Source organism: Polyodon spathula, chromosome 2 (genome assembly GCF_017654505.1).
Source record: "Polyodon spathula isolate WHYD16114869_AA chromosome 2, ASM1765450v1, whole genome shotgun sequence".
NCBI lineage: Eukaryota > Metazoa > Chordata > Actinopteri > Acipenseriformes > Polyodontidae > Polyodon > Polyodon spathula.
The window spans coordinates 7,133,514-7,255,409 of record NC_054535.1 but is presented as its reverse complement, the minus strand read 5'-3'; the positions used below and the strand labels follow the sequence as shown (position 1 = coordinate 7,255,409).

The 121,896-nt window shown below is 36.3% G+C and overlaps 2 protein-coding genes across 3 annotated transcripts in view; both read left to right on the top strand.

Moving 5' to 3' along the window:
• The first annotated feature begins 1,625 nt into the window (after positions 1-1,625).
• LOC121329602 (gamma-aminobutyric acid receptor subunit alpha-2-like) lies at positions 1,626-67,260 on the top strand. The gene is made up of 10 exons (XM_041275270.1): positions 1,626-1,952; positions 2,461-2,546; positions 4,256-4,371; positions 23,284-23,351; positions 35,891-36,111; positions 37,193-37,275; positions 42,983-43,126; positions 47,301-47,453; positions 60,710-60,912; positions 65,587-67,260. Exons 2-10 carry the CDS (start codon positions 2,467-2,469, stop codon positions 65,890-65,892), a joined length of 1,374 nt encoding a protein of 457 aa, XP_041131204.1. The 5' UTR covers positions 1,626-1,952; positions 2,461-2,466; the 3' UTR covers positions 65,893-67,260.
• A 29,067-nt stretch (positions 67,261-96,327) lies between these two features.
• Positions 96,328-121,896, top strand: part of LOC121329590 (gamma-aminobutyric acid receptor subunit gamma-1-like) — a 50,789-nt gene continuing 25,220 nt past the window's right edge. For both annotated transcript variants that reach the window (XM_041275249.1, XM_041275259.1), the window contains exons 1-8: positions 96,328-96,580; positions 115,927-116,084; positions 116,703-116,770; positions 119,001-119,221; positions 119,638-119,720; positions 120,182-120,319; positions 120,994-121,146; positions 121,781-121,896. The exon at positions 121,781-121,896 is cut by the window's right edge and continues 96 nt beyond it. In XM_041275249.1, the coding sequence (XP_041131183.1) occupies positions 96,477-96,580; positions 115,927-116,084; positions 116,703-116,770; positions 119,001-119,221; positions 119,638-119,720; positions 120,182-120,319; positions 120,994-121,146; positions 121,781-121,896 (1,041 nt within the window). In that variant the 5' untranslated portion in view covers positions 96,328-96,476. The remainder of the gene's footprint in view (positions 96,581-115,926; positions 116,085-116,702; positions 116,771-119,000; positions 119,222-119,637; positions 119,721-120,181; positions 120,320-120,993; positions 121,147-121,780) is intronic.

Below are 121,896 nucleotides of genomic sequence, written 5' to 3'. Positions count from 1 at the left end.
TACGATTACAAGTATGATGTCGATCATACACAGCTGTGGGTGGGGACCCTGTGGTGCTGTCGAGACACAGCTGTTTGGACACAACGCGAATGCGTTGATGCAACTGCTGTATTTATGAAGCATTATATATATATAGATAATATATATAATATATATATTAGATATATATATTAGGATATATAATATATATTGAACTAATCCACTAATAATTTAAAGAGTACGGTTTTGGGTTCAGTAATTTACATCTCTGTCTGTCTATTACTTTAGACGAATCTTTACACTAACTTGAGTCGTGCTGAAGAGGAAGCTTGCAATAAGAGGCGCTCTCGCTTGACTGGCAGACTCGCACGATATCTGTTCATTTCATTTTAAATAGCCCTCAGTGCAGCAGTGAACTGTTTATGTGGCAATATGCTTGAGACAGAAAAGCTACTTTAGATAATGCATTTCAGGAAAGGACTGAAAGCATGATTGTGGATATGTCTGTTGTGTTTTACCCATAAAGCTTTCAACTGCATTACAACAATTCAGAATGCCAGCAAAAACACCCGATTAATGTCATTTCAGCATTTAAGCTTACAGGGCAGCTGTAGGGAATCATAGTGGGAATTATTATTAGATATAGGCTACTGCTGGCTTTATATTTTCATTATGTATTTATATATCTAAACACGTTTGTGTTTCAATGATTTTGAGAAGGGAAGTCATCTTTTAAATCATTTCAAATAAATAAATGCTTGTGTTTACTTAATGGTATTTGTGTTTTAAGAAGAAAAAAAAGATTTCCAACACATGAATCTCACCTCAGGTTTTGTTTATTTGCTGTATTTTCCCCCGAGGATTATTAGTACAAGACATTTTCACCTCTGCGAATTTCAATTAGACTTTTGTCAATGATGCATGTTAATGATTTACAATTCTGAGAAAGCTTGTATTCAGTTATTTATAATGTACTGTAAAATATCTGACATAATATTTCAAATGTAATGGTTAGCCGAGTAAAATAGTTTAAAATGGATAAAAGCAAGTTCACTTAAAGAATACAAAACTCTGCCGGGATAAACATGCAGCAACGCTCACATCAAATACTTATTTTTTGCAAAGTAAGATCCATAGGATATTAAATATATTTATTTTTTTAAATAAGAAATTGATTTTAAATGTAATCAAACCCTACACTCGGAAAGGCATGGCTAGGTAATGGAAAGACAGTTACTAATTAAGGTACATATATATTTTTAAGATGATAACTCGATCTATACTGCTTGCCCGCAAAAATACATTTAGGTTTAGCTGTACATTAATATGGTTGTCTATCCATGCCTACTATGTCAAAAGAAGCATATCACTGAATAACATTAAATAGGGTATGATTTACATTTTAAACACAGCACTTGTTAACCGGCTATAACGCCACTTGTGTGCAGTGGCATACATTAACTCAGTTAACTTTAAACGAATTCAAGTTGATCATTAATATTTTTCTTATCCGTTAAAGGAAAATTGGAAAATAAATCCGTCGGTTCTGTCTGAAATCCTCGATTGGTATATTCTAAGGTCTGTGCGTGTAGGCTCTATAAATACAGGCATTAGGACCCTGGAGCGCTCCTCCTCTTGTAGTTTTGTGTTTCCTTGTCTCAGGCAGCAGTGAATTAGAAGCTGAATGTCAGCAGGTGAAAAAAGAACAAAAAAGGATATATTTGACGGAAGATCAGGGAAGTCTCGTTGTTAACATGCTCTCGGATGAGCGCAAATTAGCGCCAGTTCAAGCGATTTCCCGGTGTTAGGGATTGATTCAAGCTCGCCCTCGTTTCCTTGCGCGTTCACAGAGGTTTTACCGGCGAAACCACACCAAGCAGCATCTTCCTGCTGCAGTGTGCTCTTAGGCTCAACTTTCCCATTGTCTTCATCTTTCTGAAGAGCAGTCCCGGGAAAGCAATTCTTCCTTTCAGGTAAGTATTTTCTGTCACTGAATATTTGCTCAAGAAGCACGTTAAATATGCATGGCCATGTACAAGATATAGGTGCAGATGCGTCTACGGGACTCTTATGGTTTACTATCGCAAATTTAATGGGATTTTCACAAGAAATAAACAGATATGTGCTATTATGTATACTTTCTTGAAGTGTAGTTGCTGATTCAAAAATGTACTCTTACAAGTTAATATAAAGTTACCTCTATATAGCCTCATTCAGAGACACATCTGCCACACCGAAAGCGAAGAAATTGGCCACATGTATGCGTGATCTGTTTTAATATATGAATATTAAGCATTCTTAATATATCACAAAACAAACAGAGTAAATGTCAGTCTTTTAAAATACGGTTTGTTTAGCAAGAGCACTATGCCCAATATAATGTTAAAAAGGTAGTTAATGCAGATCCCATGCTTTACTTATTTGACGCAAAAGTTATCTTTAGCCTGTGCATTGCTTACATATGTATTTCCTACTGTGTAGGTACAAATGTCAGCTATGAGGAGGAAACTACAGGCTTTTGAATATTTATGTATTTGCCTTTGGCTGGGGATGTTTTGGCAAGCAAGGTAAGAGCATCGTTGAATTTTGTATTTTATTTGGAAACATATATATATATATATATATATATATATATATATATATATATATATATATATATATATATATATATATATATATATATAATATTATTTTTTAAAACTTGAGATGTAAATTTGACTCCACGATTGGGAAATTCGCTGAAAGGAGATTGCTGCATTTATAGGAGTGTGGTTTACAGAGCGCTCTCATTATAAAACGAAATCGATGTTCGGACTGAAATCCTCTAGGTGGTGATAGTAGTATACAACTTCGTGGCATCAGCATCTGACTCCACGTTGCTGAAAAATCATTGCTGATATTTATCATGAAGGAATGCACAGCCGCATACACTGGCTTTTCCTTATGCGTTCTTGAAAAAAAAAAAAAAATACTGTAGCCAAAAATTAAATCCAGTTGTACATCGTTATCTTACATGCGACTTTATAGCCTATAGTTTGGCATATAACGTCATAGGTTTATTAGTAATACATGAAACACGACACAAGATATTGCCTTAAGGTGGAAATCCCATAAATAAAGAAAACAGAATTTCCCACTTTACTTTTGAAATCTCTACCAGGAGCAAATTAGACTTGCATCTTTTTAAATCGATGACTATTCTTTATTTTAAGCCTTGATGTTAATACATCTGTTAAAAACTACAGTTTTATAATCATTTGTTTTTATAGACTTCATCAAGCAGTGGTTGGGGCTAAATAAGTAATCTCTGATGAAAATATGTCTCATCAAAATAATTAGAGGGTTTGCTATTTGTTTTCTACCATTAGCTCAAGGATGAGGATGCTTTTCAATAACGATAATGATGATGCATTTACAGAGGCAGCTTTCTCTGTGTCCGTGCCTCATTGACAACAAATGGCACGTAAACCTTCCCCACAAACTTGCCGTCTGATCTGAAGCACAAGCTCGGTATTTATGTTGACCACTTCCCTGCTAAATAGGACTATAATCAAATATCATACATTGAAACACTAGCAAACGTGCTCCTCGTTTGTGAATATCAGATACAGTAAATGATTATGATGCATTGTGTTTTACAATGCATATCTAACAATGCAAATGAACACACGCTGTGCACGTATCTCTAATCTAGCATTACTGTGTTATCTTTGCAAACTACGTATATTCATTTATCATGGTTAAAACAGAACACAGGTTCCTGTGTTTGTTTGAATTGGCATGGGGCTGACACAGCTAGATAATGCATAACGTTTTTGACTCTCAGTATTTTGACTATTGTGTTTGACTTAATCAGCCTTACTATAATATGAGGATTTAAACAGTGTTCAGGGAATTTGAAACTAAGGAGTCAATAGGCACTAGCCATCTCATGTTTTCAATCCAGATTGAAATGCTTCTCTGTAAAATGTGTTGTGGGTTGTGCAGGAGCCATGTAACATCTATCTCTAGGGTTAAACATATTTTAAAGTAACCAGACTATATCTTAATCACATGAAATAGAATTCAGTTTGGAAATAATGTTTGTTTCTCAGACAATTCTAGTAAAATGTCAGTAAAAATAATGAGGGGAAAATAAGATATGGGATTGAAGGGGGTGCTGGTGATGTGTATGGATTGGTTTTCTGTAATGGATTCTGAGGTCAAGTGATTGAATTGACAGTGTCACAGAATTTCAAAAAGAATATACATTTTAATGTGTGTGATTTCCATTTAGATCAGGAGAGGCCAACTCCCTGGAAGATGAAGCCAAAAATAACATCACCATCTTTACAAGAATTCTTGACAGGCTTCTGGATGGCTATGATAATCGACTTAGACCTGGATTAGGAGGTAAATAATAAAAATACAAATCTTAATTATCATTATTCAGAGACAGTGGATAGTGTACACATGGTAGCATTTAATTATATATGAAATTGAACATTTCATTAAATAAGTCTTCTATTATTTTACTGGTATACACCAGGAGTAAATATGGATGTGTGAATAAAAGAATGGGAGAGAAGAATGGTTGTAAGATATTATCTACAATGTATTTTGGAATAACCTTTGTTTATTTACACACTTTTAGACATACAGTACCAGTCTTGTAGGAGCGGGTCCACACATGGCTGTGTTTCTTTTTCAGTACAGGCGTAACCATGCCTAAAGTAAGCATGCAATAAGTAAATGCCACAATGCAGGGTAATACAAAAAAACTGCATCTTGCATCCAGTCAGTGTTTGTCTATTGTTTCTGACTGCATTCCATATTTTTCTTTTCCTAGTAATACAACACATTGCTCCTTTAGGCAACACATTCATTATTTTTCCTGTTTCTCCATGATAGAAACTACAGCCAATGGTCTGTATGCTAATTGGCCATATACAGTAACATAGTTTTTACATAAATTATTTAAACATTATTGTGGTTATATAATTATCAACACACACCATTACATATGTTTGTGTGTATATATGAGGAATGTAGCACAACTAATAGGCACATGGTCATTTATACTCCAGCTGTACTAGAATTGTTCACTATTTGTGATCCATATGGTTAAGCGTATCCTGCAATGACTCATTACCAGTGTAATATATATTGGCCCGTTTACACTGAACCATGGCTTGGTCTGTACTCACTAGGTTCCCTAATAGTTCATTATATAAAATATAGTATTTTAACATTGCATTCTAAGAGCTAACCCTATTGCTTTCTTTCCCTTAAAATAGGGTTAAAATACCTCAATATTGCTGGTCGTTCAATGGAAAGTCAAGAATACAGCATGCCAGAAATCCCTTAAAACAGGGAGCTGTGGTCTTGGGACTTGTGTGTTTCAACACAGATTTGATATGTCAAGGTGTCAGCCTTGAGTAGTTGTGGGCAACACCTTGACTCTGCAGCCTAGCTAACTGGTAGTTACTGTACACTGTTTTGGCGTTGTGCTATTCATAGTCAAATGCACCAAGTGAGATGAAAATGGTCTGCACGTTTTCTATAGTGTATTTTCTGTAAAACATGCTGTTTTATACGTTAGATCCTGGGCTGTATACATTAAGTTTTTTTTGTTTTTTTTTGTTTATAAATATCTGTTTTCGTCACTTACAGTATCTGTTACTTACAATATCTGTTACTTACAGTGTTTTGCTTTGGTTTTGGAGATGTGTAAATGAGGTTTGGTATTGTCTTTGCTGTTGTGCAGTTGCAATCACTGAAAATTATACTCTCATGTCCGTCAACTCTTCATTTAATATTCATGGTTGGCAATTATAATTTGAGTACTAGTTTAATTTACTTATGCTTGCTCCATTGTGAGAGGGATAGTTTATTACTTTTAAAAATGTCACTTCTAGGTCTAAAGTTTTTGATGTGTATATGTTACTGACTTTTTTACATTGTGGTGATTTGCAAATATCAGATCTATATGTGGACCAGGCTTATATTACTGTGTGTGCAGGCTACTATTCTCTCCCCGTAACTAATAAGGAGGGTGTTTTGGCAGCAGCAGTGGCTTTACCTAATGTCAAAGACAGCCAAGGAGAATCTGTTTGGAGAATTGTATGACTCTTGAAATGTGTTACAGGTGTTTGGGCAGATCTGGAGGTGTACTGCAATACAGTATTCTCTTGAAAATGTCTGCACAATTATTTGTGGCTTGCTGCACTTCACAATATATCAATTCAATGAAGGATTATATGTATGGCTGAGGATGACTTCCAACCTCCATTGTGCAGTAGCACCCCAACATCCAACTTTTGAAAATGGCAGAGAAGGAACCAATGTGTTTTGTCTCCAAACTCCATGATACAAACAACCTTTATAGATGCAGTCCCATGACTGCAAATTGTCCACAGCAAGTGTGCTGGCCTTGGTGCTGAATGCTAAAAGAGCTACAGGTTATGCAGCGATGAGTCAGAGGGAAGATATACAGCAAAAGCACAGCATGCACCTTGTTCTATTTGGCATTTACTACTAGAAATAGCATTTTCTGAAGAAATTATGCTGCCACTCAACAGCAAAATAAAATGAATAGTGGGCTTATAGGTTTGTTTATATATATATATATATATATATATATATATATATATATATATATATATATATATATATATATATATATATATATATATATTAGCTATGGATACATATACTGAGAAAGTTCCTGGAATTGTTGTCTGAAAGCTTTTAAACCAAACAGATCTGTGATTAATCTGTCCAAAGAGGTTATGTCAGTCAGTTTGTCAGTTTGGTTGGTTTGTGGTTATTGTATATAGTACATTAACTATCGAGCTATGATTTATATTCTAATCTAAATAAATGGGTGCTGTCAGGTCGTGTTTATTTATCTTCAAAGAGCAACGCCCTTGAGATATAGTCAATGTTTACGACCATCAACGAAGGGGACCATTTTTTAAATGTTTTGGAAGCTCTAGGGACAGGTTATTTTCCATATTTTCATACAACTATGCCCCTTTGTAATTTCACAGTCTTTGTCTAGTGGAAAGGTTTGTGTATGGGGGTATGTTTTATCATGGAAGATTTTTTTTTTTTTTTTTTTTTTTTTAGCTGCTAAATGTCTCTGGAAACATACACCATTGATCTTATACATTGAACGTTTACATTTAAGTATGGGTGGGTGGTATCTTTATATTTGAGCTGGGGATGATTACGTTGACTTTTTCATAAGATAATTAAAGGGAGGTTTAACAGAACAAATACTGTACAATAGACAATTGAGATTTCTCATCTTCTAAAACACGTAAAAAAGACTTGAATATACATATAGCGGTGATCCTGTTTCTTTAACCCAGGGCCTAATTTGTGTTAAATCTCTTAATTGCTAACCATTCTTTGTTGTAGTTGTGTGCTGTTTGTAGTTGTCAACAAGAGAGAGGGTATAAAACATTTTGTAGTTGTGTGCTGTTTGTAGTTGTCAACAAGAGAGAGGCTATCAAACATCATCAGATATGAACTCTAGACTCCTGAAGAAAGACCTGTCTCTAGTCCATTTCATGTACTTGTCCTTCAGTTTTGAAATTGAAATTGAATGCAGAGATTCATGGTGATATTCAGAGTGGAATCTTTTACTTTCAAAAACTTTTTTTGTGAATAAATTATCTGTCTTTGTGATTTAATCTTTATTCAACAAGTATAGTTGTATAGTTATTACATTACATAGCAATTCAATAATATAAAACTCCAAAATTCTATTTTATTGCTGATTACTGCTACAAATCTAGTCCCTTTTCTGCCTAAAACTGCATCTTCTCCTTTTGCTCTGTCTCTATGCTATCCACCAGTGTCCAGTCTGCAAACCCGGCCCTTCCTGTATGAAAACATTGCATATCTCAATATTTATTAAATGGCTACTTCATAGAATCTTTTTATATATATATATATATATATATATATATATATATATATATATATATATATATATATATATATATATATATATATATATATAATATATTTCTCACATTTAATATGACATTGTATTTGTTCTGTATTTTTTTCTATTGGAGTTTCTACTTGGCTCATTAGTGTGCTGTGATTAATAGATGTTAAGATTTGTATCTACTTTTTACTATTAAACTGTTACTATTATAGGTGATGAAATGTGTTAAATATCCTATCTTTTGACAGTGCAATAAATGAAGCCCACAAATCTGCTTTTCTGAGTTTTGTTTAGAAGCTGCCTTGATTGTAGAAACAGGAATTTCTTTCTGGAGTAGTTCTTAAATATGGCAAATAGCAATCCACGTAGGCAAACAATTTAAGTTTTTCCAAATAGTATTTACAAACTCCCCTTTAACATGCTGTAAGCTGATGGGTATCTCTTAAAATGGAAAAAAAAAAATCTGTTAGAATCGTATTAATTGCATGATGAAATTTCCTGCCTATTCCACTTTTTTGTACCAATCAATGACCATGAGAAGTCTTCTGATGATCTAAATTAGATAACTACTAATTTTACAAAGGGAATTTTTTTTTCTGATCTTGGCTGATTCTTTTTATCAATAGTATAGGCTGAGACATGGATCAAGCTGTAATGAGATTAAATCGTATTCCTTTTCTGATCAAACGAAATGTTGTTACTTCTTTACTTATGAAATTAATACTATTTAATCTTCCTTCATATAGGCATTAGCCTATGTAAAATGCGCAGATAAGCTTTCAGATTGTCAGGAGATGCTTTCTCGTTATCATTGATTAGTACTGAAAAACTTCTGCGACAAGGCAGGACATGTCATCATACAATTGACATGTTTTTAACAGGATCCTTTCTGTTTTAAGTGATGCCTGTTGGTTTAAAACATATTGAAAAGAAAATCTGGAAATAAAACTATTTGGAAAAACTTTAAAAAAAACTGTTTTTATCAATGTGTTGTTTTTCTTCTATTTAACTAGTGATAAAGTAAAATACTTATAAAATACCTTATATAGCTATCAGACATATGGAACAGATATGACAGATATGCCTCCAAACAGCTTATTTAGATATTTTTTTAAAGAAGAAAGGTAAAATGAAACAAGGATTTGTTTGTAACTATAAGAAATTAAATTGGCACCTGGAGACTTGAAACTATTTCATTATTGCTAAAAACAACATAAAATGTATACTTAAATGAATAAAAATATATATTTAGTATTATTCACTAACATACTTTTCTTAGAGGGTACCTATAGTGAACTGAACTGAAGTGAATATAGACTTATTTCAATAGAAAATATATTTCCAAATGCTTGTCATATTTTACATCCCCTCCTATTGTTGTAATTCTAATGGTCTATTTTGATGCACAGAGTGTTCAAACCACAAGAAGTTTCAGTGCACTGTGTTGTAATCATCATACTGTAACATGTCAGCGTTGATTTCTGCAATTGTCGCCTATAGCTATAGTGATGATTCAGACGAGGATAGCCACCAGTTCGTTTTAGCAACCTGGATAAACCCATCCGCAATTCTTTGTGATTGGTTGCAAATATGAACGTTGACTGTTCAGGAGTTCTTAGTCCAGATTTGCACGGCGTTGTTCAGCTGCTTTTTAATGGTACTGATTGTTCAGTCTTCCCTTTAAGTTATAGTAGTAACACAGCAACCTGCATGAAAACACAATATTTTGTTACCGACGTGACTATGCTCTTGGGGAAAAAAATGGGATGAAATAAGCGTCCCAAGAAAGGTGTGGGGACACTGGAACCAGCGTTTCAAAAGCGGGACTGTCCTGTCTGAAACTGGACATCTGGTCACCTTACACAATGTTCACAACAAGCTAATGTGACTCGTCTGTTCCTCGACTGTTGTAATTGCTTTTTTTAAAGTCTGATTTCTCACTTTTCTGTACTACTAAGTTATAACTAGTCAGCTTTAATTCCAAATACTTTTATAAACATGTATATCATACTCAAGGAGTCTGAAACCTTTCATATCCTTCATACGTTATGTCAGCAAAGGTAGAATTATTTTCTATAAGGGCGGGGGGGTTCTTTTGTTTGTAAAACATTTTAATCCAACATAATCAAGAACTCATTTGAGATAGAAGTTTAGTGTATTTGTCTAGTGGGTAAAGTGGCTCAGGTCCTTCCTTTGCAGTTTTTTGGAGGTGTTGTCTTGATGAGACAGGGCTTTTAATTGCAGGGATGCAGATTTACTTTTTGCTTGTGCTGCTGGTATTATTACATGGATCATGCTATGTCTGATTTTGCCCTGTCACTTGAAAGAATCACTTGCCCTGTCCTGACTTTTCCCCAAAGTATTAAAAAATAACCAAGTTTCCCATCATAAACATTACAGTTTAGAAACATTGATCAGACTTACCTCAATAATTTTCTTGAAAAGAAGCCGCAAGACAAGACATGTTGAACATGTGTATTTGGTAATGAGAAAATGACATTCTCCATTTAGAAGCTTGTTCTACTATCTCCCATACATATAACTTAACATCTGAATTTCAAAAAATGTAAAATAATCTCTGCTAAATTATATTATTATTACAGCACTTTATTGACACTTATTAATATCACTTATTACATGTTTATATAAACCATGTTGTTTTTCAACGATTGTATCTACAACAACAACAAAGTCACGCCAGTATGTGGCAGAACTATTTCTTTGTATGCATTAACCCATTTTAAATGCCATGTTGCCAATACACTATTAAATGCGCAATTGCCAATTTGCTTTAATTATTAGATCATGTCTGTTTCTGAGGTCTGTTTTAATTATCTACACCTAATGCTTTTTAATAGTTTTTAACACTTTTTTTTTGTTTGCCAAAGCATTTTCATATGTACATTGTGATTGATGTCCATCACATGTTTTACAGTACTTATGGTCAGTCTGATTTTAGTGATATTTGTAGAAGCTTGAAACTGCCATTAAATAATGCATCTGTATTTCACGCTTACTAACTACTGTCAACATGATATAAAGGCCACATGATTATACAGTGCCACATCACCCATTAAAATAATGCATATTGTGTCACACAAGAGCAATTGCTAAGGGTGCTATGTTGGCTCAGCAGGTTATGAGTGTGCTTGGGACATTATTCCCCAAGGGCCCTGAGTTGAATTATCTATCTTTGTGTCATTTGGTGACAGGGCCACTTCCAGCGCTTCCTATTTTAACCAGGCAACCAGGTGGATACCAGCTCATGAGGAAGTTAAATGAATTGTATTGCACTATCCTCTAAGGGGGGTGAGGTGATTATTGTGCAGAGTCAATGGTCTGATGAATGGGGAGCCTCAAGATGATACTACATGTGCAGGGCTCTGCGTTTAGATTTTTAACTACTGGCCGCTTGGACCACTGAGCTAGTATTTATACTGGCCCGGATACAATTGTATGTGATTTTTTTATTTTTTTTGTATCGCCTTCTTATCACCTGGTGTCATGCTTTTGTAATGCTAGTGCCTTCCCCAGGTGTTTTCAAGTAAAGCAGTGCTTTTGACAGTCAGTTTGATGTGAGAGAATTCGGTAGAAGTAGTAATTGATATCTAATTTTGATGGAGCAAAGTATTCCAAATGATCCAAGATACCCTTCTGCGACATGGGAGGGATCTTTCATTTTCCATGTCTATGTGATGCCATGAGGTTATTAGCAATCACATTTCTCAGACTGTTAACCATTTCAGAGAGAATAGTTTCATTTATGGAAAGCTTATACACGATGACGTTATCGATACAAACTTGAAATCACTGCCGGAAGGTGGAAATGCATTTGCATTCATTTAATTTTGACATGCACTACAATAATTAACATTAGTGTGAGGGGGAAAAAAACCCCAAAAAAACATGAGAAAGTGGTACTGACAACATCCGCTAGTGCAGTGGCTGTCTTCTGAGGGAATCCCATAATTAACACACTCCCTCGTAAGGACATACAGTGTGCTTTCTGGTGAAGTAACAACCACAAAGAGCAATCTCTATAGTGTAATTATTCTCATAGATTACTAAAATATCAACATGCAATGCATTACACTTAGGGCTACTGATTTTAACCAATTTTAACAGATAAATCACCCACGATACAAAAATAAATAAATCAATAAATGAAATCGGTGTATCACCAAAAAACACCAGAAAAACACTGGAAATGGTTTATCAATTCACACTGACTTTATCCCTTTCCCATTAAAAAAAAAAAAAAAAAATTACTACAAAAACATTGAAACAAACTACCTTTCCCAGTGCAGTTTGGCACTGTCCCTCCTCCCTGACTTGTATCAGTCATGGATTAGTTCTGAATACTTTAAACCCACCCAAACTACGGACAGGCAGCAAATTCCTACATTTCTTTTGGAGACTCCGTTTGTCAGATTTGAAACGAGATTACAATCAGAAGGCTTGTTTGTGGGATTTAAAGCTATATTACAGTTAGATAGAATAAAAAAAAGAATTGCAAATTGTGTCGAAATGTAGAAGAACGTGCCTGTGACCATAAGGGTTTTGTTGTCAAGACAGCAAAGGAAAGGAGATGCAACTCAAGTGTGCAAGTACTGTTGAGTTACTATACGTATTACAGCATCTGTTATCAACCTGATCTTTAATTTAGTGTTTGGTGAACTGGGGTCTAGTTACATAAATGCAGTAGGTTTTCTTTATTCCTTTATACTTTAGCACAGCTCTGTGACTTAAAACCAATAACCAAAAATTCTAAAATATAACGCAACTTTGCTGATAACTGCAAATGATTGGCAAATGCAATTGTAGTTAAATAATTTGTGTACTATTATTAAGAAAAACAGATGTGATGTGCTGTACTGTATCCTTTCAGTAGCTGTAATGTTGGAATTTGCAGAGACGCTGCAAGAGCACCTCAAATATTTAACATGTTTATTAGGGAATAGAAAGCATTCAATCCTCTATTCACAAGAAGGAGAGCTTTGCAAAAAAAAAAAGGTCATACAGTATTTTTCTTTGGTGGGGGGGCTTTATGTTTTTTTATTAGTTTTTTGGTAAATACCTTGACTGTTTACTTATAAACCAGCTCTCAAGGTATTTAATAAATGCCTAGCAGGCATTAAAACAGAGTGATTAACATCTGTTCAGCACTGGTGTACAAACAGTTTGTGTGAGAAACAAAAACGTGTGGTGAATGCTAAACTAATATTGATTTCTGATGTGGGATGTGATGTCATAATACTGCCCCTTGGGACATGAATTAATCAATGGTAATGTTATAGAGACCATAGTACAGATGAGCTAGGCCACTGTCTCAAGCCAATAAAAAATGCCAAGCTGTAGTGATTTTGTAGAAGCTTGAAACTGCCATTAAATAATGCATCTGTATTTCACACTTACTAACTACTGTCAACATGATATAAAGGCCACATGATTATACAGTGCCACATCACCCATTAAAATAATGCATCTTGTGTCACACAAGAGCAATTACTAAGCGTGCTATGTTGGCTCAGCAGGTTATGAGTGTGCTTGGGACATTATTCCCCGAGGGCCCTGAGTTGAATTATCTATCTTTGTGTCATTCGGTGACAGGGCCACTTCCAGCGCTTCCTATTTTAACCAGGCAACCAGGTGGATACCAGCTCATGAGGAAGTTAAATGAATTGTATTGCACTATCCTCTAAGGGGGGTGAGGTGATTATTGTGCAGAGTCAATGGTCTGATGAATGGGGATCCTCAAGAAGATACTACATGTGCAAGGCTCTGCGTTTAGATTTTTAACTACTGGCCCAGATTCAATTGTATGTGGCCCAACATAATTTATATATATATATATATATATATATATATATATATATATATATATATATATATATATATATATATATATATATATATATATATGTGTGTGTGTGTGTGTGTGTGTGTGTGTGTATATATATAATAATATTATATATATATGTGTATATATATATATATCACACAAAAATATAATATATATATATGTGTGTGTGTATATATATATATATATATATATATATATATATATATATATATATATATATATATATTTATTTGTATTTTTTTCATTATGGTTTTTAATTTCTGTATTCTGACAGTAAATTACTAATTTCAGCGCTTTCCTTTTGGCTTAGTGGTGTGGTTGCTTAGCTGCAGAAAACCTGAAATGTAAAAGAGTTGCCATGTGAAGGGAATGAGTCTTACCATCATCACTTCGGCATGTAGTCTCAGATTCTGACTGTACAACAAATATGACGGGAACCTTCGGATTAGTTCAATTATGGCATTGTCGGAGGGGGGAGGGGGCGTAATTCTGTTTTAAAAAATGGGCAAACCATGGCTAATGTCAAACCCTGCGGTGGACTTGTTTATCTAGCATATACTAGAATAAAGATTTACAGGTTGTAGTTTGAGGGTCAGCATTAAGTCTAATGAAAAAATTAAACCCAACCAGAAAAACTCCAATAAAGATGCTTTTTAAAATGACAACAAGAGTCTAATGTAAGTGTTATGGACCATTTATATGGTTTGATTTTTGTTTACAGGAATCAAGTGTTGTTCTTTGTGTTGCAACCAACCAAAGACATTGTGATAGGATGATACATGCACAAGTTAGAACTGTTTAGATTAAAAAAAGTATTCAATCACAATTACTTTAATTGCACAATACCAGCTTGTGTAAAAATCGCTATAAAGTGTTTTTCAATAATCTATCACAGATTGTTTTACCAATACAGAAATCAACATTTTATGTTTTAAAGATGACTATGAAGTAGGTTTTTATTACAAATTAATTATTAGATTGACACTGGATTCCCAATGGACCCAAAATGACTCCTTCAAAATGAATGCAATGGAAATATATGAATAACTAACCCAAATCAATACAGGGTCAATTTTTATTTATTTTTTTTTATTTTGTGATTGTTAGCTTGCTTACATGTTTAAACAGTGTTGTTAATGTTTTGTTTGACATTAGCTAATATTGAATAAGCTACTGTATTTATTTAACAGACAAAGAGCTAGCTAAACTGTTCAGCAAATATCAAAATCTTCCTTATGGACTACCAACTCCAAGTCAATCATTAAATGGCATGACATTTGTTTACTAATAAAGAAGGTCTTGTGTAATGTTTAGCTAATTTGATAGATAAACATGCACCTCCAAAACTATTGGCACCCTTGATAAAGATGAGCAAAAAAGTTTGTATAAAATAAACAACACAGGTAATGAGCTGTATTTTATGCTAAAAAATGTGGGAAAACTATATTCTTTTATACTAATACAATTGCTCATAGAAAACATTTATTTTTAACAAGTAATATTTTTTTTCTCAAAAAGATAGGCATCAAAATTAAAAAAAAAAATTCTAAAAATTAAAAATTCTTATAAATAAAATCAAACTAAATTAAATCTGCATTAACATTATACTTTTATAAGTACATCTCAGTCTTAAGGAACTGTATTGTGGCCTTCCATGGGTTCCTATTTCACTGGGGTATAAAAATAAGGTAACACGCATGTAAAATCCATTTGTCATCCATCACCATGGGGAAAGGCAAAGAACTCACAAATAAAAAGAGGCAAATGGTTGTTGACTTTCATAAATCAGGCAATGGGTACAAAAAATAGCTAAAAACCTAAATATACCACTTACCACTATTAGGGTAATAATTAAGAAGTTCAAAACCAGTGGAACAGTGGTAAATCTGCCTGGTAGAGGACGCAAGTGCATCTTGCCCCCAGGCACAGTGAGGAAGATGGTTCCGGAGGCAAAGAAGAATCCAAGGGCCACAGCTGAATTACAGAACTTGGTTGCATCTTGGGGTCACCAAGTCTCCAAATCTACAGTTAGACGCCACCTCCATGCCAATAGCCTATTTGGAAGGGTTGCCAGAAAAAAAGCCTTTATTGAGAGCAACCATCAAATGTAAGCACCTGGAGTTTGCTAAACAGCATTGGCACTTGGATTGGAACCAGGTACTGTGGTCAGATGAGATGAAAATAGAGCTCTTTGGCCACGCACACCAGCGGTGGGTTTGGCGTCCAAAGAAGGATGCGTCTGCAGAAAAGAACCTCATTCCTGCTGTAAAATATAATGGTGGATCTTTGATGTTATGGGGCTGTTTTGCTTCCACTGGTCCTGGGGCCATTGTTAAGGTCAGCGGCATCATGAACTCTACCAAGTACCAGGACATTTTAGCCAAAAACCTGGTTGCCTCTGCCAGGGGGCTGAAACTTGACTGCAAGTGGATCTTCCAGCAAGACAATGACCCCAAGCACACATCAAAATCCACAAAGAAATGGTTAATTGACCACAAAATCAACATTTTGCAATGGTCATCTCAGACTCCGGACTTGAATCCCATTGAAAACCTGTGGTTTGAATTGAAGAGGGCAGTCCATAAGTACAGACCGAAGGATATCAAGGATCTGGAAAGATTCTGTATGGAGGAATGGTCCCTTCCAATGTGTTCTCCAATCTCATAAATAAATTATAGAAAAAGGCTTTGTGTCGTTATCCTTGCAAGGGGAAGGTGCACAAAGTACTGAAAACAAGGGTGCCAATAATTGTGACACTTTTTTTTTTTTTTTTAAATCAATTTATAATTTGAGAAATGTGTAATTTTGGTTGATTCCCTTGAGTCATTAATAAAGTACAATATATTCCACATGCTGGAAAATTAAAATATTACGATATAGCTCATTACCTGTGTTATTTTTTTTTTATACAGCCTTTTTTTGCTCATCTTTATCAAGGGTGCCAATAATTTTGGAGGTGCCTGTATATATTACTGTAGAAAATGCAGATACCGGCGCTACAAAAGTATTCAAGAACAGTTTAGGGGATTTAGTAATCCCCTGCACCTGGTGGTAGTTGTAAATTAGAGCCAGGTGCAGGGTAGTTAAGGAATGCAGCCAGTTTGTTGAGGGCTGCTGTGTGTAGGAAGGCAGAAGGTGTGGTCTGCTTCCAAGCAGTCAAAGTAAAGTGCTGTAGGAAACCTGTGTGAGTTTTATGTTTTGGGTACCGGTGAACAGCTTAGCTGTCCGGGATAGCAGTGAGGGAATCCTATGTGTAACAGTTAGTGCTCCAAAGAAGGAGATAGGTGTTTGTTTGTTTTGTTTAATTTTTGATTTTGTGGTTCTTAAAAGTGCGTGTCAGCGCTAAGAAAATTCAATTTCTATGTCCTGGGTCTATATATATATATATATATATATATATATATATATATATATATATATTGAAGATTGAATTGAACCTCTTAATACAGTATACAGTAGTTCTTTCAAGACAACATCTCACTGATCAACATTTAAACTGTATTTATAAGCCTATGCAGTCTGTAGGGAATGACCATACTTGGGTGTGAATAAATGACAACTTTGTGTTAGCGCTTGTAGTTTGTTAACCGTAAATCAGAAATTAAAACCTAATATATATCAACAAAGGCATCAACCCAATATATCACAAAGGCATTAAGTAGACCTTTCCAATGATATAATATGTTTGGTTGTGGGATGTGTTATATTTTTCACATATAAATATTAAAAATTGTATAATAATAAATAATATTTGTAAAAGTACTATTTTTCAATGTAGGAAAAAAATTAGAGTATTTAGTATTTGCGCAATTTGACAAAGATTTCACCCCTTACCATTAATGTCACATTTTGTTGAATTACAAACAATTTATGCACAGTTTTTCAAACAAACTTTTTTTTTATTCAAAGCTGTAGCAGTTAAACTAAACACTTATTTGAGGAGGAGGTTAAATGTCAGCAAAACTTGCAAAGAAAATGTACAAAATGAATTTACTGGTTGTATAAGTTTTCAGCCCCTTAAGGCAGTACTTGGTAGAAGCATCTTTTGCAGCAATTACTGCTATGAGTCTTTTTGGATAGTTCCTAATTACTCAAGTTCTGATAAGTTTATTGGGGATCGTCAATGGACTGCAATCTTCAAGTCTTGCCATACATTTTTGATTGGATTCAAGTCAGGACTTTGACTGGGCCACTCAAGAACATTAATTCTCTTCTTCTTCAACCACTCCAGTGTGGCTTTGGCTTTGTGTTTTGGGTCATTGTCCTGCTGAAATGAGAATGTCTTGGCTGACTCAAACAGGTTTTCCTCAAGGATTTGCCTGAACTTTGCACCATCTATTCTCCCCTCTATCCTGACAAGCTTCCCAGTCCCTGCTTAAGAGAAGCACCCCCATAACATGAAGCTGCCACCACCATGCTTGACAGTTGGGCTGGTGTTGACTGGGTGATGTGCAGTGTTGAGCTTGCGCCAGACGTAACGCTTGGAATTTAGACTGAAAAGTTCAATTTTTGTCTCGTCTGACCACAATGTCTGCAGTATCATCTACATGCATTTTCTCAAACTCCATACGTGCTTTAAGAGGAGGCTTTTTGAGTAATGGCTTCTTTCTTGCCCCCCCGTCCATATGGGCCAGCTTTGTGTAGGGACTTGTTTATTGTTGATGTGTGAACACTGACCACCATCAAATAGCTAAATGATAATAAAAGTAATAACTACATCTAAATAATTATCCATCATTTTACACACACACGGAAACAAAGATAACATAGGGAAAGTACACTAATAATAATTTAAATATTAGTTACACCTAAGTTATTTAGTCATCAGATGCATGCAACTAGTTTACATTAAAATAATAGTAAAAAATCAATAAAATAAAATGGGGATCTCTGTACAGTAAGTTCGTTTTTTGTCTCAATTGCCATCTCCTGTCCTGCATGCAATCAAACACACACACACACAGCATTCTGGAAGTATATTTTTTAAAAGCGTGTATAAAGTTTTTTTTAAACAAAACCTAAAAAAATAAAGCGATTGTCCTAATTATTCCCAATTCTTAGCTTTCTGATGAGTTATAGATCAGCAGTTTAGGGCGTGTAGAAGGGGAGACACAGATGTTTCAAATGTGTGAGTACCCCATTGAACTCAGTTGTACTGGCGAACACAAGTTACTCATCCTTGTAGTTAAAAAAAATATATATATGTCCCACCCACCCCAGTCCTAAACCAATTACATGGAGACATTCACCATAGTCATGGCTATGACTTATCCAGTTTAAGCAATCAAAATACAGCAGCTGTGTGTGTGCCTCCAACACACAAGCGATTGCACTAGTGCTTGTGCAGTCCCGACCAATAAATATCTCAGAAATCGCATGACGGCAATGTACAACAGAGTACAGAGAACTGCTGGCAAAATGTACTGATGAAACAAACACCTGTTGTACAATTTTTCAGTGTGTCTTTACAGAAAAATGTCATGAAGCTGATGCTGTTCGGAAGCTGTATTTTTTTTTTTTTTTTTGGCAGGCTGGGGTGCCGTTTTTTGCCTTTTAAAGGTGGTAACCCTAGTCATCATTGTTCAACATGATATTCAACATAAGCTTGATTAGATACATCAACACCATAACCTACATCTATGAATCACCTTATCTTTGAATTAGCCTACCAAGGTCTTTGTTTTCACTGAGAGAATAACACACTGACATTGGAGAAAGTTCAGAGATTGTTTTATCCGGGTAGATTTTGTAAAAGTGATCGCTCTAATAGAGCTAATTTCCATTGAAAAAAAAGGGGTTCATTATATATATATATATATATATATATATATATATATATATATATATATATATATATATATATATATATATATATATATATATATATATAGATATAGATATAGATATATAAAAACAGTAATTACATTTAAAAAAATGTCCTTAAAAAGTGTACAGGAATTGTACTGGTTGCAAATATAAGTTATTATGCTTTGTGTATGGTGTCTCGTACTGTATGTTAAAAGACATTTTATTAACTAGTAAAGAGAGAAATGTCAGGTCCATAGGTAGTATCAATTTGTGTACATGTACTACATACACCCGTACGCAAAGTTGTGTTGTTTACACCTCAATTAAACAGCTGAACTCAGAGCAGTGCAATTTGCCATGTCATTCTTTCATTGGATTTGAATGGAAAGTAGGCCTAGATTCCAAAATGAGATCTGATAGTGTTGAATACAATCATTCAGAGCTAGAATGTACTACAAATCCCTTTTCAAAACAACCATGGATTTCTTAGAACCACATTATTGTAGCATACCTAGGAGCAACATGTTTGTTTTAATGGGGAGTGCAGGGCTCGAAATTAACAGCAGCCATGTAGCAGTTGCCGTTGGTGCCCTTCTCAGTTGCTGCAATGCCCCGCAATATGTATGTCTATTCATCACCATTATGGCCGCAGTGCCATTTCAGCTGCAGCAACTAGATTGAAAGTGTTTGATCCAAACAATAACATGATTAGGTAATTTGCATGGTTAAGCTGATTGGTTAACAACGAACACAACCCTTTCTCCGTGGATAATAATAATAATAATAATAATAATAATAATAATAATAATAATAATAAATAATAATAATAATAATGCCATCTCAGAAAAAGATGATGCAAAGCCTTGTATCTGCAAAACAAATGGCAAAACTTGATCATTTTTCCAGGTCAGTAGGTTAGAAATATTTACGATACTAACAAGTGCTTTTCTTTCAGGTTTAAAAAAAAAAAAGATTTACTGTAACTAACTTGCATATGTTTCAATTGCCCTTATTTTCTTTTCTTTATTTTTACCACAATGAGCATGAGCGTGAAGCATATCATTATATATGCAAACAAGTACAATTATAAAAAGGCTTGGATAAGTTAAACGTCGTGATTAGCTAGACAAGATCACACGACCTTGCAGTAAGAATTGTCTTTTGCGAGGCTAGGGGCGATTCACCTCTGAAGATTCTTCTAATTCATGGATTTATTTTCTAAATCTGTGTTTCTTTGGCCACGGCTATTATTCCTATTAAACCCCGGACTGCAATGTAACATCAGTGTGGAGATCGGTTGTGTTAGATCTTAACAATGAGGGGGCACCATAGGACAAAAAAACCCCACTAGGTTAATATTTTGAAGTATATGGTGTAAAACCTGAATACATTACAGCAGGAGTGCCCCCAGAAATCTTTCACACGGTAGGTACAACTGAACCACACCAACATCCCTTCTCATGCTGGTAACGACTCTGCAACACCATGCTGTAATGTGTTCCAGCCTATCAGAATGCTGCATTTATGTTCTTTCCTGAGTTTCACAGCACCTACGCTGTCAGATTAGTAAACTGCAGTCAAACTGCATCACTGTTTACCTTTCTAAAAATGAATAAACACAGTGTGCTGCTGTCAAGACAGAACAGCAGCTACAGTGCCAGCCAAATAGTCCACAACAATAATAAGAACTACAAATAAACCTATTTGAAATACAGACTTAAACTAAGGGGAAAACTAGCTCAAGCATGGTTCCATTTCAAATCATTTTACTCTCACAATCACTACAACCAATCATCACTCATCCCCTAAGCATGGCGCATAAACATAAACTTTTTTTTCTGTTACACATGACAAAACAGGCAGTTCAAAAAGTAAAACATTAATTGCAATAATACTAAGGAATAAACTCTTGTAGCAAGATAATGATGAGACCGAAGATGGAGTGTCCACGTTATCAGTCTTTTTTTTGCACACCTTAGAGTACTTTATTGTTGTAATTAGTTTCTAGCCGTTACAATAGCTTGAAAATGTAACACATGTGGCCATTTACCTTCCCTTGTTTTTTTTGTAATGCTTTTGTTTTGCCACTAAACTTTATTTTGTTTTTGTGAAGTTCGTTTGGTTACCGTAGTAAATTGAACTTTCATATTTGTGTCACTTAAATACCTGTCTTTGCTTCCCAGTATTCTGTAATGTTGTTAAGTTGCTGTTCTGGTATTTGTTGAATTTTCCTGTTATCTCCGGTTTCTTCCAGTTATGCTTTTATTAAAGTTTTAGTAAATGTATATCACTCAATGTAACACTTTCTTGTGGCAGCATTTTCCTGATTTTCAGTGAGCATGTCTCTGTTTTCATCAGTAACATTTTGAAATCTGGTCGTCATTTAATTAAACTGAAGTCAGTTAAGATGCCCACATGACCTGTAAATAATAAACCTTATAATCCTACAGCTGCCTTTACATAGTAAGACTGTAAACTCTGGGAATTTGAATATACTCTATAAGGCTGTAAATGGCTAATAATAATAATAATAATAATAATAATAATAATAATAATAATAATAATAATAATAATAATAATGACACAACTTGGCAATTATGTGAAAAATGTCAAATTAAAATACAAATGAAACTTTAAATGTGCACTTACCGTGCTCAATCTAGAAAGAGCAGCAGAATTCAGATCGTGCAGTAGTACTGTACTAACATTTGATGCTGTCAACATATTTGCCAGAAACAGACAGCTCGATGTTTTTACTGATTTTCTTCCCTCTGACATTCTGGATCATCAGAGACATCTTTGCTCTTTTTGAAACCAAAGGTAAGCACAGTGTGTAACGTGCGTATGGCTGCAGGCACCAGTGCATTACAGTAATTGCAGACAACAGTGCTGTATATAAAGCAGTGAGCAGTTTTGTTCAGGTTGACTGGTGTGACAGTCTACATGGCTGCCTCACTGACCATCTGGGAGCTTCTGGAGAAGAGACTCAGGCAGCACGTTTGGAAGAGTTAAAAATAAAGGTTGAGAGTGTGATTATTGTCCTTGAAGAAACAGTGATTTTAAATGTCAACTTTACTGTGTATACAACTTGTAAATAAGCAGTTTCTTTTTCAGTTTTTCAATCTGCACTTAAATAAATCCTATGCAAAATTGCACAACACCCTACACTTTGTCCTTGACTTAAGCTTAGTGGCCTTGGTGCCTCTACAAATGTATTAAACTGAGGGTCATTTTGACCTTGCCCTTTTTGTTACCAATTTTTAAATGTATGTAATTTTGTGTGAATTGAAAAAATAAATAAATAAATAACAAAAGTCTAGTGAATGACAGCTGAAATCAGGTAGACTTGATGGTCTGTTCTGAGAAATATCAGAACACTCTAATGTGAGCAGGAATAACAATTATTGTAGAGATGTAATTAAGAAATAGCCCACTCAATAGCCTAATAAAATTACTTGAAGCTAAACAATGCAGAAGAAACATCCTTATTTATCCAGTGGGTATGTAGTGCCTGACATGCTTTATAGAGAGTATGATGTTGCCATGGAAACAGTAGCACTTTAGACTAAAGTAAGCATTGAAGCATTGGAGACCTATTTAAGAAAATGGAAGTTTCATGTTGCTCCCAAGGTGTTATTCCAATCAAGTAGACCTCTGAATTTATTTTTTTTATTTACATATTTTGTTTCAGACCGAGTAACAGAAGTGAAGACTGACATCTATGTTACCAGTTTCGGACCTGTTTCTGATACAGATATGGTGAGTGCACTTACAAAACATTAGAAACCTCACCCAGCAAGCTCCAGTTCAGGGAAATTAGATGGTTTACATACGACTAACTTAAACAACAAAACTGTCAGAAAGCAAAGCAGTAAAAAGGTAAAGAAATCTGTTATTTCTAGTTTTTTGATTAGTATTTTTCCAATGTTACTACACCTGTAACAGAAATTCACTTTGCATGCCTGTTTTACACAGGTGAGTAGCTGAAGTAGCTTTTGGGAAACAGCTCCCAGGTCAATTTAAAAGGAGGAAATTATGTCATCTCGCAAGGCATGCTGGGATACAAGCTGGCATACGTTGTCGTCATAACCTCTTTTTCAATTTCAACGTTGATAACCCCACACCAAAGCCACTTTGAATAGACGTTGTATTCTTGTTGTTTGACGTTGTTATTTATATAATACCATAAGGCTTAATTATTGATTAGTATCAAAGGGCAGTTTATAAGGTCATTTTAATAATACAGGAATGAGTAATTAAATTGATACTGTGGCTTTGCCTCTGTAACATATTTATATTGTAAAAAGTGGGAGGCCGTCCCCACCTATGCTGTTATACATTGAACTAGACGCGTTGCATTAATGAAAGATTTAATGCCATGCTCCAATAAGAAAGCCTGAATAAGCTGATTTTTTTTTAAATAGGGGCCATTTAAGCACACAGGTAAAAGAAACCATTGCATTCAATATTTTTCATACCGTTAATACAAATAATGTGCAGTCATTGGATGCATTTGTAACTAGCTGTATTTTCCAATTGCCATAATTCCAAGTTTATGTTTTTTTATTCCTTTATTTGCTTTCTGACATCTATTCATTTAGTTTGTTTCAGGATCTCGCTTATATGTAACTGTCATTTTTGTGCTCAGTTCCACATATTTAAATCATGCATTCCTTAGAGAAAATTACCCTTAGCTTCTCCTTCCCATCTCTTCCCTCAGCTGGAATGTCAGTTAGTTCAGTCCTATCTCTGGTCCTTTTTCCTTAATATTAAAGTTTCTAAATACCTTTTAAAAAAGTCAATACTCTATGAAGTACCACTGAGCTAGTTGCAACCCCCCCGTTGGCAAAAATGTACGTGTATTTGTTTTTAATAGGTGTTAGTTTACATTTTTTTTTTTTCATGCATGTTAAATATACTCCCATTCAGTCTTTTGAGCCATTTCACATCATACCAGGCAAGTGTATATAGATAACTCGTTTTCAGTCTTTATTAAAAGTGTAGTATATATCCAATATATATATATATATATATAATATACTATTATAATACATGTGTATTGTACAACAGTGCACGGAACTTGCACACAGTATTCAGACCCCTGACCAAGTTCTCTCATATTTACTTGAATTACAAATGGTACACTGCAAGTTCGTTCTGTTTGAGGTGTTTATTTAAAAACCCCACTTAAAACTCAAAATATAGTTTATTGTAAGGTGACATTGGTTTTATGTTGGGAAATATTTTTAAGAAAAATAAAAAACTGAAATATCTTGCTTGCATAAGTATTTAACTCCCACACATTAATATTTGGTAGAGCCACATTTCGCTGCAGTAACAGCTTTAAGTCTTTTGGGGTAAGTATGTACCAGCTTTGCACACAGTGTCGGAGTGATTTCGGCCCATTCTTCTTGGCAGATTTGCTCCAGGTTGTTCAGGTTGGTTGAACGACGCTTGTGGACCGCAATTTTCAAATAGTGCCACAGATTCTCAATGGGATTGAGAGCAGGACTTTGACTGGGCCACTGTAGGACATTCACCTTTTTGTTCTTGAGTCACTCCAATGTTGCTTTGGCCTTGTGCTTGGGATCATTGTCCTGTTGAAAGGTGAATTTCCTCCCAAGCTTCAGTTTTTTAGCGGACTGAAGCAGATTCTCTTGCAGTATTTTCCTGTATTTTGCTCCATCCATTCTTCCTTCAATTGTAAGATCCCCAGTCCCTGCTGATGAGAAGCATGCCCACAGCACGATGCTGCCACCACCATACTTCACTGGATGGATGGTGTGTCTTGAGGCATGGGCAGTCTTAGGTTTGTGCCACACATAGCGCTTTGAGTTTTGACCAAAAAGCTCTATCTTGGTCTCATCTGACCACAAAACCTTTTCCCACATCGCAGCTGGGTCACTTTCATGCTTTCTGGTAAACTGCCACCCTCCCATACAGGCCAGTGTTATGCAGAGCTCTTGATATGTCTGACTGGTGCACCATTACTCCACTCCCAGCCACTGAACTCTGTAGCTCCTTCAAGGTGATTGTTGGCCTCTCTGTGGCTTCTCTCACAAGTCTCCTTCTTGTTTGAGTGCTGAGTTTTGAGGGATGGCCTTTTCTTGGCATTGCCTGGGTGGTGTGATGCAGCTTCCACTTGCTGATTATTGATCCAACTGTGCTCATTGGGATATCCAAACACTTGGATATTATTTTGTACCCTTTCCCTAATCTATGCATTAGTATTACTTTATCTCTAACTTCTGTAGAATGCTCTTTGGTCTTCATTTTCCTTCAGATTCACAGCCTTACCAATGGTCCTTCAACAGTGGGTTTTTTATCCAGAAAATGTGACAGCAACTTTAATGGTTTACAGGTGGAGGCCAGTGGTAAGGTAACTGTGTCCTCGTTAGGGCAATTTCTTTCATTGGTGCAAACTGGGAGCTTCCACAGCACAGGGGTTGAATACTTATGCAAGCAAGATATTTCAGTTTTTTATTTTTCTTAAAAATATTTCCCAACATAAAACTAATGCCACCTTATAATAATTGATTCTGAGTTTCAGTGTTTAAAAATAAAATACGAAACAGAACGAAATTTCAATGCACCATTTTTAATTCGGCAATATAAGAGAATTGGTCAGGGGTCTGAATACTGAATACACAGCTAGAGTCTGCACTTAACAGTAGATCATTCACCACTCTGAATGACAGCGGACTCTGTACTGTGTGCAGAACTGAAACCTAAATGAATTCAGCTGGTTTACTACTACTTTTTCTAATCTTAGCTAGAAAGGGCCAGGCACTCACCCCGTTTTAGTTTGCCAGGGACATTACATTTTAGTCCTCAATATATAGCTATGTTCTGAAAGCAATCTCCTTGGTTTTTGTCATGGTTTCTAAACCCAATCACTATATCACATTCTTTTTTGCTTTTCCTTCATGGGCGACAGGTTTGAATTTTCATCGCAGAGTTTGTCAGGGCCCCCCTCCCCTAATAATTCAGTTTTAGCCAATTTGATTCCTTCCACCTGTTATCCCTTTATTTTATTATCCAGGCTTTCTTTGTGTCCTTTGTGTGTCCTACCAAAGAGAGGGCTGGTTTTCAGCCAACAGCACACTCGATATAGCTTACACTGGATAAATGCATGAATATGAATTTATAATGTTTGGTATAATGGTTTTCACCTTGTAGACAATACTATCTTAGCATCAAAGGGTATGAATGCATTTTTGGTGTTTTGCTGAAAAATTTGCTGAAATAAATAAAAATTATATATATAGGTGAAAATTTTTGTAGACTTTCTATATATATATATATATATATATATATATATATACACATACACCACACACACACACACACACACACACACACACACACACATACACATTTCAGTGCCTATAGCAAAGTCTACAAAAATTTTCACTTTTTGTTGCCTTATAGCCTGGAATTAAAATACATTAAAATATATATTTTTTTTTTTCATTTATCTACACATCCTACCCCACAACTTCCAAGTGAAAAAAAGATTCTAGAAATTTGTAGAAAATTAATTAAAAATAAAAACTGAAATAGCTTGGTTGGATAAGTGTCCGCCCCCCTTGTAATAGCAATCCTGAATTAGCTCAGGTGTAACCAATCACCTTCAAAATCACACACCAAGTTAAGTGGCTTCCACCTGTGTTAAATTGTAGCAATTTACATGATTTCAGGATAAACTCAGCAATTCAGCAATTCCTGTAGTTTCCCTCTGCTCGCAAAGACTCAACCATGAGCACCAAGGCGCTTTCAAAAGAACTCCAGGACAAAAATGTTGAATGGCACAGATCAGGGGATGGGTGTAAAAAATATCAAGGCCTTGAATACCCCTTGGTGCACTGTCAAGATGATTATTAAGAAGTGTAAGGTGTATGGCACCACCAAGACCCTGCCTAGGCCATCCCACCAAACTGGATGACCGAGCAAGAAGGAGACTGATCAGCGAGGCTACCAAGAGGTCAATGGCAACTTTACAAGAGCTACAGGCTTTTATGGCCAAGACTGGTCAAAGTGTGCCTGTTACAACAATATTCCAAGCACTTCACAAATCTGGACTGTATGGTAGGGTGGCAAGAAAGAAGCCATTACTCAAGAAAGCCCACCTTGAATCCCATTTGAAGTATGCAAAAAAACACTCAGGAGATTCTGTAGTCATGTGGTAAAACGTTTTGTGGTCTGACAAAACTAAAATGGAACTTTTTGGCCTAAAGGCAAAGCGTTATATTTGGTGCAAACCCAACACAATGCACCACCCAAAGAACATCATCCCTGCTGTGAAGCATGGTGGTGTCAGCAGCATGTTATAGGGATGTTTCTCATAGGCAGGGACTGGGGCACTTGTCAGGATAGAAGGAAAAATGAATTGAGCAAATTACAGAGAAGTCCTAGAGGAAAACCTGCTGCCCTCTGCAAGAAAGCTGAAACTGGGACGGAAGTTCACCTTTCAGCATGACAACGACCCAAAGCACACAGCCAAAGCTACACTGGAGTGGCTAAGGAACAAAAAGGTAAATGTCCTTGAGTGGCCCAGTCAGAACCCCGACCTAAATCCAGTCGAAAATTTGTGGCATGACTTGAAGGAACTTGACAGAGCTTGACCTATTTTGTAAAGAAGAATTGTCAAATATTGTCAAATCTAGGTGTGCAAAGTTGGTAGAGACCTATCCCAACAGACTCACAGCTGTAATTGCTGCCAAAGGTGCTTCCACCAAGTATTAACTCAGGGGATGGAGATTTATCCAATTATGATGTTTCAGTTTTGTATTTTTAATATATAACTTTTTACTCAATAAAAACTAACAGTAAAAAAAATAACAGTGTGGAGTATTATAGGCATTGTGTGTGTGTGTGTGTATATATATATATATATATATATATATATATATATATATATATATATATATATATATATATATATATTGTAAGGTACCAGGGAGGGGGTTAAAATCCTTCCCTGCTAAAAACCTTGTGAGAATGCACATTTGGGTATTATGGGGTTTAATTGTGTAATTGTTTAATTGTTTAGTAATCCCCTGCACCTGATGGTAGTTGTAAATTAGAGCCAGGTGCAGGGTATTTAAGAGAGAGCAGAGTCTGTTCAGGGCTGCTGTGTGCGTAGGGAGGCAGAAGGTGTGGTCTGCTTCCAAGCAGTCAAGGTAAAGTGCTGTGTTAAACCTTGTGAGTTGTGTTTGGGTTACAGGTAAACAGCTTAGCTGTCCTGGTTGAGTTAGGTTCCAGACTGTATAGTTAGTGCTCCAAGAAGGAGCTAGGTGTTTGTTTGTTTTGTTTAATTTATTTGATTGGTGTTTATTAAAAGTGTTCAGCGCTTAAAAATTCCATTTCTGTGTCCTGGGTCTACTTTGAAAGGGGCAACGAACGTGAAAAGTGAAAGGATCGTTTAGGTACCAGAAGTGTGTGTGGGCGCCCCTATGACCCAGTTGGAAACCCTAGAAGAGATGGAGAACTTGGACCAGAGCCAGAGCCGACGGAGGTGGATCTGCTGCTCCATGGGAGCAGGCAAGAGGGGGTAGGAGCCATTTCTGGTGTTTAACCCTGTGTTGAGCCCAGAGAGGTTGGACCGCCAGAGCCAGAGCCGACAGCTGGAGCCGCTGCTCCAAAAATGAGAGCAGAGAAGTACCCAGCCGCCTCTCCCAGAGCCCAGAGAGGAGGAGCCGCCGCTCCCAGAGCCCAGAGAGGAGGAGCCGCCGCTCCCAGAGCCCAGAGAGGAGGAGCCGCCGCTCCCAGAGCCCAGAGAGGGATGAGCCGCTCCCAGAGGCCAGAGAGGAGGAGCCGCCGCTCCCAGAGCCCAGAGAGGAGGAGCCGCCGCTCCCAGAGCCCAGAGGAGGAGGAGCCGAGAGCCCAAGACACCCAGAGGGGGGTGAGGAGCTTCCACCACTCCCAGAGCCCAGAGAGGGAAAGCGACTGAAAAGGCCGCAAGGGGCGACAGGTCCTCGAGGTCCAGAAGCAGCGAGAAGACCTCGGCGCTCCTCAGACCGTTGAGACCGGGTCGTGAAGCGACGACAAGGGAGGCACCCGTGTGGCACTCTGTTAGCCGACGTAAGGCAGCGAGGCCCTTGCCCCTTGCTCCTGGACACCCTGCCGGTCTTCCTAGACCTTCCTGCGCTGGACCTGGAGCCCAGGAGTCTGCAACATTGGCCACAGCTTTTCCCCTGGTTCCCTGCTCCGCTCTTCCCGAGCACCCAGACGTCGCTGGGCTGCTGCCAGACGTCGCTGTTGCTCCCCCTGTTCGCTGCTTCGCTCCCCCTGGGTGATCGGACATCGCTGCGCCGGTCCCCAGTGGAAGATCTCTGTCCACTGCTGCATCCTCCTGTTCCCCGGTCGTCACTTCGGTCGGCCCTGTCATCCCGGTGGGGTCCCTTGTCGCCGGTTCAGGGTCCCTTCCCGGAAGTGCCGGAAGGTTCGACCCACCCTCAAGTCCGCCCGTGGAAGAGGGCGGAAATGGACATTTCGGGACTTGAGTGTGGGTGGTTGTGTTTTAGGGGAGGGGGTGGCCTTGGTATGGCCGATCAGTGTTTCACACTTGAGGGGGAGGATGTGTAAGGTACCAGGGAGGGGGTTAAAAATCCTTCCCTGCTAAAAACCTTGTGAGAATGCACATTTGGGTGTTATGGGGTTTAATTGTGTAATTTGTTTTATTGTTTAGTAATCCCCTGCACCTTTGTGTCCAGGGTATTTAAGAAGGAGGCAGTTTGTTCAGGGCTGCTGTTTGTTGCAGAAGGTGTGGTCTGCTTCCAAGCAGTTGTAAAGTGCTGTGTTAAACCATGTGAGTTGTGTTTGGGTTACCAGGTAAACAGCTTAGCTGTATTTTGAGTTAGGTTTAGTTGTTTGTTTGTTGTGTTGAACTTATGTGCGTCAGCGCTTAAATCAATTCCATTTCTGTGTCCTGGGTCTACTTTGAAAGGGGCAACGAACGTGAAAAGTGCAAGGATCGTTTACAATATATATATAATATATATATATATAATATATATATATATATATAAATATACTATATATATATATATATATATATTATATATATATATGGCCAGCTGAATCTCCTGTTTGAGTTAGGTTGTAATTGTAATAAGTGCTTACAGAAAGAGTTTGATTGGGGCAGTTTTAAAGAAACATTTATGTTTATAGAAAGTGAGAGAGAAATCCCCGTCTGTGCACTGATGGAATCCTTTTACTAAGGTGAATATATATATAATCTTGTAATATATAAGTATATATATATATTTGATATAGCAGTTTTATAACAATAATGTTTAGAGAGAGTGAGAGAGAAGGAGATATGCAGCGTTTCAGCAGCATAAACAAAAGAGCATTGCAACAAGGTTTTGTTTCAAACAATTTTTACAGGGCAAACAGGGTTAGTCTGTCCCTGTTCAGATTAGAAGAATCAACAGGTGTTTAACCCTGTGTTGTCCTATGTTGGACAGGGTCCGACATCATCAAAAAGGCATCAATCACAGGTCCCTAGTCCGTTTTTCTCCAGAAAAAGCAGAGACAGGCTTTCAATGGCTGAGTGAGGCCGAGAGTAGCTGGAAAAAAAAAGTGGAGGTGGATCTGAGCAATACACATAGTCCCTTCACCACAGACACAAACGGACAAGATAGCTGCTTCCACATCCAGTGCTTACAGAAAATTGTGGACATTTGCCAAGCTTTTTGAGATGTTATAGTAATAAAATAATGACTTGGATTTCATTATTGAGGATATGGTGAAAAACATTATTAAACAGGATTTAGTTTGTTTTTAAGTGCTCACTGGGTCCCGTGTACTATAATAAGTAAAACTAGGCAAACTATATATTCTCCATACACTATTGAGCAGGTCCCTTCATCCACAGACAGGGCTCAGGAGATAGCTACTGAATGTCCTGTTGATATGCAGTGCCTATTTAAGCGAACCTGTTTTACTGTGTCACTTTGATATGCAGTAAAATTTTATAAACAGCACGCGTAAAATACACAGCTTGTGTGAAAATAAATTAAACCTGACGCATCTGACAGGCACTGAATATATATATATATATATAAAATTATAGCTTGGAAACACGGCTTGGAAAAATTGGTTAAACAGCATCACATGACAGTGTGTATATATAGCGTATACCTTGGCTTGCATACTAATGAGCCTCTTCACACTGAATAAATCACTAGGCACCACTCCATTCTAAATTCCATGACAAACTGCCATTTTATTTGTTATTAGTTACAGAACCACTGCCAAAAATGAATGGCATGTAATCTATTTCCTTTAATATATTTGGGGATGTAAATCCACATAACTGGTACAACACCAACTTTCGGAGTGAAGACAGCAGTCCACCTGAAAAAAATAAATAAATAAAATAAGTGCACCAGCAAGAACAGACACATAACAGTTGATGAGGAACAGCTAAATGAAATAAAAGAAAACAAAGATTGAAAAATCACACACACACAAAAAAATAACTACAGCATGGGCTGATTAATGTACTTAAAGAAAAAAAATATGGACATTCATTTTATGGAAATAAATCCCAAAAAGTCTCAACAACATAAGAGAATTTTATGCCAGTGCAAGCAGTTCAACTGAGGACCAGTATTCAGTCTCCAGTTTTATAACGCTAAACTGGATGAAACACATATTTTAACAGTAGAAGTTTTAACATTTCTGCAGATAGCTAGTTTAAAACCAGCAGTTCATGTCGGTCAGGAAAACTCTTAGAAAAGCAGGTAACAACAAGGCCAGACACGACCCGCTGAAGTGCCGGCCTGGATTTTAAACATCTGCGGGAAACTGATGTACTGTCACCTGAGACCGTGGTCGGATTGGTGCGTAAAGACTGGTTCGATCGTTAACTTATCAGGCACGAATTGGATGCGAGGGTGTCTGACAAATAACAAAAACATATTTTGAGATCTAAAAGAATGAAAACATACTAGAATATGTGTAAACTTTATAGTAAATGCTTGCATATAATGAGTTAACGAACTCACTTCAAGATCCAGCTTCAGTCTCTCTCTATCAGCTGCTCTCCTTACTTCCTTAGTGTAATTTGAAACTCCACCCTTCATCCTCTAGTCTGTAGTGAGACGGCACTTTTGATGCAGAAATTCACAATAAACGAACATGTACAATTTATTTTTAATAAGCGAACAATGAATTAAATTAAATAAAATATGGGACTATATTACACTGTAGATATATACACAATAAATGTTTCTGGTTTTGTTTTAGTTTAAATGTGTTTTAATTATTTTTATTATTTTTCTTCCCACAAATGACCGGTAGCCGTGTTATAAGCGGTATAAACCACTTCAGGCCATGCGGTTCTGATGATATATACCACTATCTGGGGTGATACACATCTGGGGTGTAAGTACTGAAGCCTCAGGCCTTATCACCACCCCAGCCGTGGTATATATCATGGGAACCGCACGGCCCTTCGTGGTTTATACCTTATATATATATATATATATATATATATATATATATATATATATATATATATATATATATATATATATATATATATATACACACACACACACACACACACCTAGTGGACAAATAAATGGAAACACCTGGGTAAATGAGAGACAACAAGTATATTGAAAGCAAGGACTTACACACAGGTGTGGCTCATGCGTTAATTATGCAAATAACATCCCAGCATGCTTAAGGTTATGTATAAAAATGCTGCTCAGGCCTGGTTGCCTATAATTATGGCTAGCATGGCTGCAAGAGGAGACCTCAGTGACTTTGAAAGAGGGGTGATTGTTAGGGCTCATTTGGCAGGAGGTTGAGTGACCAAGACAGCCCAACTTGCCGATGTTTCATGAGCAGCGGTGTCTAAGGTGATGTCAACATGGATCGCCAAGGGAAAGACGTCATCAGCAAAGGGCAAGAGTGGGCATTAATTTGAAGTGCAAGGCAAAACAGGTGAGCAACTGCAGATCAATTGACTGCAAATTTCAACCTGGGGCACGAGCAGCCAGTTTCATCAAGGTCCACCGAGAACTCCACAGAGCGGGATACCATAATCGGGTTGGAGTGCACAAATCGCTCATCACACCTGGCAATGCACGTTTGCGAGTCCAGTGGTACAAGGAGCACAGGCAATGGACTACCAAGCAGTGGAGAAATGTGATATGGTCAGATGAATCACCCTTCACCATGTTCTCGACAAATGGACGTGTGGCACCAACCTAAAGAACTGTACCGCCCTGAGTTCTTGGTTCCAACAGTGAAGGGTTTTTGTGGTTCCGTAATGTTGTGGGGCACATTTTCCTAGCATGGTTTGGTTGCACTCATTCCCTTAGAAGGCAAGGTCAATGCTAATCGCTACTTAATGGTTCTGAGTGATCATCCTCACAAATAAAGTGTGTTTCTTGTGGCTGTTAGTCATCTAGGGCTCAGACGTAGAGGAACAGCCAGGAGTCAAGATGGCCGCTTTTACACAGCCACATGCATGTTTAATTGAAAAGTTGCTTTATTAATTAGAAAAGTGTGTAAATGGTCATATGGGAATGTCACAAAGACGGCCAAGTGGGCGGCGTCAGAACCAGGAAAAGGAATGAAATACACAAAACACAGGACGGATGAAATGAAATGATGAAGACGCCTGTTGGCGCCGGTTTATTACAAAATAAAAGGTTTAAACAAACACGAAAACACAGGACCCGGCACTCTACGCCAAAATAAATAGACAAACAAAAAAACAGACTAAACTTAACAAAACGGTGCACGGACAGACACTGACAAACACGGTGAGCAGATACTTTGTTATTATTATTATTATTACTACTACTATACTTATTTCCTCCGTCTCCAATCCCGTTCTCCGCTCACCGAACACCCAACCCCAGTATGTGACAACGTGCATCTATATATACTATTGTGCTGGGATTCAATTACCAATTAATTATTCACTTGAATCCCAGCACGTGAATTAATAAAGTGCAATTCCCCGTGCTCACATATTACTACATTTTACTTGCACGTGAAGTGCTGTGCAATCCTCGTGCCTAAATACACATATACATTTTTAAACACTCGTGTTACACAGACCCGTTTATATCCCGTGTACCAATGTCTATACACCAACATTTAAACACACCACACGCAACACATAACAGATAATATACACAGGGGCGGGCACTTTGTTACAGGGAATTAAATTATTGAAGTCAATTTCTCCTCCTGACCAAACCCTATAAAAAAACAATTTTGACCCCAGGCTGTTGCTCCAACCCTGAGCCCAAGATGACTACCCGGTTTTCTCCGGGTACTCTGGTGTCCTCCCACAGTCCAAAGACATGCTGTTCAGGTTGATTAGTCATCCTACATTGCCCTTTGTATGTGTGTGGTGCCCTGTGATGGACTGGTGTCCCGTCCAGGGTGTAGTCCTGCCTTGAGCCCTGTGTCTGCCGGGTTAGGCTCCGGCTCACTCCTGACCCTGTAAAGGGTTAAGCGGTTAATGATAATGGATATAGATATATAATTTATTTAAAATAATTAAAAAACAAAACAGCAACTATTTTACAATTTAATTATTTTAAGGCAGAGACAGAGAGAGCAGTCAGATATCAACATATTTTTCTTTTATACAGTTATACAGGGCAATGCAAAAGAGCAGAATACAACAGACTGCACCTTTAGTGGTTCAGCTGTTGCACTGCCTAGACTCAATGGGAAGGCTGGACACAGTTGTGACATGAAGCCCTAAGCTCAAGGACAAGTTGATGAGATAAATGTGGCCTGACATTAGCCAAGGGGAGAAAACCTGTGTGCGAAAGGGGAAGAATAATATTAAGGTAGCACAGAATCATTAAACAAATATGAATGTTATTATTATTATTATTATTATTATTATTATTATTATTATTATTATTATTATTATTATTATTGCAAGTATATCATTCATTTTCTGAACCAATGCAGACTTGATGGGCCTACATGCAGATGCAGCTATCCTGCCAGTGATTGCCTTTTGTAATTTGACATAACATACCAATAGCATTTGACATTTGTTGACTGAGAAACACCTAGTAGTTGTGAGAGACATTTTCGACTCAAACCCACAACTACTCTGCAATGCAGTTTGTTATTATTGGATTCCCGAGTTTTATTGACCCCTTTTAGAAACGGTGTAGTGCTAGAAATGCAAACTCACATTAGAGGGAGTGTAAATATGAAGCTAATTGTAAAATGAGAATAAGCAATAATATATAGGAGTTCTCTTCTCCAAAAAAGTGATGTTTGGTTTTAATTGGCAGGAATACACAATAGATGTTTTCTTCCGACAAAGCTGGAAAGACGAGCGGTTAAAATTTAATGGACCAATGAACATCCTCCGGTTAAACAACCTGATGGCCAGTAAGATCTGGACTCCTGACACATTCTTTCATAATGGGAAAAAATCTGTGGCCCACAACATGACCATGCCAAATAAACTGCTAAGAATCCAAGACGATGGAACGTTGTTGTACACAATGAGGTAAACTTCAAAAGTGACTCCATTCCATATCCATCTACTTGGGGTATATTTATCAGCAACTTTTTAATTATTTTTTTTTCTGAATTAAAATTACACCTAATCTATGAGCAGGCTTAAGTCATAAAAATGATGTATGCTAGATTAGATATAAACATGTATCATTTATTTTTTTTGATCAGACTCATGCTACATTCTCCTACAAGTTTACATGCATGTAGTCATCTATTCATGCTGAAACAATAGATAACATCAAATGAATGGATTGAGTTGCTCAGACTTAAAATCAAGCAAATAAATAAATAAATACAAATGCATAAATCATCTCCTGACTTATTTATCATTCGAATAAGAATGGAATTTATCAGGCAAAATGATAAAGTGCAGGCTCACTGCATCTAAGGACTCGCTCTTTTTCCATGGATCAAATCGATTTGTTTTTTAAATGGAGACACTACCTCAATAGTGTTATAATTTATTACAGGAGAGTGGCTTGACCCCTCTAACTGAGTGCAGCGACGGGGCTATTATTGTTACACACAAATTCCCCCCAAACAGATAACCACAATGCTCTAGAAAAGTCACTTGAGAGAAAAGAGAACTCTGATCACCAATGCGTATGAAGAAATGACAGATGTTCACTTTACTACATTTCACAATTTATATATATATATATATATATATATATATATATATATATATATATATATATATATATATATATATCCCATGAAGAATGCTATTTTAAATTATATTTATCAGTAATATTACCATTATTGTACCTTACACAATAACTAAACTGTCTGTTAATTAAAGTAGTACTTTGTACCCTTTGAATTTACATGTGGTCTAATCCTGAGATTTGTTTTTATTCAAATATTTGATTGCATGTTTACTAGATGCGTCAGCCAATTCCCTTCCTTCATCCTGTGACAAATACAGTACTGTAAAAAAAGAGGGTAGTCCTGCTGAAAAGAATCCACACCTCATCCCTTTCATCATTTTACTTTTTACTGGGTGATTTTAGTTTCTATGTTAAAAATGGCATCAGATGTAATTTTAAAGGTTATATCATTTTTTGTAGACTGACTGTTCAGGCCGAATGCCCGATGCATCTTGAAGATTTTCCAATGGATGCCCATGCTTGCCCATTGAAGTTTGGCAGCTGTAAGTATAAATTAGGAGCAAGAACAAAAACATTTTGCCAGGGTATTAATAAACATCATTAAATACGGTGCTGTCTTAAGGATGTCTGTTGCACTAGTATGGCAGTTTCATCAAGCTGGATCGACAAACAACTACAATATGTCAAAATGTGTTAGAGTTTATGTGGTAAAACAAGATAAATTTGATCTATCAATGATGCAAGATTTTTATTTATTTTTTTAACCTGTCAGCATGTCTTTTTTAATTTCAACCAAAAACATGCAGCTTTCACTTTGTGTTAGCGTTCACTTTCTGGCGTAGAGAGCAGTCTTTTTTCAAAACAGCATCTGGAAAAACTTTCACAGCTCATAAAAATACTGCTGTTAAGGAAACTTGACCTTGCAGAACTTCACACGAGTTTAAATAAATCACCTGACAATTGGGTTGCCGGGTAATTCAAATACATTGCTGTTATATTATGTCTTGTGAACTTTAGCCTGGGAGCTAAGTTAAAAATATTGTGCATGTTTACTATTATGAGTGTGGAAGGCTAGATAACATTCGTGGAGTGTTCTATTTATTTTGTACTTCATTTTACTGTGAGAGTACATTTTTTATATTGGTGCAATATTTATTAACTTGCTCTGACAATTTCAGTCCGTTTGGCAATATTGATTTTGTCAGATCTATTAAAAGCCACAGTGTTAGCTGTGAGTCCAGTATGAGGTTGGAAATCATATTACACCTGGTGTGAATCTACTTCTTTTAGGAAGAAGAAAACAAACAGAGAAGTGTGGTTTGTGTTTGTAATATAGTTCTGGATGAAAACATGATTCTTTCCTGCTTCTTCCTCGTTTGTCCCTGTGGTACTCTGGGTATAATCTTGTTTCACATATTGTGTAAAAAAAAAAAAAAAAAAAAAAAAAAAACATACCTGCATGGTCATTACAGTATGGATAATAATTAACCATATGTGGTTGATATCCTGACGCAACAAATTATTACCAATAGTGTGATATTAGCAATATGAAGAGAAATTAAGCTTGTTTCTAAAGCATCTAGAAGTGTCTTTATAATATGTACCTGATTGTAACAATATAGAGGCTGTGTGGTCTAGTGGTTAAAGAAACAAGCTTATAACCAGAAGGTTCCTGGTTCAAATCCTAGCTCAGCCACTGACGCTCTGTGTGATATTGAGCAAGTCACTTAACCTCATTGTGCTGTCTTTTGGGTGAGATGTTGTACATGACTACAGCTGATGCATAGTTTGTACACCCTTGTCTTGTATCTTGTAAAGCACTTTGTGATGGTCCACTATGAAAGGCACTATATAAAAATAAAGGTTATTATTAAAAATTATAATATAATAATGTAAAAAATCTTCTATGAGATTTGTTAAGAGACAGAACAAAGCATAGTACTGAAGAAAACTACTCTACAGAATCATTTTTGGTTGCTTTCAATACTGTGAAGAAGTGCAATAAATTGACCTAGTTGTCTTATGGAAAGATGACACTGTATTGTTCAGCAATACAATACATGGGATTTGTGACTGATAAGATGAATTGGCAGAATGTCGTGAGGTTTTCATCCAGCAGTAGAGTGATAATAGCTTCTGCTGCTCCTGGTGATGATGATAATTCCTATCTGACACATTTCTGTGACTAGACTCAGCTTCAGCTTTAATAACGTATTAACCTTTTACCCTCAGAAAATGGGCCAACAAGAGTCCCCTCCCACCCTTAGACATATCAGCCAATAACATTGTTATGCATAGTATGGATTGCATTATTGTATATTTTAAATGAAGGGCCGTGCTTGACACTCCTGCCAAGTTCGAATAATGCCTATTATCTGAATTAGTCATTCAAGTTTGAAAAAAAAGAAGAAAATACATTTGGGAAGTCATCGTGGTATGGTCTTAGTGTTTACTGGAAGATTGGCTTGAATAACAACATTTTCTTTTTCACAAATGTTTAAATTGGAACAACACAAAAAAATATCGGTCCAAAAACACTGAGCTGTACAATGAAAAGGATTACCCATAAATGTGATATCTACAAAAGTTACAGAAAAAGGGGCAAACTTGCCCTTGATTCAGTCTTTTGGTCAGATATAATCTACGATGCGTGAATTTTAGTCCAGTATATGCTGTTAGTGAAATTTGAACTGGCAGTATCAGAGTACCTGCCTAATATCCCTGTAAAGATGACTTCACGTACAGTGCTGCGGTATACTGTACACAACCCAAAAAGGTTAATGCATGGTATATTTAATTAGGAACTAAATGTACTGAGAGCAGAAAAAACATTTCATTATACACCATTGTTAAATGGATTAAAATAGGATTTGTGAATAGGCAAACAAAGAATCATCACCTTGATCCCTTGTGTTTTCTCCTGTGCTTGCTAAACAGAAACATCAGCCTCACCATTGTGTACTACTCCACCATACGATGTGTAGTATTCTCTGCACTTAGAAGGTAGCACCACCTCACACAGCTTGCTGTATTAATGCAAGCAAGCTATCGAGCACGAAACACAGTGAAACAGTGAGCTCTAACAGGGATCGACATACTCCTGATTAATGAACGACAGAACACATAGAACAATAAAAGAGAAACACAGGAGCTTAAGAGGACTGGGAGTGTGGGATTTACGGGAAGCCTGCCAAAGTGACATTAGGGGATTCAGCTGGAAAGGAAACAAGTTTAATCTGTTGAAGGGTAGGGTTATTCCTCTTCATACCAAGGCAGGAGAAAAACTAAATTGCATAAACCTCAGTGTCACATGATAAACCGATGTATACAAAAGTCGCCCACTTTATTTTCATCACAATTTTTCTTTTCATATCTGCATCATACCGGTTTTCTAGATGTTTTATATGATCGTACTAGTTTCTAGTTTTTTGATGTGATCACACCCGCTTCATACCAGTTTTCTAGATGTTTTATATGATCGTACTAGTTTCTAGTTTTTTGATGTGATCACACCCGCTTCATACCAGTTTTCTAGATGTTTTATATGATCGTACTAGTTTCTAGTTTTTTGATGTGATCACACCTGCTTCATACTAGTTTTCTAGATTTTAGAACTGGAGGGTGCTCCTGTAACATCTTACTATTAGTCAAAATGCATCACAAATTTAAGATTCAATCTTACTGAGACAAAAATACACTTTCTGATTTTTTGTAAGTGTCAAGAATCCTCATCACACAACATTAAAACAAATAACACAAGGGCCAATGAAACCCGATTCTCAAAACATTTCACAATAGACCTCCCAGAGTAATCTCAAAGCATTTTCATCTGTTTATATATTTATTTATGAATAAAATTTGCACCTCCAGACACCATCCCTGATAAAAACAGTGAATTCTTAGTATGAAGCTGAACTCTTTGTGTAGCTCAATCAATAAAACCTTTGCTTGTGGTTTTTAAGAGCATTGTCTTGTGTCCTATTTTTGGAAGGTATTTTAATACAAAGCACTTCTCTTGTAATAATTATAGTCTGTCTTTTACCAGACACATCTTGAAGTTCATATTACAGTGAAGCTATTGATACTGATGGTGAGGAGTAAACAGAAAAGAAAAACAACAGTATAATAGTATGTAGTTAAAAAAAAAAAAAAAAACGTCAGTGAAATTAGTCCTATTTAAAAGCCCAAGTTAGGACCGTCCAACGTAGAGGACTGACAGCTGGAGAGAAGAACTTAAATTAGAATCCTCAATTTGAGGATGCTAAATGGATGGTCTTTTAACTAATTTAACTGTCAGTGAAATTAGTAGCAGTGGTAGCTTATTGGCACAACTCTATCAGAACACATTAAAAACCCTCCTTTTTGTCATGAGGAGAGCTTAAGGGAATAATTAAACAAATAATGATATTTAACCATCTTGAAATGTTAACGTAGCCCCACATTAAATACCATAAAATGACACCCAAAATGTCAAGTGGATAATTTTTTATTTTATGAAAACATTTTTTCGGAATAACAGCCCTGTCATAGCATGTTTTTTTTTTTTTTTTTTAAACAGGGACATTGTTTTTGCAACTCCTTGTTATAAGAAGTTGATGAAACAAATGCATTTACACTAGCAATAGAACACCATTAGATATGCCTCAGCGCAAGAAACGGGGAACGAGGATTCGGGGCAGATTGAAGCTTCCACTCTAGGAAAGACACTATTGACATTTTACTGAGGTGCAAAAATTGCTCACGTTGTAAGATGTATGGAAACAGTTTTAAAAGAGCATGGTACCTAGGTACAACCGTTTCAAGGTTCTGCCTGGTAAAAATGTGGCACTTCTTGAAAAAAAAAGGATTATTTTAATGCACTATACTACTAGAATATGTCAGCCAAGTCACAATCAATCACAGTTTGAAGATTGTATAAGTATGTTCTACTGCCAGGAACATGTCATCTAGGTAAACACTTGGAGCAACGCTTGAGAAGAGACGCTGCCAGATGTAATGACACAGTGAATGCCTAGCAAAGCTGTTAAGAGTCTCCAGACCACAACTTTCATCTGAAACTAATAGCCTGAGCACTGAAAACTAAGGGTTTTTTTAAACAATGGCTGTGAATCAAAAACTATGAGCTTGAGCTTTGGTAAATTTACAAATCAGTGTATTTCATTATGCAAAAGGGATTATTGTGTTTACTGAACCCATACACAAGGAACAACAAAGCTAAAGAGATAGTAAAGAGGACATGTACCAGATTTGCACATCCCTTTATTAAAAACAAATACATTTCTAAAAGTGTTTGTGCTATTACGATGACATACGCATTTATATGATTGGCTGTAGGTGGATGTACTGTAATGTATGGATCCACATGGAAACTTCATGTATTGTAATTGTATACACATTAGTAAGGCATCCAATCAGAGGGGAGAATAAATTCCTTGTTTTTTTTATTTTTTATTTAATTTAATTTAGCTTTAAAAGTAATTCTGCTTTAAAATGCAGCTCTTCCTGTTACTTTCTGAATCACATTTTCTCACATGACCCCTTTGGCAAGATAGTGGAAGCTGAACTTTGTCATAAAAAGTGATATGGTACCAGGGAGAAGGAAACATGTCTTTTTCTATAATGTGGACTTATATAATTGTGGAAAAAAAAAAAAAAAAAAAAGATATTCCGATCAATGAAAATCACAGTCAAATTAAAAAAAAAAAAAAAAAAAAACTTTTTCAAAATACTCCTTTGCAGTTGTGTGACACCAGTTTTTCATACAGAGCTGCGTCTTTCAGAGGTGCATGTGAGCAGTGCTGCCACAGGACACTGCATGATACAAATCATTTGAAGGACAAACATCCCATTTAGTTATTTGGAATTTGTAGTAAGCTGTTAACATTAGGTCTGCTTCTGCAATTATGGCAATTGTAAATTTACCAAGATATTTAGAGTTCAGGGTCTTAGTTGAGTTTATTGGCGATACACATCACACCCCTTGTCTATCTGTATTCCCAGATAATGGATATCCTGGAGAATGACTGCACATGTTAGATCGTTAAAAAATGTTTTATATGTTTAAAGAGGAGGTGATTATCTATATGCCACTAGAGGTGGAACTGTGTATTGTTAACCATGATGCCTACTGTAAGTTGTTTATTGTACTGTTACACAACACAGTATGTGTCTTTGTAATCATAACACTCACACAATTTAACTTAAGTACTAAACTACAGTATGATGCTGTTTTGTTTACCTTTACCCCAGATGCCTACACTACATCAGAAGTGACATATATTTGGACACGCAATGCCACTGAATCAGTAGTGGTTGCAGAAGATGGTTCCAGATTGAATCAGTACGATTTGCTCGGGCAAACTGTTGGACAAGAAACTATTAAATCCAGCACAGGTTGGTAAAAAATAATGACAAACATCTCAGGTGTAATAATATTGTTTATTTTAAACACCTGACACTGGGCAGGTTTTTAAAAAAAAACCAGTGATATGGTATCGAACTCATGGTATAGTAAAGAGAGCTTTAGTAGCAAGTGATTTTCAAACGAAATGTGTTAATTAAATCAATCCGTTAATGCTCTGAAATTGAGTCAATGAGGTTGTTAATAAACGCATTTCTCGTTAAAAAGCTTAATTGTCGCAGGTCACCTACATCACTTACTGTCTTCACGACTAAATGGGAACTCGTCGATCAAAATGCATGCTAACGAGATCAAGAAAAATGAATGGACGCTTAATTTGCTGTTATGGAAACTGCTGGCATACAGGCAAACGGCTCCCATCAGCAAGCAGCGGTCAAAAGGAAATAAAACATAATGTGAATAGGTATTTTGTGTACAATTAGTAAACTTAATTTAAAAGTGTGCATTTTGTCATGCAGACTGTACATTTATTTAGATAACGTCACATATAAAATGCTGATTTACGATTACCTGGCGTGTGGGTAAAAATCGGACCGCACAGATTATATATAAATAAATAAATAAAAAAAACCCAACTAGTTATTAATCCTCATTCTGGGGGATATTTTGCCACAGCTCACTATATATAATGTTTTAATGTACATTTTGAAATCTTTTTTTGGTTGAAAAGAAAATTGGTTTTTGAAAATGAAAGCCAAACTATACCATAAGCCAACTATATATATTATTATATATATATATATATATATATAATATATATATATATATATATATATATATATGTTGGAATTTTATTTAATCTACTTTTTTGTGTATATATTTTTTTTTTTGTATGTACCAAATGCCATTTGTGTTTCTAGTTATATTTAACATGTATATCATGTATGTAGCACTTAATTATATACTTATTAAGCTTTTAAAATTACAATAGATCTCCCTAACCCTCTGGTACTTAACTCCAGAACAGTTCCAGTACAGGTCTGTATTCCAACCAGATCCTAAATTAGTTAATTGCCTCTCAGCATCTTCAACTAACTACATTAGAACCTGCTTGGAGTGAAAACCTGGACCGGATTAGATCTCCAGAGCCAGTTGAGTAATACTGACCTAACCTAATACACAATTTGTTTATAATTAATTGTTCAGTGAATTCCTCTAATCATGCATTTTCTTTGGTACTCTTTACTCGCCTCTGCCATCAATAAACTCAACATGATTAGCCACTGAACAGTTCCAATATTATAAGAACATTGTATATGCATTAAATGTGTGAAGGTGAAAGTGTACATTGTACATAAACTGCGGGGTGAGTCAGGCAACATTACAAACATGTTAAGGCAAAATCCATGTCAGTGATCTGGATCACATTCCTAGTGGATCTGTGTGTCCTTGTACTCCTGTTCATTATTCTTGTGTGAATTAGACAAAGGTGTTAAAAGCCAGGGATGCATTGCAAATCCACAATCACCCAAGGAAATATCTATTGTAATATCTAATATGCCGTTATCTATACCAAGATTTCAGCTGTATAATTCAAATAAAATCTACAGTAAAGGTTAGCTGTCATATAATGTACGTGTGCAGAATTCAAATAGGCATACAGCTGCATTGATAATTTCTTGGTAGTAACATTACACTGGGTGCAAATAATGGTATATCATTTTATATATACCATTCAAAATATCAAATAAGTTGTCAAAAGTATCACTGCTCATTAAGATGCTAACATTATTTCGTAAATCAACAGAATTTTGGAAATCACAGAGTTATTATTTAAGAATGAAATAGGCATAACGACCGCTTGAAAATGCCCAAATCAATGCTACATACCGATTTGTTGATTAATACTGGACTTATCATTTACGACCTTTTGAAAACCCGGTCTGCTGCACTCCTTTTTAATGACTGTTTTTACGTCTTCCAGTGAAGAACCCGGTCTTCTGAACTCCTTTTTAATGACTGTTTTCACGCATTCCAATGAAGAACCCGATATGATTCCCTCCCTTTTAACGGCTGGTTTCACTTGTTTCAGTGAAGAACCCGGTCTGCTGAACTCCTTTTTAATGACTGTTTTCACGCATTCCAGTGAAGAACCCGGTCTGCTGAACTCCTTTTTAATGACTGTTTTCACGCATTCCAGTGAAGAACCCGGTCTGCTGAACTCCTTTTTAATGACTGTTTTCACGCATTCCAGTGAAGAACCCGGTCTGCTGAACTCCCTTTTAACGGCTGGTTTCACTTGTTTCAGTGAAGAACCCGGTCTGCTGAACTCCTTTTTAATGGCTGTTTTCACTTGTTTCAGTGAAGAACCCGGTCTGCTGAACTCCTTTTTAATGACTGTTTTCACGCATTCCAGTGAAGAACCCGGTCTGCTGAACTCCCTTTTAATGGCTGGTTTCACTTGTTTAAGTGAAGAACCTGGTCTGCTGAACTCCTTTTTAATGACTGTTTTCACGTGTTCTAGTGAAGAACCCGGTCTGCTGCACTCCCTTTTAATGGCTGATTTCACGATCGTTAGTTTAAAAAAAAAAAAAAAAAAAAAGTTTTTTATTATGGCAGTCGGGAAGTACTTTTATGAATTGGGCCCATAGTGGTTTTAAAATTGTCCTGCCATTATGATTAATTTCTTTATTTTTTTTTTTCTGGACACTTTTTAAAATCTCAAAACCGAATGATGCAATTTTCATTATTCGACAATTCACTCATAACCGCGCAGAGCTGGCCTACAGCAGTGCTTCAGCAGGGGGCGGGAGGACTTGAGTTGATCCACCAATTAAAGCTAGGGATCAGTCTACGTCATCAGCCACTGCTAGTACTGTACTGTGTGTGGTTATAACTATATGAGTTTAACAGAGGTTTGTCTGTGATGGAAAAAAAAGTCTCTGGGCTCCTCCAAAAAACACCTGTGCTCAGATCACATGATCTGCTAGTACTGTGGAGGAGGCAGAACTGCTGTTACTATGGGAAAGTTGAATCTAGGGTTTTGGTTTGGTTTGGTTTTTGTTTAATTGAACATTGTTATATTGTAATGCTACGGCTATATATATATATATATATATATCATATATAGATCTATATATATATATTAATATATATATATATATATATATATATATATATAATGAAAATTATACAAAAAATACTTTGTTCAGTGCAGTTGGGCAATGTCCCTCCTTCCTAACTTGTATGTCATATTGATTTGTTCTGAATACTTTATACATTTACATTTACATTACATTTACACAATACATTTCTATTGGAGAATTGTACAAGCTTGCAAGATTTAAAATAAGATTACAATTTAATACGGAGCATTACTCTTGCTCGTGAGAGTTAAAGCTATATTACAATTCAATAGGGTTCATTTACACACACGTGGAATCTCAAACAGAATTTCAAATTGTGTTGAAATGTAAAAATGTGCCCGTGAGCATAAGGATTTTGTTGTGAGACAGCAAAAGAAAGACGGTACAAGCGTGCAAGTACTGTCAAGTTACTATACATATTGTAACAGAAAAAAATGCTCAAGAGTTTTGGAAAGTAACATAAAACAATAATTTCATACAGTATAAATATTTAGATTCCTGCAAGAGAACAAGGAGACGTATTTCAAATTTTCCCCAAAACCATAAGCGTAATGATTCTGTCTTTGTAAGCTTACGACATTATTTGAAAATGTTTGCTTTGAATACAAAGATAAATATCAAAACATTTTTTTTGCATAGTCAATGGAATGTCCACATTGTTACCTTTATATTTAAATATAATTAACTATGTAAAGTATTATTTTGATGTATTTGTGTCTTTATTTAATTACAAAATGTAGGCATCGGGAATCCACTTTTTAATGGTATTATGGTGCCCACACATTGAGGTTTTTCCACAGATTAGTAAATAGGAACACCAGACAGTTGGAGCTTCCACTGTAGATGCCAGTTCCCTTGTAAAGAAGAAATGTAAAGAACAAGTGTTTGCAATACAGCACAAACAGAGGAAGGCCACTACATGGTCCAATGTATAGATTTACTTCAACTAAATCAAAGTACAGTGTGTGGCACCACCATGACAGCAATGACAGTGCTGTATGTAAAGACAGGGCTCTGTTAACTTGGACACCCGTGTGTCTGTGTGTTTTCTATTATCCAGGTGAATATACAGTCATGACAGCACATTTTCACTTGAAAAGGAAGATTGGCTACTTTGTGATTCAGACTTACTTGCCATGCATCATGACAGTCATCCTGTCCCAAGTGTCTTTTTGGCTGAACAGAGAATCTGTCCCTGCCAGGACTGTGTTTGGTGAGTATTTATGGTTCTACCGTCTACTCGTTAAGTGTGCCATAGAAACTCTACTTCTGTGTTTATGTGACTGAGTCCAATGAACATCTTAACCCTGCCTTGATCTACAGAACATGATTATCGTAGGGGAACGCACTGGAGAGCAGTTGCCATTAATCATTATCATCATTAGTTGGGCACAGGCCACAGTACATTCCCTAGCGGGTCCCAAGAAAATCTATTCAAGGTAAAATTCCTTAAATTCGTTACACCGAACTACTGTTTATGAAAAACAAAAAGTTTAAGTACTAAAAATATAATCTTGATATCAGTATACCTTTTGTGTCATTTAAACCAATGAACAACGTAGCAACAGTTAATAATGTACTTCAGCAATTTATTTAATTTTTTCAGTTTTTTCAGAATATAGGAAAAAATAAATAAATAAATAAATATTTTTAGCTTTAAATTATATATATTTGCAACTTTATATAAAATACATTGATTTTTTTTTTTGTTTTACAATTATGGGATAACCGTCAGAGGTATAACAAGACTTAATTCTGATGCCATTTTTTAGAACATGTTTCTAAATCAATAATGTTGAGAGTGTTGTCTTTAGAGGTAGCCCTCATCTCCAGACCTGTCTCAAACGTGTGAACCCATTTGAGGCAATTGCAATGGTTCTTGTATTTGTTTTGTAAAAATTCTTAAACTTTCGACTTCATGTTTCAAAATTCCTGTACAATAGCAGTGTTTCGGAATACAAATTTCAGTAGTGTTTAAGCATGATTTTCAGGAATAGATGTAATGCATTTACGTTGTATCTAAATTAAACTACTGTGATATACTAGAGGATTTAATTAGAGTAATAAGACATGCACTATTCAGAAAAGGATAGAATATGACACATTTGACTATATAATTAGATCAATATGAAGTATGCTTTTCCCAGTGCTTAGGGTTTAACCTACCTACCTACAGCACAGTGATGTGTCGCCACTTTTTTAACAATTCAAGATGAAATGTAATTATGCCGTAACAGCAAAATGAAAATCCATTTGTGGAAAAAAAAGCAAAAAAACATAATAGGCTTAAAAAGTTAAAACCAATTAGAAATGCTGTTAAACTGTGGCTCCTTTTAATTCCATGGCATTAGATTTAATACAGGACCTGACTGGGGGGATGAATTGAATCCCCATCCAGGTGTTCTGCTCATCTGAGCTATCAGATCACTGACTGTCCAAAGACGCCTTGTGTCAGTGTCTAGCTCCAATACTGATGAGCGCACAGCAGCTGCTGATCTATTATACTCAGCACTCTGCTGTGCATATTCTATACCACAGTTCTATTTCAAATTGAACATTTATTGATAAGGAATATATATATGATTGAGATTAAAAGGGTGTGTTGGTCTTGATGGTTGGCTGGCTGTATTGTAGCTGGTTAAGTTGGCCCAGGATATTAAAAATCCCTTCAGGGTTAAGTTATGCAGTACGGTTAACTGTTAACTGTTCTTCTGAATTAATCTATTTGCTGTGAGGCTTGTCTGGGATTTGATATACCTGCTGGGTGCCGAGTAAGTGCAATAGATATTTGTTCCAATTACCAACTCTTAGCTGTTCACCAGAAGGTGGTGTTGCATAATGTTCACATTTGATATCATGCTAGATTACATTACATTGGGTTTGGTTTCCTGTTCCAGTTAGAGATAACAGTATTAAAAAAGACTAAGATATTCCAGCATTATTGTAACTGGACATTGAGATCCTCCACATGATTTAGAAATGACTCAATTCTAGGGGTCCTTTACACACAACCACAGTACAACGTAGTGTGGTTATATACCTATTTTAAGCCATTTCCACAGACTAGAAATTCCTGTGAGCTGAATTGTGTTGTCATCATGCAAAAAATATTTTTCACTGGCTTTTCTTCATTTAACTTCAGTATAGTTAGTGTTCCACATTTTTGGTTTATTCTGAATTTTACTGAAAAATTACAGGATTTTTTTTTTTTTCACTGAGCATCTTTTTTTTTTTTTTTTTACTGCTTTATACCCAATTTTTTGTCTACTGTTTAATGTTTTCCCGGTACTATTTTGTAGGAAATGCACAATATTATATTTTGACTCTGACATTGTAATAAGCAACCCAGCATTGCATCCTAGGATACCGGAGACGTTTAGACGTCAGAGGACCAAATAACGTTCAGACGTGGCACATTGGTTCTGTGTTCGCAAACACGTTATCACCTGATTCTGTTGGCCAATCAAAGTCTGATCATTGTGACAAGTGCTGGGTGTAGTAACTAGCTTGATTAAAAACTAAATTTAAATACTTACACAAAAATATAATGTTTTTAGTAGATGAGGAATAGGGAGAAAACATAAATCAGTTTATGAATAGTCAAAAGAAAATGAATGTTTCGAAGTATACAAAAGCCAAATAGCAGAAGTGGGCGAGATGAGGCAGAAGAAGCATAGCGTTGCAAATACTGCTGCATTGAGGTGCATGTTCATGCTAACAATAAAAGAACATACTGAATAATAAGCAACACATTAAACTAAAACAAGAAAGTGTACTGAGAGACAAGCAAAATATTTGAAAGAAAATGGTGATACTTTAGTTGGTAAACTTATGGAACGCATTGATGGAAATGTCCAGTTTGATTTTTGACGTATCTCCCAATGATTTGCACCACCCAGTTCTGTCAATTTTATTTTATTTTTATGATTTCAAGGCTTGTTTTGTGCTGATGTCATGTTCATACTTTCTGCAGATGTTATTTTCGTCAGCAATATTACATATTACACCTGTAAACTGTATATACTGAGATTTCCTCGGTTTTTAAAGATGTTTCAATAACATTTTGTGTTTTTTTTTTTTTTTTTTTTTTTTTTTTACTGACTGATTTTATCTCTAGTTTAATATTTGTAAAATAAACTCTGAAATTTCCCTAGTATACTGTATACCATGGAAACGGTATGATTTCTCATTTCAGATTGGAGTGGGTAGTTCTTCATGATGTTTCTTTAACTGATGACTAATTCTGGGCTACCCCACATTTTTGCACTGACTGCTGTAATGATTTATTACTTTTGTATTGTGTGCTGTTTTACTGATATTGAACTAAAAGGGCTTGGCAGTCAAAGTGTTCATAACATTGTCTTAAAAGGTTTTTTGTTTGTGCATGGCATTCACAACAAAGCACAAATACTGTATATCATAACTGAACAAAATGAAAGAGCATGGTCTTTGTACCAAACAAGTTAACAATACGACAAATGAGTTTGAGTTTTTTGGGGGGTTTTTTGGTAAATAATTCCTGATCACTCCTACAGTACACTGCCACAGAAAAAAAAAAAATAATAATAATAATAATAATAATAATAATAATAATAATAATAATAATAATAATATTATTATTATTATTATTATTATTATTATTATTATTATTATTATTATTATTATTATTAGTTTATTTAGCAGGCACCTTTGTCCAAGGTGACTTAGACACTAGGGTGTATGAACTATGCATCAGCTGCAGAGTCACTTACAACGTTTCAACTGAAAGACGGAGCACAAGGAGGTTAAGTGACTTGGGTCACAAAAGGGTCACAAAACGAGTCAGTGAGTGAGCCATGATTTGAGCCAGGGACCGTCTCATTTACAAGCCCTTTTCTTTAACCACTGCAACTAAGGAGATACTAACAAATAAAAAAATACGATCATGAGTAAAAAATCATGAGTGGCGCATCCAGTAAAGGTGCTCCGCGTGGATGTGCCCTATAGCCTGGAAATCGCAAGTTTGAATCCAGGCTATGTCACTGCCGACTGTGACCGGGAGTTACTAGGGGGTGGCACTGAATTGGCCCAACGCTGCCAGGAGAGAGGGAGGGCTAGGTTGGCCAGGGTGTCCTCAGCTCACGGCGCACCAGCGACCCCTGTGGTCTGGCCAGGCGCCTGCGGGCTTGCCTGTAAGCTGCCCAGCTGACAAGCTGCGTTGTCCTCCGATGCTGTAGCTCTGAGTGGCTGCATGGTGAGTCTGCAGCATGTAAAGATGCGGGTGGCTGACTGCACACGCTTCGGAGGACAGCGTGTGTTCATCTTCGCCCCTCCCGAGTCAGCGCAGGGATTGTAGAGGTGAGCTGAGCCTGAAAAATAATTGGACACGCCTACATTGGGGAGAAAATATTAAAAAAATAATAATTGGCGACAACTAAATTTATAAAAAAAAGAAATTGCTCTCCGGGGGTCCCCGAGTTAAAGTGCTGCTGCTGGGTGCACAGGATGAGTCATACAGCTTGGATGGCGCCAGTTCACGTCTGGGCTATGCAAAGAGGCCGAACTTTGCAAGGGATTCCAAAGGGGGCATCACATTGGCTCTGAAACTCCCGGGGTGGGGGATGGGAAATCGTCAGGGATTGCTTCTCCTCATCATGCAACAACGAACCCTACTGGCCAGACACCAAACACATTCAGAATGTGCTCTGGTCAGGATTGCTCAGCATAAAAGCAAGTCTGGCTTTAGGCTTGTGAAATCAGAGAACGCTCATACACCCTCAAAACATCTCTGCTGTGTGGTGAGGAGAAAAAAAACATAATTGGACATTCCAAATTCAGGGGAAAAAAATAAAAATAATTGGTTACTCTAAATTAAAAAAAAAAAAAAAAGAAATCACAATATGTTGATTTCAGAAAAATCCTGAACTTATTCTTTGTGTACTTGCCTTTGCAAGACAAAGAAAGACCAACTACAGTATTGTCAACAGAAAGTGGATTTTGTAAAGCACGTACAGGAGCAAGTACATTGATAAAAAAGTTGCTATTACAGTAATAAAATAGTTTGATTTAATATGGCATAAATTGGCGCCTGATATCTTATTCTGGAGGTACTGTATTAATTCTGTACTGCACTGGAAATGAGCAAAATTTGTGGACTGTGACTATTAACAACTACGCTAACTTTCTTGAATTCTGATGAAATAAACTGAATTGTTTTACGTCATCTTCTTGGCTTTTGTTTATATGTGCTGTGTACCAGCACGCTATGCATGCCCCTTACACGGTAACGTGGCAGGAGAGCTTGTTTACTGGTGGTAATCAGAGTTTTCTTCCTCGTCTCTGCTATTATTTCTTCCTGATGCACTGATTATCTTCTGCTCTCTCAGCTGCCCCCCCCCCCCTGAATTTGATTAATCCATTAATCCTGCATTCCTTCCATCTTCTGGTGCGTTTTGAAGCGGCCATCTTGAAACACTTTATAACGTAAGGTTCTGCATTTTCTCCAGCTAGCCAGCAATGCCCCGCCCCTGGCCCTGCCGTGGAAATGTACCGACCCATACCTGGGCTGCCTCGAGCAGCCTAGTGGAAATGTGGTATAGGACTATGACTTTCTTTATTAGCAGGCATGCCATACACACTCCATGGCATATTAACCATGGCTTAGTTACCAGCTCCTCCTGAGGATCAGCCCATCATTCAGACTATTCTCTGTCAGTCTTTCAATACAGAGAAAATCTGCAGAAAGTTATAATTAGGGAGCAGCTGCGTCATTACCATAAGCACTCTGTTTGCACAGAACCTCAGATATGATGTGAAAAGCCCTTGTGGAAGTTAAAACAACTACTAGTGTGCTTCACAAGTAAAACTGGCTTTTCAACAAGTCTGTAACTATGCATATGAGAGAATTGAAATTGAGTTGCTAGAATGTGATGATAAAACACACAACATATCAAACCAAACAAAATGAAACTGAACCCCATACATTTTCTGTCTTGGCTACTTTGCTCTGCTCCCACCCCTGTTAAAATGTAACCTTATCTGGAATAACAATGGCACATACAAAGCATTCTGTTGATCAGTTTTCCAATACAGTCTACATGGCAAAAAGGCCTATGTAGCTGCCTGTGTAGTTCATCTTTGGGAAAGCAGTTTGTTCATTTCAACACGTCACTGTACTTATTTCCACTTCAATTGTTCAGACTGGAAGAAGTGTTCCCTTTCAAGTACAAAATGTAACCACTATCAATTGGGTATTTACCTCCTAAACACCCCAAACCTGAATAAGATATAACAAAACTGCTCAGCCAGGCTTGTGACGCAGTCGTGCCCGCCCCGAGGGTATAAAGGACTGCACGCATAGATCTCAGCACCATTTTTCTTTTCAAGAACTGACCTGACAGGAGCACCTATTCAGATAAGTGCTTTTTCTGCTACAGATTTTTGCATTTATTGTATTTTTATACAAATTCTAGGTGATACTAAAAGTAATCACTGAATTCATTTTACTAATTACATGTATTTGTGCACTACAGCCTGTTGTTTGTTAGGTTCCACTGTAGCGTCTATTTTATTCTAGTTTTGGCTTCGACCAAAATTAAGAGATGGTTTGTATAATTAAAGTAATTGTTATTTCTGTATTTTGTTGACAATTTTTTTTTATTTTCTCCTTCTGTTTTTCTGTTTTCAGAGACTAAGTGTAGGGCTGTCTGCAGTGTGTGCAGGACCAAGAGGCTGCTTTTGTTGTCATTGCATACAATCTCTACCACAGCATCTTGATGTCATTTTGGTGACAGCTTTTGCATCACCATTACGAGGGCTGTTAGTTCATTCTAACAAACAGGCTTTCCTCAGTCTCGTGTGAGTACTGACTGAGTGGATTTGCCAGCAGATTGCACAGGTGGGCATCCCTGTACAGTGCTGGCCGCGGTAATTGCAAAGTGCTCCATCTGTCAAAACTGAGCGGGCAGGCTGTAGGTAGAGACTGTTGGCTGCATTGGTAGCTGCACGCAGGCAGGTTTGGCTTTCCCAGGCACGTGCCTGATGTGGACAAAGCACCGCTGTTAATGCCCCTATCACACCAGGTATACCTTTGGTTCTGCGGTGGACGAGATGCCTCAGCAGTGAGAGTGGGGCTCCACGAAGGAGCTGGTGAGCTTGCTTCCCAAGCGACCACCCCCAGTGCGCAAACCAGCTGCAAACTGGCTCCCTAGAACGCAGCAGCCTCAAAGACCAGCACAGCCAGCTGCGTATGTTGCAGCCCGCGGCTACTTGCCTCGAGGGTACAATAGGTTCCGCTGCCTGGTACAGAGGCAGAAACCTCAGGCCATGCCACAAGCCATAGGGGTTTGCTGCCACTGGCCCAGGGCCCCTTTTCAGGGAGCCATCTGGAGTATTGGCATCAGTGCACCACGGACATCTGGGTGCTTTCTATCGTTCAGACTGGCTACTCACTGCAGTTCAAACGCGGCCATCCTACCTTTCGTGGCATCTGTAACATCATAATTATTTTCATTTATTAATATTGGAACATGAAAATATAAGGATTTCACACTTTTTTCTTGTTATTGTTGACCTAGTATTTTGTATGGTTATCAGCTATGGTTTAAAATAATGTGAAAAAAACTAGTAATTTTCTTACTCATAGATGTTGTATCCTAAAATATATCATTACAGAATACTTTTGCGTTCAGTTCACAGGGCAGGAACCAGGGCTGTGAGAAGGGAGTATTTGCAACTTAGGATCCGAGGCTTGCCCTCTAGAGCAGGAGAGAGAGAGAGAGAGAGAGAGAGAGAGAGAGAGAGAGAGAGAGAGAGAGAGAGAGAGAGAGAGAGAGAGAGAGAAGGACGGGCCGGACTCCAACCAAAAGAGCCTTCCTTTTTGAGTTGAGGCTGGCCCTATCAGCCTCTGGGCCCCTGAAAACAGTTTCTGAATTCTGGAAGAGCCGTTATAGGATCGGCCTCGCGACTGGGTCCCAGTTAGCGACTGAATTCGACCCTCAGAGGACGGAATGGCTCATACGAAGCCTTGACGTAAGGAAGAAAAGAGAATCTGAAAGAACACAAATAATTGTTAGTTACAGGACTTGAGCACAAAGAGTATGAGGGCCAAGTCCCAGGAGGATAAAGGAGGAAGTAAGACAGAGCCTTCTTTCATGATGTAAGATATATAGAACATGAGCTGTGAAAGAATAATGTGGCCCGTGGTCCCTTCTGACTGCACGAAGAACCTGTGGAGTCGGGGAAGTGAGAATCACCATCCCCCCAGAGGGGACCGACACAGAGGCACATGGCATATGAAAAAAGTGAGGAGGAGGAAAAAAGCTAACAAGAGAAAGGTTTTAAATAGGGAGTCAATTATGACAGACAGGTGAAATTAGGAAGTAGCGAAGCCCTGGTTCATGCCCACTGAACTTCACAAAAGTTAACATTTAATTGAACAGGAAAGCATTTGTTTTTATTGTACATGTCAGTTATCTGCATAGAGTTATTTTTTGCAGCACAAAATTCTGTTCTATTGTAGAATGTAAGTCTCCTCAGCCTGCAGTATGTGCTGTAATTAAGAGACCAGTAGATTTATGTGCAGGGAAGCAGGATTCAGGGAAAGATTTTTGTGATATATTTTCTAAAAGACCATTGTCAGGAGATCACATGTGAGATTTAACTTTGCACTTTGTTACATTGGATTTGACCTGTGTGCATATTATAATAATCAATTATTGACATGTTTTTTTTCAAAACCCAGTTAAACTGGTTATGAATCACTCTGTAAATAAGCTGGAAGTATATAGTGAATTTCTATTTTATTTACACTTCCCAGTGGCATTTATGACTGGGACAAGGTATATAATCCTCTGTTATGAACTATATCTAACCCTAAACCTGAACTCTGTGATGCACATGTTAGCCTCTATTCCTTTAGTTTTATAAAATGCTTTTTATTCTGAAACAAAAAAAAAAAAAAAAAAACAATGAATCTGAACAGATCAGGCCCACCCACACAAACTAGTGGAAGATATCTTGCTAATGTGATGACAAAACTCATTCTAGCAACTTATACATAATGTCAATAGGATTTAGGAATTATTTGAACTAAGGAAACCGAAGTACTCAGAATCATTAAATATGGGTGATTTCCTTAGTGGAAATATGAACGATGCTCCTCGGTTTAAGCCAAACCTTCCAGCTTAAGAGTGTGACTATTCCTTCAGTTGACAGAGGATTGTGTTTTGGTGTAAAAGGTCATTTAATTTCATCTCTTTTTTTTCTATCAGCTGTACTGAACTGGAATCTTTAGAAGATAATATCAGTGATTCCATTTCCATTAGAGCAACAAGCCTCAGTAACACATAATACAAAATAAAAAAAAAATAAAAAACTTGTATTGAGAAAAAAGATTAAACTCCAAAGGCACTATTCTCAGCATGATTCTAATTTATCTTCTTTAATATGCTGTACAAAAATATGCTATGCCTCAAGTGAGTATCTTGTATCTAATTAAGACAACTTCACTTTAGCAGGTGTTTGTTTGTGTTCTGCATATTATTATTCTTTTTCTCATCATCCTTGTTAAGATTGTTTGATAAGAAGGACAGGTGGCTCTGTGGGTTGATAGGTGGGAAGCCTTTGTCCACTAGGGTATTGGGTGAAGTCCTGCTAAAGTCATATTGCTCTGAAGGCTGATGGGGGGGATTATAAAATTTGTTCTATAATCTCAGTATTTCCACATCACATAAAAACAACCAGGGCCAAGCGGCATCTTGCTGGCAGTTTCCCAGAGAGAACAAAGATTGGATGGATATGATCTACTCTCACTCCCTACCCGGGTTGTCCCGCCAGGGAATGGGTTGAAGCAAACTGATGAGGCAGTGGAACAAACCTCAACAGGGATAAACAGAGGTCCCTAGTCTTTAGTGCCATGAATCCTGCTCCTTCCATGAGTTCATGAATAGCCGTTTAAAAATAATATGTATGTTTTTCTTGAATAAGTTGCCAATGTATAAACATTTTTTTATTTGCCTTACCCAGGAAGCAGTGGTTACCCTGAGATAAACTTACCTCTAGGGAGATTAGCGATGTGTTTGCCTCACCACAGCCCCAGAGGGCGAGACAAACACATTGAGAGGAATGCACTGTTCTAGGTTGAAACCAAGGCCGTGTAACAAGGCAAATGCACCAATCAACCCCCTCATCCCCTTCATTCGTGGACCAGAATGTTATTTAGCTGACAGTGCCGCAAGTGTAAGTTGTTTATTTACAGTACCACTGAACTCCAAGCAAAAAATACCTCCTCCTCCATTATAACAGTTAAATAATTGTTCAGCGTAATTGTGTATGCCCTGTAGCCTTAGCTTAGTGCACAGATGTGGTCCATGTCAGTCTTTAGTGCATGAATGAAAGGTCAGCACTTTGTCCCAGTCCCAAAAAGCAGAATGAAATAAAATAAAAAAAAGAAGATTAAAAAAACTTGACTTAATTTAGTGTACCATTTTTCCTTCTGTATCTTTTCCTGTTTCTGGATTAAATTAATACTCAAGTGTGGAGAATTCACTTGACACAGAAAGTTTATTTGAAACACCACTGAGGTGTACAGTTTTATATATCCCAGCAGAGGGCGCTATTATGCCATGGCCCAATCCCAACAGCGGTAATTGAGTATGACATGGGGGTTACCAACAATGGTTCGGGTGAACACAGTCCTGGTTTGCACTCACAGGTGCTGAAAATAATATTCCAATAACAAAAGCTGAAAGCAAAAAGGAGAATAAAACAATAGCAAAATTACAAATAATAGGTGCTGCTTCTTGCAGCGGCCCACAGCCTACGCTATTCGGTGTGGCTCGGGTCTCAGTTACACTTTGCTATTCCCTCACTAACACTCATGAGGCTGCCCAGACTTCCCTAACTAAACAGTCAATGTCCCTCTCGTGCGCGCAATAATTATTAAATAATATGTAGTGCCTGTCTTCATGAGCCGGGTTTGCTTGCCCGTTTTCTCGTTCCACACACTGCCGATCTGTTTTTATGTTGTATACTCCAGGTTTCCGAAACCAGCTCCCACTGTCATTTCTCTTAGAAGGGCAAGAGCAAAGGAACAGCAAAGAGTGATTTTTATTGGTGGATCGATCCCCCCAAGACCCGCCTCCCAACCACTCAGAGAGAGAGAGAGATGTGACACACCCTCACCCAACCTCTCTGTGTCATTGCCGTCATTGACAGGTGGATCCCACGGGGTTCCCAACTTGACCCTGCAGGATCATGCATGCGCCTGATAGTCAGCACAGATCTCCCCTATCACAAATGAGATACATTGTCATACAGACAATCAGAGTCTGAATTTGTTAAATTGATGAGTCATCTAGAAATTAAGCAAAGCGTTGGTTCTGGCAGAAAACTCATTTTTAACTTTGGATCAAATCATGTAAATATCAAGTATATTTTAAACACTTCTGATACCAGTCTAGACCATCAATTCAATACCTTTTCTTATTTGTCCCTCAATAAAGAATACATCCAATGATCAGCAAGGAAATGATTTATATCTTACCTCAATGCATTACGACCCGCTGTGCGCCAGTTCACCTCCCAAGCCTCCACCTGCTTTTTGTCTTTGTCTAATGGGGAGGGCTGCTATCCTGCCCTGCCAATAGCTTCCCTACAGCCAGCCTCTCCACTTATCTGCAAGCTAATTGATGGGCAGGGGTACCTCAAAAGGCGAGGTCAAAGTGTACAATATGTATAATCTAGTAGTATTGTCTGGTCTGTTTTATCACATAAGTTTCCTGACTGAACTAAATGTACAACACAGAAGACCATTCAGCAGATGCAAAAGAGAGTATGACAAGACATTAATCGTAGATGACTCGGTATATGTGTTTTATTTACACTGTGTCTACTTCAAGAAAGATTCTGAGTAAATACAAATATAAAAGGCAGTACTAGACTTTGCATTTTTTATTATTATTTTTTTACTTTTGTTTTATTATTATTAAGTTTATTATTAATTAATTTATTATTAAGTTAGGACTGTTCATCATACATCAAAATGCTGGTGAAAATGTACATATAAATTGTATGTAGGCCAATATACACAATTATACTATTCAAAACACATTACCCCCACAGTGATTCTTAGTCAGTAAGTATGCAGGCACTGTTTCAATCAATTAATCAACATATTAATTAAATGTATTTTATATTACAGAAATAGGTAACTCTATATTTTGTTTTTGTGAAATGTATTTCATTTCTATAAAGACAAATCATTAAAAATGTTTTTACTAATCAAACACTCACTGAACTGCTTTATTTCATTTTGTTGAAAGGAAAAATGTTTAAAGTTAACTTTACAACATACAAACCTGTCAAAATTGCTTACTTAAATAAGTATGCACATAGACTAAATTATAGTTTCTATAAATATATAATTAAGTACTGACTGGGCATTCATATTGTTTAATGGATTAAATATAATGCTTACAGAATGGCCTTTTGGATATCCAGTTCAAAATATCCATTTATATAACAAGGGCATTCAGGGTGTCCCGTTTTGTTTGTTTTTTTGTTTTTTTTATTGTGACAGATCATTTATTTTGTTGAAATTTGTGAGTATTAGAAATTGAATTAAGAAATGTATAAGACTTTTTATGTATTTTAGAAAGTTGTTAGCTTTAAAGCTTCTGTTTAAAATATGATCCTGTAAAAGAGATGGAGAGGTAGAGTACAGTACAGAGAGCTAAACTAGGGAACACTAGGGACAGAAGGCCATTGCACACGAGACCTGTGTCTTTCTCCAGTTTTCATGTTAGAAGTAATCGTGTACATTTACATTCCCTGTTGTGTCTTGCACACCAAGTCTGCCATTCTTGTAAGAGAGTGATGTGTTGGTTTTAGAATCAAAATTACTTAGTTGCAATCAAATTTTACAGCATTAAAAATGACAATGACCAATGATAGTCAGTGTAGGAAACACCTAACATTCATGCAATAATTACACTTATAAATTTAAATTTCAAAGCTCTTTTCAATATGTCCGCTGGTAATGTGTGAATCATTGCCCACATTTTCAAACAGGTAACACAGCAATGATGTGGGAATAGAGAAATGTTATGCTTTTTTTTTGTTTGTTTTTTTACTTGCTCTTCCTGCAGTGATTTAGAGGACATATCTCAAACCCCAGTGCACTAGAATGGCCATTTTTAAAAGAGCTTTGAACCAGAATTTAAAGTTATAAGTGTAAAAAGTTGGCAGGATATTAACAATGAAAATAAATGACAGATACGTTATTTAAACAGTTGGGGGATGTGTAACGCTATATATTTTTTTCGCAACCCTGCTACTTACTTTTTAAATCCAAAATACAAGTGCATCAAACAGGCTATTAAATGTTACTGGGCCCAAACTGCTTTACCAAACTAAATACATTTATAGCTTATAAAAAGAAATGTTTTATATGAAATATTTACTGTTTATTTCATAATTTACCTTCCTCAGGAGTAACAACTGTGCTGACGATGACAACTCTGAGTATCAGCGCTCGCAATTCCCTGCCTAAAGTGGCTTACGCCACAGCCATGGACTGGTTCATAGCTGTATGTTATGCCTTTGTCTTCTCTGCGTTGATAGAATTTGCCACAGTGAATTACTTTACAAAGCGTGGATGGGCCTGGGATGGTAAAAGTGTAGTGAATGATAAGGTAAAGTATAGCCTTTTCTTATTCACTCAAGCAATGTAATTATTCCTGGTAATGTTTCAGTTCAGATAAAGATTGGCATAGCTTTGTGGCATATAGCCTAATGGATGACTTCTATTTTCAAAGAAACCTGTCTGCCACTGGGACATTATTACTTCACATAAATCAGTTATTAGAGCAATATGAAAAAAAAAAAAAAACATTGCTGATACAATCATTCCATGATACAAGTGCATACGGATGTGATTCAGGGATATTTCCATTAGATGCTGGGCTTAGGAAATCGCTATCCAGGTCTGGCAAAGGAACGTGAAACAAGCAATGTGATTTGTCAAACAAGTTTCCAACAAACTCAGAGAGGAAAAAATAAATTAACTCTGTCTCAACTCCACCCCCTGGTGGATCTTTTTAATGGCAATGTGCAATTCGACACAATATCAAAAATAATGGTTTACTTTTGCAGTAAAATTCATTTACTAAGATTAACGCAGTGTGTAATTTAAAGTTATAAATGGAACTACTTTATTGGCATAATGATATTTAATAAAAAATATATAATTTTTTGCCCTAGAGGTGATTTATGCTTTATTTTTTCAAATCCACTAACTTGGATTATAAATTCAATTAGCCCCTTCAGACTGTCTTTATACATCCAATATACTCACTTCTCGGGGCTTGGAGGCACTCGACATCGTCTCGTGCCGCGCAACACCCCAAGGCGTCTGTATATTGGACGTATACGGACACCGTGTCGGGCCTTATTGCAGACTTAAAGACCGATGCCGTTGAATTCTATACAGCTACAGTATTATGTTGTGCCAGTTGGTTATTCATGTCCTGTTCTATGCATGCTAGTCAGATCAATGCATTTTACATTTATAGCATATACAGCTAAAAGTTGGTAGATGTAGTAAACTGGTGTAGGCATATTTAATTACATTCCTTGAGATTAATTAGATTCCTTGAATAATTGGAGGTGCACACTTAATAACTGTAGCTTATGTGTCACTTAATACTGTAGAAGCTGAAGAAATGGTAACTAGGATACATTGATTCTGCTATTGTGGCTGTTTCAAGTGAAGCAGAGCAGATTTACTGTATTAGACAGCTGTCAATCAAGACTGGTTTAAGCCGATGTTAGAGTAAAAGATGCCATTGATTTGTGTTTCTCATCAAGAGTCTTGGGGTTTTAACTAGTCACTTAATGCATGCATGCATGCACACGCCCACGTTTGATGTTTGGAGCAAGAAAGTGTCTCTTTTGCCTCATGTCTACATCTATAGCAATCGGTTAACAAATAGCAACAATGCACTAATAGCAAATGCAACACAACATAGACCCAGATGAGCTGACCTGGGGCTTAGTGTAGGTATGGCAAGTCCCTTTTATTTAAGACCACCGCTATACATTATGCAGTAGCACACATGGGGAAAATGTTTTGAGGAAACAAAATGATTTGGATAATGTGTTTACTCCATTATTCCAGCTGGCTTTCCTTTGTTCTTATAAACAAATTGCCATTGCATTTCCTTTCATGTGAGCCTGGCCTACTCATCTCCCATGGTTCTGATGGGATCAGCTCCAGTGTCATTAACACTACTCTTGTTCTTGGAGAGTAGTTTTTTCTTTGCGCATAAAGCCTGGATTGATTTGCTTTTCATTATTATCAATATTCCTTTGTTCTGATTGGTGTTTATTTCATATTTTGTTGTTGTGTTTAAAGTGCAGTAGTGTGTATGTTAATTAAAAAGTTAATTACTTCCAACCTTACCATTTTAAATTCGTAGCACAGATGTGCAGGAGCGCAATACATAATGTTCCCTAGTTAGATTAATATTCATTGTGGCAGAGAAGTAAAGTATTAATTTATTTTTAGGATAAACAAGACAGCATTTGCTTTCTAGGCTTATCAGTGGCTCAGTTTGATCATGGTAAACAGATAGAAGGTAGGTAAGGCAGCAGCTATAGCAGCTTTAATAAATATTTTAATATCATTAATTTTGTAAAGTTCTAAAAAAAAATGACCTTGGAAATAGACTTTTAAATATAAATCTGACAACGCTACCGCTACAAATATGCTCTGGTGAATCTAATGCGCTCAACCTGCCTGGATAAGGGCTGAAGCTGACAGGCACAAACAGAATCACTTCACAGAGTGGAGCTTCATAATGTGGGTTTCCTCTTGGTATACCAGACAGAGGAACACAAAGAGAAGGTATTTATAAGATTTAAACTGTAAACAATAGCTGCATGAGGGAGTGACGAATGAGGCTGCTCTTCAAAGTGTAAGGAGCAAATACTGGGGTGGCAACCATGTACTGTTGGTGGAAGAAAAGTCTTGCTGTTTTAAGATAGTTGGATCATTTTAAATATTGGTTCTTATATCATGTATCATGTTGGGATTAGCATAAATGTAAAGCAAAACATTTCTTAATGTTGCACACTTTTGCAATATCATGGTTGATTTATAGTCAATGTCAAGGAATAGGCCTAAACTAGCAAGCCTGCATTATAACTGAATTCTGCTGTATTAAATGTTAACTAAGTGGTCAGTACACACAGGAGTAATACAGAGTTAAAGGTCTACCAATGTTTAGATCATTAAAATAGACCCCAATGTGTGTTATTGTTAAACATGTTACACTGCTACAGGGAACAAAGAGACTGTTTAAAAAGACGGCAGTATGGAAACATAAGAGAACAGCCTGAGACCAAAAAGATATATACAAACTGAAAGATGGGAATGCAGTACAGCACTCAGACAGAAAATAAAAGAGTGAGGCGGAAAGGAGGGTTTAAATATGAGAGATTGGCCAATAGCGAGGTGAGTTAATTCCTCTGAGAATGCTAAGCTTAAAACACTACACACACTACATATTTATAAGGCCTCGTCTTCCCTAAGCTGGATGAATAATTGATGTTTCTCGTTGAGAGCTACACTCTCTTTGAAACATTTTATTTTCAACTCCGAAAGCAATACCATGTGCCAATCAAATCTAACACTTGTTACAATCTTGAGGCTAATAACCTTTGAATAGCCCTAACGCTTTATAAATAAGAACCACCCCAAGGGAGTTGTCAAATGCAGCAGCAATATTATTATTAGAATCAACAATGCTTCCAAAAAGACAGAACCTCTATGTCAATGTTTGTATTATTTGAATCATCTGTGTCTAAACCAAACTTTTCACCATGGCTAACATAAAATTAAAATAAATGCACAATGAGGGGTTGTTTCATACTGAATAGCAATAGATGATTAAATGGGTGGAGGTGAGGATACAGTAAGTTGGATCTGTGTGTTTTTATACCATGCCACTTATCAGAATTGCAGTTCTGTTTGTCTTGCACAAAACCATAATTTTTGTTTTATTCTCAAGAGTTTATTCCTTAGTACTAACAATGATTTTCCTTTGTGCTTGCACTGTATCACAGGGATACACTGAAGCACGGTACCTTGGGGTTTAGCTTACATCATCACAGCAAATACACACAGATTTTCCTTGGTGGTTATCCTTGTGTGTCAGTGAACTGAAGCAGATGCTTCCTCTACAGAGTGGCACAAAACAGATGCAGATTATCCTTGGTGTTTAGACTATAGCATAATGATGCACTGGATTTTCCTTGGGTGTCTAAATGATGACGTGGTAGTGAACTGAAATGGATTTCCCCTGGCATTTACACTTAATGTGTCAGTGGCCTGAACTAAAGTTAATTTTCATTGGTATATGCCCTGTTACAGAAGTGGAACGAAACAGGATTTCCTTCACACATTACACTACGATACTACATAACATAATGTAGGAATATGAGTAATCGAATTGCAACAATACCCTGATTTCCACTGTGCTTTAAAGCATTGGCCTTGATAACAGCCATACAGTCTGGGTCTGTGAAACCATCCGAAAAAAGTATACTTCAAACAAAAATAAAAAAAAAACCCTTAAGGCCAAATTCATGTTGCTATCTATTCCTCATAATGAGATTTTTTTACCAAGAAGGTAATATATTCTGTGCATTCTTCAAAAATGGTTTTAAATGCTATAAAACCATTAACATTTTTTTAAAGAGCATTTAAAAACATTTACATGATTAAAAATATACCATGGTACCTATTATTTATTAAATGAAAAGAAAGACTATTTAATGAAAAGTGGTCTTCACTGCCAGAGAGAAATACTACATTTAATTAGGCTGCAGCAGGGGTGCCAAGAACATTACATTTTCAGAACGTATACATTCCATATTACTGTGGCAGCTTAAACCATACATGAGTTGCATTCATTCACTCCATCAACCAAGCAGGAGCATGTTCAGTTAAGCTGAACCCCTATGATCTGTATTTCTCACGAGGTTCATTTTAGTCTTCTAGACTCAGGTGCAGCTTGAACTAGTGCAGATGAGAATGATTAATTTCAGTTATTAGTCAGTTTGGAAAAGTCACACACTTTCGTTGGATACCAGGGTTGATGGCTCATATGAAATGTAAGCATTATGATTCGCTGTGCTATAACTGACCTTAAGTGTGACACTTGTTGCATTTAGATTGATGCCTTCGCCTTCTGCTCTCTCATTAGTGATTATCAACGCTGCTCTGTTGCATCTATCAATTCTGATTATAATGAATGCTGCAAAAATGACCTTTAAAAACCAATGCTCTTGAATTGTTTTCACAGAAAAAAGAAAAAGCCTCTGTCATTAAGAAAAACAATGCATATGCAGTAGCTGTTGCTAACTATGCACCAAATATCACCAAGGACTCTGTACTGCCCACCATTTCAAAAAGTGCCACAGTAGATCCGAACAAGGCAAAGCCAGAAGCAAAACCACAAGAAGCCAAGAAGACGTTCAACAGTGTAAGCAAAATCGACAGGATGTCCAGAATACTGTTTCCAGTTTTATTTGGGTCCTTTAACTTGGTATATTGGGCCACATATTTAAACAGAGAACCAGCCATAAAAGACCTTGTACCATCAAAGTAGATGGACAGATCCTATTGAATAACATTCTAAGTATCGGACTGAGGACTTGCCAAATACAACAAATAACTGCTAATCTATGTGCTAACATAAGATAGCCAGGCACTAACCCTAAAAGTACCGTGTTTACTTATAACCAGCAGTGCATTTTTTTAATAGAATTGCCACTAGGGGTTTACATTTTTATTCTGTAATTTACTTTCCACAATATGTACAATCTCTAATTTTGGTAATATTTCTTGAAATATACTTTAGTCATGCTTATAGTCCCCACAGAATATAATTAATTTCTGTTCTTGTCAGATAAAAGAAGGGCATTGTTGGTTATACAGATCACATTTAGTTGTACAGTATGCTTTGTCATTTAGATTTTGTACGTATAAGCTCTTGCAGACAGCCATTATATAATCTAGTCTTGTCTTCAGTTAGTGGAGTTTTAGAGGACCAAAACACCTACAAGTGCTTACATTTAAAATACAATTCAGTACAAAATATTTTATATTTAATTTTCAGTAATATAAAGGGACTTTTTAAAAACTCTTCCAGGTTTTACCACTAGAAAAGTAAACATTCTATTTTATTCAGCTTGACTAAGTTTGCCTTTTTTAATAATTTGCTCACATACTGGTACAAATGACGAATTGTTAATAAGATTGGTTGATACAGTACCCCTTTTGTATATGCTCAGATGTTATGTCTCCTATAAAAACAAGGAATGTCCAAATTATGGATTAGAGAAAAAACATTTTCTAGCTGTTATGAATTACAGGTTGGGCCATATAAAGGGATCTGCAAATCACCAAGATACTACTCTAATCCTAACCCCATGTAAAAGCATATTCTTTCATTGAAAGGCTTTCAATTCACTGTGGAGTGAATTGGGGGTTTAATGTAAATTTTCTCATCTTAAGCAAACACAACAAATCCAATACAGTAGTTTGGGAGAACATTGGGAGAAAAGTGACCTTTGATGATAACGTCAAGTGTACAGCTTGCCCTGGGTGTACAGTACAGGGACAGTTCAATTGTGGTAGATGTAGTATTATTAAAAATGTATATATGTGATCAACATTTCAACTAAGCATCTTCTAGTTGAAACATTTGTGGATATGTTTTTTAGCGTACACGGACTGTTGAAAAGTGGCTCTGCTCTGTTGTAATGCTAAGTAAGCTGGTACTTTGATCTGGTATCTTTTGAGCATTCTGAAGTAACACTTAAAATCAGCATAACAATAAATACATTAATACATAATATTTCGAGTTGCTCTCTGCATCATTTTCAACATTGTTACATACATTTATATAATCCCCCCTTCCCACATCCCTAACCCTAACACTAACCTTAACTCTAACTTAACCCAAACCCTATCTCTAACCCTAACTCTAACCCTAACCCTAACCCTAACCCTAACCGTAACCCAAACAATTTCCCTAACCCTAACAAAAACCTAACCCCCTATCCCCTAATCTTTTTCTGATACAACTGTTATTATTTATTTCTTAGCAGATGTGCACTTACATATATTATGCAACAATAGTTGCACGTTAAGTACATTGTAACTATGCATAATAACACTGTTATTATGTGTAAATACACATGTATTTACTATGTGAATACAAAGTAATTAGAAACACTTTATGTAGTGTTACCCCCTCTTCTATAAGCAATGTCATTATTGGTTATAGGTAGCAGTCAGATGTTATTACTTTTTAAATCACCTCTCTTGCTGTTTTCTGTATAAAATAAAATAAATGCTGGACTGCTTTATACAGCAACATTTTACAGAGGTAAAAAAAACAAAAACAATTATGACATACAAAAGCTAATATCCCTTATGGGTCAAATGGTTTGGATAAATTTGATTTATTTATTTATTTATTTACATACATTAGCAGTTGTTAGTTGATCTGAACATGGTTGAATCTTTGTTATAAAACTTTTTCATTGTAAGTAAATATGTAGTTTAGTGCAAATCGTTCCAGTAGTGTACAGTAATGATTTTAATACATTCAAAGGTGTGGTACACAAACAATCTCAATACAATGTAAAAAAAAAAAAAAATGTTTCTTAAAAAAATAGAAAAAAAAAATATGTAAATCTGACATTTATTTGCTAATTTATCTGATTGTTTATTTTGTTTGTTTGTTGTGGAACTTTTAAATGCTTTGCGTGATGGTATTGCTGTCAAGGTCACAAATATAAATAAAAAAAAAAAGATCTTAGCACCACTGATTCAGTCCCCACTGACTAAAACCTATTATATTCTTGCATTCAGGGAGAAATACATGTCAATAGTTTCATTTACCCATGCTGATATAGAACGTAAAATAAAGGGGAAATGCGCACACACACACACACACACACACACACACACACACACACACACACACACAACACATAAGAATTAAAACCCATTCAGCAACTTGGAGTAGAAGGTCTGCCTCTTCCAATACATGCAAAGGATATGCAATTGTATGGTATGGAGAGTATGTGAAGCAATTGATACTGTTCATCTGCCTTACTCTAGATGTAAGCCAGGTGACAAGTGCAACTTTACAGATTTGCTTTATAATAGATTAACATCTACAAACTCTCCGGGAATGTACTCTGCTGTAGAGAAAGCTGCTTTACAGAATGAAGTTCTTGGCATTCTTCAGTCTTCCAGTCTTGGAATTATACACCTGCTACTATATACTAATGAAGAAAGGGTATGGAGCTAATATGAAAGACCACCTTTGTACTGTTTTATTGCATTAACTGGAAGAGATTAACAATGCCACAGTCTTTATAGTTATAACCAAACAAAGGCTGTCTTCTGCATGTTCTAGCCTGTTCTTGGTTCTAAGTTACTAGTCTTTGTAATGAAGAGGAATGTTCTACTATGATGTACAATTTCAGTTTATTTATTTATTTATTATTATTATTATTATTATTATTATTATTATTATTATTATTATTATTATTATTATTATTATTATTATTATTAGTAGTAGTAGTAGTAGTAGTAGTAGTAATAGCAGTCGTTTTGCGCATTTTAAAACTGACAAAGTAAGGAGATATATATTGACTTTGCCTTTGCATACTACCAACGCATTCTGGCTATGAATCTACTTCCAGGAATTTTATGTTTTGCTACCTCCTCCCCACCTGCCACCGCTCTACGCTGCCTACTTAAACAATTGTACAGTAGGTACTGATTCTGCCATTGTTCAACTTGTAAACATGCAGCAGCTAGCATGACTGCTTACTTTCCCCTCTTTTAAAATGCAACAAGAGTGGCCAAAGAATAATGTGTACACATAATTTTACTTAATAAAGAGGTAAACCGATTTGAGTTGTGTCCTGACTGAATTCATGTATCAGAAACTATATGTCCCATAATTTCATGGACACTTTAAAAAACTGTATTATTAATCAACACAGTTATATCATACAGCCTACACTACTTTCTGATTTATTTGCTTTATTCAAAGTATTTCATTATATATGTTCAGCATTTCGTTTTCAAGGTTGCTGTGGGAGGCGTTGGAAGAAGAAAAGAAGACAGCATCACACAGTACTGTGGTGTCCATGAAAATTGCTTTGCAGTTTTGCCACCATAATACACTTGTACTGTATCAAGATATTTTTTACCCCATACTGTTATTTGCACATTTTGTTTTCTTGTAAAGGAAAAAAAAAAACAGTTACATTTCTAAAATAAATAAAAAATACAAATTAAGATTGCTTGATAGCCCCAAAATTAATTGTCAGAGTTTAGTAACTTTATTGTGTGTGTGTGTTTTTCTTTTGGAAAAGCTCAGGATCCAAGTAGAGTGGTCATTACCCATCAGGAGATGCCCTCTGAATAATATCTTCAAACAGAAAACACGATTTGCTTGATTTATAATCAGCATTGATTTCCTCCACAGCAGTCATTTCAGTAGATAATTGACATTCCCGTTGGCCTGGGCCTTAAATGTCGCTGTGGCCAATTATCTAGCAGAGTTCAATCAAATTTACTAACATAACTGAGACGGAATGCCTTCTAATATTACAAAACATCTCTCTTGTTTAAGTGTAAGATTTTTTTTTTCTAAATTACATAATGCGTGCAGTAATTCGCTTTTATCTCTTAAAATTCTTAGCTTAAGTGCCATGTTATTTACTGAAGGATTTTAATTTTAGCCCACGCATTAAGTGATAATTTATTAGTGCGTATGGGAACCAGGGTCTAACCACTGATCTGCGCACAATTTTTCTGGCCTGAAAACTAGTGATGTGCAGTTTGATTATTTTACTGACTCAATTTTGTTTAATTCATTCAGTTTAGTGAATCAATTCAACAGATTTGTTCATTTGATTCACTGATTCACTAACACGAAATAAATACATCTTTCTAAATTACTTGGTTATGATTTTTTATTATTATTATTATTATTTTTAAAATTTAGCATCAAGGCCCATTTAAGTTAGGACTGTTCATCATACATCAAAATGTTGGTGAAAATGTATATATAAATTGTATGTAGGCCAATATACACAATTATACTACTCAAAACACATTACCCCCACAGTGATTCTTAGTCAATAAGTACGCATGCACTGTTTCAATCAATTAATCAACATATTACTGAATGTATTTTATATTACAGAAATATGCAGATATAACTAGAAGCAGCTTTCCCAGAACACTGACAAAAAAAAACTCAGTATCACAGATGTAATATAATGGAGGAAATAGCAATGTCAATTCCAAATGAAAGCTAGCACACATTAATTGACTTTGCTATTAGAATTAATCATAGTCTTAAAGAGTAAGTAGAGAGGTTCTGAAAAATATAGAGTTACACGTCCCCACGTGCTGCTACAACTGTTTAAATATAGTGTTACCATCCCCACGTGCTGCTACAATTGTTTCAATATAGATTTACACATCCCCACGTGCTGCTACAACTGTTTAAATATAGCGTTACACATCCCCACGTGCTGCTACAACTGTTTAAATATAGTGTTACACATCCCCACGTGCTGCTACAACTGTTTCAATATAGATTTACACATCCCCACGTGCTGCTACAACTGGGGTGCGTTCAACTAGGCGAAAGTTTACAGTGAACTGTTAAGAGAGTTGAACGGTTTACTGAATATTCCACGAACATTTAAAAATGATGCTTAGATCAACTTCGGATTTAGCTGCACTATTGGCTTCCTCAGTCATATTAGACAAATTTTTTGAATGATCGCAACCTTAGTAGCGTTCAGTTGTTTGAAATTTTTAACGTAACACTTAGATAAAAGCATCCGCCTAATAAATAGGTTTTATATTGAGTAGCCTAATAAAACATGAAAAACTCTACATGACTTTTGAAATAGTTTAATAATCGTATAATTTAATAGTGAAACCTACAATGCAATACATGACGGCTCAGCTGTAGAGGTGTGTGGCAAAGTGCCCGCCCCTTTGTGTATTTTGTGTTGTATGTGGTGTGTTAATGTTGGTGTATAGTCATTGGTACATAGGATATAAACGGGTCTGTGTAACACGAGTGTTTAAAATGTATATTTGTATTTAGGCATGTGGATTGCACAGCACTTCACGTGCAAGTAAAAAGTAATAATATGTGAGCACGGGGAATTTCACTTTATTAATTCACGTGCAGTTGTACCGCGACTCCAATTGAATGATTGATTATCAATCAAGTCTTGGTACAGCTGCATGAATGCAGCATGTTTTCACTCGCTCGAGTTGTGTGTTTGGTGAGTGGAGAACGGGATTGGAGATGGAGGTAATAATAATAATAATTATAATAATAATAGTTAAAATATCAGCTCACCATGTTTGTCTGTTTAGTCTGTTTTGTTTATCTGTTTATTTTTGCCTTACATGCCGTGTGCTGTTTTTGTTACAACCTTTTCATTTACTGTCTGTTCATTCATTAAATACTGAGCGCAAGTAAGCACTCATCTTCCCCAAAACTCCACCTTTCTGTTGTTTATTTCCTGATTCCTGGTTTCTGGTCTGACGTCACCCATTACAGCCATCTTTGTGACAAGGTGCTACACATATTCTGCAATTTAATGCCAGTTCTGCGCAAAGCTGTGTTTTGATTAGCCTATTTAAAATACTTAAATCATCCTTAGTCACTTTATTTAAAAGTTTTGGACAAAGTATGCCAGTGGGGGGGTTGTATTATTATTCTTTTGGATTCTGAGAAATTTGGCTTTCTCTTTTTCTTCTTGGATTTCTATGGCAGTTAACACTAAGAGGTCAAAAAAATAAATAAATAAAGACAGTGCAGCAATGGACAAATGTGGTGAACTTAAGAACGTTTATATATTTAAAAATAAGCGAAGCACCACTACAACAAGTGCTTCGCTTATTTTAAATTTATAAAAGTTCATACATTCACCAACGTTGACATTTTTTTTTTAGTTTGTTTTGCTGGTATCAGCCTAGGTTGCAGTTTAATTAGCAACTTTGTATTTACTGCAGTATACTATCTTGCAACTTTGTATTTACTGCAGTATACTATCTTGCAACTTTGTATTTACTGCAGTATACTATCTTGCAACTTTGTATGTACTGTGGTGTAAATCTTGCAGTTTAATGAATAACTATGTTTATAATCATTTCTAAACTCAAAAAGATCAACTAATCCATTTTTCTTTTTTCTTTCTTTTTAAATTATGTAAACAGACCCTTATACAAGTTAGATATTAGAGCATTTTAGACTAATTAGTTCATATTTATCATCAACAATATACATAGGACTATATATTTTACCATTTTTTAAACACATATCTTACCAATTTTATATTAAAAAAAACTTTTTTTTTTAATTCACATTATATTACAAACATAATATATAATATAAACATACCTGATGTAACTTTTTTTGCTTCTTGCTTTGTTATATACATTGACAAAACTTGTCCATCGCTGAGAGTCAAAGAAATGTTCTCCCATCCAGTAGCCATTTCCACTTGGAAATGCAAATGCAAGTCAAAAAGGAAGTTAGAAAGGTCAAGAAAGAGATAGAAATGAGCATTGCTAAGGGGGATAGAAACAATTACAAAATGTTTTTTCCAATATTATAACAGCAAGAGAACATTCAAGGAGGAGGTAAAATGTCTAAGAGATACAAATGGCAAAATCATAGACAAAGAGAAAAAATTGCAAAATTAAATGATTACTTTTCACAAGTTTGTACAAAGGAGAATATGGTGAACATGCCCCACATGTTGACCTGGTCCTATCCAGTTTTAAATAACTTTAGCACAACAAAGGCAGAAGTGTTGAAGGGACTAGAAACTCTTAAACAAATTCCCTCTGCTGGATGAGATCCTCCCAATAGTACTAAAAGAAATGAAAGAAATTATTACGAACCTCTAACCAAGATATTGCCACAGTCTCTTGAGAGGGGTTGTATCGACAGACTAGAGAATTGCATATGTAATACTCATCCACTAAAAGGTAGGCAAAACCAAACCTGGTAACTTCTATTATACTTATGGAAACTATAATAAGATCCAAAATGAAAAATTACCTATATGGTAGCAGTATCCTGGGAGACAACCAGCATGGTTTTAGGAGAGGGAGATTGTGTCTAACTAACCTGCTTGATCTTTTTGAGGATGCCACATCGACAATGGATAATAAGCATATGACATGGTTCAATTAGATTTCCAGAAAGCTTTTGATAAAGTCCTGCATAAAAGATTCATTTTCAAACTGAATGCAGTATGGATTCAGGGAAATACATGCACATGGATTAGGGATTGGTTAACATGTAGAAAACAGAAAGTACTGATTAGAGGAGAAACCTGAAAATGGAACGAGGTAACCAGTGGAGTACCACTGGAATCAGTATTAGGTTCTCTGCATTAATGACTTAGATTCTGGTATAGTAAGTAAACTTGTTAAATTTGCAGAAAACCCAAAAATAGGAGGAGTTGCAAAGCAAGCTGAAGCAAGAGCAAAGGTCATCCAAAATGATTCAGACAGCATCAGAACTGGGCAGATGCATGCCAAATAACATTTAATAGACAAAAGTGTAAGGTACTGCATGCAGACAACAGAAATGTGCATTATAAATATCATATGGGAAATACAGAAATTGAAGAAGGAATCTGAGAAAAAGACCTAGGTGTTTATGTTGACTCAGAATTGTCTTTATTCAGAGTAAAAAAGAGCAAAATGTTTGGATATATAGTGAAAAGTGTTGAATTTAAATCAAGGGAAGTAACGTAAAAACTTTGCAATGCATTAGTAAGACCTCATCTAGAATATTGTGTTCAGTTCTGGTCACCTCGCTACAAATAAGATATTGGTGCTCTAGAAAGAGTGCAAAGAAAAGTGACTAGAATTACTCAAGGTTTAAAAAGCATGTCATATGCAGACAAGATAAAATAACTGAATCTATTCAGTCTTGACCAAAGAAGACTACGTGGCTACCTGATTCAAGCATTCAAAATTTTAAAAGGTATTGACAATGTCGACCCATGGGTCACAAATGAACATTAGATAAAGGGACATTCAGAACAGAACATAGGAGGCACTTTTTTACACAGAGAGTCTGGAACCAACTCCCCAGTAATGTTGTTGTAGCTGACATGCTAGGATCCTTCGAAAATCTGCTTGAGGATATTCTGAGATCAATAAGCTACTACCAACCAAACGAGCAAGATGGGTCAAATGGCCTCCTCTCGTTATGTTATGTTCTTAGTTGTGTTCATGTCTTTGCTTCACCCCTCCATCACCTATGCAAGTGTTCTTTCTTTGTGTAATGTGTCTGTGGAGAGGATATGCTTTAATATAAAGATTACGTGTAAATGACCATTTTATTTTATTAGTTTATTTTACGAAATGACCACCATTGATTTTGGTGTGACAACATGATATCGAGTGACCTTTATGTTTCACACTGAACCATGTCCTGCTAGTGAGCTAGTAAAGCTTACAGGAAACTTTGAAAGATTAATAAATGCAAAGACCACAAGAAGATGGATGTCGTAAGACCAGCCAGATCATTTTGGAGCAGGATTGGATCTATAACTTTGTATTGTGCTCATAGTTAATAATCTTGTTTTTAACTGTGCTTAAGAATAATAATGTGCAGCCTTTTCATCTGATTTTATTAAATCATTTATGGAACGTTTTTTTGCTGTGATTGGGAGATAAAGAGTATATAAAGTATTTTCCACAAATTTTTAATTAGATTTTTAATTATAAAAAAAGCTCAGTTATGTAAAAAAAAAAAAAAAAAAGGAAGTTAATTTCCTTACTTGGCTGTTTGGTTCCAGGTTTATAAGATTTTCTTTTAGTTTAAAAAAAACAGCTGATGAAGGACTAAATATAGCCTACTGTTGATGACAATACAATGTTACTGTGTTGTGCATCCCTGCTTTTTAATTCGAAAAATTAACGCAAACAATGGTTGCTTATACGAACTAAAACAAATATATATATATATATATATATATATATATATATATATATATATATATATATATATATACTGAATCACAGCTGAAATCCAACAAATATTTCAGCATGTTACTTAAAAAAAATAACAGAGTGTACCTCCATTCATCATAATTACCCTGAATGAATCGTGTCACCTACCTGTAGCTAATACACTGCTGTATACAGTGTGAATAATGTCAAATACAATTTGAAAGCAAAGGTATGTTTATTTAATGTTATTACACTTCAGTTTCCAATTTTTTTGTATTTAACATGGTTTTTACAACAGTGTAGGTACAGTGTAACTACAGCAGTGTGTAGTGTGCCTTAAGCACTGGCCGTTTATATTGCTGTATTGGTAAAATATATATCACACTGCCACAATCTATCAATCAACAGACACAAATATATACAATTCTAAAATATAATGAATCCATAAAAAATGGGAAAATTCTAAATACCTTATTATAGAGACAGTTCCAACACAATCCGTTGCAGTATATTTTAAATTTAAAACATTTTTTTTCTTCCTTTTTTACTGGACACACGGCAAAAATGTATTACATTATTAAAATCTGAAATTAGCTGATCTGCTAGCCTATACGTAAATCAACCTTGATCCTGCTGTGGTGTGATGATGCTAATAATAAATAATTAATGTTCTTATATGGAATTGCTCATTAACAGGTAGAAGTGACTGTATTTGAATCCAATACCTTGATTTTCGAACTGCACATATTCTTTCTGTTTTTAAAACTGGTACACAATGCTACCCATTATAACATGACCTGTTATAGTGCGGAATCAGTTATAACAAGGTAAGATCGTGGCTTCAAGCCTTTTTCTTTAACCACTGGACCTCACAGCCTCTATATGAGTCAGTGCTCGGAAAATCTGGCTGGTGATTGGTTAAAACCTCATCATAGGAGCAAAAATCAATTGAACTAATGCCCTCACATCCTTACACCACCGGGCGATAGTCTCAGTCTGTCATGTGATTGGTTCACATCAGTGTCAGTCCTGCCCATTTTCAAAGGAACACCCTCCGCTCCTAACAACAAAATAAAAACTGCTGAACAGCGATTCTGTGACAGATAATGAATTACAAAACATACTACAAAAGAAAGAAAAAAAATGCAGTATGAACATCAAAAACTATTTATGTTATTTACTTATTCATGCTGTATCAGCTTGTGACAGAGTGCCCCACCCCTGGGCTATTTATTTGTGTTGTATGTTATGTGTAGTGTGTTAATGTTGGTGTATAGTCGCTGGTACACGTGATATAAATGGGTCTGTTTAACACAAGTGGTTTAATATATATATATATATATATATATATATATATATATATATATATATATATATATATATATATATATATATATATATATATATATAATATATATAATTTAGGGGATTGCACAGCACTTCATGTGCAGGTAAAATGTAATAATATGTGAGCACAGGGAATTGCACTTTATTAATTCACGTGCAGTTGTACCGAGACTCCAACTGAATGATTGATTAGCAATCGAGTCTCAGTACAGCTGCATAAAAGCAGCATGTTGTCACTCACTCGGGGTTGTGTGTTCGGTGAGTGGAGAACGGGATTGGAGAAGGAGGTAATAGGAATAGTTAAAGTTAAAATAATATCAGCTCACCGTGTTTGTCTGCGTAGTCCGTTTTGTTTGTCTCTTTATTTTGGTTAAAGTGTCATGTCCTGTGTTTTGTTTGTCTTACAACCTTTTATTTTCTGTCTGTTCATTTATTAAATGCTGAGCGCAAGCAAGCACTCAGCTTCAACAAAACTCCACCTCTCTGTTTCATTTGTGTTGGTTCCTGTTTCTGGTCTGACGTCACCCACTGCAGCTGTCTTTGTGAGACAGCTATATTTAAACAAAATACTCTAAAGCCATTAATATTTGGTGAATCACACTCATAAAACCTATTTTGCTCCAGAAATATTAATGGCCTGTTGCACTGGTAGTAGTATATTACTTCATTAAATGTACAACATTAAGTTATTCATGCCAAAAACGCATAATAAAAAGATTGCAAATATGTATTGCTTTACAGTATATAAAGTTATATTTACTAGACAACTTTGCCTCTCATTATTTTGACAGATTGTTATATATATATATATATATATATATATATATATATATATATATATATATATATATATATATATATATATATATATTATATAATGTACACGTAAGAGACTACTATTACCTTTTACTTCACGGGGGTGCCTTCTTATGACAATGAAGGTCTCACGTTATGGGAGTTAGACGATAAAGCTCGTAATGTCGGTGATCCGACATACCCTCAATCTGCTATTCGCCCAGTACAGCCAAAGGTGTATCAGGAGGAGAGGTCTAGGGGTCAATAATTTTCCACATATTCCTCCTCTCCAGTCCAGAATTTTATTATATATTATATATATATATATATATATATATATATATATATATATATATATATACACACATATACACACAGTACAGTACTGTGCAAAAGTTTTAGGCAGGTGTGAAAAAATGCTGTAAAGTAAGAATGCTTTCAAAAATATACATGTTAATAGATTATATTTATCAATTAACAAAATGCAAAGTGAGTGAACAGAAGAAAAATCTACATCAAATCAATATTTGGTGTGACCACCCTTTAACTTCAAAACAGCATCAATTCTTCTAGGTACACTTGCACACAGTTTTTGAAGGAACTCGGCAGGTAGGTTGGCCCAAACATCTTGGAGAACTAACCACAGTTCTTCTGTGGATTTAGGCAGCCTCAGTTGCTTCTCTCTCTTCATGTAATCCCAGACAGACTCGATGATGTTGAGCTCAGGGCTCTGTCGGGGCCATACCATCACTTCTAGGACTCCTTGTTCTTCTTTACCCTGAAGATCGTTCTTAATGACTTTCTTTGTATGTTTGGGGTCGTTGTCATGCTGCAGAATAAATTTGGGGCCAATCAGATGCCTCCTTGATGGTATTGCATGATGGATAAGTATCTGCCTGTACTTCTCAGCATTGAGGAGACCATTAATTCTGACCAAATCCCCAACTCCATTTGCAGAAATGCAGCCCCAAACTTGCAAGGAAACCTCCACCATGCTTCCCTGTTGCCTGCAGACATTCATTTGAGTACCGCTCTCCAGCCCTTTGGCGAACAAACTGCCTTCTGCTACAGCCAAATATTTCAAATTTTGACTCATCAGTCCAGAGCACCTGCTGCCATTTTTCTGCACCCCACCTTTTACACAGTAATATATACAGCTCTGGAAAAAATTACGAGACCACTGCAAAATTATCAGTTTCTCTGGTTTTACTATTTATAGGTATGTGTTTGGGTAAAATGAACATTTTTGTTTTATTCTATAAACCACTGACAACATTTCTCCCAAACTCCAAATAAAAATATTGTCATTTAGAGCATTTATTTGCAGAAAATGACAACTGGTCAAAATAACAAAAAAGATGCAGTGTTGTCAGACCTTGAATAATGCAAAGAAAATAAGTTCATATTCATTTTTAAACAACACAATACTAATGGTTTAACTTAGGAACAGTTCAGAAATCAATATTTGGTGGAATAACCCTGATTTTCAAGCACAGCTTTCATGCATCTTGGCATGCTCTCCACCAGTCTTTCACATTGATGTTGGGTGACTTTATGCCACTGTTGGCGCAAAAATTCAAGCAGCTCGGCTTTGTTTGATGGCTTGTGACCATCCATCTTCCTCTTGATTACATTCCAGAGGTTTTCAATGGGGTTCAGGTCTGGAGATTGGGCTGGCCATGACAGGGTCTTGATCTGGTGGTCCTCCATCCACACCTTGATTGACCTGGCTGTGTGGCATGGAGCATTGTCCTGCTGGAAAAACCAATCCTCAGAGTTGGGGAACATTGTCAGAGCAGAAGGAAGCAAGTTTTCTTCTAGGACAACCTTGTACTTGGCTTGATTCATGCGTCCTTCACAAAGACAAATCTGCCTGATTCCAGCCTTGCTGAAGCACCCCCAGATCATCACCAATCCTCCACCACATTTCACAGTGGGTGCGACACATTGTGGCTTGTAGGCCTCTCCAGGTCTCCGTCTAACCATTAGACGACCAGGTGTTGGGCAAAACTGAAAATTGGACTCATCAGAGAAGATGATCTTACTCCAATCCTCTACGGTCCAATCCTTATGGTCTTTTACAAACCTCAGCCTGGATCTTCTTTGCTTTTCATTGATGAAGGGCTTTTTTCTAGCTTTGCACGACTTCAGCCCTGCCCCTAGGAGCCTGTTTCTAACCGTCCTCGCCGTGCACTTCACCCCAGCTGCCGTTTGCCATTCTTTTTGTAGGTCACTTGATGTCATCCTATGGTTGCCGAGTGACATTCGAATGAGTTGGTGGTCATCATGGTCAGTGGAGAGTCATTTTCGTCCTCTGCCGGTCTGTAGCTTTGTTGTCCCCAATGTGTGCTGCTTTACCTTGTTCTTATGAACCGCCGTCTTTTAAATATTAAGGATGGAAGCAACTTGACGGTCGCTGTATCCCTCTGCCAGTAAAGCCAGAATTGAACCCTTCTTTTCCTCACTCAAAACTTTCCTTTTCAACTCTTTGGGCATGGTCAATAGTTATTTTTTGATAACAATTACTTTTGAGGTACTACTAGCACTGTTTTGCCATCCAGCTGGTCCTATTGCAAGAGGATAGTGATGACCACAGGAGTGGTTTTTATACTTTTCCTCATTAAATAAGATTTGGTTCAGGTGATCCCCTAATCAGTACCTCATTCAGTAGAATGAGGTGTGCCTGTGTTGGAATTCAACAGACACTGGAATGGAATGGCTGCCATACATGTAGAGATGCTGATTTAAGAAAAAATTGCAGTGGTCTCTTAATTTTTTCCAGAGCTGTATATATATATATATATATATATATATATATATATATATATATATATATATATTATATAAGGATAGTGGTACAGCGAGGGTGCAATAATAAAAATAGATGCACTGTTAAAATTGCACAAACTAATGTTGTACAGAGTAAGCTATGAAATAGTATAAACACAGCAAGGGTGAAAAGGCAAAGAAAACTACAATACCCCAAAACACTAGCAAAGTCAGCCAATGCATGATGGGTAACAGAACAGTATTTAATTTGGCTGGTGGAACTAGTGGGTGTGGTGGAAGCGAGTGAAGGTGTGAAAGGAAGGAAGGAAGGATGGAAGGAAGGAAGGAAGGAAGGAAGGAAGGAAGGAAGGAGAGAGGGACAGAGGGAGGGGCATGGAAAGTTGTAAGGTGAACTTGTACTGAAGAGTGTATACAGAGATTGACATGACTGGAAAATGGTAGCTCGAGGTAATGCTACATGATTCATGCTGGGTTGGAGCCAAGTTGCAAGCAACGACTCAGATGGAACAGAATACAAGCGGAACGCTGTAACCTGCTTGAATCAGATTGGACAACAAAGCAATGTTCCAATCCAAACAAAAGTAATGCAGTAAGTCACCATTACTCCCTCAATGCGAGCAAACACATTTATACTACTTTCCCCTTTAAAAGTGCCTGTGCGTGTATTTATACAAGCGAGTGGAATTATTTTATGCTCAGTTTTAACAAGCATTGTGTCAGTTTAAATACCAGCAACTGGACTTGTTTATGCCCAGTTTCCACGAGCATTGTGTACAATTGAAAAGCCACAAAGGGGCAAACGTGAAACAAATTGCCATAGGTGATATTATTGTTAAAGAACTACAATTGTGTGCGGGACTGTTTTTGTATTGTACCTTTCTTTTAAATCACCTTGGCAACTATTCTCAGGACTGTGGAGAAACACGGGACTGTAAATAATAGTAAAAAGCTGCAAACCTGTTAAAGCAGCAAGTTTGTTTTAGTGTGTTAACAATACTGAAGAAATACACCTTCCACCAAACAGCTCTTGGAGGATGAACGCTGAGTCACCAGAGCTGGATTACAATTATAACTCTCCAGCAATGTAGTACAGTCTAAGAGAGCCTACATTCTGGTTTTAGTTAAAGAAGATAAAAGACTGAAACCAGTACTTTGCACAAAACGTTTATTTTATTGTTTCTTCATTGCAAACACAAAGTGACTGCTGGTTCCACGGAATTCAAGGAGGGACAGTACGGAGCCTGTGGTCTTGTAATACTCCTATTTTTCATAAGGAGTCTACTCGTCAGTTGGTTCTCCCACACTGGCATTGTGTCACTAATGTGTGTGTGTGTGTGTGTGTGTGTATATATATATACTCACACACACACACACACACACACACACACACACACACACACAGCTGTAGTCAAAAGTATACATACCCCAGTGGAAATTTAGAATTTCCAGAAATGTCTCAAAAACAAAGAATTTTTGGGAAAAATCTTTTGTAGCAAAAGTTTTGCTTTTGTGTATGAGGAAAGAATGAGACAGAAATAGATGTCTACAATTATTTATTTCAGCAATTTATTTTCAAGGTTCTAGAAATTTCAATATGATAATGCAAAACCTAATTCTAGAAAATGCTGGAATGTAGGTGGCATAGGAGGATTTCTGTCTTTACCAAAAAGTCAATATGGGGAAAAAGTAAAGAGCTATCTGAAGACCTTAGGCAAAACAGTATTTGTCATAAAGTTGGAGAAGGGTACAAGAAGATTTCCAAGCATTTGGGTATCCCAATTAGTTTTTTGTGACCAAATGTTTTGTTTTTATTGAGGAACTCATAGAACAATAAGAATACAAAAAAGAAAAACAAGAATAAGTGAGATCTCAATATCTAAGGAAGCTAGGTCGCTATTCCAAATCGTACTAGCTTCTAAGTGTGAGGCTTCTAAAAAAATAAACATTTAATAAAGAAACCAGCCCCTTTGTTTTACCCCCTGTGTTCAACATATCATGGAGTGGATGCACTGGTAATGTGGTCCCTCAGGGAACCCAATAGGCATGCATTGCTGAGCAAAGTCAAAGATAAAAGAAAAAGGAAGAGCCCAGTAGGATGTACAGTGAATGGATATCCTGGAATGTGCAACATCAGAAATATCGGTAAAAGTATGTAGAAAGGACAACCCCCTGATTAGTTTTGTGTGCCTTTCAACAGAAAGCCATATAGTAATTAACTGTGAGATTGTCGGACCGAAGCGCAATCTGCAGTGCTTGAGAGTATTGTTTTTTTGTGAATCAGATCCTGTTATCTGTATGGAGATACCAATTTTTCTCCTAGTAATCCTCATGAAACAGGTGGTGGACATAATATAAATGACCAAAATACAATTTAAAGTTTGGCAGCGATAAATCTCCCAAAATCTTCTCACGCTATAGAAAGGACAATTTAATATGTGGCTGTCTACTTTTCCATAGAAATTTAGATATCCAAGTGGGCAGTTTGTCCCAGTATCCAGCCGGGGGAGAAAGAGCTGAAAAGCAAGGAAGTATATTCATTTTAATTATAAAGATGCGTTGCTGTAGTGAATTAGAAAGATGTGACCACCTGTATAAGTCTGATTTCATCTGAGCAAAGATTTTGTTAATTATTTAATACAGTGGAATGTAAAGGATTGGTGAATATCAATCCCCAGATGTTTGAAGTGCTTAACCAGCGGTATGTTAGGCAGGATTAACCCCTTCCCCCCATCGCAGAGTTACACCAATTCATTTTATATCCTGATATTAAACTGAAATGATTAAAAATCTTTAATAGGTGAGGAAGTGAGCAGGGAACATGTTCCACAAATAAGAACACGTCGCCCACATAGAGCAAGACGTGATGTTGGGTAGCATTGACAGTGATAGGGTCAGAGAGTGTCTACTGATGGATAGCTTGAGCCAGAGGCTCTAATGACAATGCAAATAGCAAAGGTGCCTCAACTAGCTATTTATTTAATTTTCCTTGCAGGGTATGAATACTTTGCTGAAATAAATAATTGTAGATCTATTTCTTGTAACTTTTTACTTTTGCTACAAAAGATTTTTCCCATAATTATTTGTTTGTGAGAAATTTCTCGAAATTGTACATTTCAATTGGGGTATGTAAACTTTTGACTACAACTGTGTGTGTGTGTGTGTGTGTGTGTGTGTGTGTGTATCTATCTATCTCTCTCTCTCTCTCTCTCTCTCTCTCTCTCTCTCTCTCTCTCTCTCTCTCTCTATCTATATATATATATATATATATATATATATATATATATATATATATATATATATAATGGATTGGTTAGGGAAAGAGCAAAATGTGAAAAGAGAACATGAACTCACTGGAGGGTAAACAAATAAATAATATAATATTCTTGAGGTTAAAACTAAAGATGGGATGATTGATTAACTACTAAATAATAATGGTATGATAAATCAATGAGAGTTAAAATAATTAAGTTTGGTTTAAAATAAACGTCTTGTTTGGATGAGATTATATCGGTTGGGCATTAGGACCCAGTAGAGGTTACTGGAGTCAGGATCAAAACCAGGTTAAGTCAATGAACTAATTAGTTATGTTTAAAAGTGTGTGTGTGTGTGTGTGTGTGTGTGTGTGTGTGTGTGTGTGTGTGTGTGTTGAGGGTGAGGGTGAGGGTGAGGGTGAGGGTGAGGGTGAGGGTGAGGGTGAGGGTGATTGTGGAGTTTGGTTGGGAGAGTTGGAGAGCAAGCTGGTTATTGTAAATATTGTGGAAACGGGACAACAATCTATTGGAAAGGTATTTGGATTACGATTTGGGTTGTGAATTGGTTTTGGCGATGAGGGAACAGGCTTAGCCTGCCTCGTTATTAGTTAGAGAAAGAACTGTTTAGACAGGGCCTGAGATCAGGCTAGGGTTTGTTTTGTTTATTTTGTTTTTGTTTGTAAGTAATAAACACACACTACGGCATACACCTTCATTGGTGTATTCAAAGGTTGTGTAGAAACGCTATCATTGGTTGGCTTGGAAAATCAAACCAGAAGGTTAAAATGGAGATGGTATGAGATTCACCATCCATATTTCATGAATTAAGTAGTTATGTTTAGGGTTGCAGTGGATTGTATTTTTGATTAAATGACTTTTCATATGCATCCAAGGGTATGCGCTAAATAGTATTACATAATACATTATTTTAATATTTAGCTTTGCACTAGAAACTGAAGTTTAACGTTATTTTCAGGGAATGTCTGGTTTCTAAATGAAACACTGTTTAGACTAGCTATTATAAAGGATGGTCTTGTTAGATTATCAGTCTTATACCATTTCACTTATCAAACTGAATACCTTTCACAGTTCGACAGCTTTTTAATAGGAGATACTGCACAAGACTAGCAGGCATAAAGCTACTGCATTTATCTCCAGTAACTCAGCTGTCTTACATGAAGCCATGAACACCAGGGAATTTAACTGAGGTCTATAGTTCCAGTTATATCAATTATTAATTATAGGTTACAGACAAAACCATCTAAATGCTGATGTCCCAATGGAGCAATGGATTATGAGACTGTGTCTTGAAAGTCTTAATCTAAAAAGGAAAGACAAAATGTAAACCTCCAAATGTTGGCAATTACAAGGTAACAAATTATGTCTACCTGCCTTTTCATTTGACAAACCAGACTTTGACAAACCCAAGACTGCTCAGAAAGCCATTGATGACTGCTTTGACTGGGGTATAGTACAGTACTGTAGCACTATCACTAAGGATATCGGAAAAAAAATAAAAATCCCAAGAGTTAAGTCTTTGTGACTAAAATCCTACATTGACAACTTGATTTCATAGTGTTTTTGAATATGTCAAGACATATATTTTTCAACAATTTAGGGCGCTGCTGGTAACTCTCATTTTGTAATCTTTTCTCTAGGACCCTCTATTTTGATTTTGAAAGCCTGTATATTTCAATCTAACACTGCAAGAGTCAACACAGAACAATTACAGGTGCTCAATAAGCAGGTAGCTCTATTGTATACAGGATCAGACACATATAAATACAAATACTCGTAAAACAAAACTCTGGCCTGAGTTTCCAATGTTTACTTAAGTTGATAATTACCATTTACTGAAGTGAAAAAAAAAAACAAGTTGGAGGCCATGCAATATGAAATTAGCTTCCTTCTTAGAGACTGCTAAATAAACCATGGGTTAAAGAACAATGGAAAACAAGACCCTTTATCCTTATCCTTTGTTGAACATTTAGCCTCAATAAGAATTTGTGTCACTTTTTATATTGACAGGTGAAACAATTGTTAGGAATTGCAAACAGAATAATACAATGAATATATATACTTCCCATTTTGTGTTTATTTATTCATTCATAAAATCAAAGTACAGAGTAAACACATTGAAAATATACCTCGGGTAGTGGAAATATACAATGAAAACAGTATGCAATTTGTGAGATGGAGCCAGAATTTTGAGGCTCTTACATCTGTGATTCTGGAATTACAGTGGTCCTGTGCAAATCTGCACAGAATAATGTTTGTTGACTTTCATGCTATTTGATTGGCTCTTGTAATGATGTAATTTAACGGTATGTTACATCTTTGTTCTCAAGTTGTGTTTTCAGTGGTCGTTTTGTCTCTAATAAAGGCTTTCATCTGAGACAACTTAATAGTAATAGATACAGTTTTATTTTATCTATTACTTTAAACTTTTTGTTTTAAAGCCGTTTGAACTTTGCAGTTCAGCAGACGCAACTTGCAAATATTGTTACACTGTTACCGATATCTAATTTGCAGAAAAAAAAAAAAAATTTAAAAAATCCTCACTTGGCATAATTAGGAATTCTGTTCAAAATAATTAATAATAATAAAAAAAAAAAACTATAACAATAATCACATTTAAACCTCTCTATTTACAATGAGTTTTATTTACAAGTTTATTTACACAATTAAAACAGAAACATTCAAGCAAAACATTCAAGACAAAAATAACATTCAGAACAAAAATGATGAGGATAATGTTAAATATTCCTAATGCAATCCTATATAGACGTACAAGTTTATTTATATATATATATATATATATATATATATATAAAAAAAAATATGCTGGTAAATTATGTGGACACTAAAAAACACCAATACACTTTTTGATAGGAAATATCATCTATGTATTGTTTTCTCTGTGTTATCCATCAACATTGCATCTACAATTTCTCCATACTGTAGAACAGTGTCCCCTGAAATCTGAAGCAACAATGTAGAAGCAACAGATTATATTCTACATTTTCTAGCAACATGTAAGAAAATAAGAACATATGAAAGTTTATAAAAGAGAGGAAGACATTTGGCCCTTCTTGCTTATTTGATTGTTAGTAGCTTATTGTAAATAATCTAATCAAGCGAGACTTTGTCAAAAGTTTTCTGGAACTCTAAAAAAATCATGTCACATGCTTTGCAATTCTCTATTGTCGATGTTGCATCCTCAAAAAATCAAGAAGCTTAGTTTAGATATGATCTCCCTTTCCTAAAACCATGCTGGCTGTCTCCCAGGATAGTGTTACTATATAGGTAGTTTCCATTCTGTGACGGGGTATTGCTGAGCAGTGACGTCATGCCAGAATGAGGAACAACAACAGGCAGGCAAGTACTACAGTAAAACAAGGACGTGTGGTGAGCTGTTTTACTTTTAACACAAAAATAAAATATTTAAACAAAAAATACTTGCTCACAGAGCAGAAAATAAATAACTGAACAAAACAAATCACAAAAATTTGCTTTCATTGATCCTATCTTTATATTTTTAGTTTCGTTTTCAATCGCCTCGCTCTCCCGTACTCTTCTCGGTACACCCACCACCAAGTGCAGAGAGCTGTGGGTTTATAGGTTTCTTGGCCATTAACACAATTAATTAATTCAGGAGATGGCCACCTTTTGCACAAGGTTTTTAAATTAATGTGGATGGACTTCCCATCCACGCTGCAACATAAATACAAAACATACAGCTACGCCGTCATTTAAATACACAAATAAAATAAATAAATGATAATAAACAAATACAAATACGACGCAGGGGCAGAGGGGGAGACCCCGTTCTAAATATAAACAATACATTTAAAACAGCAGGAATTTCTTACCACTCTGCTACAGTCCCTTTGGCTTTAAAGGTTCATTTCCATGCAACAGGTCATGCTGTGCTACTTATAAATACAACCACAACAACAGAGTAATGAAAGTGACAAAATCTTAATTTACTATTCATGAAAATTTGACTTGCACCAATAAAGGTATAGCATACTGCATTGGGTGTGTGAAGGGTAACAAACAAAATGGCGTTTATCTGATTGCTTTGTGGAACATCTAAGAAGTATAAAAATTAACACTTCTACATCTCCTGTTGCCAGACATTTTAACTCGAATGACCACATTGCAGATAAATCAATTTGGGGAATAAATCACTGCTATGGTACAAATACAGCCAGGAAGCAAAAAGAACATTCATTTATTTTCAAATTAGTCGTTGATAGATGAAATGGTAGCCAAATTAGTCCAGAGATGATAGACAAAGAGAAAGAGATGTGATACCTTTTATTGGACTAACTAAACAATAATTAATCACAAGCTTTCAAAAGCTCAAAGGGCTCTTCTTCCATTTTGAATCACTACAATTCTAATGCAAGGAAAAAAAATGTATTAAAAAAAAAACAGGAGAGTAATTAACAATTACAAAAAGAAGACAAAATAAAAAATACATTATAAGAATACATTATAAAAATTGTAACAGTAAATACTAATATAGGGGAAACTAATAGTGAAAAAAATCCTTCGGTCTGCGCTTATAGCCCTCTTCAATTCAAACCACAGGTTTTCAATGGGATTCAAGTCCGGAGACTGAGATGGCCATTGCAAAATGTTGATTTTGTGGTCAATTAACCATTTCTTTATGGATTTTGACGTGTGCTTGGGGTCATTGTCTTGCTGGAAGATCCACTTGAGGCCAAGTTTCAGCCTCCTGGCAGAGGCAACCAGGTTTTTGGCTAAAATGTCCTGGTACTTGGTAGAGTTCATGATGCCGTTGACCTTAACAAGGGCCCCAGAACCAGTGGAAGCAAAACAGCCCCACCAAGATCCACCATATTTTACAGTAGGTATGAGGTTCTTTTCTGCATATGCATCCTTCTTTTGACACCAAACCCACCGCTGGTGTGCGTGGCCAAAGAGCTCTATTTTCGTTTCATCTGACCATAGCACCCGGTTCCAATCCAAGTGCCAATGCCATTTAGCAAACACCAGGGGCTTACATTTATGCAATGTATTTACACAAATATTATAAATTGTAATGAGGTAGAAAACCAGTATCACTACTGATCTTTTGTTTTTTTAAGTCCAGGAATTTTATAAATTTAAGTTTGGGGAAATTGTTTCTCCTTCACAAACTCATTTTTCAGTCTTGAGTTTGTCACTGTTTTTATTGAGTCTTGCTATCGATGTTGCATCCTTGTATATGGTGCTGATCAAGCCTCCGTACGTTTCCTCAATTCCTTGTTTTTTCAGAGAGCTTAATACAGATAACTTGTGTAAACAGAGTCAAATGCTTTTTCATAGTCTATGAATCCCAAGCAAAGTGGTAATTCATACTCGTTGCTGGTTTGTATCACTTGCTGTACAAGTTGAGCATGACCCATTGAAGATACACCCACTCCTGAATCCTGCTTGCTCATTTCATTGTGCCAAGTGAAATTTATCTTGAAGTCTGTTGGTGAGTATCTTGGTGAAAATTTTGTTTATTATAGGAAGTAAGCTAATATGTCTGTCTGTAGTTCTTGATGTCTTCTTTATCTCTTTTCTTTAGTAAAAGTAACACAGATGCATTTTTTTCTATCTCATCTTCATCATCTACACTACCAGTCAAAAGTTTTAAAACACCCCCATTCTTCCAGTTTTTATTGAAATTTAAGCAGTTCAAGTCCAGTGAATAACCTGAAATGGTACAAAGGTAAGCGGTAAACTGCCAGAGGTTAAAAAAAAAGTTTAGGTTACTGTGGGAGGGTAGTGGGTGGAGCTTTTGGGAAGGACCAGAAATGACAGCACACAGGAGCCGGAAATGGAGATTAGTCCTTAGAGCCCTGTATCATCAATGGTATCAGGGCAGGGTTTTATTTTACAAAAACAATAAAAATAGAACAGTCCAGTATTGCAAAAAATAAACAAGAAAACCACCTGGAATACCAGCAATGGTAAACTCAGGTTTGAAATAAAAAGAGTAAACAAAATGTCACGGTTACAAAATAAATAACAACAAAGGAAGCACTGGGTTTCGTTGTGGTACTGCGGTGGGTTTCCTCTCACCGCTTCTTAGCTCCCTTTCACAGATTAATGGCCAGTCCTCGGTTCCTCACTCCAGTAATCCAACAGTGTCCAAGATTTTCAAGCTTCTGTGAATAACAGCAGTGAATGAAAGCAACAAAGCAAGCACAGCATGTGTTTTCAGTTCAGCCCAGCGAGCGCGAATGGCAAAACCATACTGCTTAAATACTGCCAAGTCCCACCCCTGCAATCAGCACGCTGCCCCACGTCAGCCAATCAACGAGAACAGCACAGCTGATTGCAATGATGGGACCCGACGGCCGCATGGTTCTACCTTGGGCCAAGATGGCTGTCTGACCCGGAACTTCCTGCATGGTCAGAGTTCAGCCTCCTGATCCAATCACGGTCAACCCTACACAGCGCTGCCGGTGGTCGGGAGGGCAAATTACGACAGGGACTCCTTCCAGTCCTGTCACAGTTACCAAAAACTGAAAAATAATGTACATTTCAGATAAATAATGTACATTTTCAGGCCTTTTTCAGGGAACAAGTAATGGGTTAACAACTTACAGCTGTTCTGCAGCAAAGGAAGTAAATTAAGCCTTGAAAGTTGATGCGAACAATTCCTACAGGTGTCTCAACTTTTGTTGATTACTTACAAACCCTCTGTCTATATAAAAGCAGTGTTGGAACAGACTGTGTTACTACACCCTCTTAAGCATTATTTGTACAGTATTGTACTGTAGGGAGTAGTATATTGCTATCATAATGGTGAGAAAAAGGCAATTAACAAAGGAAGACAGACAGACCATTACAACCCTTAAAAGTGTAGGTCTTTCCTTTAGGGAAATTGCAAAGAAAGCCAAGGTATCAGTGAGTACAGTTTCCTACACCATCAAAAGGCACTTGGAAACTGGAGGAAACTCTGACAGGAAGCGGTCTGGCAGACCCAAAGCCACAACAGAATCAGAAGACAAGTTTCTGAGAGTCAACTGCTTGCGTGATAGGCGACTCACAGGATAACAGCTTCAAGCACAGCTTAACACTGGTTGAAGTAAGCAAGTCTCAGTTTCATCTGTGAAGAGAAGACTTCAAGCTGCAGGTTTGACAGGTCGAGTGGCAGTAAGAAAGCCATTGCTAAGATGGCAAAATAAGAAAAAGAGGCTTGCCTGGGACATGAAGCACCGCCAGTGGGCTACTGAAGACTGGAAGAAGATCTTATGGACCAGTGAATCAAAATTTGAAATCTTCGGTTCATCACGCAGGGTTTTTGTACGCCATCGAGTAGGCGAAAGGATGGTTCCTCGGTGTGTGACACCAACTGTCAAACATGGAGGAAGAAACGTGATGGTCTGGGGCTCTTTTGCTGGATCCAGAGTTGGCGACTTGCACAGAGTGAGTGGCACCGTGAACCAAAACGGCTACCACAGCATTTTGCAGCACCATGCAATATCCTCTGGTTTACGCCTAGTTGGTCAGGGGTTCATCCTACAGCAAGATATTGACCCAAAACATACCTCCAGGCTATGTCAGAACTACCTTAGAAGAAAATAACAAAATGGTAGGCTTCAAATCATGAAATGGCCAGCAGTGTCTCCAGACTTAAACCCCATTGAACTGGTTTGGGATGACCTGGACAGACGGGTGAAAGCAAAGCAACCTACAAGTGCAACACATTTGAGGGAACTTCTGCAACAGTGTTGGGAAGAACTTTCCGAACAATATTTGATTTCCATTGTAGAAAGAATGCCACGATTGTGTTTGGCTGTTATATCTGCAAAAGGTGGCTACTTTGATGAGTCAAAAATTTTGACTAAATTTTGTTAAACAAAACGATTCCATGATTTCTTTTTTTATCTCCAATTGTTTATTTGTTCTATGCTTTAATTTCAGAGTACAATGAGATATTAAACTGTGTACATTTCAATAACAATTGGAAAAATGGAGGTGTTCTAAAACTTTTGACTGGTAATGTACATTGCTCTTTTCATCTTGATATAATTTTCTATAAAAGTCTTCGACTCTCTTCAAAATCAATTTGCGGTTCTTGATGGCAGTCGCATCCTCTTGTTTGACTGCTAAAATATTTTTTCCCAGCAATTAGTATTTGTTTTGCTTTCTTCATACTTCAGTTGATTTCAATAGTTTTCTCTACCAACCTACAGTTAAATGACCTTATATCCTCAGTAATGTGATTTCATTGTCTTGCAGAGCTCAAAGTATTCAATCTTTGACTTCAGAGCTGCTGTTTGTTTCATTTCCCTTCTTTTCTTGAGATCTTTTATGTCTTGCATGATCTTCTGGTCGCATTTTATACTCTGTGTTCCAGCAATGTTTTTTGCTGTATCTATTGTTCACTTCCAGTTGAAACAAAGGGCTTTGCTTCTGGAGCATTTCTACTTTGACTGTGTTGGATTTAGCCATCATGAGTTTCGCTCTCTCCATTGCTGTGTTTAGGTGTATTTTGCATCTTGCATGTCTGTGGTCACTTCTGTGTTCAAATTGTTTAGTACTGAGACATCTTGTACGGTGTGCTTCTTGTTGTTGAGTATGTAGTCAATTTCAGAATTTCATTCTTAACTCTGCTGGGTCCTCTCCATGTCCACATCCTGATGGGTTTCATCTGGAAGAAGGTATTCATGATGAATAAGTTCTTGTTCTCTGCAAATTCACCCCTCTCGTTCCTGTAGCCATGTCCAAATTTCCTGACCTAAATCTCGTCTTCATGTTGGGCTCCTATTTTTGGCATTTAAATTGATTAACTTATAGTGGCTGTTCCCATTTTCATGTAGTTCTTGTACTACTTCAGAAAAATCTTCAACTCCTTTATCCGAATAGCTTGTTGTAGTTGTATATATTTGAATGACCTGAAGTTCATACTTCCTTGAAATTTTCACTATCAGTCTTATTTCTCTTACTGGGGGGGGGGGGGGGGGGGGGGAGTTAGTCTTCACTCCCCACCATAAATATAAAACCACAAAAACACAAAATACAAAATGGCGATTTGGTCCCACAGACAGTTCTATTGAACTCCGGTCAGGAGAAACAGATGGCCATGGCAAGACCTCAACATTGTTTTCTTGAAGTCATGCAATTGCAATCCTAGCACTGTGTGGTCTTGTATTGTCCTGTTGGAAAATTGACACTTTCAGATTGGCTTGCCGGAATGGAAAAACTGTTGCCTCAAGGACTTCGTCAATGTATCGCTGAGCAGTAAGGTTGCCCAATCAATCTGCACCAAAGGCGTCCTTGTGTTAAAGGAGATTCATCCCCACATCAATATACTTCCACCGCTCCCCAGACTGGCTTGAACAATGCAACAGTCAGCATAACATTCACAACAACGTCTCCACACACATTGTCTTCCATCATGTCTGTCAAAGGCAAAATGGCATTCATAAGGCACTCTGCGTGGAGTGGAGAATGCGCCCCATAGCCTGGGGATCGCTGGTTCGAGTCCAGGTTATGCTATCGCTGATCATGGCCGGGAGTTCCCAGGGGGTGGCGCACAATTGGTGACCCTCTGCCTTCTAGGACATGGCCTGTCCTTCATAAAGCCGGTTACCAGGTTTCTCTGGACTAGTCTGCTAGACAGACAGACACATTTCATAATTTTAATAAAGTATACATGAGATGAAGTGCAGGCTACATATTCTGAAATTGATTGTCGCACCCATCCTTCTGTTTAACAGTGGAAATCTACGACTCTCTCATTGAGGTATCCTTCAGAAACCTGAAAACCTTTACATTTGAAAATGGGTTTGCACCATGTCATACAGAACACCCGACGCTGTCCATTTTCACTCTTCAGCAACAAACCGGAAGTTTACGAGGGCACAGAGCCCACTTCCGCTACCTCCTGAATATTAATATTAAGGGTCTATACAATGGTTAGGAGTTTCATGCTGCCTCAGCAGGGTGGGATTCTGTGGTAAAGGGATATTGCAGCTGCCAGTCTCAGCTCTAACCGAGAAGTTTAAGTACGCCAAACTTTGATTGGAATTGACATTGGTAGAGTCACATGGTGAATGTATGAGGGAGGCAGCACCTGTGTTGAAAACTGGAAGAAAGTGGGCAGCAAAGAAAGCTGTGGAAGATGCAAAGGCTGCCCTTTGTATCAGTGATATCATGGGGCAAGTACAGCATGGAAGAGGAGGCCTTGGTCTCAGTTCAGGGCCTCCTATATGGCATAAAGCAGCCCCAGCTCAACGGAATAAGCTGGTAGTCAATGAGGTGCAAAAGCAGGAGAGGATGAGGTGCATAAAGGCAGTTTCCCAGGCCAAGTACAGATAAAGGACAAGATTGGAAAGTGTGGAACAACACAAGATCGGCTGGTGAGATCTATGGACAGTGGAAGAGAGTAGGATCAGTTTCTTCATCAGGACAACATAGGATGGTCTCCCATCACCATAGAACTTTAATCTATGGGTAGGAGAGGATCTACGGTGTCCTTTGTGTTCATCACCAGTTACATTAAGAGACATGCTAAGACAAGGTGGGTCTTTGCCAAGGACGGGTTACTTGGGGTCATGACCAGGTGCTGCAATGTTTGACCTTAGCATTGGAAGACAAGTGCAGCATATGACCAAAAGGTTGACACCAATGCCAGCAATATATGACACATGAAGAACAACATTCCTCCATCCAGGTATTAAGACCAAAACTCATCTAGGACAACTGGAAGCTGCTAGAGACTGGAAAATGCTGGCAGATGTTGGACAATGGCTTATTTCCCCACCTCAGATTACCATCACTAACTTCAACCTGATATTGTCTTGTGGTCTGGATCAGCATGACTTCTTCACTTGGTAGAACTAACAGTGCCATGGGAGGATGGTGTGGATGAGGTGTACGAAAGCAGAACAGCGAAGGTTGAGAGTCCAGGTTTACCCAGTGGAGGTGGGTTGTCAAGGATTTGTGGCACACTTCACAAGCAGGTTTCTCAGTTGCGACGCATAGTGAAGAACTTATCTGACGCAGCAGAGAGAAGCAGCAACTGGCTCTGACTGAGATGAAAAGGTTCTGGTTGAGGACCTCAAGCACAGTAGAAAGATAACAATGTTGATGTAAAGGAAGGTAGGTAAGCTGGGAGCTGAGTGGGGAACAGAGAGGGGGTGAATGCTGGGATGCTAGAATCACTGTCAAGCCCTGTTAAGGTGTTGTGGGGTAGTCGACGAAACACCTTGAATGGAAGATGCCCACTTGAAGACCCCAGAGAATACACTACTCAGCTCAGTCTAGATAGTTGTCATACTGATGCGCTAGGGAGACTACACTGTGGTTGATCCCTGGAGCCAGCATTGCAGCCATTGTGTGTATTGATGCACCAAGTAGGCAAAATAGGCTGATCCCTGCAGCCAGAATTACACTTCAGCCATCAACAGCAGACAAAAGGATATCTATATCATAACATGGAAGGAAACATAGATGGATCACATTAGTAAAAGAAGCTATGTCTTAGTTGATGCTTATCTTGGTGAGAGGAGTCCAATATCAGCATCAAGTTTTGTGCACAGACTTTCTAGCCAATCTGGAAATAATTGAATCTTCAGATGCTGCATGTAAATGCTAACTCACGACTACAAGAATGACAATGATATGTATAGGGTTTGTTGTATCTTAATATAAAATAAACTTGATTATACTGCGTTTGTATTTTTAGAAGTATTAGCAATAAAAAGTATGTATCTGTGAGGGTATGTGAGTTATTTATTTTTTATTCCCCGATGTGGCACTATGGTAATTATTATCGATATTAAACAACATCAATACTGCGACTTGTAGTTTAACAACATCAAGACTGCTGCCATATATATATATATATATATATATATATATATATATATATATATATATATATATATATATATAGTCATTCTTTTTAAACAGCCACAAAAAAAAACTCTAAGCTGCATCTTAATGTTGCTCTAATAAATACTCATTTACAGTAGGAAAGCCAGTAAAATGTTTTTATTAGAACCAGGAAGCCTTAGTGCTTGTGATTCCAAATATAATGTTAAAATCACCATGGTAACATCTGAATGCAAGAACTGCACCCATACAAAAACAAAAATGTAGGCAGTCTTCAGTGTTTAGGGGCTATAACAATCTGCAATTATGAAGCACTAAACACCGTTTCAATTCAATCCAATAAGCTGTTCAGAAATTATTCTCCTATCTCGTAAAAAATAGAAAAAAAAAAAAAAAAAAAAAAAAAAAAAAAAAAAACACACAACACATTATTTAATGTTGGTAAACCTTGGAAACACCAACCCACACACACAAATAAACAAATAAATAAATAAATGACAAATAAAAAATAAGTATTGCTGCACAGGACTCAGTCAGTAACTCTGCAATCATATACCTAAATAAATAATATCAGCGATACAATAATGTACAGTGCCTGATTTGCCTGTTTTTTTTTTTTTTTTTTTAATGTTCATACAGTAAAAACATAACCTGCTGTGCAAAAAAAAAAAAAAAAAAAAAAAAAAAAAAAAAAAAAAAAAAAAAAAACAAAAACGTTTTGTTAAAATAGATCAATTTCAGAAGAGAAATGTCTGCCCGTTGTAAAATGTTACCGATTGTTGCTATAGACGCAGTATCACGGTATACATTAATGTTTAACTTCTTCAAGCAGCTGTTTTCTTTTAAGCAGGAAGTCTTGGTAATTTCAATACCTTATTGGAGCAAATTCTTAATAAAATAATGTATGCAACAATCGAATGCACTGATTGGCAAACTGTGCTGTCAATCTTTACATCGTCGTGCTTCCATCTGAATTGCATTGGTACTGTTTGGGAAGTGGAGGAGGAATACTTTCCCATATTATATGTCAAGAAAAAAAGAAAAAAAAAAATATATATATATATACTAAACAAGTAGCTTACTAAAAGATAAATAAAGATACAGATAGATCATGGATTCCGAGAGAGCTAGATTTGTTTTGGTTCTTCCACCGTTTCTATGCAGAAGGGCAGGGTTGATTATGTGGCTGCTGGCTTATCTTGGACTCAGTGGATGGTAAGTCAGACCAAGAACAAACAAAACAAAACAAAATGTAATGAATGGCATTTGACATGATCGTTCTCAGTGGTAATGAATATGTACGTTGTGTCATTGGGTCTGGAACAGTTGAGCATCGCACGGAGCTGAGTTGCGCATTTTTGTTACGTTGCAAAACCTTCACGAATATTAATGACCGTATATAGAAGTCTAGTACTGCTGTGACAATTACAAATGACAAAACCATGCTGTTTAATTGCCGAGAAAATTCTGTATGATACCACATTATCCCAATACAAATTTGACTATTTTGACAAAGTACTTATAAACCATGTACTGTAAAATGAATAGTCCTAAGTTACTGTAAACACAATCATAATATGCCAATGTACCGTGCAGTAAGGAAAGATTTTTTTTTTTTTTTTTTTTTTTTTATATGAACATTAATCTTGTTTCGTTTATTGAGTATAACTTAATACAATCGAAACATTGCATTGCAATCAAGGACAGAATAATATTAGTCAGAATAATATTAGTATGTAGTTTATGTGTTTATTAAATTTAATTGTCATTCTGCAATTCCTCATTATAATGCATTTGTTGTATCAAGTAGGTTTAAATGTTAGTTTTGCATGTATATAATTTGGGTAAGCACTAAAGGACAGCAGATTTGCTGGGCAGGTAAGGAAATGAACAGATGCAAAAAAAAAAAAAAAAAAAAAATCATCTCGACATGCCTTGCGGAACGGTTGACTCATTCTAAGCCTGTATGCAGCGCAGGAGTTTTTTGCTTGAATCGCCATGGCAACATGCATTTTCAAATAACTCATATCACGTTACAGTATTAACAACATGTTTTTAAATCATCAGAATAATAAATGCAAGTTTAAAACGAAACTAAGTAACACTAACTGTAGAGCCAGCTTCTTTCCTTAAAAAAAGCCTAATACAATATTGCAGTGTATTGCCACATCAGTACTTTGCAAAATAATTATCCTATACTTGATTGTAACGGAATGCAAGTCTGCAATGAAGTATAAGGTTCTACGTTCTATGATAATAAACACATCTATAAATTAAATCTAATGATGCAAATATTGAATTGTTTAACCATGAAAACAAAACAGGTTATTTATTTCAAACGACATTTATTGATTACAAAAGATTTTCACCGATGCACATGCAGTGTTCAGCGATGCACTGCCGTTACCAATTGCAACCCCTGACGACAAGGTGCTCATTTTGAGCTGGGGGCGCCACCCTGTTACGCTGACAGAGACAGAAAGGTCATACAGTCTGGATTTACTTTAGGTTGATAGGTTTGCTGAGCAACAGATTGCTTTTAATAAATATTTTTAAAATGGTTACAAGGATCAATAAGTAGGCCACTTCCCACCAACATTTGTATTGAGTAGACCAACTGGAAAAAGGGGATCACCAGTAAGCACACATGATAAACACAGTTTCTGAGTATTATGCCAGCTATAGGAAGAAACCCTAGTAATATACCAGATGACATTACTGCCTGTGAAATCCTAAATTACCCATAACCCCCACCCCACACCAAAAAAAAGAGCTCAATAACCAGGAAGAAATAGACTAGTCTGCTAAATTGAAGTTAATGCCAGATAATATTAAATGGATTAAAATACTATTGCAAGTAATTATAATTTGGAAAAAGTATTGTATTGCAATATATATATATATATATATATATATATATATATATATATATATATATATATATATATATATATATATATATATATATATATATATATATATACAGTACTGTGCAAAAGTTTTAGGCAGGTGTGAAAAAATGCTATAAAGTAAGAATGCTTTCAGAAATAGACATGTTAATAGTTTATATTTATCAATTAACAAAATGCAAAGTGAGTGAACTGAAGAAAAATCAAAATCAAATTCATATTTGGTGTGACCACCCTTTGCCTTCAAAACAGCATCAGTTCTTCTAGGTACACTTGCACAAAGTCAGGGATTTTGTGGGCATATAGTCAGGTGTATGATTAAACAATTATACCAGAAAGGTGCTAATGATAATCAAATCAATATGTAGGTTGAAACACATTCATTTACTGAAACAGAAACAGCTGTGTAGGAGGAATAAAACTGGGTGAGGAACAGCCAAACTCAGCTAACAAGGTGAGGTTGCTGAAGACAGTTTATTGTCAAAAGTCATACACCATGGCAAGACTGAGCACAGCAACAAGACACAAGGTAATTATACTGCATCAGCAAGGTCTCTCCCAGGCAGAAATTTCAAGGTAGACAGGGGTTTCCAGATGTGCTGTCCAAGCTCTTTTGAAGAAGCACAAAGAAATGGGCAACGTTGAGGACCGTAGACGCAGTGGTCAGCCAAGGAAACATACTGCAGCAGATGAAAAACACATCATGCTTACTTCCCTTCGCAATCTGAAGATGTCCAGCAATGCCATCAGCTCAGAATTGGCAGAAAACAGTGGGACCCTGGTACACCCATCTACTGTTCGGAGAAGTCTGGTCAGAAGTGGCCTTCATGGAAGACTTGCGGCCAAAAAGCCATACCTCCGTCGTGGAAACAAGGCCAAGCGACTCAACTATGGACGAAAACACAGGAACTGGGGTGCAGAAAAATGGCAGCAGGTGCTCTGGACTGATGAGTTAAAATTTGAAATATTTGGCTGTAGCAGAAGGCAGTTTGTTCGACGAAGGGCTGGAGAGCGGTACACGAATGAGTGTCTGCAGGCAACAGTGAAGCATGGTGGAGGTTCCTTGCAAGTTTGGGGCTGCATTTCTGCAAATGGAGTTGGGGATTTGGTCAGAATTAATGGTCTCCTCAATGCTGAGAAGTATAGGCAGATACTTATCCATCATGCAATACCATCAGGGAGGCATCTGATTGGCCCCAAATTTATTCTGCAGCATGACAACGACCCCAAACATACAGCGAAAGTCATTAAGAACTATCTTCAGCGTAAAGAAGAACAAGGAGTCCTAGAAGTGATGGTATGGCCCCCACAGAGCCCTGAGCTCAACACCATCGAGTCTGTCTGGGATTACATGAAGAAAGAGAAGCAACTGAGGCTGCCTAAATCCACAGAAGAACTGTGGTTAGTTCTCCAAAATGTTTGGGCCAACCTACCTGCTGAGTTCCTTCAAAAACTTTGTGCAAGTGTACCTAGAAGAATTGATGCTGTTTTGAAGGCAAATATTGATTTGATTTAGATTTTTCTTCTGTTCACTCACTTTGCATTTTGTTAATTGATAAATATAAACTATTAACATGTCTATTTTTGAAAGCATTCTTACTTTACAGCATTTTTTCACACCTGCCTAAAACTTTTGCACAGTACTGATATATATATATATATATATATATATATATATATATATATATATATATATATATATATATATATATATATATATATATATATATATAGCCCCTAATATATAGCCAGTAAACAACCTAGGAGAAAAGTACAGCATGTGCTCCCAGTTTGAAAAATAGAAAAGCAGTGCTGGTTTGACAGCTATTTTAAATTCTCTAAAAACATTGATTTTAAATGTAATTTAAAAATGTTTATTTTTAATAATGTATTTGTTTTCATTTTGTATTAAACATGTTTTTCAAAAGTGCATCCTGTGATTGTGGCTCTAAACACAGGTTTAAATGTGCTTCATATATCAATCAGTGCAGGGACACTGGGAGTGGAATGAATGACTGACCGTGCTTTTAAGATGTAAAATATATTTCAACAGCATACATAAGTACTATATATATTTTTTTTTTTAAATACCGGTAATTAATGTTGTAAACTATTTATTTATGAATCTGCTTTGCTCATTTTTTTCTCGCAACTTACAGTACCAGAACTGCTGTTTATTATTTATTTATTGCGGTAAATGCGGTAGGTCGGGGGGAATATTATATATATATATAATATATATATATATATATATATATATATATATATATATATATATATATATATATATATATATATATATATAGGCCTATAAAGTTACAGTTCCATGAACTGTAAAAGGACTGACTATCTTCTATCAGAAAAAAACACCCCCTATTAAATTGCATTGTCAATTTTGCCGTGACTTGGTGTTCAAATAATTTAACCACTGTTAGTTTGTATTGACGTGCAAATGCATTAAGCATTCATAAAAAAAAAAGACAGCGTCGCGAGGACGTTTGATATCTGTCGCCTCCTGCACTATATGATCATGATGACTGTAGTACTCTGCATCAAGAGTAAGTCTCGAAAGGTATTAGCTATAGAAAAAACATGTATGATAAAAATAGCCAAGAAATTATAAAACCACAAGAACAACATTTACCTGCTAGATGCTTTCAAAAAGCCAAGTGTGGCTGGAAAAGCACCACTGATCAAGGGGGAGTAGCCTAAAAGTCACACGTGAGATGCATGCTGTACCTATTAAATGTTACCTCAAGTTCAATGTACAAATAAAATGTGAATTTGTATAATTAGTTTTAGAAAAATCTATATTGTAATTGGCGTTCCAGTACTTTAAGATGTAGGACTACACCACTGTATGTAAGGTTGGTGGTACCGCCAGCCTATTTTACTCCAGCCTTGCATAAACAACATACTGTAATGTTTGATGCTATACAGCCGTCAGTTTTAGGTTTTTTTTTTTTTTTTTTTTTTTTTTTTTTAATCAGGGAATGATTCCACACTTGCAGAATTTAAGCAGCTCAAAATATCTGTGTGCTTCTGACAGATTTTCTTTTGTGTTAGCACAGCTCGTATTACAAGTTCTCACAGGAAGTGATTATCTCGTGAGATAATAGCCGTCGTTTTCCAGTAGATGGTTCCCTGAATTAGTTTAAGCAAAAATGCAGGTAATGTTATTCAAATTTCGGTTACTGTATTGCCTAATGAATTTGCAAAATGCCGGTATATTGGTATTATCGCACACCCCTACTCTGCGGCTAAGAGAACATCCCCTGGGAAGCAATCAAAGTGTTCTTATAGCTGAAGTGTTCTTTAGACGGTGGTAGACACTATATGAATCAATCAATAAATAAATACATATGTATTACTTGTCATGACGCATGTGCATCAACATATGAAAATAACAAAATAAGTAAAATCAAAACAGTAGGCAAGTGTATGTTCATAAACTTCAATGTGATTGGTTGAGCAATATTCCAGCTGTCTGTATATTAGATGGATATGGACAGTTGCCGCCTTGTCACATATTCGAAATCAGTGCACTGCCTCAGAGAATTTAAAGCAACGGTAGTCATCTTGTTTACAGTTCTAGATGTACAGTAAAGCTATAAAACTGAGTGACCAATTACCAGAAAAAAACTCCCAAAAGTAGTAAACAGACATGCCGATTTGGATGAAGAACAATTAATTGAACAATTAATTAATTGATCTGGACGATAGCAAAACAAATTGCTGTCTTTATACTCCCTCACCCCGATTTTGTCACTTCAAATCATATATTTGTAGCAGTTTTTAAACACTAAAGAAAAACACCAAAAAGACAATAATGCACATTATCCACTCCTCTCTGACACAGACCTTGAAAAATTACTGAAACCTGAGACGCCGTTGAATTTTTATTTTTTTTATTCCTCCCATCTGTTCCGCTCAAGCAAACAAAAAAAAAGACTTAGTGTTGTCTCAACTCTGCCCCCTGGTGCATCTTTCAATGGCAATGTCAACAGTATCAAAAATACAGATGTACTTTCTTTTACATGTTTTAATTAAATTAATTTACTGGGACTACTTTATTGGGATATATATATATATACATATATATATATATATATATATATATATATATATATATATATATATATATATATATATATATAATGTTTTGCTCTCCTGTACACGTTACAAAATGCAGCAGCAGTATACAAGACATGCACATTATTTAACAGAATTGTGAAGCAACTCACCATTCAAAGATCAAAGCTCAGCATTATAAGATGTAAAATGTGGTGTGGGATGATTGATTGTTTGGCCCAGGATCTCACCTTCTGGACCGATAGGAGCTGCCCTCGTATGAGGTGCGACCTCCGACGTCGGTTAAAGGTCACCAAGGCCAGGTGATGGAGGACCACCGGCTCCCAGAAGGGAGATACAGTTGCAAAGGAGGCGGTGAGGAGGAGGAGGAGGAGGAGAAAGGCTTGCAAAACAAGTATTGGAAGGTGAGCCTGGACTATATAGGTTGAGGAACCAGTAGGATTAGTGTTGCGAGCTGAGCCTTGCTCCTGAACTACGGCAAGCCTCTATGAATGGGGAAAACCAAACTGCTCTGCGACTTATGTCTGATTTTGGGTGATTTTCCAACTCTGTGTAGCAAGAGAAACAGCGGCGCATTTTGCCGTTTGTTTAATTGCCCTTTTGTAGCGATGAGGTGCACTCATGGAAATCAGAATACAAAACAATTAAATTCAATGCCAGTACTTTTGACTGCGACTGTATTGTCAGTATCATGTCTATTTTAAGGAACGTTATGTTGAAGGACTGTTTTTACTGACCATTATTATTGATTAAATTAAGTTACCACTTCATTTTAAACTTTAGAAAGGTAGTATCAGCTTATTATCTGTCTGGCTCTTTGGCATAATCGAATGTTTATAAACATTCTTTAAAACTCTCCCTTAACTTTGTGTTACTAAGGCACATACTTTTGGAAAAAATGTACCCCTGGAGGTTGTATTTACCATATTCCTTCAAATTTAAACTATTTTTTTCTTCTGTAAAATTACCTGCGTCTTAAGTGTGAGTACACTATAGTGATGCGTGTATTAAAGTCGCCAACAAAAGTGGTGACTACCCAAGTACACAAACAGGAATGTGACTTACTGCCGAGAAAAGACTAACAAATACCTCACTGCCAATCTCTAATCATCCATGACATATAGACGGCTGTTTTCAAGAAGCGGCATTAGCATTCTGGGGAATTTGAAGTGTTCTTTTTAATTTCAGCTTTTCATTATTAGGCTTAGTTCTAACAGTACCAGCTTGGACAGATTGGGAATGCTCATCAGACCCCTCCTTATTTTTTGACATGCCAAGAACCACAGTTCACAGAAAGGGAGAACAGCAGGTTCAAGTAATCACGACTAGAAATGAGAAGCAACACATAACTATAATGCTCTGTGTGATAGCAGAGACCACAAACTGCCTCCAGTATCTTCATTCGATGTTTTATTTTTCCCTCAAATTGAAGGAAGGAAATTTGGACGTCTTAAATTCAAAGAAATGCGCTACTTTTATTTAAGTTTGCGCCATTTTTTAAAATGTAATTTATAAAAGGACATAAAAACAAAAATACATTGCTAACATTTTTTTAAAGATTTAATACAGTTAGAATAATGTGAGCTGCTTTCCACTATTCACAAGTCTGTTAGGTAAACTGTACTGAATTGTTAAGTACTGATAGTCCTATCAGGTGTAAAACCATGCTAACTAAAGAGAAGATATTGGCTAGTTCTCCAGTGGTTAAAATCTTGATTTTATCTTCACCAACGTATTGCATTACTCTCAATTCAAATGAGAGAATTCATAAACTAGCAGCACTACATAATAACACAATGAGAATGAGAATTGAAATGTCTAGCACATGAACACAACATAAAATGTATTGGTCTTTTAACACAACCAGTTAAGTGGCATCTGTAAATCAGAAATGGCAAGATTGATAAGTACAATCAATCTGAAGCTTGCAAATATTAAATCCACTGCTAAACCAATTGAAATGAATGGTGCAGTCTTAATGACCTTTTTTGTAAATAGCTTTTAGGAAATTTGCTGAAGTTTTTTTCTAAATGTAATTTAAAGGTGAAGAGAGAGGAAAGTAGTACAGTAGTTGCACAGTATGCATATATTAGTGCATTAACATTAGCATTGTTGCTGAGTATTAGTTTGTTTGATGCATGTATATAAATGCAGAACATTTCATTTTTTTCTGAGCATCAACCCACAGGGGTTATGTGCTGGATGACTAACATTCATCATAGACTGTTGCACTATGGCAAGCGCATGTCTACAAGAATTTGGTTCAAAATATAAAGAGGGATTCCTTCTAGGGGTTGTGTGACCTTTGCTAAATAAGTGTGATCAGGTAGCTGGATATGGTAGTGTTTATGAGAGCGATTGCAGTTTCTTATATATAGTAAATGTTTTTTGTGATTTATTTTCCCAAGTTAACTTAAACATAAAGTTTCAAATATATGCCCGGTCTCTAATAGCTTCCCACCGGATCGAAAATACCAGAAATATGCATGCATGTAGGATAAAAAAAAAAAAAAAAAAAAAAGTTTGATTGTTAATCTCAGGCCAAGAGTTGCTGTATTCAGATGCATGCTTCAGTTCATGCCATTTTGTAAGAGTTGCATTAAGCTGCTGGATATGTATAACCCTTTAGTATCTTGTTTGAGAAAGCTTTTTTCCCCACTAGCTCGATTGAGTTAGATATTTTCTTTGGTGAATGTGTCCATGAAAGTGTGTTAATATTTGAAACACATTCTGGAATGATAGCTCTGGGGCAAGATTAAACTACAGGATTGTGTTTAAGTAAAAAATCAATCAATACAAACTGGTCTTTTGAATACAGTATGTAGAAGTTTTGATATACAGCCCAGGGACGTCAAATCGTATTCCAGAGCCAGCATAGCATAAGAATCCTCATCGAATGACTGATTTGTTTGAAGTCCAAGTCAGTGTAGGTGTCACTTACTGACTTTTTTTTTTATTTATTAAAAGCCAGGGGCCCGTTTCATGAAAAAGCGATTTGCAGGGAATCGCAGTTGCAGGCACCTCACAGATTAAAATGTGGGTTTCATACCACTTTTGCAGGGCTGCGATGTAGCAGATTTTTACTGAAATGTACGACATTGTAAGCCAGACAGCAACTGCAAGTAGTAGTTTTCATCGCAAATCCTGTTATAGAACATATCATGCCGCCATCGACATGGCAGATAAATCCTAAGGGAAAGAGTATTTGTGAACTGTCAAATCCTCTTGATGCAGCATATACAGACTCATATATAATATCAAAGCACCGATTGTACAAGAGATGGGACATAACTAATCTTAGGATGGTCAAACGTATTTTTAGATAAAAATGAGAAACAAATCTTAGTGGGTTTTATTAAGGAGCTTTCAACCTAAATTAAAGACATTTGAAACAAATTAAAAAAAAAAACAAGTTTTTTAAAAATCCTAATGCTCATTATTAACCTGGAAGTCCATCTCGGATTTACTGTACATGCTGAACTAACATTGAGTTTCAAACAATAGTAAAACAAAACAAATGTATATACAGTGGAACGTCACATAACCTCCCTGATCAATTAACCGCCCCACTAAATAAATAAATAAATATTAAAAGTAGGCTGTGAGAGTAATGGCACTGGCAGCAAATGCAGCTTCCCCGATGGAAACAGAAAGAAAGCATTATAGCAATCAGCTTTTTGGTGTATTCCCCTTTAAGAGAGGCGGGCTGCGTGCGTGTCAGTCAACTGCATGTATCAGTGACATTTCAATACACCAGTCGAGAAAGCTTTTTTAGGTGCAGTGTGTTTATATGATGGAGCGCACTCTTGCAGATATTGGTAGCCTGTTGTTGTAGCTTTTGCATTCATTTGAATTAAACAAAGCAAGCTTCATAAACTATAGCCAAAGCAATATACATACCGAGCTGCTTATCGGCTGTTGGCAATATTAAGAAAGAGCGCAAAGTACTGTGACAGAGATATTCAGAAAGCAGAACCAGAGAGGCAGGGACTTACAGAGTTAAGAAAGATGCCATCAGTTGCAGGTTACTGTACATTTACCGTTTGTTTTGTTTTGTAAAATGGGAAAACACTGTAAATCCAATGTGTTTGAGTTATATTAGAACATTTATTCTGTCTCATGTGTTATATAATAATGCTTACAACATTTATAAATATTAAGAAACAAATGGATATAAGCAGATACGATTTCATTAACTAAATTGTACAGGTACATTTTTTGTCCTTATTATTGATAATAATGGAATGAATGAACTGTTATTTTATTTATAGTTATTTATTTAAAAAAAATAATAATTGAGACTGGTGTCCATTATTGCTTATAACGACCCTGAGAGTAACTGTGTATTATGCCATTGCAATCACTCATGTGACACAATGGCCCTGCATTTCAAAGCTTTTCTGACTGTAGGGGAGGGCTTTTGTGGTGGGCTTTTAACTTTTAACAATTCCAACGGAATGTTCTATAAATTAAGTGGGTACATAATTAAATGCCAGGGAACTATTTTCTGTGTGCATGAAATGTACTACTACTTAATATAGTTTAATGCTAGGGAACAATTTTCTGTGTGCATGAAATGCACTGCTACTTAATATAGTTTGATTAACTATATTAATCAAATACCAGGGAAGATACCGTATAACAGGACATTTTGGCGTGGAATTTATTTTGGCTTTGTTGGCGGTTTTGATTGGATCGCCAATAATTCTTCCACCGATCAAAGTGTGGCATACCGTAATTGATCCCGGCCTCTGACAGACTGGTATGCAACACAGGTTAAAGAAGCCTACGCTGGACAAGGGAAAGAACGTGTCAGATGTCAAAGTGAATGTAAGAATGGCAGTGAGTGATGAAACCAATTTACTTGAAAAAATTAAAAGCAGACCGGACATTTCCGTCATTAGATTTTGATAATCTGGAAATTATGATGCGATCTGGAACTCCGAGGCAGAGTAAACTGCGTCTGCTACTGTGGTACTTGTACGACTTATTTTTTATAAGGGGTTAATTAAGTACTGTAACAGCTAAAATAGTTTATTCCAGACTTGCTAGAAAGTGTAAAAAAAGCAAGTTTGCTTTGGATTGTTTTTGTAGATACTAGTACTATTCAGGTTATCGCAACATCACTAAACAATATGTTAAAATTCTACACCGTATAAAAGTGAGTTAATTTTGCCAGTGCTTGCTAGTCTATTCCATTTTTGTTTTGGCTTTATTGTTAAAGACTACATATATGGCAATACAGTCCTATAATTACTTAATGATATTGTGATCATTCCACTGCGTTATATCAATCAACCAGAGCTAGATTTTAAAACTGAGAGTTAGCACATGCCCATCGTTAAAGTGTACTGCAGCTACTAATCTTTTCCAATTGTTTTAAAATTAAGGACTATATAAAGATAAGGCTGTAACTCATTTTTAGAAAGCTTTCTTTGTTCTTCTCCAAGTTGCTGCATTGACATTGTAGATGCTGTATCAAGTTACTGTAAATGAGATGCTGTTTTAAAAGACAGATTTCATGAAGTAAACATGTATTTGAATGTTTTTAAATTAAAAGTAGAAATTTAAAACTGTGGCATTTTTCTTTGTGAACATGCTAAATGAAAAACAGCAATTCAAAAACCATCAAAGTCTACCAAGGTAGCAAATCCGCCGAATTTAATACCAGCCAAAATTCTCTGTTATACTGTAAATACAGTATATAGACATTCCAGGGAAGTGAAAACGTTTCTTTATTTTTCAGTTACTGTCATAGACAAGCTGTCTAACACACTAACACCCCTCCTCCTCATCCTGTGTTACATTCTCATTCTCATGGGGTTGACCGGGTGTGAATTTTCCAAATCCAAATGCAAATAGATTTCTCCGTTGCTTCAATTTCTTTGACATTTTATTTAGGGGAAGTAAGAGATATTTTGAGAATTATTATTATTTTTTATTTGTTATATATATATATATATATATATATATATATATATATATATATATATATATATATATATATATATATATATATTTTAAGATGATGAACCTGAGGGAACTACATCGTCAGGGACGCTGAACCTCATACGCCTGTAGCATTGCAGACAGTCCTGCGACGTGGAGAATATTTTTAAAGCTGTGTGGTTATTTTAACTGGTGAAAATAAAGAGGATATATTGTTTGCTTGAACTTATTTGGGGTGAAATGTCACCTAGGGTCTATCGATCGATTTCACCTCCCTGTTATCATATGGGTTTATTGATTCAGCCAAGTTTAATATCTCACAAGACTATATGCCAAAAGGAAATTCTCTTAACACTACTTCTGGAAAGAATGTGTACAGTCTGTTCTTTACGCTGTCATATTTAACCAAAATTCTATAAATGTGCATCACCAGTCCCGTTTAATTTACACATCACAGTCCTGTACACTCTCCAATCATTTTGTAATGATTTTATTTGCTTCCCACCCACCTCGTCTTTGTACTCCAGTGTGTTTTTTATATGCACATCAAGCGAAGTTGGCGACTCAGTGAGTGCAGTAAGTTATGTTATAAATGGATAGATTCATTTACTACACGAGGTAGTGTTTGTGGGAGACCCAAGCCCCAGTGAATTATTTGTCAGGAAGTTTTGTCAAACAAAACACTTAATGCTACAAAATTGAGACGCAATTTAACTACAAAGCATTGAAAAAAAAAGTACATTTTAAACAAAAGAAACAGGAACTTTGACATGGAAACTTGTAATGCGAAAAATGACAACATTCTTTGATGAACTGGTAGCGAAGATTGAAGCCCAGGGATCTCCTTAAATTAGGTATGTTATGTAAATACTAGGGCTTTGAGGCGATTAAAAAAATGTATCTTAGTCTCGGTTTTAACACATATTAAATTGATACAACTACTATTTCCATCTAAAGTAAATTAGTTTTATTACTGATGCTGTTATTATTATCCTTAACTATAAATAACATTGTTTAAAATGTATTTATTTATGTATTTAATTAAGCAGGAAATGTACCCATTGAGACCATCACTGAAATTTACTAACCAACACAATAAAACATGTGGTTCAAGCTTGATCAGCAGCATAGAGAGATCAGAAAATAGAATAAATAGGATATCTATTTTTCAATGTGTTTGTGGACTAAAATAAATTAATTTTTTAAATACAATTTTAAATATGTAGCAACAGTAAACACTTCTAGGAAATTAACTGTTAATTGGGAAGAGAACAAAAACAAACAAACAAAAAAAAAAAAAGTCTTCATATCCAAAAACTGCAAGATGACAAGAAAAATTGGTAGACTTACATATTACGCGTAATAACAACAAAAAGTAGTAATGCAGCCTACTTAAAAAAAAAAAAAAATCTTATCATACTTAGCTTGATTCATGGGCTTGCAAGAATCCTGAATTTCTGTTGAAACTAGTAGGTTTGATTACACTATGTAACACAATTTTTGTTCCTGGGTAGTAAGTGTTATTTCCTAATTGCTTATGCCTCAAAAGTATAGAAAATGGCTATTATTCCCCACAAACTTTGCTTTTGTGACCAGGACAGTGATAAATTCAAAATATACTATTTCCAATGAGAAAATGGCTATTTTGTGTCTTTTCGTTCACATAAAGTCAAAAAAAACAACATTGAATCCAAATTATACTAAAGTAATACAAAAATGACTACAAAAGATTTAAAGTGAGTAGTTGTTCAAGATTTACGATTATACTGTAAATTTAAAGTATAATTGTAAATTTCAAAAAACTACTCACTTCTAAATCTTTTGTAGTCATTTTTGTATTACTTTAGTATAAATACATGTTCATTTGGATTCATATGTTGTACAACAAGTGTTATTTGTTGTATTGTTGTTGTCTGTAGCAGAAGAGCTGCTAGTGTACTTTGAGAAGTGAAGGTGTGTTCAGCACGCAGCAGACTAGATGTACTCATGATGCTGTGCTGTGTGTGATGCTGTGTGATACTGTGTGTGATGTTGTGTGTGATAGTGTGTATGATGCTGTGCTGTGTGTGAGTGTGTGTGATAGCGTGTATGATGCTGTGCTGTTTGTGATGCTGTGTGTGATGAATACTGTGTGTGGTAGTTTGTATGATGCTGTGCTGTGTGTGATGCTGTGTGTGATACTGTGTGTGATAGTGTGTGTGTGGTGCTGTGCTGTGTGTGATACTATGTGTGATACTGTGTGTGGTAGTGTGTATGATGCTGTGTGTGGTAGTGTGTGTGATAGTGTGTATGATGCTGTGCTGTGTGTGATGCTGTGTGTGATAGTGTTGTGTGTGTAGTGTGTATGATACTGTGCTGTGTGTGATGCTGTGTGTGATAGTGTAGACTGTGATACTGTGTATGATACTGTGTGTGATAGTTTGTGTGCTGTGTGTGATAATGTGTGTGTGTGATAGTGTGTATGATGCTGTGTGTGTGATGCTGTGTGTGTGTGTATGATGTGTGCTGTGTGTGTATGAAACTGTGCTGTGTGTGGTGCTGTGTGTGATACTGTGTGTGGTAGCGTGTATGATGCTGTGCTGTGTGTGATGCTGTGTGTGGTAGTGTGTATGATGCTGTGCTGTGTGTGATGCTGTGTGTGATAGTGTGTGTGATGCTGTGCTGTGTGTGTGCTGTGTGTGTGTGTGTGTGTGTGTGTGTGATTGTTGTTGTGTGTAGCAGAAGAGTGTGTGATAGTGTGTATGATGCTGTGCTGTGTGTGAAGTGTGTAAATTTACAGTATAATTGTAAATCTCAGAAAAACTACTCACTTCTGGTGCTGTGTGTGATGCTGTGCTGTGTGTGATGCTTTGTAATGCTGTGTGTGATGCTGTGTGTGATAGTGTGTATGATGCTGTGTGTGATAGTGTGTATGATGCTGTGCTGTGTGTGATGCTGTGTGTGATAGTGTGTATGATGCTGTGCTGTGTGTGATGCTGTGTGTGATAGTGTGTATGATGCTGTGCTGTGTGTGATGCTGTGTGTGATAGTGTGTATGATGCTGTGCTGTGTGTGATATGTGTGTGTGTGTGTGCTGTTTGTGATGCTGTGTGTGTGTAGTGTATGATGTGTGTGGCTGTGCTGTGTGCTGTGTGTGATACTGTGTGTGTGCTGTGTATGATGCTGTGTGTGATAGTGTGTGTGTGGTAGTGTGTGTGATGCTGTGTGTGATAGTGATGTGATGTGTGTGGTGATGCTGTGTGTGGTAGTGTGTGTGATAGTGTGCTGTGTGTGATGCTGTGTGTGGTAGTGTGTGTGGTGCTGTGCTGTGTGTGATACTGTGTGGTAGTGTGTATAATGCTGTGCTGTGTGTGATAGTGTGTATGATGCTGTGCTGTGTGTGATGGTGTGTGTGATAGTGTGTGCTGTGCTGTGTGTGATGCTGTGTGTGATAGTTGTGTACTTTGTATGATAGTGTGTATGTTGCTGTGTGTGATAGTGTGTATGGTGTGTATTACTTGTATAAATACATGTGCTGTGTGTGCTGTGCTTTGTTGTATTGTTGTGTGTGCATACTAGTGTGTGTGAAGGTGTGTTCAGCACGCAGCAGACTAGATGTACTCACGTGTGTGTGTGATGCTGTGCTGTGTGTGATGCTGTGTGTGATAGTGTGTATGATGCTGTGCTGTGTGTGATGCTGTGTGTGATGTTGTGTGTGATAGTGTGTATGATGCTGTGCTGTGTGTGTGTGTGTGATAGCTGTATGTGTGTGTGTGTGATAGTGTGTATGATGCTGTGCTGTGTGTGATGCTGTGTGTGTGTGTGATACTGTGTGTGATGTGTGCTGTGTGTGATAGTGTGTGTGTTGCTGTGCTGTTTGTGATGCTGTGTGTGATATGTGTGATAGCGTGTATGTGCTGTGTGTGAGTGTGTATGATGCTGTGCTGTGTGTGATAGTGTGTGTGATGCTGTGCTGTGTGTGATGCTGTGTGTGATACTGTGCTGTGTGTGATGTGTGTGATAGTGTGTGGTAGTGTGTGTGTGTGCTGTGTGTGATGCTGTGTGTGATAGTGTGCTGTGTGTGTGTGATGCTGTGCTGTGTGTGATGTGTGTGGTAGTGTGTGCTGTACTGTGTGATGCTGTGTGTGATCACTTTAACAGTAAACAAGTAAGTGTCTTTCTGTTCAGTGAGGTGATAGAATGTTTTTATAAAATAAATAAACCTCCCATTCATTTTTCCTGCTTTGCTGCATTATGTGGTTCAGTGACTAACTTTCTATTTAAACAATAACTGCTCTCAGACACTCAATCCAATGTTGCCTCGGCCGGGATTGAAGTACGGTGTGCTGAAAGGCTCAAGACACAGCAATGCCTAATTTATTACATGCATATATATATATATATATATATATATATATATATATAATATTGCCTATATATATAATATATATATATATATATAAACATGGCTTGGAAAAATAACAACTTCTGATTGGTTAAACAGCATCACATGACCGTGAGTATAGCATTTAGCACAACTTGCATACTAATGAGCCGCTTTACACTAAATAAATCACTACATACCACTACATTCTAAATACCATGACAAACTGCCATTTTAATTGTTATTAGTTACAAAATCACTACCAAACATGAGTGGCATTTCATCTATTTACTTTAATATATTTGGGGATGAAACTCTACATAACTGGTACAACACCAACTTTCTGAGTGAAGACAGCAGTCCATCTGAAAAAACAAATACAAAATAAAATAAGTTTGCCAGCAAGAGTAGACACATAACAGTAGCTGATGTACAGCTAAATGATATAGAAGAAAACACAGACTGAAAAAAAAACACAAAGAAAATGGACATTTAGTTTATGGAAATAAGTCAAAGAAATCTCAACAACATAAGGGAATTTTATGCCAGTGCAAGAAGTTCAACTGAGGACCAGTATTCAGTCTCCAGTTTTATAATGCTGAGCTGGAGTAAATACATATTTTAACAGTAAAAGTTTTAACATCTCTGCTGACAGCGAGTTTAAAACCAGCAACAATGTATTCCCATCAGTCAGGAAAACTCTTAGAAAAGCAGGTAATGACAAGGCCAGACACGACCTCCCTAATTAACGGCCTGGATTTTAAGCATTTGCGGAATACTGAGGTACTGTCCCCTGACACCGCGGTCGGAGCCATTCTAAAAAAAGGCATAATTAATACCACAGTAGTGACATCAAAATGTGATAATTCATCTAGAGGAAAATATACTTGAACTTTTTCCCATTCAACTCATCGAGCCCATCACTTTCAATTCATAAACAAAATGTCTTGTTTTCAATCACTCGACAACACCCACAATACAGAAATGTTCATTAATGATCAACAAAATGAGAATACGTTAAAAAAAAAAAAAAAAAATGTAAAGCTGGTACATTCGTATCTCAGAGAAACTGGAGAAACAGATAACACCATAGAACTTCTGTACAGCACTGAAACACTACGTTTAAAAAAAAATGAACTGTGCTGCTGAACCTCATCTTCTTTATGTTAGCATCACAAGGGTATCCACATATTATAAAAAATAATAGATGGACCTCTTCAGTGAGTTACAGGAAAACAATTTCATCTCGTGTTTCTGTGACGTCAACACCTTCTGTTGACACATTACATAGATATCAAGGACATTTTTTTTAAAACAATTTATTTTTAAACGATTTGCATAAAAGTGTACTGGTAAATTAAAACCTATGCATAAGTTTGTGTTTTTTGTTTGTGTTAAAACTTGTGCTTTACATATTCACAGTGGTGTTAGGGCTAAATAAATGTCAGTCGCTATATGGAGAGTTCTGTTTATTATGGATGTTTGCTTTTTACTGCATCCGGTAACTCCATCCACAGTAATTTCAAATGGTGAAGCATTGAACGTGTTTTTGTGGTATGGCAATTTTGTTTGGCATAATTTATCTACCTCAAAATATTTCCAAATGTTGCTTTGCTTCGGTCCTTTGTTTAGCGATGCCATTTTATTAAAAATATATAACAAACTTCAGAAAAAAAAAAAAAAAAAAAACGCTTGCCATTAAATTTATTACTCCGTGGAGTTGATACCATGCCACACCCACTACAGCATGAAAAACGGAGTGCACCAATAAGGTGCCAGATCGACGAAAATAAAACCCGCCCCAGTGTCAATCTTTCTGTTGCACCAATTAGAAAAGCTACTCGGAAGCAATTGCCAAACCCCTTCCTTTTTATAATATCCGCCCTTACTGTGGCACCAGAGAAGGCGGATTGAAACGCCATGGACTCGTAGTACTGTAGTGTATATGAGGGTAAATTACTAAAATTAATTAAAAAAATTATATATATATATAGTTTGGTGAAATTTGTCACTTGACTTTATATATCAAGCATATTATTCAGCCTTTAACCACTGATCTAGATATAAGAGATGCCCACAGTGCTTTAGACTACTCGGCTATGTTGTCTTCTCAAATTCCTATTTTCTTTGTTTTTATCTGACTTTGGATTCTCTCACTTTACAACTCCACCTCACATATATATGCATAAATACATAAACTGTACATACAGTAGGTAGTCGCAGTAGTTGTCCTCCTTTGTTTATTTTAATGTGACTCAAATTATCAATGTTGTATTCATTTTAAACAGTAAACAAATAACAACAAAATGTATTAAATGTATGGCCTAGTGGAATAAAGCTGCTTCTGGTCCATACATATGTGCACAATTAGTACTTGTAGTTGAATCCAATGTTGAGCAGGTGTGGGGTTCTGAATCAAACTCAACCTCTCCAAATCAGACCTACTCTCAGCACATCTCTACTCTGTCATGCTACTGTCACTTCTTCCTCAGCACCATATAAGGAGAATTCGCCCCTTCCTCCTCAACTACTCCACACAGCTCTTAGTTCAGGCCCTGGTACTGTTCCGCATTGACTACTGCTAAGTCCATGACCACTTTCCTGCACCTCCTCAAGACACACCTGTTCAGTCAGCATCTGTAAACATCACAACTCTCAACCATACTGGACTATTTGGCACCCAGTTGTACCAGTACTTGCACCAGCTTGCATTGAATCTGGCCACATTCAACTACTGCTCCTAACTATAAGTACATACTATATCTTGTGTTTGATTTTACTCTTACAGATAACTGTACTCATGTTTTTTGTAATGGCTCTTAGCTGAAATCATTCTCATCCATTTATCATACTTACTATGTGCTCTTACTGGACTTTACACATCTAAACAAATATTTAACTGTTTTAACTGCTCTTAGTCAAATTCGCTCTTATAATTTACTGTATTCTTTATTTTGCTCTTACTTGAATTTGATTTTATTGTACTTTCATAACTGCTCTTATGTGTATTATGATATTCGGTAATGTGATATTTTATAACGTGATAGCTTGTAATGTGATATTTTATAATGTGATACTTTGTATTGTGATATTTTGTAACAATTGTAAGTCGCCCTGGATTAGGGCATCTGCTAAGAAATAAATAATAATAATAATAATAATAATAATAATAATAATAATAATAATAATAATAATAATAATAATAATAATAAATAACCATTTTTTTCCTATTCTATTAATATTCAAAGTGTTACATTTGGCCCACACAAAATGGAAGAAGACTATGAAGATGCCCCAATTAATAAGACATGGGTTTTAGCACCAAAGGTCCATGAAAATGATGTCACCCTTATTCTGAATAAATTACTCCAAGGATATGATAACAAACTCAGACCAGATATTGGAGGCAAGTAATATTTGAAACTGTAAGATAAAATACTGCAGTCACTGTACCTAGACCACTAAATCCCTAGCATATGCAGTAGGTTGTTTATCAATAGATTTCCTACATAATTAGTTTCCTTTTTATTTTTTGACAGGTAAATAACTTTAACAAACAAATCAATTTTAACCCAAAGGTGAGGGAATGTGACATCTACTCCATATTTAAGATTATAACTCCACTACATCATGTCTAGCTTATGATTAATGCATATCTAGTATGCCACCAGAAATGTGTTTGCTGAACTTTGAAATCTCAAAACACAGGCCTACTGTAGAATACATTATTCTCTAATGAATGCTTCCTGCAGCAACTGTTTCATTCTTTTGCAGTAGTTAATCTTGCTGCTGGTTTAGTAGCTTAACAAATAGGTAAAGTGCCAGAAATGAATGATCCCCTCAACTACACTACAATAAATATAACATAGGCCACCCATGTTTGTTTTTTACCATGTCTTCGTTATCCATACAAGAAAAGTCCCTTTGTAATGTATTTCAAAACCAATGCTTGAGCTTGAAAGGGATAGTACAAATGATGGTTCATAATTGCTATTTGTTCACTCAGTGTGTAATTGTTTTACAGTGAGGCCAACAATAATTGAAACTGGTGTATATGTAAACAGTATTGGACCTGTTGATCCTATAAATATGGTAAGTGCATTTGTGTTTCCATCATTTACATATTATTGTATTATGTATAATATTCTGCTGTTATGGAGCAATTAATTGTGAATCACACTGTCTTTGATGTTGCTTTGGAATACTCTGAGATATTATGCAATTTAATGGGCTACAATTTAAATTTATTTTGCACTGTGCAGCATTTGAAAAGTTTGTGTGACTGATGTCTGTTGATTTCTGACAAAAGCAATCATTTTTATTATTATGAAAAATTATATAACTACTTCAATTACTACTATTACTACTACTACAGTAATAACAATAATTAATATATCTCTTACTTTTACTAATATTAAATTGATACATGTAGAATATGTAGAATTAAACAGCATTATACACCATCACATTCTTTCCAAACAATCAGATCAATCTGTTCCAAGGGATATGTGACGAGACTATAGTTTCCCATGCTGTGTATGAAATGTAAATTAAATCACAGTGGAGAATTGTGTACTTCTATTCAAGTTCAAGTTCCAATAAAAAGCAAAAAAAAGAGAAACCTTTTCTAATAATGTATGAAATGAATGATGTCTATATTTTTAAGTGTAATGCACTCGAAGATACATTTTTACAGGTACCTCTTCATGCACTACACACATGTACGCACACATACTACAAACATGCATTATTATTACCAGATACTTCAATACAATTTAGCACGTAGGTGAGTTTGTCACTGCTGGCTAGACAGAGTTATTCATTATTCTGTCGATTGGCCTACAGGTTTTTTTTTTTTTTTTTTTTAATTCTTAGATGACGCTTTGCTTTATTGAGTGCATTGGACAAACAGTGGTTCTAGACGTGTCGTTATTGTATGTAGTGATGCTATTATAGTAGGTGCTGCTGTATTGAGATCCTTTACAGTTTAGGTCATTGAAATTTATTTGACTGAGTTTGCGTATGCAGGTCTTAAGGACTTGTTAGACGAGTCAATGCGCTGGCAACATAAAATTGTAGCAACGTGTTGCCAGTGATGTCACTGCGGGGGATTTGACCTGTTATACCATAGACCGAACTGGCAAGTCACATTCGATACAAGTTATGTTTAATCCAGGCAATATCCAATCACATTTAAGAGCGTGGTTCTGGAATTAACAGTACATTAACAGTTTGAAAATGCAGCCATTAAACAAAAAAAGGGCCATAAGTGCACTTCTATTAATTAATTTGTTAGAAGATGAAGAAAAACACAAACGACAGACAGCGAAAGAGCATTTGGGTTAAGAAGTGGCTGTTGCAGGGACAGGAAAAAGGCTGTGTTCACAGTTTACTGAATGAGTTTCAAAGTGACGATACAACCCGTTACAAGTAAGGCTAATATTATTTATAACTGACAGTCGTTACAAAATATAACATTACAGTGAAGCACAATATACAGTAATACAATATATTTTATTTATTTATTGGCAGACCAGACCCACTATCCATATATATATATATATATATATTATATATATATATATATATATATATATATATATATATATATATATAAATATAATGCCATTCTACGTGTATGCACATTACACAGGGATGTACAGAAAGTGATTGTTTTTTCCTCTCTTTTGTCAGTCATAATAAAAAACGGCCTTTCATGGTTATATTATCACAGTGCTGCGAAGTAACAGTTTAAAAAATGTAACGAAATAACAGATTATGGGCATGGGTTTAGCAGAGTTACAGCAGCTACATTTCTATTCCTATAGTTAACTACAGTTGGACCGATGATTTTAAGTAGTTTTAAAAACTTGATAAAAGTAACTCTTCCGGCATTGCTTGCTATCAAAATACTACCAAATTAAAGATGTGTTGACCAACCTTCATAAAACTCTATGAGAAGTATTTCTTTATCCTGAGTCCAGGTAATTGCGGCTTTCGTGTCCATTTTAACTATTATTTTCACTGTAGCAGACAGAATCACATGACACAGGCCAGTGTTCTGATTGGATATTGCCTGGAACCTGTTGCCTGTAGTAGGATTGCTGTCCACTTAATCAATCGCGTTGCCAGGCAGTTGCTGGAACGTTGACAGTACGTTGTCAGGGTTGTTACATGGGGCAATCCTCATAGGATTTGGTCACAGGTAATAAAAGCTGTTAGTAAATTGACTCGTGTAAAAGGGCTTTATGCAAAGAATAATTGTAAAAAGAAACACATGGCAATACAAGTATTCAACATAATGTTATGAACTTTGTTTTAGGAATATACAATTGACATATTCTTTGCCCAGACATGGTATGATAGCCGACTGAAGTTCAATAGTTCTATGAAAGTGCTCATGCTGAATAGCAATATGGTGGGCAAGATCTGGATCCCAGATACATTTTTTCGAAACTCAAGGAAATCAGATGCCCATTGGATAACAACACCTAACCGTCTACTTCGACTGTGGAAAGACGGGAGGGTCCTCTACACATTAAGGTGAATATCTATTTCAATTGCAGTTTAATGTATACAGTACTGTATATATGGTATACACAGTTCTTATTGCCAGAATGTAATTTAATAGATTTTAGAATGTCTTCAAAACCATAAACACAATATCTAGCTTGAACTACATTTTCATACTGCATGTGCTCTTGCCTTTTGTTTTTAATGAAGTCTGTGTTAAGGTATTTGTGATCTTAGTTCAGTTGAAGATTCCTTAGTTTTATCTATTTACTCTGGTTGCATGTTTGCTGTGTCTTGTATCTGTATGCCAGATTGTACACCAGCTGGATCCTTACAAAGGATTCTGGTGTATGAATACAATATACAGACAGATTGCTCATTAACCCTGTATTACAATGTATTTAATGTGTTTAACTAAACTTGTATAATTCTGTAATTATTTTTAGGTTGACTATTAATGCAGAATGCTACCTTAACCTGCATGACTTTCCTATGGATGAGCACTCCTGTCCACTGGAGTTTTCAAGCTGTAGGTGTTAACCCTCACATGTAATTCATTGACATATTCTTAGGCAGCTTTCACAAAACATAGGAGGTGGAAATGTATTATACAGACCTCAACCCATTTGATTTGGACAATATATTGAAAATATTCAAATTTGAATGATATTTACAAATCATGAATGATGTATTTTAGAATGAGTAATGCAGTAACTTCTTGAGTCTCACCTAGTGTACATTTACTGTCAGCATGTGATGTTTTTCATTGTGTTGTTTCCAAGATCTAGACAGCCAGGACAAGGGCATTTCATGGTGAGGAATTTCATGTATCACAAATTTGATTAATCTGTTTTTGACTAAGGCTGTGCTCTTTGATTTTGTGCCTATGTAGTATGAAGTCTTCAACTGCTGTTTACTGAACTGAAACGAGAATTTAGCACAGAAGGGTACAATGTTCTGCTCCAATGTAAAGGGATTTTCTGTTTTTAGATGGGTATCCAAAAAATGAAATTCTCTATAGATGGAAAAGAAATTCGATAGAAGTAGCAGATCAAAGAAACTGGAGACTCTACCAATTTTCATTTGTAGGGTTACGAAATACTTCGGAAGTTGCACGCATTCAATCCGGTAAGATACGTAATTAACATGCATTCCAAATTCTTTCATTGTTTTTTGTTGTTTTTTTCAATCAGATTTTTTTAGACTAAGATCAAGAATGTTTTAAACATGAGGAATTCACCATATTGTATTTATCTTGCAAGGCATATTTAATATATTTTATCAAGAATGTATGGTGGCTCATTAAGGACAGTGGGAAAACATTACATGATCTCAGGATCTTGACATTTCAAACTGTTATGTACAGATCACAATATAATTTAGGTCAGCACACAATTTATACATTGTACACAAAAAAAGCACCAGGGAACAGTTTATTAAAACTGTGAGTGTATTTTAAATAGATAATAATACAAGTCAACCTGTGAAGTGCCACTAAACATTAAAAAAAAAAAAGTGTGCCTTCTCCTTTAAGACAAGACAGGGATGTTGCAATGGGAAGTGTTTATTTTTGTTGCAATTATATGAAGAATTATTCATGTTGTCCCGGCCATATGATGACGTGAATGGCGTGGTATACCATTGATCACGTCAAAACGGCCAGGAAGCGTTGATAAAAATGAAATAAAAAGTGCATAACATTGTGGGAGAATGCCGTACCATTCTGGCTTTCTAAAAGTCGTTGTAAACATAGCATTGTGTTTATAGATATATAATATATAATCTGTGTTTTTCTTTTCCAGGAGATTATATAATCATGACAGTATTTTTTGATCTGAGCAGACGGATGGGCTACTTTACCATACAAACATATATTCCTTGCATCCTGATAGTTGTTCTTTCGTGGGTGTCATTCTGGATTAACAAAGATGCGGTGCCAGCCAGGACATCATTAGGTGTGGTTTATTTTTAGTGCATGTCTTTAATAGAAGGGGAGGAATACATTAATTAAGCCTGTGTTTTATTTCATATATTCCTTGTAACTATTATCAACCTGCCAGAAGCTATTCTGGATCCTTATGCTGTTTTAAGTTTTCGAATTTATGCTTTGGGTGAAATTGTGATAATGTTGTAGACAGAAAATGGCAATGCATAGCTATTTTGTAGTAGAATAATTTAACACATGGCTGCAACTGTAAGAAGAGGAGGCTTAGCAATGACTGCAGCTTGTGAAAGGAGTGGTGTTGCCACACTAATTGAACCGCTGCATTTAATCCCCTAAACTGGATTTTTAACTGAGCTTCCTGTTCTATTGCAGTGTCATCACAACAATTCCTACTTACAACATGCTGCCCTTTAAGAAAATACAAAGTACAAATATATTGTTAAAGAATAAACTGCCTAGTGAAATGCATTTAAGATTGAACGGAAAATATAGTAATTAATAGTTAGTATAATTATTTTGACAAGTATATATTATTTACATATAAAACCTGTTTGCCCAAGTCATACAATATTATGGAGTCTTGTCATATCAGAAAATTCTGTCAAATATCATCCTCACCCCCTCTCTCTTCCTCTCATATATAGGTATTACTACAGTATTGACAATGACGACACTGAGCACTATTTCAAGGAAGTCCTTGCCAAAGGTGTCTTACGTTACAGCTATGGACCTCTTTGTATCAGTGTGCTTCATCTTTACA

Bases quoted from the DNA above. Each gene is read 5' to 3' on its own strand.
- LOC121329602 (XM_041275270.1), top strand. From the start codon at position 2,467: ATGTCAGCTATGAGGAGGAAACTACAGGCTTTTGAATATTTATGTATT. The intron at 37,276-42,982 runs GTAAGTATAAAT...CCTTTACCCCAG, and splicing joins CCCATTGAAGTTTGGCAGCT to ATGCCTACACTACATCAGAA. The intron at 60,913-65,586 runs GTAAAGTATAGC...TTGTTTTCACAG, and splicing joins AAAGTGTAGTGAATGATAAG to AAAAAAGAAAAAGCCTCTGT.